The sequence below is a fragment of the Strigops habroptila genome, chromosome 9, assembly GCF_004027225.2.
Source record: "Strigops habroptila isolate Jane chromosome 9, bStrHab1.2.pri, whole genome shotgun sequence".
NCBI lineage: Eukaryota > Metazoa > Chordata > Aves > Psittaciformes > Psittacidae > Strigops > Strigops habroptila.
The window spans coordinates 29,028,777-29,170,405 of record NC_044285.2 but is presented as its reverse complement, the minus strand read 5'-3'; the positions used below and the strand labels follow the sequence as shown (position 1 = coordinate 29,170,405).

General features: G+C 44.8%; 5 protein-coding genes and 1 long non-coding RNA gene across 11 annotated transcripts; 3 read left to right on the top strand and 3 right to left on the bottom strand.

Annotated features, from left to right (window-relative positions):
- Window positions 1-11,966: 11,966 nt before the first annotated feature.
- On the top strand, window positions 11,967-16,570 carry LOC115612747. Its single transcript, XR_003993140.1, has 2 exons — window positions 11,967-12,100; window positions 14,732-16,570. It is a non-coding gene; the product is annotated as an uncharacterized LOC115612747 (long non-coding RNA).
- Window positions 16,571-21,970: 5,400 nt separating this feature from the next.
- On the bottom strand, window positions 21,971-29,909 carry LOC115612746 (V-set and immunoglobulin domain-containing protein 4-like). 2 transcript variants are annotated; one of them, XM_030497418.1, is made up of 8 exons: window positions 29,621-29,909; window positions 26,628-26,984; window positions 26,230-26,511; window positions 25,805-25,900; window positions 24,772-24,831; window positions 24,373-24,483; window positions 23,973-23,994; window positions 21,971-23,145 (listed from the first exon to the last, which is right to left on the bottom strand). In XM_030497418.1, exons 1-8 carry the CDS (start codon window positions 29,784-29,786, stop codon window positions 22,935-22,937), a joined length of 1,305 nt encoding a protein of 434 aa, XP_030353278.1. In that variant the 5' UTR covers window positions 29,787-29,909; the 3' UTR covers window positions 21,971-22,934. The 2 variants fall into 2 exon arrangements, with proteins under 2 accessions (XP_030353278.1, XP_030353279.1); XM_030497419.1 differs by lacking the exon at window positions 23,973-23,994.
- Window positions 29,910-33,151: 3,242 nt separating this feature from the next.
- LOC115612745 (V-set and immunoglobulin domain-containing protein 4-like) lies at window positions 33,152-44,019 on the bottom strand. The gene is made up of 8 exons (XM_030497416.1): window positions 43,840-44,019; window positions 42,530-42,886; window positions 41,630-41,908; window positions 39,953-40,021; window positions 38,317-38,385; window positions 37,474-37,587; window positions 36,179-36,200; window positions 33,152-35,328 (listed from the first exon to the last, which is right to left on the bottom strand). Exons 1-8 carry the CDS (start codon window positions 43,892-43,894, stop codon window positions 35,130-35,132), a joined length of 1,164 nt encoding a protein of 387 aa, XP_030353276.1. The 5' UTR covers window positions 43,895-44,019; the 3' UTR covers window positions 33,152-35,129.
- A 7,008-nt stretch (window positions 44,020-51,027) lies between these two features.
- On the bottom strand, window positions 51,028-65,303 carry LOC115612705 (heat shock factor protein 3). The gene is made up of 13 exons (XM_030497316.1): window positions 65,117-65,303; window positions 63,677-63,785; window positions 61,887-62,014; window positions 59,018-59,142; window positions 58,087-58,162; window positions 57,290-57,351; window positions 56,784-56,865; window positions 56,363-56,496; window positions 55,692-55,940; window positions 54,515-54,620; window positions 53,890-53,955; window positions 52,623-52,689; window positions 51,028-52,052 (listed from the first exon to the last, which is right to left on the bottom strand). The coding sequence occupies exons 1-13, from the start codon at window positions 65,252-65,254 to the stop codon at window positions 51,721-51,723; spliced, it is 1,674 nt and encodes a 557-aa protein (XP_030353176.1). The 5' UTR covers window positions 65,255-65,303; the 3' UTR covers window positions 51,028-51,720.
- A 163-nt stretch (window positions 65,304-65,466) lies between these two features.
- HEPH (hephaestin) lies at window positions 65,467-95,866 on the top strand. Of its 5 annotated transcripts, XR_003993122.1 has the most exons (22): window positions 65,467-65,554; window positions 68,936-69,132; window positions 70,983-71,227; window positions 71,985-72,197; window positions 72,775-72,954; window positions 73,373-73,627; window positions 74,188-74,356; window positions 75,355-75,494; window positions 76,194-76,325; window positions 76,936-77,147; window positions 78,778-78,928; window positions 79,243-79,455; window positions 80,247-80,457; window positions 80,741-80,880; window positions 81,769-81,900; window positions 82,830-82,936; window positions 83,692-83,917; window positions 85,302-85,441; window positions 85,812-85,974; window positions 87,764-87,796; window positions 89,265-95,398; window positions 95,612-95,866. XR_003993122.1 is itself a non-coding variant. In XM_030497311.1 (21 exons), exons 2-21 carry the CDS (start codon window positions 68,969-68,971, stop codon window positions 89,507-89,509), a joined length of 3,471 nt encoding a protein of 1,156 aa, XP_030353171.1. In that variant the 5' UTR covers window positions 65,467-65,554; window positions 68,936-68,968; the 3' UTR covers window positions 89,510-95,472. The 5 variants fall into 5 exon arrangements, 4 of the variants coding, with proteins under 4 accessions (XP_030353171.1, XP_030353175.1, XP_030353174.1 ...); XM_030497311.1 differs by lacking the exon at window positions 95,612-95,866 and having other exon boundaries at window positions 89,265-95,472; XM_030497315.2 differs by lacking the exons at window positions 65,467-65,554; window positions 95,612-95,866 and adding an exon at window positions 65,722-65,739 and having other exon boundaries at window positions 89,265-90,704.
- Window positions 95,867-114,257: 18,391 nt separating this feature from the next.
- LOC115612749 (probable G-protein coupled receptor 83) lies at window positions 114,258-123,432 on the top strand. Its single transcript, XM_030497422.1, has 4 exons — window positions 114,258-115,628; window positions 117,920-118,045; window positions 120,114-120,247; window positions 120,744-123,432. The coding sequence occupies exons 1-4, from the start codon at window positions 115,251-115,253 to the stop codon at window positions 121,366-121,368; spliced, it is 1,263 nt and encodes a 420-aa protein (XP_030353282.1). The 5' UTR covers window positions 114,258-115,250; the 3' UTR covers window positions 121,369-123,432.
- The last annotated feature ends 18,197 nt before the right edge of the window (window positions 123,433-141,629 follow it).

Sequence of the window (141,629 nt, the reverse complement as noted above, 5' to 3'; positions counted from 1 at the left end):
TCTTGTGGGACCCCAGGGGTGGGAGCCAGAGTCCTGCACAGATCAGCAAGGGAGCTCCAGGTCTGCTGCAGGACTGAGGCACATCAGCACAGCCATACAGCTCACAGAGCAGGCACTGCCATTTCATCTGCATTATCCTTTGCTCTCCCTTCTCTTGCACTCATGGGAACTCTGATCCCCACTGTGAAGGGCAGGTGCTCCTGAGGATTCATCTCAGGTGATTGCAGAGTAATGATATCCCTTGTTTTTCCCCCTGCTCCACTGTGATTTACAGCTGCCATCACTCTCTGCAGCCCAGCCAAACCCAGCTGTTTGCCCTTACTTATAGAGCCAAATGCTGGCACTACCCTCCTGGGGCTGGCTCCCCTCCCTCAGGACCCAAGCAGCCTGCTGGTCAGCTCAGTTCCTCACCTCTTTCCAATCCTGTCAGCCCGTGCTGTCACCAGCCCCTTTCCTGCAGGACATTCCAGCGGTGAGTACTCACACAGCGGCTGATGCCGCATCCGCACACTCACTGTTGGCAGCGTGGCCTTTCACTCACCCACCCTTTTTGTTCTTCATGTTTCCCCTGTCTCAAGGTATTAGTAGCATAAAACTTGTTATAGTGCTTGTCGCAACTGGAAACACCAGCAAAGCTTGTGGGACTGTAACTGCCAGATAGAGAGAAGGAACTCTAAGAGGGTCAGGCTGAAGGATGCAAAACTCTGCTAGTGGTAAAGCTGACTTCTATGCCTTGATAGTAAAGAGCTGCTCTGCCATTGTGTTTTGGAAGTCTGCCCTGCCACTGTAGAGTGGATCCTAAACCTGTGCTTCTGAAGACTGTCCATTTGCTGTCACTTGTGTCTGATCCCTAATGAAAGCTGGGGAGATTGAGCGTTCTCAATCTCCAAGTCTTGGGGTGTGAAAATCCTACAGGGATTCCTGCGCATGCCTTCCATTAAGGCAATGATGGGGAGTATAGGCTGCCTTTGGATGTCACATGAAGTATAATTCTAGAGAAGTTTTGCATGAGCTCCCAAAGGGGCCCAAGAAGGAGCCACCCAAGTATGATGTGGGCAGCTTGGAATCTTTTAAAGGGGAATCGGAAGGAGAGTAGTTATACTGTGTAGTGTAGGCATCTCCAATGGAGCCAAGAATGGAAGGCTTGACTCTGTCTGTGGTCCGTGCAGGTCTTTCCAGAGACCAGCTCAGGACAGGCAGCAGTTATGGCGTGTCTTCTGGAGGCACTTCTAGGCAAGATGGGATCTATGTTTCTATATCAATAATGTGCCTAGCAAGGGAGCTAGTTTGGGAAGCTATATAAGGTGTCTGGCATAAGACTGTGGCAACAGTAGGAGTAATACATTTTAGGTGTGTTAACTAAAAGCTGAGCAATTTAAAATCATCACTTTATTTAAGATCCACATTGCCATGGAGGCCTGGGGCTGTCATCAACAGTTCAGGAGTTGAACTCGTGGATCCTCATGTGATCCTATGCCCAGTACGTCAATCACAGTGACTGCCACCTTCTCAGTTTTGTCTGTGCTCCACAGTCTGGGGTGGAGATTGCTTCCCCCTGTAAGCAGAATGATTGTGAGAAATACTACCCCGCCTTGAAGAGTTTGAAACACAAGATGGATGAACTGCTAAGAGCAAGGGGAAGGCATTGTTTTCCAGGTATAAAGTCCAGTATGACAATGAACCCACATTGTGGGTCTGTCCAGTGACAGTATTAAAGGCAATTAAAACTGCCTGTCTTCAATCAAGTAGCATAACAGATGGAGGTTTGGGAGAGGGATGCACAGGAGAGGGTGCTGCAGCCCTGTTTGGGGCAGGTATTCTAAATATTTGGCGTATAACAGGCAGCTGTAAGCTTCAGAGAGGTTTTCACTTATAATTGCCATTAAGAACAGACATGGCTGAAAACAGGGCTGGAGAATGAGCTGAGGAAAGCCCTGACCTCCCAGTATCTGTATTTGCTCTTGCACACTCCCTGCTGGAGCTCTGCAAGGCTCTCCCACTGGCCTTATGCCACAAAGGACAGCAAAAGTAACAGCATGAAGGGGTTTAAGCAAGATGATGAGGCAAGACCACCTCTGGTTACTTTCCCTGGATGCAGTGGCTGCATTTACCTGTTTTCTAGAAGCAGCAGCAATGTTCATTTCCTTCCCTACTGCCCTCCTGATTTTCCTGTCTCCAGACCATAAAGAAAGCAATCCATTACTCCTACCAAAATGTACCAGAGACAGTGCTTGCACAAAAAAGAACAGACAGTTCACTTCTACAAGTTTGCTTTCTTGGTGTATCTGAAAGTACATTGTGCTTTAGGGAGAAGTGCTGGGATGAGGCAGGCAGTGGCTGTGATGGTTTTGATCATTGCTGGATTTGGAGGTCGACAAGAATCAGGTTCTTGTGATTACTGTAACTGGCAGACCCTTCTCTGTTTTCCTTTCTTAATTGGGTCCTAGCAGAATGCTGTAGCTGACATCAATAATGATACCAAAGGTCACATTTTAGCTGACTGGAAGGCGATTCCCAGGACAAAGGATTCAGTAGCGCTGCCTTTACATAAGTTGCAGTTATTCAGCAGGGCTGCTCCAAGCTGCCTGGGAAAATGTCTCTGCTACTGCTCCACTACCCCGTGTTCTGGGCCCAGAAGCAGGCACAGATCTTGATTTGCAATATTTTTGCATGAACTTTAAAAATAAAATCCATCCCCCTGACTGAAAAGTCATCCCTGTGTTTTTCCTGACCAGCAGCTCTCTCCCTGGAGAGCCTGAAGCCCAGGATCGCCAGGAATGTTCCCATGCAGCTTCCACAGCACCGCCCTCACCGAGTCGGGGCTCTGCCAGCGACCGGGCCGCGGGGCAGCAGCCGGGGCGACCTGGGCTCCCTCCGGATGCTTCCCAGGCTGACCGGGGAGCAGGAGCTCCGGGACGGCGGAGCGGCAGCGACACCCGGCGGCGACGGGAGGGAGGACGGGCTGGGGGCTGTCGGTGCTCCCTGGGGCCGAGGAGCGGCGGCAGTCCCCGGGTTCTGCAGTCTCGGTTCCCGGTGTGACCCGTCCTCCGGCAAACGGACCTGTTTGTCCCGGGCGCGCTGGCGGCGCCTGAGCAAGGCGGAGCCCCGAAGGAGCGGGGCGCTGAGGTTGCGCCCTCGGAGAGGATCTGCTTCTTTCGGACTCTTCCTACGGCTTGCAAGGGATGGGGTCGCCTTGGACCTCCCCTCGCTTGGCTGTTCGGTGGGCTCTGGTCAGGTCTGGCCACCTCCCCATGATCTCGAGTCTTGGCTAAAGTGTGCGTGCTTTTCCCTCGAGGCTTCCACTGACCACCTAAGGGCGAGGTCGCAGCTAAAGAAGGGCTGTGGAGGACCCTGCGTGCTGTAAGCTATGTTATCTGGATGTTCAGCGAGCAGATTGCTTTGGGTGTGGAGAGGGAAGGGGGACAATCCAAACACAATCCTAGGGGAGGCGCGGCTAGAGCACAAAGCAGTAACTTAAGGTGTACAGCATGTTCAATGCCACATTTCTTTCCCTTCCTTGCCATCAGCTGCCCTAAATTTGGCTCTGTGTCTACTAAAAATTTCCGAATCCTTAGGTACAGCCTTAATATAACATACAGAAGTGATATGCAGCAGAACAGCTTAAAAAATATTCCTGCCCACCTTTGGGCTCTGCTGAGTTCTACACTGAGGTTTCCTCTATGTGACGCTGCTAGAGCAGCTTTGTCATTGCTTGAGAACTCCCTATGTGCAAAGCCTACCTATTAGTCTACAAATTTACCTACTCAGAAGAATTACCCTGCCTCACAAAGTTACCCTGTCTACTCCAATTTTAAGATTCAACATTCACATTCACCCCCTTTGACAGGAAGCCACAAGAACAGCCATGACCCTAGCAAGACCTCCAATCTGCCCAGCAGGCAGACTGTTGATGGCCTGTCTCCTTGCCTGCTGGCATTTTAACCTTCTCAGCAGGATCATCAGTCCTCTGACACTAATAGCTTGTTCAAGCAATGTGCTCTGAGGGGCAATTTCTTGTCTCTCTTGGTGCCAACTGTAAGTTCGCTGTCTGGATAAGACTGGGGTGCTGCTTAAAATACACTTTTTATGTGTTTTGTTGGATTTGTGCAATGTTCCAGAAGCTGCTTTGAAAAGAGATGTTTGTTTACATGTTTGGACTCTTTAGACTGAGGGTTTTCAAAGCTCGTTGGCATTCACATCCTGGGATAAGATTAAGCCATGAGGTTTAATAAAATGTCTTCCCTTTCTTATTTTTCCATGCTCTTGCCTGAAGAAGTCTGATTCATATCTGACTGAGTAAAGGAAGTCAAGCAGCTCAGCTGCTCTGGGAAAGGGGAGCAACCCCCAATTACTACATGCTGGCATTTTAACCTGCATCAGTGCTCTAGGCACCAGCAAGTGGAGCGCTGCAGTGGGAAGAGGTATGCTGGTGGAGATTCATTGGGGTGGAAAATGCCCTGGAATGTCTCAAGAGCTTCATCACAAGAGGGAAGACCTGCTGGAAATACACACTGGTTGTTGGAGATATTCTGGTCTGTTTGGTGGGTCTGTCCCAGTTCAGCTATAGGGTGGAGGTGTAATGTTTAATGAATACTCTCTTAAGAGTCTCAGAAGAAGACAAAGGGCTGCCCCGGTTATGAGGACTGCGATCTTCTATCAAAGTATAGTTTTCCTCTTGGGAAGGGTGAGAAACACTGCAGGCAGTCAAGGCAATGCTTATGAAAAACAAGGCTCCCACTTACAAAACTTGTCAGCAATTGTATTAACACGTACAGTTTTGTTTGGGCTTTTCTTGTCCCACTGCAAAGGGGTCTGATGAAGCAGGTGATCCTGTCATAAGAGGTGGTTTGTGGGACAACAGCTATAAAGATCTTTTGTGTCCAAACAGGAGAGGTTTGATGTGATGGTTGCAGGGAGGCCCAGCAGCATGATACCTCATGGACTGACAGATGTACGTTGTACAGCAAAACCCCTTTTGTTCTGTTATAATGGTTTCTGCAGCTGAAGAGCAGTTCTGGTCTTGGGGAAACACTTCATTGCCACAGAGGATGATGGCTGATGAAAACCCAACTGTCACTGTTGAGCAACGCAGCACACTAGCTGCGAACTGGAGCGTAGTGGTCACATACTTCCCTATGACAATGACTTTGCAAGCAAAGGCAGCAGTGTTGAAATGCCCTCTGTGTGCTAGAAGTGGGGTGAGTGATAAGCTACACATCTGCCTCCTCCTGGAAGCCCAAAGCAAAGGGTCAGAGAATGGCAAATGCCAACATCTTTGTGATGGTGCAGTGGCTGCCCATGGGAGTGCAGGACTGATAAACACGCCACCTTGGTATTATAGGTATACATGGTACTGTTGGTCCCATGTTGTTTCTGCAGTTGTTTCCGAGGGTTAACTGAAGAACAGAACATCTGCCCAGGGTTAGACAAGGGGCTGGCCAGCCCAGCACCGTATCACTTGGGGTTCACCAGCAGCAGATGCCAAGGAAAGAATGGAAGAACAGGGCAACTGGTATCTCTCTAGCGCAGTCCCAGTTTCCAGTTATCTGTGACTTGGGAGCCTTTCAGAAGCGGTATCTCTGAACTTAAAAGACCTGATGTATTTTTCTGACTTTGTCAATTGCTTTTCCCAGCAATGGCCCCTTGAGCAATGGGAGGGGAGCAGTCTGAGACCACTACCTCAGAAGACCACTCTGCAAAGCTGCTTTTCCTGCTGCCTTTCCATGCAGGAAGGAGCCCGGTATAGTTCAGATTCTGTGGTCGCAGAACAAGAGGGTGTGAGTTTAAGGTAGGCCTTTGCTTGCTTTGCCATGTAGTAATCAGTTATGCTTTGTACCCAGGATGTTCATTTGATAAGATGTCCAGAAACTGGCAGCAGAAAAACTTGGCTAATACATGGTTTCTGAGAATAATATGCACAGAAGAGTAATTTAGCATGTTCAGTAAAAGACAACAATTAGCATCAGAAGCACAGTCAATCTCTTCCTTCATGCTCTGTCAAAAAGAATCAACACATTTCTGTCTTTGACAATTTAAATGCTTGCTAAAAATTTATGTTTAAAAAAAAAGTGAATCCATGGCTGTCTTTCTAGTATTCCATTTTGTTCTCAGGGATAATGTGCATGGTGTAACTGTATTGACATCAGCAGTGAACGAAGTGTAGTTCCATAGTTCCTAATTTCTTTAAGAGATAAAGTCTATCAATCTTTCACACCCAGAGTAAGACTTTACTCTTTGCCTAGCCACATAACAAGATTACTGCAGGAGAAAAGATAGTTCTTTGAGGGAGTAAATATGTGAAAATATGGCTTTATTTTTCAGTGATGTGCTGGAATCAAGGAGATAGATGGTTGCAATATGAGCTTATTTTGAGGCAAAACCTCTAGGCAAGGCTGCAATTCTCACTCAGCACCTGTGAACAGAGAACTGCTTTTGGCTGAACAGGGGTGGCAGACTTGGGGAAAACAAAAGGAAGTCTGATTTTCCTCTGCTCAACCCCAACTACCTGAACACACTTAAATTCTGGCTGGTGCTATTTTTCTGCTTCTTTAGAATTACAGTATTAACACCACTAGTATTCCTTGTACGCTATTATTATTAATAGTTTATGCTGTACAGGATGTCTCTTGGGTCACTCAAGGCCTGTGACAGTTACTGGGGTTTTCTTATCTGTCACTGTCCATCTGAAAAACAGCTTCAAACCTCCTGGTTTGTGTCTTTCTTCTTCTCTCGCTCTCTTTTTTTTTCTTAACCAGAGGTCTAAAATAAAAGTGACAAATACATAATCAACCACGAACAGAAACATCCTCTGTTTGCTGGAGTCCAGCCTCTGACTCTCACTGTGCATCTGCCTGCAAAGGGGGCAGGAAGGGAGGGAGATATCACTTACAGCAAGTGGAAGGTCCACGTGGTGTATTTTCTGAAAATACTTAAAATTTGATCTGTATTTTCTTAATGAGGTAAAAAATGGAAATGGAAACAAGGTGTTCACACAGCTCAAAGCCCAGATGAGGCAGGGTTCAGTTGAGCAAGCGTTTTGCTGTAGGAACTGGGAAGCAGGCAAACTAGTGATGAAGTCTTGTGCCCACAGGCAGACTGTTGGTGAGGATGCAATGACTCTGACCTAGCTGGCTGGCTGAAGTGATGCCTCCCCTGTGCCCAGTTGCAGAGGTGAAAGGCCAGGGTTGCGGGAGGATCTCCCCAGTGAGTTCCTCCATCATGCACAGCTCAGCCTTCAAGGAATAGTTGTCATTTTTCACTGCATTGTTGTAGGGTTTTTAGTGCCTAGAGCTAAACTGTGGCTTTGTCAACCATCTTCTGGAGGGAAGGAACTGTGACAGCAGTCATCTCATATTGCTCCCTGGGGAATCCATCACCATGAGTGCTTCCAGATGTAAGGTTCAGGACTGCTCTTCCCCTCACTTTGCTATGGTCACTCCTGTAAAAGACCCTCTTTGCACTGTGTTTTCCCCATGTGCATTCATGCTAGGCTCACACTGGACCCCTCAGCTTTGCCCAAACAGCAGCTGTAATGCTGAGAAGTGTCAGAGTTCAGCAACATGTGGACAAATTGCCAAGGGTGGTGTTTAGAGCTGACTGCTGGAGGATTCACTGCTGGCTTCTTTAGAGCCTGGGGCACTGACATAATGCTGCAGGGCATGTCAGCAACTGCTGTTCGCAGAGACAGCTTGGGAGAAAGTCTGGTAGCAACTGGCTCTTTGAGATTTAATCTGAAAGCTCACCAAGACCCAAGGATGGAGGAAAAAAACTTGAAAATTATGCATAAACCAGCCAATGCAGGAGCAAATAATATTCTTCACCTGGGAGGAGAACCTGAGGGAGAGTAGTTTGGTACTACATTTTTGACTTGGATGTATGAATAATTTGTACCTCTTCATATCGTGGCTTCAGAACAGATAATCCTCAATTCTGGATGCTGATAGATGGCAAAACTGGGTTGACTGAGCAAACTGAAATGAAAGACAGTCACTGGTGACCGGAATCAGGCCTGGCTTGGTAACATACAGCTTTAATTCCTTCATCAAGAGGAGTATGTTGGTTTTGAAGATATCTGTGCAATGCACTGTCACAAGGAAAGGTCTCCTAGCATCCTGTGAAGGTATGCTGATTGATGGACTCTGTGTAACCTGGCCTTGGCTAAGCCGGTATGGACTAACCAGTGCAGAGCAGCGCCAATGCAGTATGAACCCCAATTTTCCTGTGTCCAGCGGAAACCCACTAATCCTTTGTGCCTTCCTTTATGGCAGGTGAAAAGTACAAGAACTTGAAACTACGATGTGAGAGAACTAGCTGCATGCTAATCAAATGGACTGTGTGACTCATTTTAGCCACTTTTTTCCAAGTTGTTTTCCAAAGAAATTTTGTGGGTTTGGGAACAGCACGCAGAAACCTCTCGGGCAGTATTTGTTGGCAGTCTGTAGTCCCTCCAGCTTCTCTACCTCCCTTCTTCCTTTTCCCAGAGCAAGCCACAGAGCTGCATGCTGCAAAGATACCGAAAAAGCTAACTTGATTAGGAAACATTAAGTGCAATTTCAAGGCTATTGCACAGAGTGGGGTAGTGTTGTGACATTTGCAAACTACAGAGAAAATCAGCTTTACTATGAAACTTCTACCCTGGACATTAATATTGACCTATATTAGGTCAATAGCACTGTGCGGCAACTTGGTGCAGTGCGAAGCAGGATGTCCTGGCTGGAAGGGACACTTGCCTTCCTGCTGCCTGAGTTGATGGGTCTCAGGTTTGTGGTGGCATGTTGGCTATAAAGTCTTCATTGATTGAAGCTCATACTGGTTTACATAAGTAAGCTTTAAGCTTGCTGGTTTGGATACTGCCATGGGATGCAGGAAAGGGATTCAATGCAGGTTGACAGTGAAGAATCTCAGCTTCTAATGAGAGGTTTGCAGACATGCCCTTAAGCCTTTTGGTTGGGTATGCAAGGGTCTTGCTTCTTTTCACACCAGTTCAGCTTCATTGCTGTTTTGGTGGTTTGTTTGGTTTGGGGGTTTTTTGTTTGGTTTGTTTTTGTTGTTTTTTTGTTTGGTTGGTTGATTTGTTTTGGGTTTTTTTCAGTCTGTTTCTTGCCCTGGACATGTAAAAGCAATATTGATTTGTGTGACCGCCCAAGGGAGCATGAAATAACCAAAGAGCGTTTTTCTACATGACTCAGATCCCAGATTGGCATGCCTTGCTCCCAGGTGTGGCCAGATGCCACAAAAATGAGCAAGCCAAAATCCCCAGACTTATAAAGAGTCCTAAACTCCTGAGATCCAAAGGACCTGATCTGCAGGAGTCCGCAGTTTGGAGGCAAGGGATCCCCATCCTTTGCCAGAGGGCTGTTTTTACTTACCAGCCTATGTGCAGATTTAATACCCTATGTTTGGGCATCCAGGTTTGCTGCTTTTAACAATTAATTTTTGAGATGCAGTGGCCAAAAAAGGTAATTTTGATTAACTGCTCTGACCTCCTGAGTAACAAATGCAGCACATTTTGGCAGTTAACTTTAGAGCAGTGTGGGGATGTTTGCTGTGAAGATGAAGCCAGTCTTGCTCTGTACCTTGCACTTTGCTCAGGACAATTTAATTTGTGGAGGAATATGTCAACACTGTTCTTGTTCTCATAATGAAAGCATTTGCATAGTCTGTACATTTTGCATACATGTGTGTAGCCTTTTGTTTTTTTGTTTCTTTGCCTGGGGGCCTAAATCAATTCTGATCCATGCACACCAGCACTAGTCCCAGTAAAGTGCAGGGAGTCCCACAGATGTAAAGGACATGTGAGCAAGATCCGAAATAAGCCATGGTATTCTAGCAATCATGCTGCAAACTTGGTGTAGAAACTAGCAAGGAGGAGTAATTAATTCAAATCTTCTGTTCATGTAACAGAAAAAAAAAGGAAGATGCATAGTTAACTGCTTCTGTTGGAGAAGATAATTGGGAAGATCTCTGCTGGAGATGGATGTGGACTGAGGATTTTTGATCTGAATTTAGGTCTGTGCTTTCAGAAATTACAAAATGTAGTGGTATTTGCTTTGGGTGTTCCCAGTCACTCCTGTTTTGTTTTTTTTTTTTTAATTTCAGCACTGATTTATGTTCCAATGAGAGTGAAAATATTTTGGTTTTCAGCACTTTCTTTGCGCTGCATCTCCACAAATAATGGAAATAAAGCATCTGCCCTTTTTTCTTTCCATAGACTTTGTCTTGGGAGTTCACCCATTTCAAAGCTGTTCGGGTACAAGTAGAAGAAAGAGAGAATGAAAAAGAAAACCTAGGAAAAACCTACACAATCTACATGAACAAACCTACTGCTTTCCCGTGGTTAAAACCAAACTAAAAACAAAACAAAGCTACTCAGACCTTTCCATTCCTCTTTTACTGTGTATTTTAAAACACAGGGCAGATGAAAGAGGAACTGGACAGTAACTGTATTCCTCATTATCTAACTATCCCTCAGGCACAGGGGCCAGGTTTTACTTTTAGCAGAAGGATTGGCCTCACCAGTGTCTGCATGCAGGCTTAGGAGTAGCTTGTGAGCACTCTCAGGGAGCTCAGTGTGCATAGTTACTTGCAGGCATAAGTAAGTGTTTTCCAGATCAGGGGTTTGGACAGAGCTGCAGGAACATAATAAAATATGTGGCTGCAGCCCAGGCATGCTGATAACATAACTGAAAGCTGCTGGATTAATGCAGGCCCCGGCAGCAAGCACCAGAGGATCTCCATGTGGTTTGGCTACAGAGCCAGACAGCAGTGGGGAGGCTAGGAAAGGAAAACCTGAGAGGCAAAAACTGGAAAGGAAGGGCAGCGGCTGAGTGCTGGGACTGAGAAAACCGATCCTATGAGAAGGATCCCAAAGTCTCCATCACACTGACATGGATAGCTGACGGCAAACGTGCTTGGGATAATGCAGACACTGACATATTTTTAATGAGGCCTGGCCTTACAAAATATGCTATACATCTTACTGACCTAGAGAGACTAGGAATGTCTCTCTAAAATTAATGGGTTTGCTTGAATCAGTTTGGCTTTTGGCCTCTGTTTCCAGAGCTGTGTTGACTAGTCTCGCTCCCAGCCACCTCAAATGAAAACAGCGTTGAGAGATGTTGGGGTGCGTACCTTAGAGCACCTTGTATTGCAGGCAGTCCAGGAGAGGACAGGAGGTGAGAAAAAGTGGAACTTGCTTTGGTTATAACTCTAAATGAAACGCTGGTGTTTACTTTTCTGTGTGGGCTCTGTGAATGTTGAGCAGCTCCTGAGACAGGGTCCTCGGCTGATGCTGGTGGGTCTGCGGAGGGACCAGCAGTGGCAGGAGCCAAGGACCAGTGGGGCTCTTCCATCGGGCACTGCAACTAGGAAAGCAAAGCCTGTCTGCTCAGTAGAGTGCCAGGGAACAGAGGCACTGCAGCAGCCCACAGCCCTGTGTTCAAAAGGGAGGTGAGCCCTGTGGGGAGCCTTGGAGCAAAATCACCTGCAATGGCTGGAGAGTCAGCTCTCCCTTGTGAGCAGAGCCCTGCTTCCCTGCTCTTTATACTGCTGGAGGGGTAAGAGATCCCTCTGGGCAAAGCATGGGCATGAGCCTGTCTCCCAATTCAAAGCCTTTCTGTCAGCCTCCACCCTGGGCTGTGTGGTTGCGAGGTGGTCAGACATGGGGCAGCTGGTGTGCTGCTTGCACAGCTTCCCTGGCGACCTGCCCCGGGCTGCCTTCATCTGGGCAGCTCCATGCAGCCCAGGCCCACTGAGCTGACACTGTTGCACAGGGTGAAGGTGCGAAGTGCTTGCCATCCCCCAGCCGTCTCTTGCCCCGCTCATGGGCTTTGCACCCCGGCAGCAGGATGGGGAGAGCTGCTGCTTTCACAACCTGGACGTGTTGTCACTCACATCCAGACATTTCCTGTTATCTAACCTCAGCCTTATCTTCCCCATTCGTAGCTTCCTCTCGAAGGAGGAGCGGCCCCTTCAAAAGCAAGACATGCGCCTGGGCTGTGCCCCCACCATGCTTCTCCTGCACAGCCCCAGTGCCAGCCCTGCGCTGCACCGGCCCCATGCTGCCGGTCATGCCCGCCTTGGGCCAGGCTGGCTCAGCACGGTAGGTGCCAGCTCCCATGGTGGAAGGGGTGGCTGGGGATGGGGGAGGATCTGTCCTTTGGGGGTCACCTCCTGTTTCTCCTCCACAAGGTCCCAAAGAACTATGGAGGTTGGGACACTGAAACTGGGGGGTGTCCACAGTCTTGGCAATGCAGAAAGCTGTCCTCCCACCCCACGTTATACCTTGAGCTTCAGGGGGACTGAAGCCAGCTCAGGTTTGGACGGCCTCTCCTTGGCATTCGAGTGTGTCTGCCTGCACCAGAAGATCTTTTTGGCATGTCCCTTCAGGGGAAAAGCAGTAGTGTTGGTCTGGGTGTACTCTGGTAAGGGTGCGATAAGGGGTGTGAACGCTGACAGTCCCAGCCAGGGAGTGCTGCCCTCCGGACCGTGATTCATTGATGAGGATGAATTACAATTAATAGCGATGTGTATGAAGCCTTACTTGGTACCGGGACACACATGTGTGTGCTCCCCCTGCTCACACGCACGCACATGCTGCAGATGAGTTGCTGGCAGTAGGGAGATTTTGATCTAAATTAGTCATAGATGAGACAGTGCACAAAGAGCAGGGGAAGTTGCGGGATGGAGGAGGGTTTTACCAGGGAGACACAGTGTCCCAGCGGGGTGCAATCACGCTTTTCAACTCCTTTTCTTGCTGTCCTGATGGCTTCAGGACAGTGGATGAAGGTTTATCACTCACGCCTGTTCCCTCCCCTTGGATGTCAGGGGCATGAGCAGCCATCGGGTTAGAGTCCAGTGTGCTGCACTCAGGTGAGTGCAGGGTCTATGCGGGGGTTTGTGGTTGGTGGCCTCCAGGTTATGGGGGGTTTATTGGGCCTTTCCTATGTGCTTTTGCCTGAGCCATGAGGTGTCGGTTGCAGCATCTCTAATTCATGTCCTTGTGCACAGCCATTGCAGCTCCTGGTGCTGCAGGAAAATCCCCCCTGGATTTGGGGTCTGAGCCCTGTGTCAGGAGGGGAGCAGCTCCTTTGGTGCCAGCAGTGTGCATCTGGAGACTGCATGAATTAAGGACACATGCATGGTGCTTCCCCTTGGTGTGGGATGGAGGGGAGGGCAGCGTTTGGCTGCTCCTGCGAGCATGGGGACATGAAGGTGAGGGGTGCAAGTGACACGGAGGTGCCAGCAGCAGGAAGCGGAGGGATGTCAAGGTATGAGGTATGAAACTGCGTGATTTCTTGATAGAAGCAGAACATATTTCTTTCTGAGGAGGAGCACTGAGTTACATTTCTCACTTTTTGGAGCAGATTGAAGAGGAAGTTGGGACTCGCAGGACAAGGTGGAGTAGCAGTTTATAATGAAGCTGGGCTAGGCAGAGGGGACATCCAGGTTGGGCTGGACAAGGAGAGCCAGCTTTTAGCTATATGACAAAAGCAAGGAGAAAATCAGTGTACAGAGGGCTTCAGGGTTGTTGGCGTGACAGGATGGCATGGATGGTGGCTGTGGGAACACGTGGCAGGTTTTATTCTTCCTGCAGTTGCTTGGAGACAGTCATCACTGGATTACTTCAGGGTCTCTCTCACTTAGATCCTCTCCAAAGCTGGGACAACTGCAGTACCTGCCATATCAGTTTCCAGGAGCTTTGCTTAGGACATGGAAGCTGCTTTCCACAGCACTCAGTTAATGCAGCCCAAAGACAGCTAGAAGCCCAGGCTGAGGTGGCCCAGACCTCCCAGTCACTCTAGAGCAGGAGGGTGAGGGCATTACCTCCTGCCTGACACCTCCTGGGCAGGGACAAAGGTGCCACAAAAGCTATTGCCCTGTGCTGCTGTTGCACAGGTAACAAGGAAGAAGTAATTTGTATGCCACTGATAAGGCTCCCTCTTCGAACATAAGCCCTCTTGGAAAGCAGAGCATGGCATCATTGGCAGCTATAGCATTCTTAGCCTGAGGTTACTCCCTGCAGCACAGCAGGCAACCACGGAGCAGCTTTGGCACCTGCCAGTGAGGAGCAGGAGTTATTCATTAACTGGCTGCACCATTTGTCCTCTTGCTCTGTTTTCATACTGTTAACTGTCTCGTCCAAGTCAGCAGATGTGCTACAGAGAACTGTGTTTGGGTATATGGCCTGGCTTGCCTGAGATGGAACAAGCCCTTTGGACTGCAGCTCCAGGCTTTGCTGGAGACTGCTTGATAGATGAGATCAACCTTACTGAGCCAAATATTCCAGAGTTTGTCAAGCAAAACTCCCAGCAGTGTCAGCTGCAGGGCTGGGACCACAGGAAGATTCTATATGGAACAGGACGGCATCCAGTGGAAGCCTGCCATAGGCAAAGCCTCCTTTGAGTTTGACTTTGTTATAACAAAGGCTTCCAGCTCCTAGGAGAAGCACGCCCCAAGGTTACTGATGGCCAGGGGTTAGCAGACCCTGTTGCCCACAGATCTGTGGGGATTCTTGTTTTCAATCCAGGCTGCAATTTGGGTTTCGCTAAGTGGAAAAGATGACCTTGATTCCAATTCAAATCCTGCATGATAGTTGCGTGTCTTGAAACAGCTGCAGCCTGCATCTTGAGGCACTGATACTCAGGATGTTTAACAGCCACACTTGTACGCATGCTGTTATTAGGTTTAGAGTCAAGTCTGTCCAATAATTTTAATCTATTTTCTTCACAAGTTGCAGAGCAGTCTGACAGCCTGGTAAAAATACCTGAGAGATGACATGCAGCTTGGAAGGGGGCTTTTTGTGACTTCGATAAGGGATTGACTGACGAATGCAAATAGAAGAACTCTTTCTGTTTTCCCCTCAGAGTATGAGTTGATTGCTCAGTCTGTTTTATAACACTGAGTTTTTACTTGGAAATACCCGCTTCAGCTTGAAACCAGAAGCTCTGACAATGACAAAACTATTCAGATCAGATACTATCATTACAGGGTGGGGTAGCAAGCTCCATTCGCATCTGCTGATAGAATTATCTCCACTGTGTACCGTTCTCTTATCTGTCGCTCACAGCAACATTTCAAGTGGCTGTTTTCCCCCTCAGAAAGCCACAATGGGGGATTATTTTAAGCTGCAATTGCAGAAGCAATGCTCTCTTCTTTTTCCCTACCCCCTCCTTCCCCCCTTCAAGAACAGATCTTCCACTGTTAGAATTCAGCAATGAAGTTGAGGTGAATCTGGTCACTGATCCCTGCTGAAGAGCCCACTCGGTCTTTCTTCATGTGGCCTCCCCAACACAGTTCGATATGGCCGAGAGTCCTTTTCAGGATGACAGGTTCATTTTTCTTTTACCCCTGTGTTCTCATTAATGTGCAGTGTTTAACTCTCTCTGAAAAGCTTTTCCAGGTAGAGAAAGCACATCCCTGCTTTATTAACATCAGCAACAACTATGCAAACCAGTCAGAACTTGTTAAAAAAAGCTTTTACTTTTCATGGTACAGCAGAGCTCAATCTGGAAGGAGAGTAATTTGGCCAACCGCACTGACAGACTGACTTGAGACAAGGATGTCTTTATGGCTGGTCTGTTGCTAAACCCTACAGATTAGAGTATTTTGGATTAAGAAATGTTAACCCATAGTCTTGGCTACATTAAAACATTTGCACAAGGGTGACAAAATGCTGGGAAGGCCCAGGTCCCTGAAAACAGTTTAGCACCCCTTCCATGCTGCTTCGTACTGCAGAGTATCACTAGTGGTGCAAGAGCTTGAGAGGGATAACAGAAGTTGGGTCTAATAATTGTGCTTAAATCAGTATGTCTTTTACTAGACTGATCTTAAATCAGCTTGTTGACAGTGTTTTCAAATGCTCATGAAATACGCATGCTTCTTTTATCAATTGCAACATACTTTTGTCTACCATGGTTGAAATTCACTCTGAATTAGAGGCCAGAACAAAGAACTGTTCACTATCTACATCTCACCAAAGGCCTAAGGTAAAGGGCAGGGGGAACTAACAATTGCAAAGCCTTTGTAGTAACCTGGGCTAGAAACTGATTTTATCTTTAAAGTTGTAGTTGTTCCCTTGCTGTTAAATCTTATTTCACTCTCTGCTCATTTTGGAGCACGTATAAATAACACGTATTTGACATTACCATTTTTTAATTTGTGCTTCCACATGAAAAGAACTTGCCTTTCCAGGTATCTTTCATGCAATATTAAATTGGATCCTATGACCATATGTGTAAAATAGAGTTCCAGAAGTTAGAGATAGAAAAGGGTTAATAAATTGCCCACTGTACGATGTTAATACAATTTGGCTGAATTCTACTTTTGTGTCTTTAATGGACTACCCTCAAAATATAGTTAACATATCGATTTTAGGTCTTCACTTTGAAACTGAAAATAGCACAGCTGCTTTCTCGCAAACTGATGCTGCTGGTCATGTGAAATTAAAATGAGGGGACTGGGAAGGCAGCTGAAAGCACCATGCTTAAAGCTCAGCTGTGGCTGGGACTGGCTGCAGAGAGTAAGAATGACATTAAAATAGTGTTATGCAGAATGGGTGTGGTTTAGGAGCCATGATTAACTTTTCTGTGAGAATTTTATGGTATCAGAATTTCAAATCTGCTTTTAAACTGAAATTCTCCATAGCCAACATCCAAGAAGGAAACAGAGCACAGCAATACTTAGCAAAATCTTCTCTTGTGTATCTTTTGTTATTTAATTTTATTCAAGTGCATTTCTGCATTAATGCACACTGTCATTAAAAGAATAGGTCAACCAATGACATCTTTTGGTCCTTGTGCAAAACAATAGTGTGTGTGTATGTTCATCCTTTAAGGCTGGATTATGCCAGTGTATGGGAATGAGAAGTTCCACTTATTGCAGAAGAGGCTTTTTCTGTCTGCTGAAAATGAAGCAGAAGGGGGCTTGTTTGACAACGGAAGAAAAAGTTTCACTTCATTCCTGAAGAAGTTAATTGTTTCCCTACGTGAAGTTTGGTTTTGATTTAGTATTGCAATCCACACAGGGATTCTGCCTGACAGAGGAGCTTCCTGCTGGCAGGCAGAGATGGGGACTGAAATTTGCGGGGACAGGAGGCTGCTATTGGCTTCTTTTCCTTGCAAAAGTGAGCACACATGGCACTGGACTTTGAGCCAGTGCTGGTGGCTGACCTGGCCTCCAACAGAGTCAATGGTGAACCCCTACATGTATGCCTGGAGCAGAGTTGTACCTCTATTTCAGACAGGCTTGAAGAGGTGCCTTTTCAGGTCTTATGTGTAGGTGAAAATATGGATTTTTAACTATCAGTGCTACAGTAAGAGGTAAAACCCTGATCTTATTCGTGCCAATAGAAATTTTGTCTTTGGCATGCAGGGAGCCATCGACCTGTGTTAGATACAGAGGCTTCTTCCTATGTTCATTGGGATCTGTGTTACAACCGAAATATTCACATATCTAGAATTAGGCATTTAGCCGAAGTACCTTACAATACAGGGACACTCAGGCATACGTGACTGCTTAAATGCAAAATTGCCATAGGGACCCAAAGAGAAGAAATGAAAAGTGAGAAGCCTGAACAACTTGTTTAAATTTAGGAGCTTAAAAATAAAAGCTGTGAAAAGTCTGTTTAATTATCATGCCCTTATCTCTGTCCAATGCAAAATTGCTCCCCTGCAATATGTTCTCTGGGTCTTTGTCTAGACTTTGTGTGTCTAGAGAGACATTTGTCTTCATAATGTTGTACCCAAATGGCATGGCTGAGTGTTTGCATGGGCATTTTGTCAATATTTCAAGCTACCAGTATAGCCATATAGCTAAGGCAGAAGGTTAGTCTGGAGGTCTCGGCATTGTTTCCAGCTCCACAGAGCTTCAGCCTTTGAATTAACATAGTGGATGTTTTCCTCAGCAGAAGGCAGTGTCTACTTGTGTAGTTCTCTCTCACGCAAAGGGAAATGTTGGAGGGGGAAATACAGGAGGGATAACGATGTTTTTTTGCTAACTGGAAAAATCCTCTGATGTTAACAGCAGTTTCAGCCCTTCTTTTCCCTCTCCATTTGCCCAGGATAGCACCCAGAGAAGACCTCTGCGACACCCACCGAAAGCTGCAGTGCAGCACTGCGTGTATTTGACAAGCTGAGTTCGACACTCAGTGTGCAGAGTGTCAGTTTGTCAAATACCCCAAGTGAGGCATTTGCTGAGCAACACGGCGGCACACCAAGGGGACCGGATCCAGGTACCCAGCGAGGTACTGACCAACCCATCCCATCGTTACTGAATGCTTGACTCTGATCCTGAGCTGTCAGGTTTCCCTTCCACCCTGGTTTCGGAACTGCCTATTGGAGTACTCCTCCTAACAGCAAATCTGTATCACCAAGAGAAGTGGTGCTGGTACAGCTCGTCCACACTGAGAAGGCAGAGAACTGGGCCCTGACTCCTTCTTTGCAGCCAAAACCAGTGCTGTTCTCTTCCACAGCATTATCTAGCCAGCTGCTAATTTATAATCCTGCTCAGTTAACAAGGATTCTGGCAACTCGAATCACAAGATCATGGATAAGGGCAGGATTTTCCATGATACATAATCTTTCATTTGGACATGAAGGAATCTTATTTTATTGTATTTATCTTATTATTAGTACAAACTAATGAAGCTCCTGGTTAACTTCCCTTTATCCCATTAGCCAGTGAAAAATGCATGTTTACTCAATCTGGTTTTAAATTAGGCCATGCAGTCCATCACTTATTGAAGCATTGCTGTTTGCAGAAGACTCCTTGTTTTTGAATGGTTATTCCTAGTCAGCACTTGCAGCAAGATTGCCTATTGCTTTTCTTGCATTTCTGCTATTTAGTTAAAATAATTCCCTCTTGAAGACCTAATGATTGGTAAACATTTTTAATAACCGGCTTGCAGCATATCAGATGTCCAGCTTGAGCTATCTTGGGGCTGGGGGAGCGAGGGGGGGGCAGGGAATGACAGCGTAGGAATGCCCAGCCCAGTTTGACAAGTCAAACTCTCTGAAAGCATTTAATATTGAAAACTTGGGAACTAAGAAAATCCCAAGACCCTACTGACTTGTTTTAGGACAGTACCACCAGATAATTCTGCAATATTTGAGAATATTGGTAAGCTTTAATGTTAAGCTTTTGGGCTTTTTGTTGCAACTATTTCTAGCTAAATACTTTGAAGAAGTTGGGAGTTTGTACAAAGCTGGGACCAATGAATGTATATCATTGCCTAAGCAAATTGCGTTCTGCTTTTTGAATAGGTCCTATCAGTAGGTCTTATTGTGCACTTCTGGACAAATATGGTCCTACTCAGTATGACTCACACTCCCGTGGTCTCTGTCAGGCACCTACTCGTGACTCACAGACATCACCCTGATCTTTATCACTGAGGTCAGCTTCAAAGGAGAACAAAGTCTATCATTTCAGGGTTTGTTTTGTCCCAGTGAATCCTTAATGTATCAGGCAACTGTGTCAACTCCAATCCTTTCTGTCATCACAGCCCTCAAGCTTTCAACAGACCTAAACTCTTCTGCACCATAGCTAGCCAAATATTCATTTATGCTCTTCATTGTTTTCTCATGCATTTCCAGTTTTGCCTTCAGTAGACTTCGTCCTTCTGCTCTCTAGATGACTCCCCCAGCCCTAGTTCTTTCTAGATGGCTTGGGGGAAGGGGAGAAAAGTTAACCCCTTCCTTTTTTATAAGAACAAATACCAATTATGGTGGGACAACTTCTCTGAGACTTCCTCTCCCTTTCTTACTCTGAGAACAGCAGGTTCAAAAGGGCTCTGAAGGCCAGGGCAAACCTGAAAGCATAAAAGCCAACAGGTCCCCTCTGTTGTACATGCACTTCAGCTGCTCTGAAGCAAGGGGAGCTGCAAGCCTCATGACATTTTGTTGGCCGCTAGAAATAGTGTGTTTTTTGGAGGCATTTTAGTTTCAGAGTGGAAGCTGAGGTTTCCTTTCTGGAAAACTGGCACTCAGCAAATGAGTGACCAAACCAAGGAAAGGAGAAGTTCTCTTGTTTGATGGTGACTCAATACAGCAAAGCCCTATGTGACTTTCAGAAGAAAAATATTCTGTTTCCAATGGCTTTTACAACCAAACATGCCAAAAATATAATAAGAAACCACACACATGCTGCACAGGGAGAAACAACAACCCTGGCACTGGGGAGAGACTTTGTGTTTTCACTGTTCTGCTTATGGCCAAAGCTGTTTTGCTGCCCAAACTAGAGGCAGTGGCAACAGAAAACACATAGAGCCTGCTCCAGCTCGAGCATCTGCTACCCCTTTCTTAACTCCTATTGCCTTCTTCCTCTGCAGCATTCTGGTCTTCTGAGGAAGCTGCCCTGACCTCCTCAGAGCAGATCAGCTCTGGGAGGAATCAAAAGTTGGAAAAACCATGGTGTTACATAGTGAGGGAGCTGGGAGCTTGAAATGACAATAAATGAGCATAAATGGATAAAATATTAGAATAACTGAAAATGAACGAAGATAACACTTGGCAGGGTGGGGAGGGGAGGCGCCATGTCCTGTGTTTTGGGCTTGGATCTGCAGAGGTGAGGATGGGGAAGCTGAGAAGTTTCCAGTTCCCTTCCCACACAGCATCAACCTCTCACCACACTGCCCTGTGGGAGCAGAGCCGCAGCCCCCAGTTCCCCCGATTTCTTTTGTTCTGTACCCCCCCGATACTGCGGGCACCAGCCTGGTGTCTCCTAGGCTGGCTTCTGGGAGTGCGTGTGCCAGCTACATCAAGTGAATTACCTCACCCCAGGTGCAAAGCAAGAGGCACCCTCACACACACTTGGAGTGTTTCTGATGCTGCTTGCCCTTGGTTAGGGCACAGCTCTCCTCTCCAGCTGGGACAGGGGGAGATGGCCACTTCTGGCCACCAATATACAAGCTGAGACCAGTGCTCAGAGTGGGGCCTGGCATTGCCACAGTCCCTGCAAGGACAGACAGACCCCCTGGGAAGCACAGCAGCCTGACACTGCAGCATGGCCATCCCCGCATGCCCCTTGCCTTGCTTATGAAGCCTTCATAATACAGGCAGGAGGCTTTTCTCACTGATCTTACCTGATAATCATGTAATGTCCTGAAGAAGTGTCATTGTGAGGCTCCTCTTTCTCATGCTTAGGCCATAAAAAGTTATGTGACCCTGCTATTAGGCTTGCAACCCGGGAAGGGAGGATCCATGGCAGCAGACAAAAGCTTTATGGGTCTAAGTAAGTAAGTGCCGAGAAGGAGGGCTTGCTTAACCCAGAGCTCATCTGCTTCCCCATGCTCCCACAGCTGCACTGGCTGGTTTAATAAAAGCCAGTAACTCTTCCTACAAACTTGCTTTGTCAAAGCCAAGTGGCATCCTCCCTCCCTGCCCCTGATCTGCCTGCCAAGCCTGTAGGAAAGCAGGATGCTGCCTGTCAGACAGGGAAGGCACAGTACCACAGGAGCACCCTGGTACCTGTGAGATGCAAGTGATTAAAAATGAGGAAGCAAACCAGGCTGTTGAGTAACAGCATATTGAAGGAAATGCACTGCAGCTGAAGGCAGGAACAGGCTAAGCATGGAGCCTTGCTGCTTCTCTAAAAAGGAACTTATGTTTTGTTTTTGCCAGAGAACCAGGAATGCCCTGGAGCGGGTTTAAGCAGTGGTGACATACTGCAAAGACTGCACCACAGTCTGGGGGCTTCTCATCAGGACTGCACAAAACCCAGGGTTAATGAAAGTGATGGGTTTTGCGTTACAGACAGTACAGTTCGGCCCTCCTGCTTGAGATAAAGAAGCTGGAAATGCAAAGTATGGCCCTGTAGCTCAGAAACCACCTCGGTCAAACTGTGACTATGACTGCACCCCTGCCAGTTCTGCAGAATTAGATCAGAAGACCAAGCAAAGCATAAATTTGCAAGCAACAGAAAAACGATGGCACTGGGTGGTGAAATCCAAGGAAGTCAGAATCCATATGCAACAAAATCCTTTGAAGCCTTTTGTATTTGTCCTGGGAAAGAAAATACGCTGTGCTAATCAAGCACTTTTCAAGGCATTTTACAAACATGAGCACTCACAACATCCCCATAACATAGGCCATCATGAATATCTCTGTTGTAATCAGATTGACTCATGTCCCACAGAGTGAATCAGTGTCACTCTGTTGTGTTCAGGGAGGTCCCTTGGTCAATCATTATTCCAAATGCCTTAAATTCTCTATTTTATTATGCCTCTGGCCCCCACACTGTAAAATAAAATGCTAGCATTTCCTTCAACACCAATTCTGCTTTTCCAGGAGAAACCAGAGGGTGGCAGTTAGGCAGCTCATCGCCTACAAGGCCATTCCCTCTTCCTCTAAGCAATGAGCTCTGATCTGACAGCAAAAATGACATTCCTGGGACATCAATCCCCACTCTGTGGTCCCTTTACCATGCTCTAACAAAAAAGACGTAAGGACAAAGAGGATGTACAAACAGTATTTGTTGAGCTGTAAAAGCCAGAGGACAACCACTTCCAGCGCAGTCCTTGGCTCCTCACAGCCTGGGGTGTTGTAACACGGGAATATGCCCTTGAGAGTACACCTTGCCAGTGTTACTGGCAGTGTTGCACTCAGCTACACCAGGCTAAAGACATTTGTGTTTCTGCTCCTTTAGATCCGATCATCCTCACCTTGGTCCTTCAGGCTGCTCAGAAATTATTTGCTCTACAGAAGTAGGTAAATAACCACTTGGTGGAGGGTTTCTACACCAACGGGCAGGGCCTCATTTGCCAAAGCCCAAGAAGGTTATGCAGTTCCCCTGAGTTAAAGGAAGCTGGTGAGCTGGGTTAAGTGAGACTGGTATATTTATCAGAGCAGAAGGCAGACAGGAAAAAGAGTTTCCTTTGGTAAAGTTTACCATTCAATATCTGCTGCCTGCACAGCTGCTCATATGCAAAAGCTGGTACTCTGCTAAATTCTTTCTGTTTCATATTCCAATTCTATTGCATTCATAAGGTTCTCATACTCAGGATTTTTCCTCACATGGATGCTGTCAAGGCCATTGTCTTTCATGGTGAAAGTGTCGTCGGATGTTTCAGTCTTAGAAATTGTCTCTTTGTGTGGGCACTTAACAGGGTCTTCCCCATCAGTCTCCAGTCTCGTGACATCTGCAGTGCTGTGGCTGAAACAAGAGAGACATTACTGAGAGGGATGACTAAATAAGAAGCCATTTGATTCACATCTTAGTCCAAGACAATATCCACCACATAATCTGTGGAACAGCAGAATTTGTATTGATCTAATGAGGGCCTGGGAGGCTCTGGAAGACACTAAAAAGTAATATTGAAAGAATTACACACACAAGAAGCAGCAATAAATGGTTAACATTGGGACCATAAACTCCCATGCCGTTATCATATTATGCTGAATATAGTTCCCATCAGAAAGTCTAGCCTTTAGAACATAACTACCAGTAGTAACTAGGAAAAGTAGCAATGTATGAAGCTAACAGATGGCTCTGAAGAGGAAACTAGTATGAAGGGATTAACGTTGACATTAGGACAGAGCAGAAGATACATTTGTGTAATTTTAAGTAAATAGGAATTGCACAAAATAATACTTGGGTAAGCACCGGGCCATGTTTCTTAAAGAGAGAAGCATCTATAGAAGGAACTTATCTCAAAGGAAGAGCTGTGAATTCCTGTTCTTTGCTTTGTGAAATGAAATTGGAATTAACTTCAGAGAACAGTTTTCCCATAGCACCTGCAAGGCAGAGTGATGGGCCCAGAATATTCTCTCATTCTAGCATATTAAAGAACAGACTCTTGCTGCCTCCTGTCCTAAGATGTCTATGTCCTCTTACTGCTAACTAAACTGACTATCAAGGCATTCAGATCCTTTCCCTGTGAGTCAAAGAACTGTGTGGCTTTTCACTGAGCAAAGAAAGAGGCTTTTTGGAAACAGACATCAGTGTGATGCCCCAAAGTCTTCTTAACGTCCAGTACTCACAAAGCAACTTCATAGAGAAGTTCTGGAAAAAAAAGAGGAAGAACCGAAGTTGCACATCAACAAGGTTTATGTGTCACAGAAAAAAAAAACCCCAACCTAAACAAACAACCCCAAAACAAACCAACCCCCCAGCTGCTTCCATGCGTTCCCACCTTCGGGAATAAGCCTCCCACCCTGCCTCTCCCTAGAAAAGGACCAACTGGGGCTGCAGATAACGGGGATGCGGATGCCGTGGCGAGCGCCGCGCCGCGCCGCGCCGCGCCGTCCCGCCCGCCCGCCCGCCCGTCCGTCCGTCCGTCCCCTCGGTGCAGGGCAGCTCTCTGCCGCCCGTCCCGTCCCGGGGCCGCTTTTCCCGTCCCCGCCCCGCCGCCCCCCGCCTTGCCTTCCCTTCGCCGCTCACCCTCCTCGTTCCGCCGCCGGCACCGCAGCGCGATCAGGAGCGCTCCGAGCGCGGCTGCGCCCACCACCACCGCCAGCGCGGCCGGCAGCGCGTACTGGAGCGCGGGGAGACCTGCGAGAGAGGGGAGAGCGCTGTGACCGCGCCGGGAAAACCGGACCGCGCCGCGAAACGCGCTTTGCAAGTGCCCTAAGCCAAGCGGCACGGGCCTGTCTGCGGGCAGCGTTAGCTCTGTCAGCCCCTTCCAGGCAGAACCACAGAGCGAGCTCCGGGCAGCAAACGCCCCCCGGCAGCGCCACGGGCGGGCGGCTCCTGCCTGGCGAAATCCCAGTGCTTGCCGCGCAGTGTCAGCCTGCCGTCCCAGTGCAAACCTCGAGTTTCCTATCACGGGACTCCACTCACCTGTGGCAACGGGAAACTCCTCCGAACCCCCCCCGGAGAGCGGCGTCGCTGCGGGCAGACCTGCAAGGCGGGAGGGGAATGCGTTGTGACCCTGCTAGGAGAGCCGGGTTTGCTCGGGAAAGCAGCAGCGGGGCTGGCCTCCGTGGAGCCACCAGCACAGCTCCGCATGGATGTAACTGGGTCCCCGTTTCGATGAGCACGGTGCTTTGATTCTCTCAGGCTAACGCGTTTGAGGTGCATGGAAAGAAAACACCCAGAACACCCACTGGACCTGCTCTCAGAGCAACAAGCCAGTTTTTTATTCCTGATGTGTCACCCTGTGTGTGTTCTGCCAGCAGACATGCAAGAAGCATGTGGCACACATGTCGTCGCCCCCCCCCAGCCATCACTCCTGGGGTCCCTGGCAGCCCTGGCCAGCATGGTGCAGATCTAGACACCAGGCTTGTGGCTGGCTACAGCATGGCCAGGGAATGTTTTGGCTTCACCCTACATTCGGGTTTCCACAGGACTTTGTCACTTCATCTCTTTTATGGTGATTCCCTGGCAATTGCACCCAAAGGCTCCCTGAAGCCCCACACCAGGTTTCTTGTCCCAGGTGACCTCCTGCTGAAGTTGTGCAACCCCCTGGTTTTTCTAGATCCCTCTAGCTCTGTCTCGGCTGTTGTCCTGGGAGGCTCCAACCCACCTACCCACAGCTGAGCACCTACACCTGGGGGACAGCAGTGGGTAACAACGCTGGAGTCTCCCTCTCTGGAGACATTCAAAACCCACCTGGATGCATTGCTGTGTAACCTGCTCTGTGTAACCAATGGCCCTGCCTTGGCAGAGGGGTTGGACTAGATAATCTCCAGAGGTCCCTTCCAAACCTAATGATTCTGTGGTTCTGTGACAGGGGATATCATTTCTATCCCACCTGCAAAGCGGATCTGCAGCCCAAAAGGAGCATCAAGCAGATTTGTCTCACTCACTTTCTCCATCACTCACAGAGCGCCAGGGCCAAAGCAGCCCTTCCCCTGCAGCCCAGGTCACTTACCTGCAGTCCCTGGCTGGGGCGCATTGCCTCGGGGGGTGAATGGGGGTCTGGTGTGTTGGTCTGTCCCAGGGCTGGGCTGCTGTGTGACTGGAGACCCTGCAGGAGAGACTGGTCAACTGGCCATGTCCCCTGCTCTTTGATAGCAGTACAAGTCAGGTAAGAGCAAGACATGCCACAGATAGGAGCCAGACTCCTATCCTGCACAGTTCTGGTCCCAGAGGAACACAGGGGACATTGTCCTGATCCCTGCTGTAAACAGGCACACTCTGAAGCAGGAAGAATATCAGTCTGTGGTTTCCTCTCTGGGAAAGCGATGAGGGCACAATTCGTATTTAGCATTACATGGCTGATCCTGCTATGAAAGGGGAAACTCCCTGTCTCAGTCTTCTGCAGTGAAGATGAGGAACTCTATCCTGGGGACTCACCTCTCACTGTCAGCTCAACAGCATCGCTCCGCTGCACAGCCCCAGCCCCAGCCCTGTTTTCCGCCTCACAGTAGTACTTCCCGGTGTCGGAGGGCTGCAGGCTGTCCCACACCAGCTCAGCCTGGCTGCTCAGGAGCAGGGCTTTCCCTCCCGGGGTGCCCCTGAACCAGCGGTAGCTGATGGGGGGGGACCCGCTGGCCACACATGTAAGGCTGGTCCTGGCTCCTGCTGGGACTGTCAGCCCCAGCTCGCCGGCCCTGATGATGGGCTTGGTTGCTGCAACTGGAAGACAAAGCAGATGATGGTGTGAAAGATTATTCCTACCAGCCACTGTTTCACTTTCTGGCTCTGTGGTTTAGACTGGCTACACAAGAGCAGGGCGTTACTGCTGGACTTACCTTTGACAACTTTAACCGTAGTGGTCATCTCCCTTGTGATCACACTGTTGTTTTTAGTCCTCCAGATGACTTGACAGGTGTAGTGTCCGCTGTCGGGGATTTCAAGGTTCTCAATTAGGAGTGAGGCATTCCCTGGGCTGTGCTTTGGGACACTGACCCGGTTTCGGAACCGAGACAGTAAGATGTGGTCACCGGAATTATCCCTCTGAAAGATGGTGGAGGTGCTGTGATCTCTCTCCATGCTCCAGCTGAGTGTTTGCTGTATGAAACCATCTGAGGCCATGTAGGTACATGGTAAAGTGACAGATCCCATCCATGTGCCCTGGACTTTGTGGACACCAGTCAGATCCAGGAGGGCTGCAGGCAACAAGAGTTGAAGGGAAGAAGTAAGAATGCAGCAGAAGAGGAGAACATCCTTCAGATTAGGTGGGAATCACCAGGCAGTGGAAGCCAGCACGAGGTCACGGCTGTAGACCACAGCCAGCTGAACCAGGGCCTGTCCCGACTTCACTGAGCATAGGGAAGTGAACAGTTGCTTTGACCTCATGGCTATTTTTATAGTTTCCCTCTGGATGCTTGCCTGTTCTCAATTCCTTCTCGGAGAGCAATTGAGAGCAATTCTGAGAAGCACAAATCCTGCCCCTGGTGGCAGCACCACAGGTACAGTCTTCAGAAGACCTTAAGGAGCATCTCTTATTCCTGCTCTCTAGCTTCAGCCTTTACACTTTGCCTCTACTGCTTGGCTTTCTGCTTACACTTGCACATGATGAGTCAAAGAGCAAAAACTTCCTTCCACTGACATGGGATGATCTGACAACACCACTTTCAATGCTGACTTCTACCTTCTATATGGGAGGAAGGATGAACAAAGCAACTTTATTGCTTTACTGCAGTTAACAATGAATGCAACATGTTTGCATTCATTAACAGTGCTATTTTTTTATACAACTTCCCTGGTGCTCACAGGACCCAGCACTATATCTGTGCAGGGAGAAGCACTTCTCTGAGCAACAGCCTGTCCCAGAGCTGACAGGAGCTGCCAGTTGGAGGAAGACAAGCATCTGTGGATCCGTATCCACAGGGACAGCCAAGTGAATTGCTGGGGCTGAGCATGGTGGTCAAAAACCTTGTTTTTGACATGGAGCTTTGGTATTCGTTTACCAGATGACTTAGAGAGGGCAGGCACAGCTCCATTCTTCAAATCTCACATCCTAGTCAAAGACAATTCCTTGATGTATCAGTTTTTAAAGATCTTCCAATTCTCTTCTTTCTCTTTTCACAAACTCCCATCAAGAAAAACCAAGAAGGGTGTAAGCTGTCGAGAAGGCTCTCAAAAATACCCTCAAGGCATTTGGGGCACTCGAGTTCAAGTATGTTTGCTATTCGGTGTATTCATCTGGACACAATTCTGTTTAAACATCTCTCCAGTGCTGTTTTGCATTGCTGTGTGCCATGAAATAGCTGCCAGCATCCACTGATTCCCTGCGGAGCAGCTGCACTCTGTGTATGACCAGTTTCAACATTAGCAGGAATGACTCCAAACAGAGCTGATTGGAAGGAATGGGAGAAACTCAGCAAAATAAAACCCCCTGAGACAGCACTTTTAAAAGTATGTCCTCCCAGTAACACTTCTTAAACTAGGATGTAGTCTTCCAGACAATGTCAGTTCTCCCAACAGAGGGAAATAGAGCTGGACCAGACAAAAACCTGAAGGGCTGTGTTAGAGATTATAAGACCAATCAGAGAGATTTGTATTATCTGTAATGCACGATCATGGAAAAAAACCCAAAACCCTGAACTCATATTCTGGACCATTTTCTAGAATAACTGAGCACCTTCCTTCCCAGCCTGCCAGCACCAGTGTCCTGGTAGCATGGAAGTATCATGTAGGCAGGAGCCTTTAGGGCTCTGTTTTGAAGTACTGGACCTGGAACAGGAATGGTGGACCAAACCCAATCTTTTTGCTTTAGCCTTAGAAAGCTTCAGATCTGACCTAGATTTCTTGGCTCATATCTGCTTCACCCAAACAAGCATCCTGCCAAGCACTCAAGTGGGCACAGGAAAAGAGGGGGTAAGTTTTGTGGTACCTGGCCCATTCTCCCAACCTTTCCAGCTGTCTGTCCACTGAGACAACAGCTCCTCTGGGAATTGCTCTTCTTAAGTAGCAAAGTACCTGAATTGAGCTGGACTTGGCTCACCTCTACCCATACCCTCTTGTTGTGCTCCCCCTTTTCCCTCCTCCCCAGAAAGACACTGGTTATGTTCAGCTGCATTAACTCACAGTAAGTCACTTGAGAGGCAGATCCCAGAAATCTGCTAAGCTGGATTTTATGACAAAATGGGGAACATACTTCAACCTGTTTTTCTAAATGTCAGGAGCAATTCTGTGCTTCTGTACACAACTTGCTAAAGCATCTTTCTCCTGTTTCCCAAAAGTTCCTCTGCCAGTGTCGGTGCCATATATGCCTCATGAGCATATGATTCAAAGCAAGGATTCCAGTATCACCTTTAAGTCTAATGCACTTAAAGAGTCAGAAGATCGGGAGATGATCAGAGAGGAATCCTGCGTGTGCCCACACCTAGTGTCACAATTACAGCTCTTCTTCCCAGGACCATGCTAGCAGAACAATGGTAATGCGTTATTAAATTATAGGAGAATACACATTCCAGCTTCCAAAAGACAGCTTTGGAAGCTGGCACACCAGAGCAGGTCCTCTCCAAGGATCCTGAGCAATCCTGTTTTGTTCTTGCTTTGGAGCACGGAAGCTGAGCTTTTGCCCAGTACTGCCCCTTGGCCTAGTCTTAAAAGCACTTTGTTGTATCTGACACCAAAGGACACTCTTGTGAATTCTCAGGCTCCATTTTTCACACAAGAAACTAATGACTTTCCACAGTTGATAATTTTTAAAAATTAAGACATTGTAATTCCAAAGATCCTCTCTACCCTATTAGTACTCTGATTTCTGTTCTTACACATTGAAGCATGTACTCACCGTTGCAGGTGACGAAAGCCATCACAAACACCACTATTTGCACAGCTTCTCCCATTCTTCCAGAACCACAGGTCTGCCTGCCTTTCCTCGCACTTTGTGAGAGACCCCACACTCCTGGGACAGAATGCAAGTGAAGAACACTTCCCTTTCTTCTGCCCTTTGTCATCTAGGATCCTCTTTCTGAAGTATCACGAGTCCATTTCACTGCTGACTTAGGTGAAGGGTATAGGATAGACAAAGATTATAAGGACATTTCCAGTTCCATTTCATATTCCCCTGGCCCCATCCACTTCTCTTACCATTTTTCCGATTTTTCTGACTAGTGGTCTTCATAGAATCATGAAATTGTTTTGGGTTGGAAAGGACCTTAAAGGTCCTCTACTTCCAACCCCCCTACCAAGAGCAGGGACACCATTCACCAGATCAGCTTGCTCAAAGCCCCATCCAGCCTGGGCTTGAACACTTCCAGAGATGGGGCAGACATAGCTTCTTCGGGCAACATGACTAATGGCAGAGGAACTTTAATCCAGGAGGCATTCTGGGTATGCTCTGTAGGTGTACCTTTAAAGGTACATGCAAAAGTTATCAATAGGTGTTATGCACAGGATTAATATGCCTTTGATAATTATTACCAAAAAGAGAAGGAATTACAGAAGATAAGAAACATGTATAAAAGCAAATATACTGACCTAGTGAATTCTGTTATAGGCTTTTAATCATTCATTAAAGCAGATGTTTGTCATTTATTCAATAGATGTGCCTTAGAATAATATTATCTTTGAGCAGGAGGCAGATGCATCCAAAATACAGGAGACATTTTCGGTTGGAGCTGGGAGGGAAAGGTAGTTGGTGCAGTTTTGCCACAGCTACAACCCATCATGACAGATACCTGTTTGCTTTAGCTGAAGTGTTTACATTGCAGCTGAGCTCAGACCATTCTCTGGAAGTGCTGCCATTTGTCAGTGATGGCTTTTTCCCTCTCTGCATAGAGCAATGAAAACTGGAGACTATCTTCATTTTCCAAAAGTCAGTAAACTGATGAGAACTGTGCAGGTCTTGTTCAGTGTTTGGGTGGAGGCATGCACACACTTGGGTGGCTTGCTGAATGTGATTTCAGCTGAGCTTTCTTATTGCTGTTGTAAAACTTGCCTCTGGCAAGTATGGACAGCCTGGAGCAAAAAGCTGAATGTCATGTGGCAAGACCTGGTGCAACAAATTCTTACAACGTTCCAGGCTAAGAGCTACCATCAGTTGTCATCCTGCTGAGGAAGACAATAAAGGCAGCAGCACAACCCTTCTTGCAGAGCATGTCCTTGCTGGTACAGTGGAAATTTGATTTTTGCTGCCTTTTCTTCGTGGCTTTTTTGTTGAAGCTACCAGTGTGGTACCTGTTCATACTGTCTGTACCCCATCTGCCACCAAGAAGCCATTAGCTGTGTTTGAGTCCTGCCTAAAAGCAAATGAACAAAAAAGCACTTGTTAAAATTGAAGCGATGTCACTGAAAGAGTGAATGGGTCCATTTTCAGAGAGATGATATAAAACTAATCTTTTACACACCCTGGCCATGACTGGTGATAGAAGCTTGTCCCAACAAACCACTTCTCCTACACAAAAGACTTTAAAAGAAGCTGAATTTTGGGGAACATGCCCTGGAACACGTTGAAAACCCAAGCTGAAACTGCTGATATGACTACTTTCTGAACCGGACATGCAAGGCTTCCTGAAGCGGTAAGTCTACAGGATTAAAAAAAAAAAGACTGTTTAGCTAAAAGAAACATGAAGAACTCTAGTTCCTCAAACATGATGTACATGACATCTTTTTCTCCTTAGTACAGAGATGTGTCTGCTAGTTTTCTCCTCTCAGCCCATTTCTTTCTTACCAGAGAGGCTCCTCATGGTTTTTCATCTGAACACGCGAAGGCAAAGCCTTTAATGTCTCAGATACTACAGTTAGTTTCCAGGTTTATTATAATAACGTATGTCTCTGCTTTGGATTGAATGTGTAGCCCTTCCCCCCGTAGCCCTGTAGCCCTTCCCCCTGCAGGACCCACCTTCCTTCCACAATACTGGACATGACACACTTCTGAGCATCACAACTTAGGCAAAGTGACCAGTATGACTCTTTGTTCTGCAATTTCTGCTGCTACATCTCAGGCTAATTAGAGGCAGCGCAGTAAAGTCCCCATTTCCCCAAAAATGAGTGCAGATGGGACTGCAGATATTATCCCTAGGGACTAGCTCTGCAGAGCCTGCATCTTACACTCATGTTTTGACGAAGTATGCCAGAGGCTAGGGAAGTTTCCTACAGTTTTCCTGGTGATGAAATGAGACTTTTAGCCTGCAAGGGGTTGAAAATTCGGTACCAGGCTTTGAGCAAACCACCACAATATAAGTAACTGAAGAAGAAAGGCCTCAAAAGTTCTCTTTTTGAACCATCTGCACTCAGAAAACAAAAAAAAAAAAAAGGGCAATTTTTACTGCAAGTCTTGAGACATTCTTATTTGGTCGAGCCATGGCCAGCTCACAGGTCTGACTGAACAGAAGAGGGAAGAACTCATGATGCCGGCTGCGTTGCCGTTCTCGTCTTACAGAGTGCAGCTCTCTCCTGAAAAGCCAAATCTACTGGTCTGGATGGCTGTACCCACCCCAGCACTTACAGAAAGGACAAACTCTTCTCCTTGTTCCTCAAGCAGCACATGTCACATCTACCTCTTTGCTCAGATGTTCACCCTGTTTGGACTTTGGAGTTCTGTTTATTGCTGTCATAAAACTTGTGGCAGCAGGTTCTTTTCTACTTCCCAGTTGCTCTGTTTAGCACTGAAGCCCCATATTCCCATTGCGGTAAATTTGTTTCTAGGATGGAGCTCAAGATGGGTGGGCTGCTTTCCAGCAACAAGGACATTCCCTTCCCATCCCCTCCCTGCCAAACACATGCACATACACACATTTTTAAAACCCCCTGTTTAAAGAACGAGACCATTACTGCAGGGCTTAAAAAACTGCAACCTCATGTAAAACTGAGAAATTAAGAAAACATTCGTTTCCCAGAACATTTCAACACTGTTGTTTTGTCATCACATTAACACACTATCCGGTCATGATTTATCTGTTGCTCTCTGGAAAACCCTTTTAGTGATAATTGTGTGCCTTGCAGTACTATTGCAGAGTTTTCCTTCACTGCTCACCTTCCTCCTTAGGAAGAAAGACTGTCAGACTTCAATGTCTTTTTATACTCTTCATAATAGAACTCATTTTCTTTCACATCCAAAAGTCTCATTGCCTCTGAAACTCAAATAGGACTAGCAGCAACTCTTGCACCTTCCATTTCCTAAACTGTGGCTACACATGTGACTACATCCTGAAATCATCATCTAGCACAACACCCAAAACATTTCCCAAACTCCAGCAGATTCACAATAATTCCTCTGCTTTCAAATTATGCTCCTAAGAACATAATTCCTGGGCACACGCAGACGTTCATGCACACTCACTCTTCCTGGCAAAATAAAGAGAAGTATAACAAAATCTACTAACTTTACAGTCCTGAAGTTTAATGGTTTTCATTTGTTTCTCCACATCTACAATAAGCTGTATGTACATCTTGACAACTTTTTTCCAAGACATCATCACCAGCAAAAGTTGCTGTTTGTTCCCTTTCCATTTCGAAATCAAGGTTTCCTAGCCCTGTTTTTTTAAGCACATTCTTAAAGAGAAATAAAACTGGTACAGGAAATTCAGGGAGAAAACACGAAGTCACTAATAAGTACCTGTAAAGTGTGCCTGGTGGTTTGTGAATTTTGGTGAGCTTTTATGTCAGTCCGTCCTCTAATTTCTCAGTGGACCTCTGTGTACTTTGACTTTTCACAGCACTGGATGAGTAGCATTGTGTCCCACACGTCTGTATTGCGTAAAAGTACTTTTCCTCTTCCTTTAAAAAGTGCTACTAGATAATTTTAGCTAACATTTCCTTCCTTTTATCTTTGGGGAAACCAGAAACAAATACTCTCTAGTCATCTTCCTCACATTGGTCATGATGAGTAAGCTTTGCTCATTTTGCCTCATTCTTCTTTTTTCCAAGTTGAAAAAGTATAATGCATTTGCACAGAAGTGGTTTCATGCCACTAATCATCCTTAATTATCATTCTCAGTAACTTTTCTAGCTCTTTTAAAACCTTTCAAGATGAGAGACCTACATAAGGTGGAAGCATTCCATAAGTTTTTACATTATCACAGTCCTGTTTTCTATTGTGTTGTAATATTTTTTCTAATAGCACCCAATACCTTCTTGGACTGCTGGTGAATTTTGAGCTGATGCTTGCAGAGAATTGCAGATGCAGATTTTTCCCAAGTGTGAACAGCAAATCTGGGGGCCCCTTAATCCTGTATCCAGGATACAGGATTATCACCGATATCCCCCTTACCCTTCAGATTGCTCTTTATGTTTTACATCTGTCTGCATGGCTTTCAATCTGACATAGTATCGCCAATTACCATAAAAATGTTCTCCCATAAATCTGCTGTATCCATGTTATAGATTTACTGAGGATAGTAGAAATTATGAAAAACAAAGCTTTTCAGCTCCTTACTTGCCCTTTCCTTCCTAAGCCAGGAGGAAAGTACTTCATGAGCATCTATTGAGGAGCTGCAATTGTGGGTGCTCCCTGGCATTTTAAAGATGAGCCTGTCATGCAAAAATACTCATCAAAATACTTTAGGCATGTGTAAGCAGTCTTACCCACAAACTTGGGAAAAGCATCTAATTCCTTTTAAATATTAAACATGCATTAAAAGAGAGAATGGAGAAGGTGGGCTCAGGAAGAATGTGTCTTTTGCAGTTTCAGAATCACCCAAGCTGTTCAGCACCAAAATTATAGAAAGTGTGCCTGCATCTTACTGCAGATGATGCAGGAGGGTGAATTCAGCACAGAACAGTGTTTTTTGTACTCCTTAGGTGGTAGGGTTCTTGGTTTATCCTGTCCTTAATCTGTCTTTCAGTGTTTCTTTAAGGGCTATCTCACATTTAAGACATTTTACCACCCATGCAACACTCAGGCCGGTGGGAGGAGAAATGCCAATTCCCAGGCCAGCCTCATTCTCTCATTCTGCACTTCTTACCCAATGATGATGGGGATGTTGAGCTGTTCTTGGTGCTGGTTCTACTCCTACCACATGAAGGCTGTAAATGCAGATCCTTATGGTATTGCAAAGCACTGAGTTCAGTGCTCTCGGCCTGCAATCTGCATACCCTGGCTTTCAAAGGACTTTCTTTTACAGAGGTGGTGAAAGGGAAACCAGGCAAAATCAGAAGATCTGTACAGGAGTTTGTAACTGAAGTTCCCGAAAAGCTTTGTGTTTTCGTTGCAGAGATTGTTAAGGCTCCACAAGTCATGAAGGAGCAAAAACTGCTTGCCCAACCTATTTTTTCAGAGGCTAAGGTGAATAGGAAGATACATTTTGCCTGGATGAAAGTGCTCTTCAGGACTGCTACATGTAGCAGTAAGTTGGTTCTCACGCAGTGTCCCCTACTTCATATTCAGATTCCATGGTGTTTCCAACACGATCATATTCATTCTTTTTCATATTTATTTCTTCAGATCTTTTGTCTTTTTCAGGCTCCATCACATAGTTGTTCTCAGTGGAGGAGATGGGTTCCTCATAGTAACCTGTATTTTCACACCTTGAAGCAGCTGCTGCTCTTGAGTTATGGCTGAAATCAAAACACAGTATGAAAGAAGAGTTGCAACCAAAGTAGTTGAAGCATCTCCTAACCCTCAAGATTTTGGCTGAGGAACTGAATGCAACCCACATCCACCATGTAGCTTATGATAGCTAATATCTTTAAAACAGAGGTAAATCCTCTGAGGAGAAATGCCATCACACAATTTGTTCAGTTGCTCAGGGTTCAACTGCTGCTTAAAATGCTGGGGAAGCACAGCACTTGGGTAAACGCTGCTGGCATGTTCTACCATGGCACTCAAGTCATCAGCACTTTGATTTATATCTAGATAAGTGATTGTCCTTGCATGTTTTGACTGGATTATTCAGCTTCTCAGTATAGCTTCCATGGCTTACGAGTAGATCAGGATGCTGAAACCTGAGTTTAGAAATAGCTGTAACTTCCTGCCACAGCTGCAATTAAAAGAGGCAGGTTCGGCTGAGAATATTTCAAGGATAATTTAAAGTATAATCTGTGCATCAGAAGCCTTAGCTCTCTAGAAGGTGAATTCCTGTTCTTTGCTTTTGAAAAAACACTGGGATTTCATCCTTGGCAGTGATCTTAAATAGGTCTCATCGGCTGAAGAGTTAATAAACTGCTCTTGCTTGTTTTTATGGTTCTGATATTGCAAAGGAGAAGATCTTTCTTCCTATATTATTTGTTGATGTGAAAAGTCCACAGATCATCTGTACAGTGTGCTACTGACTAACTTTGAATGTCTTAATCCATATTGCTTAAGGGGCTTTTCATCTTGACAGCTAAGTAGCACCTTTTTTTTTACCCCTTCTCTGATACAGTCCCCAAAGTCTCACCAATATGTCAGATAAAGGGTTATACTCACAATTTTACTTCATAGGTCTGAGCTGGAAAAGAATAATCAGAAATGTGTGTCAATAATTGGCATTTATAGTGTCAAAAATAAATTCTACTATGTCTTTTCTTGATACAAGAAAGCGACCTCTGAAGACAGAATAAAAATAGGAACCTTAGTGCTAGGTGGGTAATATAACTCCTATTCCCAGGATTCAGTGCAAGAAAATGAGAACAACCCATATCCCAGCTGTAGCACAACTGCATCAAAACAACTGGCCCAGGGTTGAAGTTTAGAAACTGAAAGTTCCCAGTTCACTATTAGAATTGCTCAGTAAAGAACAATTTAGGAAAAGGTTATTCTGTATTCCTTAAAAAAGAAAAAAAGTCAAAAAGGGTATTTGATAATTATGATTATTAATTGGTAGCATGGAGTTGTAGAAAGGTAATTGAAGACACAAAGGGATAAGGAGAAAAATATAGCCATCAGTATTAAAAAACCCCAAACCAAAATCCCAGTGTGTTCTCTGTACACTGCTGGTGCTTCAGCGAGCAAGGGGACTCTCAGCATTTGGTCAGGAGATTTCTAGTATTAGCACAGAAAAGACAGAATCATTCAGTAAATATATCCTACATCTGAAGACTAGAAAGGAAATGAATTCTTACTGCATAGGGAGAATTAATGATGCGCTCTTTTCCTGCAGGTACTAAGAGAAATACTAAACAGCAGCTGGTGCAAATAGGTATTTTAAAGTAACAGGACAAGTTTAACTTGCTACCGGATACCTCGAAAGATCTGATCAACAAACTCAGTCTAGCAGATTGGTTTGAGAGTCATGAGATGTCTGTGGGGACCAGAGGGAAGGAACTATCCCAAAGTAACTGAGGCAGAGCAGAGGGCAGCATGGCAGAGAAGCCGAGCACTGCAGGATGGCCCAGAGAAGCAGAGACTGAGATCCCCTTCAGAACCAGCATGGCATGAGTGTGACAGAGGCTGCTTCACCACCATGCCAGTCCTTCCCACAGCTCCTAGCAGTTTGGGAACACCGGGGTGATGCTGGCACCGGGCTCCTCTCCAGCTGGTGCCTGCAGACCCTCCCCAGCTGCGGCAACTGGTTTTCCCTGAGGACAAGAGGCTTCTCCACCTCTTTAGAGTTTCCACCACCTATTTTGATCCATGCACAATTTGATCAACTGCCTGTATGATGCAGATGCCAAAGCTGCTACTGGAAGCTGTGAGCACAGTACCAGTCCCAGCCCAAAAAAGCACTTAAAGGTAGAACCAAGCTGGGCATGTATTGAAGTTGTCCAGAACATTCTACTCACCGTCTTTGGGCTTTCTAATGCGAATGATAAGAAAGATGATGAGCAAAACCGCAGCAGTGCACGCCACCACAATCAGGATGACCAGGAACAGGGACAGGTGAGTCCCCTGGACATCTAGAGCAATACAGCAGAAGACTTTCAAACTGAGAAGCCCTCCTGGGTCATGGTAGCAGAACCTACATAATGCTGACCACTTCCCCGAGGCCAACAGCAGCCAGCCCTGTCATGAGCACATGGGGTTGTATGTGTGTGCCTGTCCTTGCTTGTCCCCATCCTGATGCCACCTTGCTCTTGTGGCTCTGAATAGGTGCAGCTGAGCCAGCCTGACCCACTGTGAGAGCATCTCCCAGAGACTGTGGGCATACAGCCAGCCAACAGAGCCTCACCGGGGCTGTGAGCTGGTCAGAATAGTTGCTCTATATGACATGAAATAAGAGGTCTCAGCTTTTCATTCAAGCATACTGTTCAGTTGTCTTTGGAATGCGTTTAAACCTGCTATGTCATAGCAAAGTTGAGGACGTATACAAATATGCTCGATTTGCACACTGAGGCTTTTCTGCTGTTCCAGCTTTGACACTCAAAGGAAAGATCGAAATGGACTACTGTTCGGGAACACAGCAACAGCTCTGTTTGCTCCAACTATAAAAGCTCCACCCCCTCCCTTAAAAACATCCAAAGTCTTTAAAGGAGCCACCATGAATCATCTAGGTCCCTTGAGAACAGCTGTTGATACAATTTGCAGCCAAAAGGCAAACCACTAATTCTGAGGCTTGAGGTACAGACTATTGTTGGCCTGTTTGGGTCCCTAATCTCATTCTTAGCTTTGTTTTGCTCTCCACTTACTTTGAGTTGTAGAATTCTTTTCCGGATATCCAACACCGTTCTCGGAAGTCACTACTGTTATGGGAGGATCTGCAAAACAAAGAGGAGCAAAGGCTCACAGTGCGTTTCCAATCCTAATTTTAGCACCAGAAGATCTGGGATTATAGTTAGAGGATCAAAAGAAAATGTCTCCATCACCTTTACAAGGCAGCGAAAATAGGCAAACTCTAGATGAGTACAATATATACAAGTAACATAGAGAGACTATATGTGGTACCACATATACTGGCTGGATGGATACTATGTACACCATATATACTATGCATACACAAACTATATATGGGTGTACACATATATATGTATGTCTATATATATATACGCCATGTAATAGTAGAGTATCCTGTGGAGTCTAAGAGATTACTGAGGTACCTCTGATCACCAGCTCTGTTTGTTTGGTTTTTTTCTGCAAGAATAGACAGCAATTTCAACATCTTCCCTTAGCTTCTGGTCACTGCTGTGTAACTGGTGGGGCATTATAAATCCAAATGAAACATAACCCCATGTCATGGTTTAAGCCCAGCCGGTAACTCAGAACCACGCAGCCGCTCGCTCACTCCCCCTCTTCTTCCTCCCCCCGCTCCTGGAGGGATGGGGAGGAGAATCGGAAGAATGTAACTCCCACGGGCTGGGATAAGAACAGCCCCGTAACTAAGGTATAATGCAAAACCACTACTGCTACCACCAAGAATAATAATGATAAGGGGAATAGCAAGGGGAGAGGATACAATTGCTCACCACCCGCCGACCGATACCCAGCCCGACCCGAGCAGCGATCTGGGCCTTCCGGGTTACCAACACCGGTTTATATACTGGGCATGACGTGCTGTGGTATGGAATACCCGTTTGGCCAGTTTGGGTCAGGTGTCCTGTCTCTGCTTCCTCCCGGCTTCCCCTCCTCCCTGGCAGAGCATGAGACTGACAAAATCCTTGGTCGGAGTAAACATTACTTAGCAACAACTAAAAACGTTGGTGTTATCAGCGTTGTTCCCAGGCGCAAAGTTAAAAACCACAGCACTGCACCAGCTACTAAGAAGGAGAAAGACTGACTGCTGTAGCTGAACCCAGGACACCCCAAAACACAAAGTTTCCACAAGCAGACGTACTCTAGACCACGTCTGAATTCCCACATCCCACAAAACCAAACTGGGAATCACAAGCCCTCCCTCAAAACGACTGCCCTTGATAAGGTAGATTGTTCCCAGTCAGGTCTGAAGCAGCTTTTGCATCACTTGGGTTTGCCGCTGGAGATACTAGCTCTGCCTCCGACTGCAGTAGCTTTTACTCAAGACTAGAAAACAAGTAAAATAGCCCTTTATGAAAAGATCAGAACCCAGAACATCCTGTATAGTCTAAAAGATAGGAAATGGTATTTCTACCTGCACTAAGACACATACAGTGTCTCTTTTGCAGAGACACAACCTCCCATGCATCAGAAAAGAAGGAGTCACCATGAATCATCTAGGCCCCTTGAGAACAGCTGTTGATACAATTTGCAGCCAAAAGGCAAACCGCTAATTCTGAGGCTTGAGGTACAGACTATTGTTGGCCTGTTTGGGTCCCTAATCTCATTCTTAGCTTTGTTTTGCTCTCCACTTACTTTGAGTTGCAGAATCCTTTTCCGGATATCCTGCACCGTTCTTGGAAGTCACTACTGTTATGGGAGGATCTGCAAAACAAAGAGGAGCAAAAGCTCACAGTGCATTTCCAATCCTAATTTTAGCACCAGAAGATTTGGGATTATAGTTAGAGGATCAAAAGAAAATGTCTCCCTCGCCTTTACAAGGCAGTGAAAACAGGAAAACTCTAGATGAGTACAATATATACAAGTAACATAGAGAGACTATATATGGCACCATATATACTGCCTGGATGGATACAATGTACGCTATATATACTATGTATACACAAACTATATATATACTGGGTGTACATTTATATATGTATGTCTATATAGATATACGCCTTGTAATAGTAGAGTAGTCCTGTGGAGTCTAAGAGATTACTGAGGTACCTCTGATCACCAGCTCTGTTTGTTTGGTTTTTTTCTGCAAGAATAGTCAGCAACTCTCAACATCTTCCCTTAGCTTCTGGTCACTGCTGTGTAACTGGTGGGGCATTATGAATTCAAATGAAACATAACCCCATGTCATGGTTTAAGCCCAGCTGGTAACTCAGAACCACGCAGCCACTCGCTCACTCCCCCTCTTCTTCCTCCCCCCGCTCCTGGAGGGATGGGGAGGAGAATCGGAAGAATGTAACTCCCACGGGCTGGGATAAGAACAGCCCCGTAACTAAGGTATAATGCAAAACCACTACTGCTACCACCAAGAATAATAATGATAAGGGGAATAGCAAGGGGAGAGGATACAACTGCTCACCACCCGCTGACCGATACCCAGCCCGACCCGAGCAGCGATCTGGGCCTTCCGGGTTACCAACACCGGTTTATATACTGGGCATGACGTGCTGTGGTATGGAATGCCAGTTTGGGTCAGGTGTCCTGTCTCTGCTTCCTCCCGGCTTCCCCTCCTCCCTGGCAGAGCATGAGACTGACAAAATCCTTGGTCGGAGTAAACATTACTTAGCAACAACTAAAAACGTTGGTGTTACCAGTGTTGTTCCCAGGCTCAAAGTCAAAACCACAGCACTGCACCAGCTACTAAGAAGGAGAAAAACTGACTGCTGTAGCTGAACCCAGGACACCCCAAAACACAAAGTTTCCACAAGCAGACGTACTCTAGACCACGTCTGAATTCCCACATCCCACAAAACCAAACTGGGAATCACAAGCCCTCCCTCAAAACGACTGCCCTTGGTAAGGTAGATTGTTCCCAGTCAGGTCTGAAGCAGCTTTTGCATCACTTGGGTTTGCCGCTAGAGATACTAGCTCTGCCTCTGACTGCAGCAGCTTTCATTCAAGACTAAAAAACAATTAAACAAGCCCTTTAAGAAAAGATCAGAACCCAGAACATCCTGTATAGTCTAAAAGATAGGAAATGGTATTTCTACCTGCACTAAGACACATACAGAGTCTCTTTTGCAGAGACACAACCTCCCATGCATCAGAAAAGAGAAGTTCCTCTGAAGAGAAGGGTAGAAATCAGATAAAGGAAATGAGCAACGATAGAAAGCCAGAGCCACTGCTAAGTGCTTCAGAGCACAGAAGGCCAAGGCTTTTTGTATTTTCTTCTTTCAGGGAAGGGAAGAAGAAACATTGTTCTGTTCCAGAAGGAATACAGATGTTTTCCATCCAGCTGTGGCTCTGGGCACTCACCTGTCACCGTCAGCTCAACAGCATCACTCTGCACAGGCCCGGCCCTGGCTTTGTTTTCTGCCTCACAGTAGTACTTCCCGGTGTCGGAGGGCTGCAGGCTGTCCCACACCAGCTCAGCCTGGCTGCTCAGGAGCAGGGCTTTCCCTCCCGGGGTGCCCCTGAACCAGCGGTAGCTGATGGGGGGGGACCCGCTGGCCACACATGTAAGGCTGGTCCTGGCTCCTGCTGGGACTGTCAGCCCCAGCTCGCCGGCCCTGATGATGGGCTTGGTTGCTGCAACTGGAAGACAAAGCAGATGGTGTCCAGGTCACGCTGGCCCTAGTTGTGGTGGGGAAGGTCCCCCTTGCCATGGCAGTTCTTGCTCTGGCTTTGGGTGCTTTCCCAGGAGGAAGAGGGGCATGGCTCTCACGTCACCTCTCTGCACAGGTTAAGCTTGGCTTAGCTGTGCCTGTACCAGCTACATCACCCATTGCACCTCCTACACAAATGATGTTGATGACATCTCCATTACTCTATAAATCACCACTGCCCAGGCAAAGGGAGATCAGACACATGCTGATGAAGTTTGGTCAAAGAAAAGCAATGCAATATCCCAGGGAGTTTCCCTTTGGTGCGTATCCCCTGGAAGCATTGAGCTGTTGGATACAGGTAGAGCCAGGGGCAAACTGGTAAGCGAGAAGCTACAAATCCTCCCCCAGCCCCCAAACCTCAGGGTGCCATATTATGGGCAAAATTCCTCTCTCTGAGCTATTTGCTGCTTCTTGCCAGAGTCTAACACCGCTCAGCAAAACGCTCCTGCATCAGAAGTGGGTGATCACTGCCTACCTGGTCTAAGTCAATTCCTAACAGCCCTCCTGAGCCAAGCTTTCCATTCCTGCACAGCTTTCTCCTTGAATTTACCTTTAATAATCTCCAGTTCAGTGGTGATCTCTCTTACTACAAGGCTGTTGTTGCTGTCCCTCCAGGTGACCTGGCAAATGTAGGTTCCCTTGTCAGAGAGCTCCAGGTTCAGGATGTGGAGAGACACATTCCCTGGTGCATCCTTCAGGACGCTGACCCTGCCCCTGTACTCAGACAGGAGAACATGGTCGCCAGAGTCATCCCTCCGAAAGATGGTGACAGAACTCTGGTGATGGACCACCATCCACTTGAGTATCTGCTGTACAAAGTCCTTCACAGGCACATAGGCACATGGCAAGGTGGTAGATTCCTTCCATACACCTTCAATCTTATGGTGGCCAGTCAGGTTCAGAAAAGCTGCAGAAAGAATGAAGAAAGAATATTTAAAGAAAAAAAGCAATCAACATGAAGGCAGCTCCTGGGTGATGAAGCAGTGGTGAGAGCATCAGCAAGTGGAACCCACCACATCAAAAGGATGGGCAGCGCGTAGATGATGGGTTAACAAAAAGCAGTGTGGCATGAGGAAGGCAGATGGGGACATGGAGGCCTGCCAGGCATGCAGTTTGACTCTCACGCTCTGCCTGGTGTTTACCTGCAAGCAAGCAAGCAAACACCTGCAAGCAAGTGAACAGGATCAGAATTAGCAGAAGACTTGGACCTGAAGGAAGGCTCTTGTCTCAAGCCCCAGTTGCCCAGCTCAAGGTCACAGCTGGCATCTGCACCCACCACCCAACGTCAGTCTTGGGGTTTTCCTGGGAAACATGACACATTAACAGCAAACCATAGCTTTTATGGTTTTCCCTCCTGCACTGTGCATTTATTCTCCTGAAAGACACTGCTTTTTCAGACTGAATTTAAGCAACTTAGGAAAAGGCTCAAAGAAGACTAAAACTCACTAAATTTTGCTATAAGAATGAGGCCTGTTGCCTTTGTCCCAGTACCTTTTTGTCACTCTCTGGGCTTCTTTACCCTTTCTCCTAGTTTCCAAACCTCCGCTTTCCTGGGAGCAAGCACTACCCAAACCCTTTGCGCTGGGCTGCTTGCTTTGCTCTGGGAAATAACCATCACAGCATATATGGGATCTATGTACTCTAAGCACACGGGCAGCATTTCTAAAGCCATCACACACTGCTGCACCCTGCAGCCACTGGATTTGAAACAAGTGAACACCAAGCCAGCAGCACTCAAAGACATTGGCCTTTTTTCCGTATTTCTATTCCCCAAACAGAACCACCCCTGCAAAAACACAAGCAGACACACCAGTGCCAGGGAAGGAGCATCCTGAACAGAAGACCTTTCCATAGACTCACCATTGCAGAAGAGAAGAGGACTCATAAGCACGGCTGCTCTGACCAGCATTTCCATCCCTTCCAGGGCTGCAGCTTCTCCCCCTCAAGTAGAACAGAGTTGCTCTCTCCAAGCCAGGGGGTAAATCAAGAACACTTCCTTGCCTTCACTCACTTTGTCATCAAGAACCCAGGACAGCTGTTGATGGTTTTTCCTTCCTCTTTTTCAGAAAAAAAAAAGCGCATCTCAGTGATGACTCTTAGAGGTGTGAGCAGAACAGAAGTCCTAAGGGTGGGTGGAAAGAGGAAAGCTGAAGAGTTCTTCTACTCTATTTCAAATTTCCTGCTGAGTACACTTTCTTCTCCTTCCGTTTTTTAATTCCACTTAAAAAAAGTTTCATGTTTCTTCTCTTTTTCTCCTTGTACTGATTTCTAGATAATAAGCTTTAACATGCATGTTACCAACAACGAGAGTACGTGAGAGAGCACCCTTAAGGAGCTAAACAACCAAGGTCCTTACAACTCATTTTCTTACCAGCTTTTCTATTAAGGTCAGCACTGTGCTTTAAATCAAGACTCATGAAACAGCCTAAATCTTTACATTACCAGTGTGAGACAGATAATTGCTGTAGGTCCCTTCCAACTGAATCATTCTATTCTATATCATTATATTCCATTTATGTGGTGGGGAATTTAAGTATACAAATCCAAACCAAATAAACTCCAAGAGCTGCAGGCACCTGGCTTGACCACCACACTCTATGTGGCAGATTGAACTTCCTTTCTCACAGCTATTTAGTTGCTTGGTTGAATTGATTAATAGCATTCAATTAAACACCTGGATTAAGGCCACCTGCATTTCCCTGTAGACTACTTTGGAAACAGGTAAACAGTTCTATGCCTAGACAGGAAAAAAAAAGGAACTTATCAAAGTAGAAGATCTTTGAGACTATGCAATCATGACTTTTTAACTGCAATGAGATGTGTTATTAGTAATTAAAAATAATATTAGTTGTAGTTAATCTGTATTAAGTAATTGAGCACTAGACCTGGCCAGGAGAAGTATCTGTTCTCTACTGAACATTATCTTCAAGAGATTTTACATGCCTGCTGCTGTCTTCTGCAGCTCTTATTTTCTCTTACACTCTAATGACAGAAATCTCTGCTGCTTCATTATATTCAACCAAATCGATATAAGCACTTTGCTATTGTTACATCCAAATTCAACATCCAATCCTCAAAATGCAAGTACCCAGAACAACTAAATGCAGTTTGCAAAATCCTAGACCGTATTCCGAAGTACAACCCGCTTTTAATGATAGTGAGACCACGTTTGCACCTGTAGCAGCACAGTAGAGGGTAACAGAGCAATCAGTGTTGCGTACCTGATTCTGAAGTAGTAGTGGTGTGGGGAAAAAGTTTTCCTTGCAAACTGTATATGGCTTAAAGACAGCTCCACCTACATTGTCAATGTAGGCAGCTTCGTTAGGTTGTCATGTAATTTAACATTAAAAACAGGACAATTGTGTGTGCAGTCCTGGGAGCTCTGATATTATCTTGTTCCTTTTCTTTCAAGGTCTTCCCTTTCATTACAGTTGCTTGCTTTTACATATATTCTTACCTTGGAGTAATTGATAGTTCATTCTGCAAAAACAGGGTGCTTAAAAGTATAGATGCATATAGAATTGTGACTTTTTTTTTTTGACTGCTTCTTATTAACATTGATCTAATGCTGACAACATTATGTGTATGAGTTTTAATTTGGTTCTTATCAGGTTATAATATTCTCATCTCTGTTTCCCTGAAGCTGGTGATTTTACTGCATACAATTTTCATGCCTTTATTTGGTTAGAAAATCTTTATATCCTTGGGGTTGTTGATCAGTCACAGCCTCAACGATCATCTGTTTTATTAATTTCTTTCCATCTACTGTATTTGCAGTTCTAAGTATAATGAAAGGACATCTAACCAGTTTAAGGTCTAAATGCTTCTGAAAATGTCCAACTTGATAAAGCGGAGAAAAAGGTTCAATAGAGATTCAGGTGATTTTGGGACCTGATTTCACACACTCCTCCCTTGTGCCCTGTATTCCTCCCTGTTCTGCTGACAGGCAGGGTACACCACAAAATGACCACACACTAGCTGTATAATATGCAACAGTTTATTAAACAAGCACACTAAAGGAAAAAAGCACACTAATGCGGATTGGGTATATATCTCTATATACAGTAAATAAGTGCAATGAAGCAAATCAGAGATCTATATATAGAGAGTAAAGTATAGAGGAAAATTAGCAACGCATCAAATCATTGAGAAGAAATACATCACCAAATACCACCAAATCATCATCCAGACCCACACTTCAAGCTGGGAAGCCCTGTTGCAGCCAGTGCCAGGCGTTTCAGCTAGTTGGGAAAATTCCTATGTGTTGCGTCCACCCATAGGTGAGGCTTTGGATTTGGCCACAAGATGGTCCTGCTCTTATACCCTTAAAAAACAACTGGCTTTATGCCAGATCTGTAATTGTTTGCTCGTGGGGCCATGTGCTTTCTAATGATTTCACTTTTGTCCACACTGACAGCGTTGTCCAGGTGCCCCGGTGTAGCCATATATGAAGGTCATAGAACAGCTGCACACCTCTGTTTTCCTGCCTTTTTCCGACAGTCATGATGAACAGAAACATACATACTCTACCGAATACACTTTGACCAAACACTCCCATTCTTTCTTATGTGTCTCAGTCATGAGAGGGGGTCAACTCTCAGCTGGGTTCCCATTCATTACACTCCCTCAGAAATTTTCCATGAGCTGCAACTCCAATCTGCAGTCGCTGGGATGGAGAGAAGCACGAAAAGCTTGCGTGGGTCGCAGTGTTCGCATACTTCTTGGTTCAAAAAAGGATAAGAAAATAACACGTGAAGTTCAAATTAATGAAACTCCTTTCTGGGGAACATGGCTGGCTGGACAGGAGGGCAGAAGCCTCAAGTGGTACAGACTATGCCATAAGGGAACCTAACTTTAGCAGGGTGTGTACCAACCAGGAAGCTAAAACTCAAACTGCTGACAAAATCAGGATGTGTAGATATTTATATATTTATTTATGTATTTCTATTTACATTTACCTGTTTGACTGGGAGGACAGTGGCAGGAGGGATTTCTTGTCCTTTATATGATGCAAGTACAGACACCTGTACGCTAAGATGATCCTTGGTAGTAATCTCTTTCTTCTGCTTTGGGAAACTAGGATAACAGATACTACTTTTCAAAGCAGCAATCTTGTTTTAGGAGACAGCAAAACATTTTGAGCAGGGACTGGATGAGGCAGCATCATACAGTCCAGGAGAGACAGATCTTGTGTTCTGGGAAGCTCTGTGTTAAGAAGCACACAGCAATATGAGATAAAAAATGGATGGCTTGGCTGACATGGTCTGTGTGGGGAGGGCTAGTCTGGAACAGTGTGAAAAATAATTATGAAAGGAGCATCTGAGGAGCACTTTTCACTTTCTTATACAGTGCTTGCCATGCCTGAGTGTGTTCTGTAAAACCTTAGCACATGGAAGTCAAGGAAAACCAACCTTCCCTTCCCAGCCATAGGGCACTAAAACTGAGAAGTAGAAGCGGCAGCTGTGTGTGTTCATGTTCGAGGAAGGAAACTTGCATTATAGTGAAGCAACTGTGGTCATGGGTAACACCAAGTTGTTACACATCAAGTTGCAGTCCCAACCAGCATGCTGTTGTGCATGGAGGGGTTGGTGATCCTCTGTCACCCACCCACTGTGGATGCAGACAGGCTTGGCCACCTGCTTGTAACAGGAGAGTCTGTCCATATCCGAGTGATGCTGCCACTGCCGTGCCCATGCCCTTATCTTGAAGCAGAGCAGCAAGTTTTCATTGAAACATCCTTTTTCTTGGCAGTGGAAATGATAAATAGAGTTCTTCAAGGAAAATCCTAAGATTTTCTATGCTAAGATTATCTATGCTGTTCCCCATTTCCTTCTAGATTTATCTCCAGTAAACACTGTTTTAATCAATACCTGATGGAGCTGAGGGCCTTTCTCACTTACGAGTCCATTAAGCACACTTGCACTGGTGTACTATGTCTGGTGTACCTGGCAGAACCCCACTGAGAAATGGCTCTTTGGGAAAGGATAGTGAGGCAAGGATGGGGCGGGCACCTGACTATGGAGGACGCTTGTGCAGTCCTTGGGCTGAACAACCACTGCACGACCTGGCAAATCGGGAAAGAGTAATCCCGGTGTCCCATCCCAGCTGAAATATTAACCTGTCTCCAAAAGGAAAAGGAAAGGGTTGTAAAAAAATCTCAGCAGAATTTACATTCTAGTTGCTTGTTACTAACATGCTTTCCAAAGAGTGGTGGGAAGTTCTGACCAGGCAGAGATACAGTAAGTATGTATCTTACGAAAGACTGAGATACAGTAAGAGCTGCCCTGGGTACACCAGCAAGAACAACTGACGAAAGAGCCAAGGGCTGCTGTGCTGGCAGGGGGCTACAGCAGGTACAAGGCTAAGGCCGGGATCCTGCAACATGGGACCCTAAGTTTTGAACAAGCAACAGGGACCTTGGACAACTCCTCACGCTGCCTGTGTGTGAAGTAACACCCAGAGAGAATTGCAGACCATGGTTGAAACTTCCTGGCAAAAAATAGGGGAGAAGCTAGGGCCATGGCTCTAGAATAGAATTGTTGGTTTCAGTAATAGTGTCTTTTTTTTAACAAAAGTGTAAGTAATAGAATGAATCTACAAATCAGAATAGAAGTAACATTAAAGGAAGAAGCCATAGATAAGTATTAGAAGATGCTCAGACCTGTCTGATAACCACCCTTAACAGCTGTAATCTAGTGAGTCCAAGTTAATCCTGCACGATACATGATCTTAAGGTGCTAACACCTTTCTCTTAAGGGAAGAAATGATGGTGTCTATGCATAAACATACCAACTGCTGGTTTAAGCTAAAATGTAAACTTTGTTTATTATAGAGAAGATAGAGGGAGATGGGAAAACAGAGGTGTGGAGAGGGAGGTATGTATTGCATGCTCCTATGAAGGAAAATATTCCAGCTCTGTGAACAAAGATAACGACAAAGTGAAAGCTTTTGTTAATCTTTTTTATAAACAGAGGAACTGAGTATCCCAAAAGCTTCTGGACTCTTACCAACTTAATGCCATTTCATCCTCCAGGACTTTCGCACAGACTCCCAACTGAGCTTTCATATCACCACCTACGAAATCTGTGTTCCCTCACTGCATAATGTGGAGGCTGGCTCCTAGTAAGCTCCCACCATTTGTAGGCAATGCCAAAATGCCCAAAGCGAGCCTGGCCCTTTACTGTCAGTGGTGGTCAATCCTATTCCCACAAGCTTTCATTCCATGGTATGTTGAATATGGATTAGTAAATAAACCTTATCTTCCTTCTTTCTCAGGCTGACAGCTCTGCAAACAGGTGCCAGGCTAAGCTTAGCATGTCAGTTACTTTTGAGCCAGCCTAATGAGACACCCTGGAGAGCATTAAAGCTCTCCTTTCTAGACAACTCAGTAAGCAGGTTTGGGAAGTATTAGCACACACAGGAACACACAAAACAAATGTACAAGAAACACCGTAGTGGTTTTGCAATTCTTGCGTTTAATTATTTCAGCATGTGGATTTTTCCTGCTACTCGGCCTTCCCCTTTCCATTGTAATATTTTTTTATTTTTTTTTTTAGGAAACTTGCATAAACAAACACTTTTCCTAGACCAGTACATAAACCAGACACAGATGCACAAGTTTGTATTTGCAGTTTTCTTAAGCCTTGGTTTCTTAACTTCATAAGAGAGAAAGTGCATTAAAAAACTATTACGCAATCAGATCAAATATCTGATGGTGAGATACACTGAGATCAGAGGACTGTGCAATGGAAGAACATGACAGTAATCCATAACAGGAACTACACTTCAGTCTAACCTGTTCAGGAAGTCAGAGTTATAGAAGATCAGCCTCTCAAAGAATGTAGTTGTCTGCACCGTGCTGTTGAAACAGCACAGAAGAAAAGTCTGCTTTTTACTGTTTCACTCTTGGCAGAATTGAGACCTTTGGGAAGAAATAAAAAACTCCCAAAACAACAAAACCAAACCTGAACCCAAGACAGATATGCAATTCACTCATTTCTCTCCCTTTAGCTCACGAAAACTTGAGACTATTCAGCCCTTTGTCTCAAGAAGTAAGCAAAAGACAGACTAGAAAAGGCTAGAATAAGACATACTTGACAAAAGGCAATTTAAAAGAGACAAACATGAGGGGGCATGAGGTAAAGAACAGTTACAGAAGCACAGGAATAAAATGACACTGTAAAAGCATTACACATATACATACACTCAGTAGCAAGATTCTCCTCTGCACCTCAAAAGATTTGACAACAAAGCACAAATCCAATTAAGGCCAGCACAGGTCTCATGCATTAACTACTAAGCTTCAGAATATCAAATTACCTTGGGTTCTTGAATATAAAAGAACTCAAAACTTACTAGTTCAGAAACTTTGGAGAGAACAAAGCCTGTAGATAGCCTGAACTCCTAAAATTGAAATAAATTTCAAGTAATTGTGCTGGTAGGAAATATCACATGATATTATACAACAGGTTTTTTACCTGTCTCCAGGCTTTTCTAGCCCCATCAGTTTGGTATCACTACAGATTTCAGGTTTGTGTGGGCTAGTGGTAGACTGCTACAAACCTGGTATCAGTGAAGGAGAACTTGCTATTCCGCTGACACCAGGGGCTGATGTCTGTATTACAGCTGCTCGAAGAAGTTAGGAACACGGTAGAGAAAGAAATTTTGGGGAAAGATGTTTTTGATTAAGCAGACACTAGTTTTTGTAATTTGCTGTTGAAGGACTCAAATGCAGCTAGTTAATTTAGCTTTAAGGTTCCACAAGCAAAAAAGGTCCACTGCTCATGTAGGGTCAGGTAAAAAAGCAGCTACTGCAAGCAGAAGAGAAACCTTAACGTAATGACCTATGTCAATGCAAGTTACCCCATGACTCCTTTTTTTTTTTTGTTATCCTCCCCCCCTCCCCCATTTTAAAGGGAAGCTGCTGGACTTGACTAGATGTGAATCAGTTCTACTCAAAATTTCTGAGGACACATGACCTGTGAGCTAGGCGCAACTTACCCTACAAGAACTGCCATGCAATGTGCATGAGAAATCAGCGTTATGCAGGGTGGCGAGCACTTCCTACCACAACACGTACAATCCGTGGCAATGGATGTGTGTTAGCATGTTACAAAGTAATATTCCACCATTAAAATGTAATTTTCCATAGGAAAAATGTTCCCTGTACCTAGGAGCAAATCTAGGAGTACGAAAGTGGTCTAAGCAGATGCAAACAACTATAGCCACAAACTATCAAAAAAAAGAAATCTCAAATTAAAAACAAAATTTAAAAAAAAAAAATCTTAATTCCAAACAGTAGACAAGCCACCTATTGAAACAGGCTCTCAGGAAGAGTAAAACCCACGTTTAAAATATTACACACGTTACTATTCAGCTAATAAAATAAAACCAATCAAACAAAAAAACCCCCCAAAAAAACCCCGGCCAAATTTTACAAACAGGATACAAACAGATTTCCCCTTGCAATAAGGATATTGGATAAAAACTTATGGAATATGTTGTGGTATGTTTATAAGGAGGTTTTTCTTCTCCCCCCGCCCAGCGCCTTCACTCCCACCCGCTCTCGCTTTGAGCTTGTTTTCAGTTTTTCCAGATGTGCTCTTTGCTGGAAAAGAACTTTCTTTTGTCCATACAGAATATGACACCCAGGAAGCTGGCGAGGAGAGAGGTCAAACTTCTTGCTGATCCACTTCATTGTCTGTTTCTCATCGCTAAGCCAGTTACAGATGCGATGTGAGTTCAAGAAGTTTCTATCTCAGAGGCCTCTTCTATGAAGTTAGCAACAGGACTGAGGAGCAAGAGTGGAAACAGTTTATACTCTCCATTCCCGTCTTCCGAGAGGAGAGGTGGATCACCCATTCCCAGACCATCCAGAGGCTCAGCCTGGCTTGCTGGAGCTGCTAGCGGCAAGACAGTTCCACTACCTGACGGAGGATGAAGAGCAGGTTTCTCCTCCAGGGGAGGCAGTAGTAGGTCTTTTGGGTCCTCTATCTTCCCTGCAGCTTCACCTGAAGGTAGTTCTTCGAATAACGAAAGCAGAGGATTGGCCCTGTACTGTATCAGCTGCATATCTGAGGGAAAACAAACAGTTTAGACTCCAGGCTTCTGTGTCATGTAAGTGACAAGGAAAGACAAGGAAAACTGGAGAGGCTGCTGCAAAGCTTGGTTCACTAGAGAAAACCATACAGCTGAACTCTGACAGACTACATCCACAGCTGCAAGAGTGGAGCTAAGGCTCCAGAGTCTGTTAAGATCAATATCTGAAGCGAACTCCAAGCCCCCTACTGTATATGGCATGCAATGGCAGCACCGAAATAGCAAAATGAGTGCATTCCTGGGGGTCGTAGCCCATACAGGACATACTTCCACAAGGATGTTTGCAGTTCTGCTCCCCACCTTGACACTCTGTCACATATAAGAAAAAGGAAATGGTAAACACCAACATAGGGCATAGGATGGGGCCTCTTAAGATTGAGGCACAGCTTCATCAAGATCAGTGAAACATCCTAGTCCTCACAAAAGTTTTAAGCCCAGACCAAAGAGGAGACAAAGTACATTCCAGGCTACAAAAATTCCATTTCAATACACAGTTTCGGAAGAGTTTGGAGCTGACACAGCTCTCAGCATTCCTTCCTGCCCACCTTTGCTTCCTGCTGTTTCTCTCTCACTTGATCCCAGGTCTTCAGTGCTCTCTGCCAAGTTTGCAATCTGAACAAAACAGACAGAGAGTAAGAGAGAACACTTGAAAATAACAAAACCAAAATCCAAGTCTTCGCTGACTGGTTAACAAAATTAAAGGTGAAAGGAGGAGGGAAGAGAAATGGAACACTTGACCAATGAGTCCATTGTTGACATGAAGGCCAGCAAACAGGAGCTCTCAGAAGAGGGCATGGTCAAATACAGACAAACTTAACTTACTAAAGCCAAACAAGTTTCTGACTAGCAAATATTTATTATAACTTCCAAACCAGAAGCTTTATTATTGTCTGTCTTGATGAAATAACGCTGTTAAACATGATTTCATCAATATAATTAAATCTTGCAAGCACTGCTTGAACACAGCTGCATTTTACCTCAGTTGTAGTCTAAACTCTTATGACTGGGAAGTCCTAAGATTAAATATTATTATTATTAGATTAAATATTATTTCAGGACTACAAAATAAATGACACTTGCAAGGGTTTTTTTCAACGTGAGTCAATTTTAGGAACTGGACCAAGAGAAGTAAATTTACACTGAACTTTTGTATGTCCTCTGAGGAAATTTCATACAGCCATGCTCAGAATAAATACAGTATATTGCATTATATTTTTCATTTAGTACTTTTCATTCAGTCTTCAGGCAGACTGAAGACACAATCTCATCTGAACTATAACCCCAGATCTAGTTATTTCTTGGCTAAAAGACACCATGGGAATCCCTGAGGCTAGGAAAAGTAAGCCAAGAAACTGCTCCCAACACACTTTGATCAAAAAAAGAGAAGATTTTCTAGCCTTCTCATTCTAAACAGAAGGTATAGAAGTAATAGACAAGAATAAAAAAATCCTCAATATAGGCATCTAATTCGACACACACCAGTTTGTTTCCCTCTTCCTTACGTTCCCAGGTGTATTCAGAAAGCAAAGAACATGTTATTCAAAGCAAAGCAGCAGTTTAAATCAGCCCACTGACTGTATTACTGCAGCTAGGAACATAACATTTGAAATTATCTTGAGAACCCACTGAAATTCATATATGCCAACTGAATTCATATATGTAACTGAAAACATTAAGTCAGCATGACAAGATAAAATGGCAGTTTCATGCCGTGCTATTAATCCAGTCCCTATCCTCAAACTGCATCAGGGCAAATTTAGCTCTCAACATCATATTAATCCTCCCCATCACAGAAGCAAATCTTACTCTTACATTTTCCATACCAGGGGAAGTTTCCATCAAGTTCATATCCAGGGCTGGCAGCTCAGGATTAAGCGTCTGAAAATAAAACCAGACCATATATCATATAATAAGGCCCTTAAAACAAAATTTCAGAGAGGTCCTGAAATGAAAGCAGGATAAAGAGCACACCACTCCATCTGCTGAAGCACAGGGAAGGTGGCTCCTCCACAGGCTCACAGCAATATCCTTTTACCCTGTGGTGGTAAACTTAAGGTTACAGGAGAAGAGAAAGACACCCTGTTTCCCAGTGATTCCAGGTGTATGGCTGATTCTCATTCCATATCATAATGCATAACCACATAATTAGGATGTGATGGTAAGTGACAAAGGCTTGAGAAGAAGTGTGGCCAATTTTTTTCAATCCCCCCCGTGAGTTCTGTGTAACAGAAATGCTGTATGAACTGAAAAAGGCTCTCAATGTTACCTTATACAATGTTAAGACTCCTAGAACGCCTATGTCTCATTCTATCCACAACCATTTGCTTTTCAGAATTGTCCTCCCTCTTGCCCATTACTACATGGAGAAACAGTAAAATTTCATGATGCATCCTTGTAAGTATTTTTCAGAAATCATAAAAAGTGCAAAGACACTCACATCGCTGAAAGCTTCAGAACCAAAGTTATACTGCTTCCCAGATAACATTGCTTGAAGCTCTTCAAGGCTGGCGTCGATGCAATTAAGAAAATCCTGAATTTCTTCTCTAAAAAGACAAAATCATATAGTACTGTAAGAAACAGTTGGCAGTTAGGACCTTCTTGTGCACCACAGGCAGGTTGCTCACATTCCAGAATAGCTTATTGCCAAATTAATGAAACCACATTCCTGTATCACTTTTCACGGTTCAACTCTTTGAAGGACAGGTACAAGGAAGACTATCTGAACTTCAAGTACAATAACAGCTATCATGTCAAAAAGTGAACTCCTCCTTCTATACCTACTTCCTCCTCCATTTTAATATCTTTTTAATGTTCTTGGATCCCCGCCTATAGACCAACATCTGTTTAAAATAAGGTCCGATGGCTTTCACCCGGGGACAATAAATGATAAGCAAAGAGCTGGAAATAATCTGGATCTGAAGGAATACTACCTATTTTCCTATTCTGAAACATCAGATTGTTGCCAAATTGTATGCATTTGCAAGGACAGGGCAGGATTTAAGGGACAATGAATGAAGTGGAAAGGGAGCTGCATGCACAGCACCGGTTCTGAACTCCTCGCTGGCGGCAAGCTACCTCCTGCACTGGAATACTCAGCTACCAGCAGCAGACATGGGCTGCTGCATGTGAAACCGCAGCCTGCATGATTTTGACCCCAGGGGCGAATCTGATCTGACAATGCAAGAGGGAAATGAACCTTTGCAAAAAATGAGGGGTAAAGAAAGTGAAACATCAGACTATCACCAATACAAATCCATATCCAGTTCTCAGAAACAAAGCAGCACACAGTGCTCTCCTAAAATCACTATTCTTGATCCACTGTTTGGCAGCACTTGGCAGTACCAGTAGTTGGCAGTATGAGGGCTGGTGTGACAGGCTGACAGAAGTCAGATACACTCATTATCAGTGTCATGACAGACGAACTTGCCCTGCTTTTAGTGTGCAGCGCTAACACTTGTCTTTTTAAAGACCTACTAACACAAAGGAGCAAACAATTCAGTTCAACGACATATAAAGGGCTAAATCGCTATGTTCTGCTGAACACATCCTCTGGAACTTTGACAAGATCCCACAAGATGGTAACAGCGTAACAGTTTCCAGAAACAAGTTAATACCTGTCCAGCAAAGGATCGTTTTGGTTTCCAGAGTTATTCTCATTCAAGATGGAGTCAATCACTGACACGGGGTCTTCTGGAGTATTAGGTTGTGCAGTATGGAGTTCCACAGCAACATTTCCTATTTCATTGGGTTTGTTGACATCATTTATATGAACTGGTGGGATAGGTTCTGCAGCCAAATTTAACACATTTGGCTGCGATACTTGACAAATAGGTAAGCCAGGATCCACAGCTGCCTGTGTCTCTCTAAAATATGAACACACAGGAGAAATCATCAACTGGATCTCAGTTTGTTTATTAGTAACTTATATACATTTTTGATTCTTTATTAGTAATCAATATATGCATTCAGGTCCCTATTCAGTCGAACAGTTAGTATGTACTTTTTTGTAGAATAGACAGAAAAGCATCAGAAAATTAAACTTTAAGTGCAATCAGCTCGATAGGCCTTCAGGCACTCCTCAAGAGACATGAGCTCTTAAAAATCTTTGCTCACCATGACCAATGCTACATGCTGTAAAAAAGACAGCCTACCAACAGGCCTGTCATGCACAAATGGAGTAAAAATTCAGAGAGGCTGTTTCCCAGAATTCATATGGATCACTTACACAAACATAACTACCTAGTAACAACCTAGGCATAAATGCTTCCACATCCTTTAAACGTACCTGGCTCTGCCACTTGTGTGTGCCACAGCAGGGAGACCACTGGTGGCATTTTCCAGGGTATCAGTGATATCTCGAATGATGAGACCTGTACCATTTCCATCCTCATCATCTGCATTATGTTCAGAAAAAGCCATCTGCAGGATACAGCAAAGAGAATGAGTAGAATGAATAAAATCAAAAGGTCTTTAAGGTTGGGGTTTTTTTTTTTTCTTTCTTTCTTTTTGCACCTTCTCTATCCTGCTCAGATTTCACCTTTTACTGGTTGTACTGACTTCCATAATAGCAATGCTTTAAAGCTGCCCATTTCAAAATGGACTGCATTTGATTGTAAGACTAGGGTATTACGAGTTACAAGGAAGACTTCAAGACCACCGTGTATCATCCTGTCCAACTCATTGTCTCTTTCCCTGGGAAGACTTACTGCTTGGCCACTCTCAACAGGTATGCGAACATACTGACGACTGTATTTGGAAGGTGAAGCACCTGCAGCATCTGTTAGAGACCTGAGACAAAACATGGCTTTAGTATGTAGTCCCACAGTAAAAAGCTGTAGCAATGCCAAATATGTGCAGTAATGGTAAGAACAATCATTTTTCCACTTCTAAGAAAACTGGCCTTTGGAATTGTTTTTTACTAAGTGTACTGCAGCCAGGCTACACTCTACACATGCTTTTTGTTGTGACATTTTGAAAGAGTTACTATTTTTCATAACTGTGTCCTTCAAAATTTAAGATATATAGTCTCTTCCCATCCATTTTTTTTAGTGATAAAGAAGTAGAAATCTTAATTTCATGCTTTATGCAAGTTTGAATATACAAATGATAAAAATATTCTTCATACACTTTAAGAAAAGTATCTTGCTCCTAGAAGCTGATTTATCCCTTTAAATCACATCTGACACTGATTTGTGAACTATCCAGTAATTACCTTTTTCTTTTGACCCCAACAATATAATTTCCTCGCATCAAACTTAGTATAAATTGAAGAATCTAAAAAGGAAAAACATAACAAAAACCAAGCGGTCAGCACAGCAATCCTAACATTAACTTAATAATTCAGATTTTACTACAAAATTATGTAGTTATGTGATTGAAATTAGTAGGTAAATTAAAAATCCATTTGTGTTTGTGTCTTAAAAACCAAAATGATAGTTACCAATGGCATTGAAAAAATATCCCACTTGGACAGTTTTTGGCTTTTTTTTCCTAAATGTAATATAACACCACAAATCACTAGAGGATTCCAGACCAGAAAGAGCTGAGGGATAAAACAGATAAAATTTGCTCCACTGCAGAAGCTCCTATACTTTCTGGGTTCCAAGATGACTTCTTCAATGGGCTAAGTTTGTCTTGGCCCAAGATCTTTCACAGACCCCATTCCACATGCCTGTAACCTCTTGTCTTAGGCTTTTGTTACCATGCGCTGCCTCCAGCTCAAGTTTACCCCAGGTCAGCTTGATTTACTGATTTCTCTCCAAATGAAAATCACTGAGATTTCAAACACAATTAAATCCTTTTTACTACAACTTTTCCTTAATGTTCTGCTTGTGGTTCTTTGCTGTGCTACTTCTGGGACACTCAGGAACTGTGAACATTTTCTTTATGCTGTATTAATATAGCCTGTTCAGCTCTGTGTCATTTGTCATTCTACATAAGCAAAGAATGCCATGAAGTATCACAGAGGCAGGAATAAGGATGGTAGCACTGAAGATGCTGCAATGGTACCTTAGACAGCAGCTTCTGTTGTTGACTGTGCTTCTGCCTTAGAACTGCCACTTCTTTCCACAGGGCCTTATTTTCTCTGCAATGCAGAATAAATCAGAAGACAGAGGATGAACAGAGTTTACTTTATATGCTCTAGTTTTACAGCTTTCAAACTTTCACAGTACCTTGCAGGACCAATGGCAACATTCCCTCCGTGGATAACTAACAATCAGTTAATCCGATCCACTAGTGTGTTAAATTAGCTCAATTTTCCATCAGGCAGGACCAAACTCTCTCTAGTAAGGACATTCTCAACCTCTTCTGCTCCATCAATAATCTTGATCTGCAGTATTCCTTCAAAGCCTTAAAACCTTAGAATAAAACTTAGTATTTGGAAACAGGCTGAATATAACAGAAACCGCCTGAGAACAGTTTCAAAGTTTGTCTTTGAGGGGTTTTGTTTGTTTGGTTGGTTGTTTTAAAGGAACAGAGGGAGTGAAGGTATCTCCTGAACTTTAGTTGACACCTGCTTGCATATCAATGACCTGAATGAATTACGAGTGCCTATACAAAAAGAATCTGATGAGGACGTGCAAAGTCCACTTCCAATTAGAAAGAAAACCAAAGACTAATTCTCCCTCACCTCATCTAATCCTGGGTTTTTTTGTTTAGAAAAGTAAATGCTTTGATCATCCTAAAAAACTACTACAGGTGATGGCAACCAAAATGAAATGTCAAGACAGTCAAAAAACTCCCAGTCTTCATCTCTGGTCTGTAACTGAAGTATAAAATGAAACAAGGCACAGAATGCTGTGTGGGGTGGAATGGGGATTCTTAGCAAAAAAATAGCTTCACCCGTTTCCAGTTCAAATGAAATCCACATTTAGAGTCAAGCAGCATCAGATCTAAGCAACACTCAATATGTAAGTGCTTCTGAAACAGACGAGTCTACCTCTTCATGTTAGCCAGTCTGACATCCATGTTGTTCTGCTGCTCTCTCATTTCTTGGACTTCAGAGAGTACTTTGTGCAAATCCTCCGCACAGACCTTGAGATCCTCAGTTCTTACTGCAGATACCTAAAACAGGACCAGGTTACACATGCTTTACTACAAACAGTGCTTTGCATACTCCCTTCTACAGGAACAGTGTAGGTAGTCTGTAAACTCCATTAAAAGATTAGGTAATCCTTAATTCTTATGCATCACAAACCACAGCAATTGCTATAGACGACAGTCATTAGGACAGTCTACACTGTACAAAAAAACTAAGTTGTCAATTAAAACATGAGATTAGCACTTCGTACGTGTAGACAGGGGATTCACCATTGTCATTCACAGTAAAAACCTACCACTGACTGAAAATGGCCTTCCCTAGGGTGTTTGCTCTGACAGGTCTGGTGACAGCTTGCCCTCTAGTGTCAAAAAGTAAGGCACCAGCCAAAACCAAAACAGAATTCAGAGTAAGAACAAGATGATCCTTTTAGGTGCAGGTAAATTTGCCAGCACAGGAGTAAAAAATTTCCATGAAGTTACTGGCAGAAGGAAAAGGTGTCTAAATAGATGCATCCTATGCATTTTGAAAATTCATTCCAGACCACCAGATTTGCAGATTTCCATATTGGTGTTTGCTTTATTACCTCTCTGCTCAGTGACATTCCAAAATTACAGAGACTTGTCTCCAGAAAGTCAGATTCCACAGCAGAATCCATGAATGCCACCTCTTCAAACGATGGTAGAAGAGTCACCAGAAAGCAAAAAGCTCACCCCACACTTCAGACTCTAAGTTCTCCAATTCCTTCAGCAGCTCTCTCTGTGGTGGTGGCACCGATGGCTAACACACAATACAGGATTTTGAAAAAGAGAGGTCTGGTGCATCACACATCTGAATGACATGTCCAGGTTTTATGGTCATTTTAAAAATAATTTAGCCAAATGCTGACTATAACTGAACCAAATGGAGTTGCACCAGATAACCACCAGATGTCCCTTCCTGCCTACGGTATGCTATGATATTTTTTATTATTCCACTGAATTCCAAGAGAGGGGTACGTGTGTGAAAGCATCTGGGACTGGCCTGCTAAAGTGCTAGATAACTTCCATGCAGATTGGTTCACAGACTTCTTTTTTTCAAAGGAAGATGGGATAGTCAGAAATTGACCTATGGTAGTATAAAATATCCCATCACTTCATGATGAAATGGAATGTAATTGCTATGTAGTTACTCCACAGAAATAGCTAACTACATTCTTAACATAATCCTTGTTACAGGATTATGTTAGACTGAATAGCCTGACAGTCCTCTCCATCTACATTTTTAGATGCTTCACTATTCTTGCGGGTAATACATTATGCTAAGGTATGTTGAGCTGTATCCCAAATGAAATTCATGGCTGCCTGACTTCTCTTTAGCATACCACCTCTCCATGGAGAACACACCCAAAAGATGCAGACAGATGGAAATGTCAAATGCAGTCAGCCTGCCCCCATAAAATGGCCAAACTGAAACATTCTGCCCAACTAAAACATCCTGCCCAAGTGTAAGGAATTGCTCTCTTCAGAGTCCCGAACTAGATATAAGAGTGTCAACATTGAAGCACTCCAGCAGAACTAACAGTAAAAGGGAGCAAATAAAGGAAGTCCTGCATTCAAACTTGCATTGCTGTTAGAAGCTTGAAATCCAGTTTATAGCAAGTACTGAAATATGGCTGCATTCCAGACAGTAAAAGAACAAGAAAATTAATGGATGTTTTGCAAAAAATCACTGACATTTCCTGTTCAACAAAGAATATGTTTCACCAACCTATTCAATAGTTTCATGTGAATGTCCTTGGCAGTAACTAGAGCTTTTGTCTTTCCATCTAGAACACTCCACCCAGTGCAACACCCTTGCGATACATGGTGCCATACAGATCATCATCAACTGACAGCCCCAACACACCAGCGAGCAAGGTGTGCAAGCCAAGACAAGTTAGTGATTACAGCATCTGGGAAGAGCACAGGCCTGAGTCAGAGAAGCAACTGTACAACTATATTTAATCCATTGTGATTCTGAGCAGAGACAGCTCAGTGGAGAATCAATCAAAACACAATTGTGACTCTCAAGCCTATCCTCTGCTTTTATTAACTTGGGCAATGTAGCTACCACATTATGACATTCTAAACAAAAGATTCTGCAGTTCAAATGTCAACGTGATGTATCATGATACTCTCTTTCTCTGGCAGGGAGGATATTATGGGCTCTAAAGTGCCAACAGAGGATAAATATCTGCGCAGGAACAGGTCAGACAAGGCCTGAATGTACAAGAGAAAACTGGAAAGTGCTAATAAAGGTGTAGCTTAGTGGCAACATAGTTTTGGAGGAATAATGCAAGTTAAGCAAACTCACCCAAATGAACTGATTACTGATGCCCTTGCTAATTTTCAATAAGAAGCACCAAATAGAGTTGTATTTTCTTTTCCTTCTTTCACTTTGTGACTCTTTCCAGCTCTGCTATGATGGCAGAATTGAAGACCATGCTAAGCTGTAACTGGGTATACAAATTCTATGTGAAAAAGGGACTCTAGCTTGACAGCTATGAAGATGTGGCACTACTCCAGAGCACTGCCAAACAGCAGGGTGTGTTTTGTCTAAGAGCTGGCATAAGGAGGGCAAGCCAAGCGTTAGCCTGGCATTCAGGAGGGAGTTACAAAGTCTTGCATCATGATGCACAACCTTGGTTCCCATGGAATTTGTTGACTGGAAAGTATTTGAAGCCCCCAGACATGCTCTTGAACAGCTACTTTTCATAACAAAGTGAAGTAAATACATGCTTAGACTGTACCTTGCGCTTGATGTTTTCCAGTAAATGTGCCTTCCCTTGCTTGAAGAAAGGGTGCTGGAACTCAATGACTGAGCTTTTGTCTGCTGTAATCATACCATTCTCCAGGGCAATCACCTTCCTGAAACCATCTGTGGATACATGTTATCAAAGGCATTTCTTTCAGTGCAAAGCTGTTACAGCATATAGCTGAAGAAAACCCCAAGGCTACTGAAACACCTAAAGCCCTACAGTCAGTGGGAGCAGAAACTACAGAAACCAGCCAAAGCAGCTTTTCTTTGGTGCTCAATGATTTGACTGCTCCGATCTTCACAGCTAGAGAACACGTCCACAATACCATCAAATGACCTCACAGGTTGTATGAACGGCATGCATGGCAGAGGCCAGCTAGTGTCTGCAAGCAAGACAGGGATGTCCAAGTAACCACATAAGTGAGTTAAAAACCAGAGTTATTCAGACATCTTGAATAAAATCTTGTCCCAGTGTGAGCAGTGGAACAGTGCACCTTGCTTTTCATGCTTACATCCCAAATGACTACACATCAAAACAAATGCTGTCATGTACCACCAGGGTCTACAGAATAAAGTAAGGAGGAGAAGTCAGTACTCAGCCTATGCAACACACGCACAGAGAGTACTTTCTCCATATCAGACTGCCTGCATGAAATAAGACATTGCCAGCTATATTCCATCACCACAACCACAGGGTAGACACAAAATACAGTTGACAGACCAGTTTGTATCTCTTCTTGTTCAAGATTTTAACATAGTTAATGTATTTCAGTTTCACTGCACCCCAACAGCACTACCATTAGAAAACTTTACCTGAAGCTAGAATAGGTCCAGCAGGTAAAGGAGGCTGCCATCACATTGCATGTATTCATAGGAATATTTGCATTTTAGCATTTACCCTTGCTGCAAGGCAACTGTCAACTGCTTGTTTGCGTTATCCTTTGACACTTAAGTGATGAAGTCTTAACACTTGACACAAACAGCAGCATCCACCTTGTGTCAAGAGGCTAAAGGTACGCTTTCTTCTCATGCCGGCCAAAATCTAAACAGGCATCAGTTAGCGAGACCATGCAAACCTGCTGGGCAAGGACAGAGAGTTCCTGCCCCTTATTCCGCATGGAACATCTAAGTAAGATGGCCATCTTCTATGCAGTCTGTACCTTCACTCAGCCCATAAGCTATTTGCTGCAAACAATTATTTCTGCTGTGTGGCAGCCCTGTACATTGTACTGTATCTTTGAATCACCTCCTCCCTCCATCTCTTTGCCTGTACAAGTTGTACACGTGTTATAGGATGCTACATGATGCTCAGAAGTAGAGCACAGAAAACACAATGAGAAACTCAGTCCAGCTTGATCCATCAGCGTCACTAATCTTGTTTCAACACAGCAATGCAGGCAACAGCATGATTTAGGCAATTTTTTTTCATATACTAGATGTATGGATATAGATACAGCCTCTGTTCCTCTAGGTATGTATAAGTTTGCTGTTACCATTAACACTATCACCGAAGCCCAGAAAATTCTACCCAAGCTTTAAGTACCACCACATGAAACAGTATTTTTACGGTCAATGCTCAAAACACAGAAAGCAAAGACTAAGCCAAGCTCTACTGTTCTTTTTTCTTTGTTCTTTTTTCTTTGTTCTTCAAAGCAAACTTAAGACCAGAATTCAGGTTTTCAGGGACCTGCCAGGTCAATTGGTTTGTCTAAAGAATTTCAAATCAACACCACGTAGCAATGAACTCAGCAGAAAGAAAACATAAGAACAGCTGATGCTTACACATGTTAAGTTGTCGTATGAAGCTGGAAATATTGTTGTGTTTGAAGTACTTGGGGAGTAGCTCCTTGGCAAACCTCTGCTCATCCAGAATGCAGAAATTCTCACCATTCTAGGAAATAAGCAGAAGTAACAGAGAACAGGCACAATTTTTCTGTGGTGGTGTTTGTAAATCAAGACCATAAAACAACAGGGACGGCAGGGCAAAGCAAAACAGTCTGTGTGAGCACCTCTGGGTACGTGGGACTGTACTAAAAAGTTTGGATCCGAAAAGACAGTTACATGGAATATTTCTACTAATTGGGCATTTTTAAAGCCCTGAAGTTTTGTCTTAGGCCATAGAAAAATTGTTCTAAAACCCCGTGTATTTCTCACTCTCTGTCCACGGGAAACAAAACTACTACTCCAGCACAATGGAAGTCATGCCACTAGAGGGCTTTTATCTCCCTCGGTCACTTTGCCCAGCTCCTGGCATGATTCTTCCATTGTAAGGACTATGTCACCACTAAAAATAACCAGGGAGCGTTGCCGAGCTACTGAAAGTTCAGACCACACAGCCCAGCGGTGAGGAAGGGTAACTGCGACACAAGCAGCTTCAGATTTAGCCTATTCTCAAGTTCAAACTTCCTGAAACCTGGCAGGTCTTTTGAGTCAGTTTTATGCTGGTCACAAAGAGAACAAAAATGTTTCTTTTCATCTTTGCCTGAATCTCTGGGGAAAAACAAGTGGAGAAAACCCAAGGGATGTAGAAGTGACGGGACAGAAATAACGCCGTGCCCGTGCCAGCTCTCAGCCGTGCGGCGCCCGAAGGCGCCCGCACCACGGCGGCCCAACCTTCCCAATGGCAGGAAGGGAAAATTACAAGTTAATTACTCCTTAAAGCGCGTTTTCCACGGAATGTCACCGCTCTGCGCTGGGGACGGGCCATTTGGGCTGTTGGCACCGGCACCCGCTCCCCCCGTGGCGTCTCCACAGGCAGAGCCCGCCCCCCGCCGCGGGGTCGGGTCCGGCCCCGCAACCTCCGCACCCGCCGGTTCCGCCCGCCACAACAGGGCCCTCCCCGCTGAAGCGCAAGCCCACACCGTCACCCCCCCCGCCGCTGCCAGGAGCCGGCGGAGGGGGGTCCCGACCCGCCAGCTCCCTAGGGACCTTGAGCCCTCCCCAGCCACCGCTCATGCCCCGCCCGGCCCCGCCTCCGGCCCGGTCTCGCTCCCCGCGGCGGGGCCGCCGCCGCCGCCCCGCCCGCAGAGCCCCACAACGCCGGCCCAGCGCTTCCCCCCCACCCGCCCCGGGACACCCAGCACCCTCCCCGGGGCGCCTCTCCACTCCTAGCCCCACTCCGCCACCCGCTTCGTGCCGCCCCAGCCCCACCGCTCCCCTCTCCTCTCCGCCCCGCGGGCGGCGGTGGCCGGGCCGGGCCAGGGCCCCGCGGGCCGCCCTCACCCTGCTCCAGCCGATGACGTCGTCGCTCTGCGGGTCTTCTACCAGCGCCCAGAGCTTGGCCAGGAAGCCGGGCACCGGAGCGAAGCCGGGCGCCGGGGCAGCGCCCGGGCCGCCGGGCAGCGCCGACCCTTCCCGCATCCTCAGGCCGGGCCGCGCACTCGTGCAGCGGGCCGGGGAGGGTGGAGCGGCCAACGGCGGCCGTGACGTTGCGAGGGGCGTTACCCGCGGCTCAAGGGAGCTCGCTGATTGGTGCGCTCCTCCAAGCTCCGCCCCCTCGCCCAGCGGCTGAGAGCGTGACTCTTGTTGTGCTCCCGGGGGAGCGCGGCGCGGCCACGTGACCCCGCGGGCGCCTTTAAAGGGCCCTGCCCCGCCCGAAGCGTCCCCAGGGAGGGATCGCTGGTGGGGCCGCAGCCCGGCCCGGTCTGCCCCGCCCGGCAGGTACGTGCCGCCGCCCGGGCCCTCGCGTCCCCGGGGCTCGCTGCACCGAGGGGGCTAAGCCCCCTTCACCCGGCCGAGACAGACTGCGGGGCTGGGTGGGACGCGTGCGCGCCGTCGGGGAGCGGCGGTCTGGTGGGATACTGCAGTCCGTGTGCGCCGGTGGAGAGATGCCGCGCTGCCTGCAGGTGGGACCAGGGCAAAGCCCGCAGGTGCATAGCGCACTGGCCCGGCCCCCGTCGAGTCCGTGCGGAGAACGGGGTGTGGAGGGACGGGCGGGGCCCAGGCGGAGGCGAGGCGGCGCCTGCTCACGGTATGGACTTTGCCCGCTCTGCCGTCGGTGCATCCTTACTCCGCGAGGTCCCGCCGCCGGGGCTGCCTCCGGCTGCAGCCGCCAGCAGAGCCCGTGTCCGCCCGCGCAGCACGTAAGGGATAGAACTCCTTTGCTCCTTCTCTCGTGTCAGGGAAGAAGCTAGCATTCAGGCTCTTTACCTAGGCTAGTGGAAGTTGGTTGGCTACTAGGTAGACCGAAGTCTAATTGTCTGTTAATTTATAATTCCTGTTGGAGAATTGGCAAGGGGAAGTCTTGAGCGTAAGGATTCTGTTATAAAGTATCAAGTTTCAAGGATGAATGTGATACGAAGATGGGTTTGGGTTTTTTCTTTATCTTTAAGGCATATATTTCAAAGAAAAACTAAGTTGGTTTGGGTTTTTTTGGGGGGTATTTTTGTTTGTTTGGGGTTTTTTTTGTTATTTTTAAAAATTTAAGATTGTTGGTTTCTTTTACCTTGCACTAATAGACTAACTAAATGGTGACTAGTTACTGTAGAGAGAGGGTGAGAACAGAATTGCTTTAGCCTGCTGAATCTTCACTAAGTGATGCTGCTTTGCTGTTTCCTAAAATTGCACCAGAGGTACACGTGCAATGTCCTGATCAAACTCCAGCCTGGGGTCCACACAAGCTATTTGTAAAGCCTCAATAAGGCTGCCCCTTAATTTTTTCCGATGCTGGAGCATTGGAAATTTAGTCACAAGTCATTTAAATTGCTGCGACTTCTTGTCAAGTCTGTTTTATCTGTTATGTATCCTGATGCTGCTGTGTGCAGCTTTGATGTGGTGATAGGGATTCTGACATGTAGGAAACTGGGCTGATATGGGGGGATTTGTCTCAGCAGGTTTTGCAACCAGCTTTAAGAGTTGCTGTTTTGCACTTGGTTTACAGTCTCAGCTCTGCCTTTTCTAGGATTTGTCACTGCTTGCAAATATCACTAATATAAGAGAACATAAAGATTAGCCTGCACTGGCTCCCTGGACTCAGTGGCTCCCTTGAGGCTGGCCACCCCATGTGCTGGGCATGCTTTCTCTAGAAAGCTGCTCCTGTGTACTTTGGCCTGCGGTGACAAGAAGGCCACTTCTTCATCAGTGAGAACAGTCCCCTGGCCCTTCCCAGCAGGGTGTGTGTGCTGACAGGATGGGAGGCTTCAGGCTGGTGCTGCCAGCTCTGTCTTTCCTCATTGCTGTCACCACTGCCCTTTGCTAGTACGGTGAGACAGCGTGGGTGCAGCTTTCCAGCCGCCTTGCTTTGAAGCCTCTTTACTGGCACAGTGAGCAGGTCAGCGCAGGTACCTCACCTCCTCGTGGGCAGCAGAGATTTCTGGAGCAGCAGCAGCAGGGATTGAGATTGGTGACGTTAGTGCCATCATCCCTGCTCTGCTCGGGCTGTGGGGAAGGGGCTGTTCCATGCCTGAGTTCCTTCAGGTGTGTGACCTGAAGGGCTTGCTGATGGAGCTGCTGGAGCAGAAACATGGATCAAAACCATTTTGGATTTTAGCCCCCTTCTGGGAAAGGAAGTTTTGTTTTTTTTTCTGAATTCAGAGTTGCTTTCTCTCAATTTGTCAATTTAATAACAGTTTGGAATCAGTTTTACTTGATTATTGTTAGCTTCTGAGGGTAGTACAGCATGTTTGGAATTCCAAAATAAATGTTTGGAAGGTACCTACTCCATTGTCGTGTACTGGAGTTGAATCCTGTGTATTGGGTATCGAATGTGGGAAGAAATTTCACAGCTTCTCTGGGAAAGCTGTTCTAGTGTGATGTTGTGCTAGCCGAAAGTTTACAGAATATCCAGCTTTGCTGCGAATAAACCTGATATATTTATGGTGCTATTACCGAAGATGGAGGAGAATAAATATTGACAACCTCTTCAGAAAAAAGTCTTTCTCTGGCATGGTGTTATGTCGCCATCCCCCTCTTCTTGAAGTTAAGGAAAACTGATTCCTTTAAACTTCCTTGCAAGGTCACATTTTTCTAATTCTTTTGCTTTCTGTTTCTCTCTGCTGAGTGTTTTCCAAGTTGCTGTTGTGTCTCAAGAGCTGGATGCCTGTTTTAGATGGCAGTTTGATTATCGGTTACATCCAGCTTTGTTAATTATATCACTGGATGAGATATTTCTTGTGGGTTATTTAGTTTGTCATCCATTTTAACCCTAAGCTATTTTCTTATCCTTTGGTGTAATTCTGCTGCTCCATGTTGCATCAGTTTCTCCTTCAGACAAGTAGTTCTTTACTCTTGTGTTCACAGAATTGTATTTTGACTGTTTCAGATAATTTCTGCAACTTGCCCTGGATCTCTCTTCAGAGTATTCCTGGTGCTTATTCACACCAAGCTTGGTGTTGATTATAAGTTTTATGAGTAAGGTCCTTACTTTGTGATCTAAATCACAGGGAAAATATTTGATGGATCTAGACTAAGCTAAGAGCCTTGGGCAGCCCATTGTGGGGATGCAGTCCCTGGATTACAGAAAATGTGTCTTTAAGAGCAGTCTTTAAAGAAGTTACAATTTAAAATTACTTCATAGTGACTAGCTCATACTTCAAGTGGCTTAGTAGAATACAGAGATCTTGGCAACAGTTTAAAATACAAAGATACTTGTTCAGGATTATTTCCTTTTGTATGTGGTCCTGTAAGATTGGAGGCATTAGAGGCAGTGAAAAACCAGTCACTTGAAATTCCAGTGTGTGTGGCACTTTCTGCTCAGGACCCTGCTGCGCTGATATGACAGCTACTCAGTGTATGGGATTTACAGGTGCTAACATAGCTCTTGCTGTGAATCTGTTCACCTCATCTCCTGCTGTGTGAAAGCTTATTGAATTAGTATTCTGTCAACACTATGGAACAAAACATTTGGAAGAGACAAAGGTTAAATTGTTATGAGAAGCATGTTTGGTATTGGGGACTGACTAGCATGGCATAATCTCCATCCACCTTGAATAATGATCCCAACAGGATTTCTACCAGACTTCTTCATGCCTTCACAAAATGTCTGGTACCTTCAAACCATGTTGTCATATTCTACTACCTTTGCTTTTCTTTTCTCCCAAATAGGTGTAAGCTCCAAAAGCGCGTTCACTTCAGGCTATGATGGGATTGTTTTGGTTGTTGCTGCTTTACATCCACATGCTGTTACCTGCATTTGCTGGAGGTGTCACCCGAGTCTATTACCTGGGGATCCATGAGGTGAACTGGAACTATGCTCCAACAGGGAAGAACGTGCTTGCTAACCAAAGCATCACACATAACCCGTATGTTTACTTCTATAAGAATTTAGTCTGGTACTGGCTTGAAATAGTAATTCTGTGAGTAATTTTATGCAAGTATTCTGGGGCATCTAAGCAAGCAAGAGACACTATCTGATGTCTGATCTTTATGAGCTTAATGTTTAACTTATTTTATCATAGAAACATAGAAGTTGTATCAGTAGGAATATGAATGGTCAGTTTAATGGAGCATCCACTGCCTGTACCCCACTGGGGAGTACAAACACTTTATAATAGAACCCATTGTGCAGTACTCTGCCCTGGGGTTTCATTTTCCTTAGTTCCAGCTGGTGATCAGCTTGTATATCCTGAGGCATGGTGACTTTTCACCTTTATGTAAATGACTTCACAGAACTGGTTTGTTTTGGTTTGAATGGAATTTCAAGTGTTAGACTTAATGGACCTTCCTGCATGTAATTTTAAAGGTTGTTTGAAAAATGTTACTGGTTTTGTTGCAAAAGTAAATCTGGAAACTGCAATAATTACTTTGAGTCACTACAAAAACAGGTTTTGGTTTCTGTTTTCAAAATATTAAACTTTTTTCTTTGTTTTCTTTTTTTGCATAGCTTTCCACATCTTTTTAAAGGCATTTGTGCTTCCCTTCACCCTATTTTCTATGGCAAATAACCTGTATTTCTTGACCTGCTCTCAGTCATTTACACACCCCCCCCAATAAATAACACTCAGGTTTATACTTGTCTTTCGTAAATAGCACAGCAGGAATAGGAGGAGTTCACAGAAAAATATCAAGGTCTGTTAGTTTAGTGTGGAAAAGTCTCTGAAGACACTGAATAGACTTAAAATAGTTAACAGGGTTAATTCACAATTAATAAAGATGTTATCACTGACTCCTGCAATGGTAATGAATGTAGTGGGTTTTGTTTGCTTTCTTTCATAATATATGGAGAGAAGACAATGAAATTCAAGGCCATTAAACTTAGCAATTTAAAAACTGTTCTGTCACTGCAAACAATTAGCTAATGGGACTTATTTATACAATGATTGTAGAAAACAAAGTGATGTTGATATAAATGATATCAATATGAATGCTTGAAGAGTTGTTTTGTTTGATTTTGTTGGGAAGAAATGGTCTCTAGAACAAAGAATGAATTATCTGTAAACTCTTTGCTAGTGGCCGCAGGGATGAATTATCTGTAAACTCTTTGCTAGTGGCTGCAGGGATGACTACAAAGGGATGAAATTTAGATTGTACAACTAAAGCCCAGCCCTTCACAATTTTCAATGACATTTTCAATGTTATTTTCAGTGACAAGGTCAATTCATGTTTTAGTCTCAACTGTTCATCTTCGAGAGATAAACATTAGCTCGCCTGTATTTCAGGGCTACTTATATTACGGCAGGGTGACTGATACTACATGGGAAATGAGGGGAATAACCTCAGCTCTCATGTAGCTCTCCCACTAATACCTGGACTGTGATTCATCGCTTATCTACTAAGAATTAGCCATAAAGTGCAAATGTACTCAGGAGTTGAACTTTAGTACCTGTATGAGGTTTTAACTCAGGAAGCTGCTTACGTGTCGTGTACATACCTGCCTGACTCGTCTGCCATTCTGTCTGCCAAAACAAGTAATTTGGAATCTGTTACATAGAAAATCATCTTTTAGACTGAATTTTGGTCAGAGAGCTCAGGAGATTTCTCCCACCCTCAAGTGATATAGTTGCAAACGCCATGAAGGCACAGGTGGTCCTCTGTGATACCAAAGCTTTCAGGCTTACCTGGGAAGGCTGTGTGTCATTGTTACTCCACTGTGTTATTGACCAGCTGTTTTATATAATGCATGACTCATGGTGCTTTTTTCTGAATTTAACAGCAAGGCCTCAAAATTCCTCCAGCCTGGAAAAGACAGGGTGGGAAGCACGTACAAGAAATCTGTCTATAAGCAGCACACAGACTCCACGTACACCACTGAGATTCCCAAACCTAGCTGGCTGGGGTTCCTTGGGCCCATCATCCGAGCAGAAGTGGGGGATACCATTAAAGTACACCTAAAAAATTTTGCTAAGCGACCATACACAATCCATCCTCACGGTGTTTTCTACGAAAAGGACTCTGAAGGTAAATTAACCACTGCCACAAGGGAGACAGATTTTTCTCACTGAGAGCTTAGGAGTGTGCATTGAGGAGAGGTGTCTGTAAAGCCAAAGAGCTGGTTAGCCCAAACCTATATTGCTGAGAAGCAATAGTTTAGTGAGGTCACCTGGTGTTGACTTAGCAGGTTCATGGGTCTAGGAGTAATTTCCTGACCTGGGCATTACAGTACACAGCATGGATTTCTTGATTTTAAAACTTCCGAAGCTTGCTAATGTGTGGTGAAGAAGGGAAAGAGCTGTATTCATTATTTGAAGTGCTGTAGAAGAAAAATCATGAGTGTGAGCTTCAGGTGGCTCACAAGAATGGTAAAGTATGAGACCAAAGCACTGCTATTTGAAGCAACCCTAGAGACTGTAGAAAGGCTGACTGGGCATGTTGCAGAGTTGAAGGCAAAGTAGCAATAGGCAGAATGGAAATCATCTTTCTGAGTCTGTTGTCCTGTTTGCTGGGCAAGTTGCCTTACAATGGCTCTGTTCCTCAGTCTCTCTTAGAGAATCGTGAAATCATGATTAAATACTATTTCAGCCGTGGTATGGTGAGTGTCACTTTGAAATCTGCTACCCAAGTATCTATGTGCAACTCTACTGAGTGAGAGCAGCTCAGCAGGGGGGTTGGAACTAGATGATCTTAAGGTCCTTTCCAACCCTAAATATTCTATGATTCTATGTGTGGGCACGTCTGCTCTTCTTGAATGGATGTTGTGGTTGCTCAATTGTTCTAGGATCCCTGTATCCTGATATGTCCCCCCAGGATCAGAAGAAGGATGATGCTGTTTTCCCAGGAGGGAATTACACCTATACTTGGACTGTCCCTGAAGATCACAGCCCAACTGCTGATGACCCAAACTGCTTGACGTGGATCTACCACTCCCATATTGATGCACCAAAGGACATTGCATCTGGATTAATTGGGCCGTTACTTACATGCAAAAAAGGTAAAAACTCCAAGAGTAAGCAGCTGAGGGCTGCAGCTTTGTACTATAAAGATTGTTGTTGTGATTTGAACAAGAGCAGGATGAGAAGGTACTTTGGTGGGCAGCTCCAGCTTCACAGGAAAATGCAGCATGAGTGGAGAAGACAGTGCCTGTGTTCTGACTGGGTTCTAGTCTTTATGTTGTCTTTATCCCTTAATGGCCGTGCAGGTGAATTTGTAAGCCTCTTGATCAGAGAGCTGTTTGAATCTATATTAAAAGCAGGAATCCTGTCCATGACCTAGTTTATGTGTTAAAAACTGGGGACTGTTTGATTTCAGCAGGAATATTAATAGTGAAGGTGGTGTGGTTCAGTCATGCAGTGGCAGAGCTGCTTGGGAGTGAGAAGTGTATTAAGAGGGGTATACTGGAAAAGAGTGAGCTTGCTGGAACTCTGCAATGAGCTGTGCCAGGATGCTGGGGAAAGCATCTGTCTAATTTGTGTGATAAGAGTTACTCTTCTATTGATGTTTTAACCCATGCACTGATGACTGCTTTTCTTGCATTGAAGAATATTCATTCATTTTTTCTTTCACTCTAGGAATGCTGACTGGCAGTTCTCAGAGACGCCAGGATGTGGACATTGATTTCTTTCTGATGTTCAGTGTGGTGGATGAGAACCTAAGCTGGTATCTGGATGAGAACATAGCATTGTTCTGCACAGATCCAGCCTCAGGAAACAAAGATGATGAGGAATTTCAAGAGAGCAACAAAATGCATGGTCAGTGTCACCTTTGTGAAGCCACAGACTCTGCCCAGATGCGCCAGGGGTGTTGGTTCTCTGGTATCTTGAAATGCACTTTTGGCTGTTGTATGCCAAGGAGAAGGGAGACAGTAAGCTATGAGATATTGTGCTAAGTGAACAATATCACAGGGATGGTGCAACAACTCCAGAAAAAGTGTTATTTTGCTTTGATCTTTGGCTTGAGTGAGCCTTTGCTAGTAGTTTGGAGATTTTTTATTTTTTTTTAAATACACTTAATTTTATGAATGAGTTGTGGGGCTGTGCTCTTCAGAACAAGAAGGGGAGGATGAGTTCTTGTCAGGTCCATCTTGCAAACACATCTGTACTGTGACTTGCTGGCAGAAGCTCTGAAGGCCCCTTTTCTAATCTGATTTTGGCTTGCTTGGTTTTGCAGCTATTAATGGCTATGTGTTTGGAAACCTCCCTGAGCTGACGATGTGTGCTGGGGATTATGTTTCATGGCATCTCTTCGGGATGGGCAATGAAATTGATATTCATACAGCCTACTTCCATGGGGAAACGCTCAATATTCGAGGCCATAGGACAGATGTGGCCAGCCTGTTCCCAGCCACTTTTGTTACAGCAGACATGATCCCCAGTAACCCTGGGAGATGGCTACTGAGCTGTCAGATCAATGATCACATAGAAGGTAAGGCAGAGGTTGTAATATGTCCTGCACTCTACAGCCTCCCTTTATATCCCAGTGTGGCCTTGTGATGCACAGTGTGGTAGGGGACAGTGCCTTGGGCAGCATTCCCACTAAAAACATCCCTAGATGAATGGGGTGATTCCTTGTCCTGTATAAGTTGGGGTGGGTTGATTATTTATGTGTGGGCCAGACTTCCTGGGCATGGCTTGTACCACTGTGTGATGTTCTATGTTGATCAGTGGTGAAGACAATATTTGGTACAGCAGAAAGCTAAGATAAGGCAGTACCTCGATCTCTAGTCCCTGTGAGAGGCACTTGCATGGTACACCATGGTACATGAGGACAGCAGAAAGCTCTGTTTGCTCTTTGTCCATATTTCCATGGAATCCAATTAAGAAGCTTTGCTCACTAACACAAACTTCTTGCTGTGGGAACCATCTAATCGCCTTTTGGGACAATAAAGGAAAATGGCCAGTTCATGGTAGGAAGGTGGGATAGTTCGTTGCTGGTCAAACTGGCTGAGAGGGGTTAAGCATGTGTGTCCTCCATGTCTTGGCCAGCTGGGATGGGAGCACTGTATGAAGTCCGGCCCTGTTCTCGCCAAGCTCCGGCATCCACCCTGGAGGGGAAAGTTCGGAAATACTACATAGCTGCAAAGGAGGTGCAGTGGGACTATGGACCTTCAGGACTCGACCAAAGTAGTGGAAAACGGCTGAGTGAGGAAGGCAGGTAAGCAAGAGGCTCATGGGCTGGGGCAGTGTTTGGGAGTCTGTGTCCTGGAGGCTGCTAGGGAAAATGTGGAATTTCCTTACCAAAATACATACCTGCAATTCACGCAGAATTCCTGGGAAGGCAGATCACCCTATCTGGGAAATGTAGGCTGCTGTAGCTAAACCGTACTGAGCAGTACTAGGTACCTTGAGGGATTTCAAGTAGAAGTATGCTGAACTATTAAGAAAGCACATCTTGCAGCAGACACAGGGTGGCAGAGCTAGCCTGCAGATACGCTTCAGTGTAGCCTTGCTGCAGCAAGTAATTTCTGGGAAATCAAATGGAGTGACCGCCCCAACAGCCCTCCATCCCACATGTCACATAGTTATGATAGCAGTTGGTGAGTGATTTTTCCATTCAGACTTCGGCTAACTGAAACAAAGACATTCCTCCCCCTCTCTTCCTTAAGACACTGTTGGAGAGGATATACCTCTTTGAGATGGCAAAGTATAAACACAGTGATTAATGGTTTACCAAAAGCCAAATAGTAACTCTTTTGCAGACCTTAGAAGGAAAAGCTCCTTACACCTGTGAGCTGGCTTAGCAACTAAGTGCTGTCTCCTGCAAGGCATGTTATATCTGTCTGTGTTTGGAGAGGGTGGTGGTGGAGGATTTGTCATTTACAGCCTTTCCATTTACTGCACTGCAGTTTTGTTCACTGCCCTGTCTTGCACATCTTGTGTAGAGATGCTGTTCAGACATGTGCCATTGAACCCAGCTGTTTCAGGTGGGAGAGGGCTGTAAGCCAGAGGTGCTCCCTGAATGTGTAGGTAGATGAGTCTGTAGGATGAAAAAGCTTCACAGAGAAGCTGTGCTTGTTCCAAAGTGGAGATTCAGTCCTTGTCTGAAAAGCTGCTTGATTTGGAGATGCTGCTGACATTGCCAGAGGAGTGTGGGGAGGGAGCAGAACAGGACTGATTCATAGTAATTGCCTGACATTTTCTTTTTTCAATTAGCCCTGCTGAGCAGTTTTTCAAGCGTGGCCCTTACAGAATTGGTGGAGTCTACTGGAAGGCAAAGTATGTGGAATATACTGATGAAAGCTTCCGTGAGGAAAAGCAGCAATCAGAAGAAGAGAAACACCTTGGGATACTTGGTAGGAATCATCCAGCAACACAAATTCTCTTTCAGTGTCAGTGAGATTGATGCTGATATCAGAGGTACCAGTTTGGCTGTAACTGCTCTCTCATTTCATGGTGCAGTGATAGGCACAGAGGAGGTGTTTCACAGCAGTTATGCCTAAGAGTGAGTGGGACAGGCAGAGGGTGTGAAATGGTAAAATAGGCAGAATCACTTTTCTGCTGGGGCAGTATTCAGAGGTTAGTAGTAAGTGCTGAGGGACAAGATTGTTGTATTAAAGACTCACAGTTCTTTTCTAGCTGGCAGGAGCAGTGGCTCACAGGCAGGGGTGTGCTTAGAGCATCTCACACTGCTCTCTACCTGCCTGCTCAGGGCACATGTCTTAGAAAGCTGAGTAAGCCTTATGTAGGTGAGCAAGAAACATGGGCCTTTCCTGAGGGTGTTTTGGCACGTCTGGCCGTTTTGTTACTTATTCTGTGAATGCCTGAAGCCTCTCTAAGTTCTCCTGCAGACCCAAAGCGCTTTAAGACAGTTCTTGTCAGTCCCTGTTCCTGTTGTCAGGGCTGAATGTCCTCAAGCAGGACCAACATGTGGGGTATCTGCCTCTTCTGGATCCTCTGCTCACTCATCCTGGATGAAAGGTGGCCCTGGCTGCTTTGGTTTGCTGGCCACTGGGGAGTTGCTCTGTTGCTAACATGCTCTGCAATTTCTGTAGGTCCAGTGATCAAAGCTGAAGTTGGAGACACCATCCTGGTGACGTTTGTTAACAAAGCCTCCTGGCCTTTCAGCATCCAGCCTCATGGAGTGTCCTATGGGAAGGCGTGGGAAGGGATGCGGTACCATGATGGTTTGTGATTACCTTTTCTTGAGTAATTCAATGTTAATTCTGGTGGTGGGGCTCCATGTTCCATACCTCCTTTGTGCTGGGGAAGTTTCTGCAGCTGGGAAGGACTGGATGTGGTCAGGAACTGGTTAGAAGCCAGCCTAGTCCTCTGAGCCTGCCTGAGGCCTCGCTGAAGTCGTCTTTCCACTGAAGTGGTGCCCAGGAAGGGTGCCAGAGGGAGTTTGCTTCCAGAGATGCTTTTTTCCAGAAGAAAACTGTAAACCAAAACTCAGACCACTTCTAGTTGTTTGAGACCCTTTGAGCAGAGGAACATGCCCAGTGCATTCCGGCTTAGAGAACCCCATGCTTCCAACATTCATCTTCCCAGGTGCAGCTGGATCTGCTTCATTATTTCCCCTTGCCATACACACCTCTGCCATGGCACTGTGGGGGATTTATATGGTACTGAGAGCAGATCCCTGTGTGCCTTAAATACACCCACATCATGCTTCAGAGATCCTGGGTGTTTGTGACATGAATGAAGTAAAGCCCAGTTTGAATGTAGCTGGTGAGAAAATGGAACCAAGTTTGTATAGGGACCTTGGGAATAACCATGCCAATATCTGTTTTAAAGGTCTGTTTGAGAATGGGGTTTCTGTTGCACCACTGCACAACTTTACGTACCGCTGGACCGTGCCAAAGCATGTTGGACCTACATCCAATGACCCTCCATGCCTGACCTGGATGTACAGCTCTGCTGTGAACCCCATCAAAGATCCCAGTTCGGGCTTAGTAGGGCCTCTGATTATCTGCAAGCCAGGCACTTTGGATGAGAACAACAAACAGGTAAAAGGGCTTTTCATGCCATGCTCTTACCAGGTTCTTTGCTTTTTTGCAGAGAAAGGAAACAACAGCTAAACACAGGGAACATAATAAAAACAGATGTATAGTAGCATGAATCCAGGAAAGCTGAATCAAAGGAACAAGTCAGGTTAACATTGGAATGCTGCTGCATCCCAATGCACCAGCAGTTTTCATGTGGGAAAGTCTAGTGTTCCAGGCTCCCCAGGGCTGCCCTGGGACTGGTTTCTGGGCTCTGCTTTAAAACCCACAGGTCAACTTGGCTGAACTGCGCCTTGGATGTGACTTTATAGCTAACTTTTGTCCTGAGACTTGCATAGCAGGCTGCTTTCAGAGGCATGTGGAATAATCGTTGCAGTCTCAAAAACATTAAAAAGACTTTCACTTACAGGTTTTTTTGCTTGAATGATATAATGCTTTGAGGTTTGGGTGAGCTTCATTTCTTCTGCAAGATCAGTTCATTTTCAAGCAGAGCTGGCTACAAAAAAAGCATCTGGAAATTATGTTAGTCTTTATGCTTTTGATGGAGAGGTGAAATCTGGAGGGTGACCAGAACTTCCTCTTGGAATTTTACTTGAGTAGTCTGCTCATGTCAGTAAGTCTAGGGAAGGCAGTAAATTAATATCTTGGAAAGTGCAAAACAGATTAGTAGAGCCTTATTGTGAAAACCAGCAGGCAGCAGGAAAACTGCCATCGTGCCTGCCTTGTGGTGTAGATCAGGGAGTGGCTAAGTCTGAAAACAGCTTCCACAAGAGCCTCCCTGGAGGAGCTGACTGTTAGTGGTGGCATGATGTGGCTAAATTGGGAGTGCAGAAGAGACCAGTGTGTTGCGCAGGATGAAAATGTGAATCTTCTGAGCAGAGGATCCTGAATATGTCCAGCCCACTATGTGAAGGAGCTGTGATAATGATAAAACATTTGCAGGTGTTGAAAACAGACTTGTTTGTGAAGGTAGGATGGAGAAAAAGTGAACTGGAACAGCAATTCTGCCTCAATGACCTTGGTCAACCCTTTAATGAATGCTTAATTGGGGAAGATGCATGGCCACTTCTCATGCACCTGTGTGCTGCAGACAGGGAAATGCTCAGTCCTCTCTGCAGAGTGTCTTCCTGGTATAGCTGAGGCAGCAGATATCAAAGTGAGAATCCGAACAACACTGGGGGTATTATTTTAGTGGGGAAATGCATTATGCTTTGGAATGTTTTTCTTTGGAGATTGAATGTTTTCAAGGGATTAGGGTGATAAAAAAATCCCCAATCCAGGGCTGTGGTAGGGGAAAGGAGGGGTGGGATATAGTCATCCACCTGCCTCATGGGCTGGGCTCTGATCCTCGGGTCTGATTTGAAATGGTGAAAACCACACCTAAACATAGGGGTGGTGGGGGAAGGAGGCAGTGACTTGATATCCTTGGGTGGATTTTGGTCACTTTACTCCTGTGAAATATTATGGAAAAACCACAAGTGGTGCCTCTTGTGGAACAAAAGAGGAACATTCAACATGAGTAAGACAGCCCTGGCACTCAATGGGGAACATGGTGGTTAAGCAAAACATCTTTAACCGTAAAGATAGTTAGTTGGTGCATTTTAAAAATTAACAGCCATTATTGTAATTATAGAAAGGGATCGACAAAGAATTTTACCTTCTCTTCAGTGTGTTTGATGAGAACCTCAGCTGGTATTTAAATGCAAACATAAAGTACTACCTGAGGATGGAAGAGGCTTCGGTGCAAAAGGATGATGACTTCGAGGAGTCAAACAGGATGCATGGTATGGCCTGATGCTGTTCTCTGTGCAGCAGGATTGAACCTGCAAAACTGGGGATGGTGTCCACCTGAAGACTGAGCTGGGGAGCTGGAGTGGCTGTGTTGTATTGGCCTGAAGTCAAGTGAGGCTGAAGGCGGTGGGTGGGACATGGGACAAGAAGCACAGCCGTCTTGGGAAGCATGTCCTGAGTATATTCAGGGTGAACTACAAGAAAGCTACACTTCCACTGGCAGGCCTGCCCTGTGAAAGCATGTGCACAGAATGAATCTCTTGGCTGATGTCTGTCTGCAGAGAGTTAATTGCATTCTCCTTTGCAGCCATCAATGGACTTATGTTTGGTAACTTGCCTGAGCTGAATGTGTGTGAAGGAGACAATGTGACCTGGCACCTTCTGGGCTTGGGCAGTGAAGCAGATGTACATGGAGCTGTGTTTCAGGGAAATACCCTGCAGATGAATGGGATGCGGAGAGATTCAACCAGTCTGTTCCCACACACATTTGCTACTGCCTTCATGCAACCTGATAACAGTGGTAAGTGCCTGCACATCTAACTTAGCAGCAGCAAAAGTCTCCTGTTGTAGTATTTGCTCCTGTAGCACTGTAGCACAGTACAAACTCTTACAGGGTGAGCTGTGCTTTACATCCTGTTTATGAGGCCGCAGCTCCTGTATTTGTATCCCATTCTGGAGAAGAACAGGAGACACAGGATCTTGTCCCACACTGATTCTCTAGGCTGCCACTTCCTATTTAATACTTGTATTAAATGTTGGGTGTTGTTGATGGATGTTGCTGCCCATGACCCAGAGAAACATGCAAACATGTCTTTCAGAATAAAGTAGGAGACAGTGCCAGAGCTCAACTCCCCTGTCCATGACTTATGGAGATTCATGTTTGGCAGATCCCAGCCCTCCCAGTTTGCAGGAAAGGCATGCAATACTGTCTTGCTCACACAATGCGATGGCCTCAGCTGTCAGTTGTCTCCTCCCCTTTGGCATTTGCAGGCTAGATCTTTTCAACAGTATCTCAGCAGTGGTAGCATGGTTGTGTTACTCTGCTGGTTTTCTCACTTCTAATAAGCTGCTTATTGTGTAAGAAAGCTGTCTGAGAGTATTTTTGTGTAGGACTTTGTTGTGCCATTCCTGCTTGATTGCTACAGGCAGAGATTAAAAGGGGTTGTTAGAGAAACCAAACTCCCTAAACAAACACAGAGATACACACAATGCATACCAATGTCAACCACGTCACAGGCTCTGCATGGGAAGCAGCTGTTTCCTGGGATCTTTAGAAGTAGCTAATCTCTGTGTTCATGCTGCCTCCCTCAGGGATCTTTGAGATCTACTGCCAGACGAGTAATCACTACCAGGCTGGGATGAGGGAACGCTACTCCGTTTCAAAGTGTGGAAAAAGGGATCCTGCTCCTGCCCTTCAGTACAGGGGTGTGCGGACGTATTACATCGTGGCAGAGGAGGTGGTGTGGGACTATGCGCCTGACCGGAGCTGGGAGAGGGAACGGCACAATCATTCTGCAGAGAGGTAGAGCCTGTCTTGTGGGGAACCCTTTGGCAAAGTTTCTCAATAGCCTCAGTAGGCTGTGGTGAAGCCTGTTAGGTGTCTTGGCCATCCTGTGACCTGGTGCATATGGCACTGCTGGTGGTACTGCTGATGGGAGCTGCAGCCCCTGCGTCACTGTGCCCATCTTTGCAGCCAAAGCAGGTCTCAGGAAACCCATTCAACTAGTGATCCCCATGCCATAAGTTAACAGTTCATTCTGCCTGAGCTTTTTTGGGTATCTCGGCACTCACTCTGCATTTCTCAGCTACGCCGATGTATTCCTGAGCAATGAGAATGGACTGCTTGGCTCCAAGTACAAGAAGGCAGTTTACAGGGAGTACACTGATGGGACTTTCCAGACCCCCAAGGCCAGGATAAATGGTGATGAGCACCTGGGAATACTAGGTAAGGATATGTGTAGAGGGTACATTTTCCATTCGCACAGTGGTGGGACTTGGACTCTAGAGTTTCAGTGCCTAAAGGCTGTAATCTGAAGGCCTCCTATTTATTTAGGCATCTGCAAAGTGAGGAGGAATTCAGACTGTCTCCTATCCATGTTTAACAGCTTTGGAGATAGCAGTAAAGCAGGTCCTGAACACAGCTTGTAGGAAACCATTGGTTCTCATGCATGCCTCTGCCAACTTTTTCATGTCTTGGGCAGAGCATTCTTCACACCTGCATTTCTGACTGTATGACAGAAATAACTGCTGACTTCTAGAGAGCACCCTGAGAGGTGTAGGTGAAAATCTGTCACTGTGAGATAAATGTTTCTGGGGCCAAAGCAGGCAGACCTTGAGAAGTGGAGGAGCACGTTGCAATGGCTGATCGGTCCATGGGGTCACAGCAATGTGTTATGAACCCAGGACGGAGTGGTGCTAGAGCAGCAAGTCTGAGGCAGTACATACCATTCAAAATAGGTTGCAGTTCTGATTTGTGACCCTTGTCAGGCCAAATTGAATATTGCCACATTTTTTGAAACCAGCAGCAGGAGATGATCAGGGTGTGAAATTTAGCATAGCAGTATTCAGAAATCAAGCCTTAGTTGTATTGGGCACAGTTAATGCATAACAACCTTCGCTTCCCTCATTGTGAAACTCTGGGTTTTTTTTTTAAGACTCGAATTGGGACCAACCTCCAATTCTCTTTTTGGGAGGGAGAGAAGAGGGAGGGGGACTTCATAACTATAATAAATATAAGAGAATGTATATGGGAAGATGTTGAGAGATGAGAATATCCGCAAGAGATACATCAACAGTTTTCGCTAGTCTCGGAGTACATTCTTCCTATCTCAAGGTCCTTTTCTGTGGGCGGAAGTGGGAGATATTCTCAACATTGTGTTTAAGAACAATGCCACACGACCCTACTCCATTCATGCGCATGGGGTGCTGGAAAGGGAGACGGGACAGCCACAAGTAGCAAACCCTGGTAAGTCACTGATCTCCAGCCATATTCCTGTATGGGTTTACAAAGCTGATTTAGCCTATGGCTAGGCTGGTTTCCTTAGGCAGGCTTAAACGTACTTGTTCTCTTATGGTAGAGAACTGGAACTGAACAATAAGTGGTCTTTCAAGTTCATCAAGGTTTAGTGATACCATTTGTGTGGAAATAGCAGCCCTGGGAATTCATATTCTGCTCTGACACCTGGGATGATTGTAGCACAAACTTTCCTCTGTGCAGCCTTATCCCCTGTACTGTGTGGACTGTCTCTAGGAAAAAGGGTGATGACAGTTCACAGCTCAGTCCTTGGTAGCTCTGGGCTGGCTGCCCATGATGGGGGAAGCCTCCCTTTCTTTGGGACCTATACTTTGTGATGTGCACAGTAATATGAAGTAGGTGAAACGCACAATTGCTTGCCAGGATGCTGACTGAAATCACCAATTTGTTTCACAGTCCACATGCCAATTTGTATAATTTTTGGTCTCCAAATTGTGCAGGCTGTCTAAGCGATAAACAGGTTTTCAGTCAGGCCTTGTCTTTCTGAAATCTATTGTTAATATGCAAAATAGTAATTTTAAAAATTAATTTGAGCATCATAAATATACTTCAGAGAGGAAAAGTCATCTCAAGCTCCATCTGCACTGAAGAGAAATGGAATTTCTTTGGTCAGCTCCATCCTCAAAGCTGGCAGATAAAACAGAGTTGTGCTGACACCAGATAGCATGTGCATCCTGTGGCCCCTCTGTGTTGCTTGTGAGAGCAGAACTTCCATCCTGCTTTCCAGTATTTTGGGGAAGGAAGATTGTGTCCAACAATCAGAATTGAATTTGCACTTTTTCTGTGGTGTTCTGCATGCTGCTCAGCAAATTGGTGAATGGGTGTATCACACTGGTGTTAATGGTTCTTCTCTCACTCAGGTGACATTGTGACATACCGATGGGAAGTTCCTGAGAGATCTGGCCCAGGGCCAAATGATTCAGCTTGTGTTCCTTGGATCTACTACTCCATGGTAGACCCAGTAAAGGTAAAGTAGAAATTAGAACCAGAAAGGCCCAATTAAACCAGTTTTTCACTCTCTCTAGTATTATACAATGTGAGATGAATACAATTTAGAGATTGGCCCAGCCAAGAGGTAGAAAAACAACCTGGTGCCATGTCCAGCATTCTCCTGGGAGAGAAAATCCTTCAAATTTATTCTGATGTTGGTCCTTGTTTTTCCCTAGCACAAACCTTCATAAAACAATTCCACTGTCTCCTTGACAGTAACCTTCCTTCAGTGATTTGCAGGATATGAGAACATCTCCTAGTCAGTCATGGCTTTTATTTGAGAGCCATAGCGCTAACCTATAAAGGCAGAAAGTGTCCAAAATAAGGCCCCATGGATAAAGCAGGAACATTCGAGCATTGCTAGGATCAATTATAGTACTGATTTCACAGGAGGGATCTGTGAATAAACCATCACATTCAACTCAGAGATCACTGCCCTTTTATCTCAAGTTGCAGGTGTTTTTGCAGTCAGAGTGGAGAATATTTTGATACCATTCAAATTTGGCTTCTGGATTTGCATTTAAAAGAACATGTTTAGTCCCTGTTCTTGTGCTTTGGTAGCTGATGTTCTAATGAGAGTACTTGCACAGTAGCACTGTTTGTTTTCAGTGGGGTGGTGCAGGGAACAGAAAATACTGTTGCTGAAAGGCAAAGAAAAGCATGTATAAAAGAGAGGGTGAGAAGATCCTTGCCTCGAGTTATTTGGGTTTTTTTCTCCTTCATTGTGATTAGGATATGTACAGTGGTCTGATTGGACCCCTGAAGATCTGCCGGAGAGGAGCGCTGCGGTCTGATGGTATCAGGAAGGATGTAAAGAGGGAGTTTGCTCTACTGTTCCTGGTTTTTGATGAAAATCAGTCCTGGTACTTGGAGGAGAATGTGGAACATTACAGTAGGGGAAATCACAAGGAGATCAACCTGCTGGATGACAAATTTGTGGAAAGCAACAAGATGCATGGTAATGCCTGGTAGACACCTTGAGCGCCCATTACTATGTATAAAAAGTTCAGGTTGGTTCTGCGACCTCTAAATGGTCAGCAACCCAAACCTCAAGAGCTTGACTCCTAGTGAATACTCTCATCATTTTGCATTGAACAGAATTAAGCCGTATGTTCTCAATATTGCAGCACATACACAGCACACACATTTGATCTACAATGAAGGCTGTCCATTATGGCTGTCCCTGTCAGAAGGAACAGCAAGATATGAGCCAGAGAGGTTAATATCTGGTTTGTCTAACTTGGGACAGGAAATAAAATAAAATCAAATGTGAAATTAACTTGTCAGACTAATTTCGTTTGGTTCGTCTCAGGACCATTAGAATGTGTTAGATTTCAAATTGATCAACCTACATGGCTGGAATACATGACTCAGTTGTTTTAGCTGATTACCCAAAAGCCATTCCTACCATAGTAGGATGAACACATTTTTCTATATTAACATATTTATGTTATTTTTTCTCTGTATTATATCTGTAAAGTATTCTCAGCAAAACAAGTCTCCTGGCAGTTATGGAGGTAAGAACAGTGAAGAATTGTTATGTATACGATCGTTATGACTGGGTGATATAAAGAATCTCCAAATAAATGTGGCCATGAAGCTGTTATTGTTAAACCAGTATTATGGCTAGCAAAACCATAAACACACTGAAGTCTGATGCTTGTTTTGATCTATACAAAGTGACTGCGGCAGATCTGGGAGTAAAACATGGGTATTCCTGCCCTTGGATCATGTCCAAGTCTTATTCCCTCTCTGATCTGAGCATGAAAGTTTCCATTGCAATGTGTGCCACTGCGTTCAGTTCACTGTTTCAGTCCCTTTCCTGCATGTGCAGTCAAAGCAGTATTCCTTCTGGCTGTGCTAATTATGATATAAAGTCCTGCCATGTAGTGATTTTACAAGTCATCAGCATGTAACGTGCAGCCAGCATGAGGCACAGAATGACAGGGTTGCCTGTTGGCAGGGTTTACTCATTTTCATTGTTCTGCAAGTAAAATTTTTGGATATTTATGTGTGTATAGATACATTTTTCCCTGTCACTGGGCTAAAAAGACCATTTTTGTATTTTGACTTTTAGAAGGAACCATCTCTGCAGTTTTCAGCAAGAGGTAGTTTTTGATATTTGAACTGAGCTACAGCATGGCCTTGGATGCAAGTCACTGCCAAACTTTTGGGGGATTGTTATATGGAAGATGCTACTGATGCACTGGTTGCTATATAAGTTTTGTAGCATCTAACTTCCAGTGCTCTGAAGTTAGATGATTCTTCCTCTGAAATGATTCAGCATTGTTACCATTTCAGTAACAGCCTTTTCTCCTGTTTCTCTGTTATTTGTTGTACAGCAATCAATGGGAGGCTCTATGCAAACTTGCCTGGGCTGACCATGTTTCAGGGAGAGTGGGTGAACTGGTACCTGCTGGGAATGGGTCAGGAGATTGATGTGCACACAGTCCATTTTCATGCCGAGACCTTCATATACAAGGTAAGAATACCCTTTCATGATAAAGCAGAAGCTGGCCATTGATAGAACCACTTTTGCGTGACTCCGGACTTGAACTTTTTGAGTGACCTCGCAGAAACTTTACCCGTCTAGGAAAGGGATGTGATTTTACACATCCAAATCTGACTCACTGAGCCTTTGTATTATGCGAATATGTCTAACCCTTAGAATTAGGCATGACCAGATTGTTTTCTTTCCCAGCTATAGCCAGGAACTAATCTTTGAAGTCTTTTTCTGAGCTTTTAAAAGCTGTAGTAGCACTGAAGTGCTCGCCAGCAACACAAGTAGAATTTTCTGTCTGTAAAAGAAGCACAGAGCACTGCACACTAACAGCCTCCCTTCCTTTTGACAGAATGGCAAAAGCTACAGAGCAGATGTTGTGGATCTGTTCCCTGGGACCTTTGAAATGGTAGAGATGTTGGTTGGGAACCCTGGCACGTGGCTGCTTCATTGTCATGTGTCTGATCACATTCATGCTGGGATGGAGATACTCTTCACAGTCTTGCCTAGATCAGGTAGGGAGCTATCCTTGATTGTTACTGTAAAACATCTAACAGCACTTTCTACTCCTGCTGTTAAATTCTGTTTGTATCACACTTACAACTCTTTTACATGCCATAAACAGCCAGTTAATTGAGCAGGTAATTACTTAAGTACTAGCAATTTCAGATGTTCCTTTTGAATATGGTAATACCTGCAGCTGGAATTAACAACAAATGGGTTTCTGGGGTTTACAATGCTTACATTATTCTGACAAGTTTTATGTTAGCTTATGTCTGAGAAGCAATATTCAGCCATCAGCCAGTAACTGTTCTTACTGAGAATATTATCTGTGATCTAAATGCACACCCTAGGGATTTTCATTTCACCAGGAAACACTGGAACGTGGTTAGAGGTGAGTGACACCCTGTATTGGGTTTGGCTGTGACAGAGTTAGTTTTCTTCATAGCAGCCCATATGGTGCTATGTTTTGGATTTGTTACCAAAACGGAGCTGATAACACACCCATGGTTTTGCTATTGGTAAACTGTGCTTGCACAGTGTCAAGGTCTTCCCTTGTTTTTCATTCAGTAGGTGGGGTGGGCAAGAAGCAGGGAAGCAAAGTAGCCATTGCTCAGGGACTGGCTGAGCATCCACTTGTGGTAAATGATTGCTCTTGCATCACTTCAGTTTGTGGGGAGTTTTTGTGGTGAGGTGTGTTTTTGTGTGTGTGTTTTTTCTTAAATTGTTTTTATCTCAACTCACAAGTTGGGTGTGTTTTGTTTGTTGGTTGGTTGGTTTGTTTGTTTTCTTTCCCCCCTTGCTTTTTGCCTTTCCAATTCCCTCCCCATTCCTGCTGGGGGTGAGTGACCAACCCTGCCAGCCCACCACATGCTCAGAGACTTTGTGCTTTTCTGTTGTGGTTTAAGCCCAGCTGGTAACTCAGAACCATGCAGCTACTTGCTGCTCCCCTTCTTTCTTCCTCCCTCTCTGGGCAGGATGGGGAGGAGAAGCAAAGGAATACGAAACCTATGGGTTGAGATAAGAACAGGTTAATAACTAAAGTACAATATAATACTACTAATAAGGGAAATAACAAGGGGAGATAATATAAAACTAAAAGGGGATAGGGGAAAAAAAAACCCAATAAATGTAAATGATGCACAATACAATTGCTCACCACCTGCTGACCAATACCCAGCCTGACCCAAGCAGTGATTGGTCCCTTCCAAGTAACTCCCCCCAGTTTATATACTGGGCACGATGTGCTGTGGTATGGAATACCCCTTTGGCTAGTTTGGGTCAGGTGTCCTGTCTTTGCTCCCTCCCAGCTTCTTGTACCCCTCCTCAGTGGCAAAGCATGAGCCTGAGAAATCCTTGATCAGAGTTGAATGCTACTTAGCAACACATAAAACACTGGTGTGTTATCAGCCAAAACACAGCACTGCACCAGCTACTAGGAATAAAGTTAACTCTATCTCAGCTGAAACCAGGATGTTTTCTTTCAAAGGCTGTAAAGGGTTGTGTGGTGGGAGTGGGTCTGCTTTTGGAGCAGGTAATACAAAAGCACTCCTGGTGTCATGTGAAGAAGGGAAACATTGACAGGAAGGGGGAAAACAAACAAACAAAACACAAAACCAAACAAAAAAACCCCTCAAACAAACAAAAAAAAACCCACACAAAAAAAAAACCCCAAAACAACAAAACCTGCAAGCTCTGGAAAATCATGCTGCTTGTCGACCTGATCCTTGCCAAACATGCCATGTTCTGGACTCTCTACCTGTTCAGCCCAACAGTTTCTCACCCTCTTTCATTTCCTTTCAGAGCCAGAGGTTGAAGCCGTAAACTACAGTGCAGGTATGGTGTATGTTGCACTGCTAATACTCTGTGTGAGGTGAAGGAGGAAGGGAGATCTCTGATCACTACAGAGATTTAGATCTGTGCAAGGAGAAGGGAGGAGCAGGAACATCAGTTATAGCCTCTCGTATCAGGCTGGCCAGCATCTTAGTCTGAGGCCAGGCTACTGATGGATAAGAGGGAAGGCTCTGGGTTAGCTTATCTGTCCTTCAAATGTCTGTGCTCTGATGATAAAAAATAAGGACGCTGTACTTGCTAGGCTTGTTTGACCATGTTGGGTGAAAAAGTTTAGTGGCCTCACATCCTGTTGTACTTGCTATATATGGATTAATCTTCAGAGCAGAGTGTAGGCTTAGAAATTGGCAGAGATTCAAAGGGTTTTGGAGGAGGACATTGCAAAGGAAGTGATTTTTTTTTTTTTTTTTTTTTTTTTTTTTTTTCTCTTATCCCTTTCCATCACAACCCGAGGGACACCTTAGATTAGTTGTCCTCCCTTTTTGGGCTGTCAGTGACTGTGGTTTAGAGAATTATCACATTGATCATCACTAGCTCAAGGGACTGAGTCAGCATGCAAACAAGCACATCTGCCTCCTGGTCTGTTCTTCCCCCAAGAAAAGAGCCTAAGCACATGTCCTGGCTCTTCCAAGTATTTTAAAGAACAGATGTGAGAAGACATTTGGTTGAGCAGCACCAGGGAGAAGGGGAGTAGTAGATAAGGTCCCTTTAAAGCTTTCTGGGGGTAAAAGTCTGAATAGTTCATGGTGGTTACTTATTTTCCTGATTTTTTTCATCTTTCTCCACAACTCAGTGGGTGTAAGAAAGTAGGAAATGTCAGAACAGTAGAGACAATATGAAATAATTTGGCTTTATACCATGCTCAGGCATCAGCCTGTGTATGCTCATTAGGCAAAAATCCTTGATCAGCAGTTGTTACCTCTGCAAATAGCCACTTTTCTCAAAAGGTGGCTGCTGCCTCTCTGTGGAAGCACGAGAGAGCTCTGGATCTCAAATGATTCACCACTGGCATGACTGGGCGAGTGCACTCAGAATAATGGTATTTAGGACAACAGCCATGTGCATGGGAAGCTTGGAGCAGGGTGGGGAACTTGCAGCAGCTCTGGTCTGGACACATGTTCTCATCTCCATTCTTCTGTTCTTAATCCAGCCACTGACTCCCCACACAAGTTCAGATCATTCCCTTGTGAGTGGGACAGCATGGTTAGCTGATTGGGTTGAATAGTTGTAACAGACAGTGAGGTCCTGGGATGGAGTTGATTATGGAAAGAACCATTTGTTCTCAAATGTGTGTGACATTAGGGATGAGGGTCTGTTAGACGGATGGTGATCAGGTCTCCTTTGACTTGCTTTGATTGCATTGGGTCTTTTGCTCCTTTTCTATATTTCTTGAAACCTTCCAGTTGTGGTATTCTGGGCTCTCATTTGAACTATCTTTTTGTTTGCCACTCAGAGCTGCCACTTGAGGATAAGGATGAGTCCCAGAAGATAACGCTTTTTGGCTCTAAATTGGCTCAAGGGCAGATAGAGGCCACAGTCATCGCTCTAGCCATTGTAGGAATAGTGCTTTTCCTGCTCGCCTGCTTCCTCCTTGGAGTGGTCATCTATCTGGAGAGACAAAAGAAATTAAGACGCAATCGGAGGTCTATCCTGGATGATGGATTCAAACTCATGTCGAAAAAGAATTCAGGGCTGTAACAGCCATATAAACTTTGGGCTGTGTGCTTGGAGCAGACGCTGGACCGTTATCCACAGCAAAGATTTTGGGGCATCATTTTAATTCTACACCGTTCTTCTAGAAGCTAAGGAAGCAAAGCTGAAGCCCTGACCTCTGCTGTATTTTCCTCAGCACTCTATAAGGAAAAGTCCATTCAGGAGAGATATGAGGGCCCTTTGAACTGACAGAGGACAACTAACAAGAGTAAAATACTGCTCTTCCTCAAGAAAGAGAGGAGACAGTCCCCTATTTTATTCTCTCCAGAGCAACTCCCTTTGGTCTTAACAGACTAGCTTAGGCCAGATTCCAGTCTTGCTCCATTGCCAGAGCTGAGTTGGGAATTGTTTCCCAAGAAACTGTGAGTCTTTGAAGTAATTAATCTGAAGGAGGAAGGTGATCTTTTCCTTTTTTCACCCCCCCCCCCTTTTTTTTTTTGTGTGTGTGTGAATAAACTAAGAATACAGAAGGAAAAAAGTGTTAATTTAGATTTGGATTGCTGGTTTTTGAGAAATTGGACAGATACTAGTTCTGGACAGTGTATCTCACAGTGTGAGATAAGTCCATCATGGACATGACAACAGCCTTACTGTGACACATCCGTCTGCTCTCAGCACCCCAGGCGATGTGCTTTGATACTCGACATCCTGTGTTTTGTGCTGGGAGAAGAAGCTTTTCTGAGTATTGCAGAGCATCCTGGTGACTTCCCTGCACTGCAGTTCTGTCAGTCTGTGCAGTGGTGCAGCTTCTTGTGCAACAGGGTGTCAGGGATGCTGTGGTGTGCTGTGGTGTTCTGTGGTTTGCTCCCTTTCAAATACATTTTGGTGATGTTATCTCCAGAATTGAGCCAATATTGTGTTTCTGCTGAGCCCAAGGCTCAGTCTTGTGTGAGCTGGAGTTTATGCTTGGCACAGATGAAATCAGGGAATGCTTCCCCCATTGTGGTGCAATGAGAGTTTTGTTCAGGCAAATGTGGCAACACTAAATAAGCTGAAGTGCTGGTGGAATTTAGCAGCATGGAGCAAATAAGCTGCAGGCTGTGGAGAGTGAGGTAGTGCTGCCTGAGATAAGGGGATGTTTGCAACAATGAGATGTTGTACTAATGGGACCCTTGCCTTTTAGACAGCACAAAATCATGAGTGGAGCGGCCTGTCCTGGTAAATAAATACTCATAGAGGATTTCTGTCTACTGCACCCTCTTTGGCTAATGACAGTCCCCATGGGAGAGAAGCTGGATGGTGGGGGACTCTGCTTGGAGCCAGGAAAGGATGGGGACACAGTGCCACCCCTCTGGGCCTGGGTGTGCCTTTGGGTTGGGGTCAGAACCAAACTGTGGGAGTTAGTAGTGTAGCCTGTGACTAACCTCAGAGCTTTGTAGCCCACCCCATAGGTTGGGAGCCATCCTCCAGTGGCAGCCATGCCCATCAGTTGCATTGCTCTCTGTGTTAAGTACCAAGCAGTTTCATATAAAATACCTATCTTCCTGGCTCACTCACTGAATCCCCATTATCTAAATGGATGCAGGTTAGTGCTTACATATTTGTGTTCCTAGTTTTAAATTGGAAAGGGCGTAAAAGAAATCCTTTCTGGGTGGCTTTCAGAGGCAATTAAAGCAGAGCCAGCTAAATGGCTGTTAACGACAAGGGACTACTGTAGGTTATTTAGGTGTAACAGCACCACTTCAGTCAGAACAATAGTTACAACATACTTAATCATGCTCAATTCATATTGGGTCCCTATGTATTTCCAGCTGCTCTTTCCTTTCACAATGGGGACAAAGCTCATTAATTTCCTTTCATTACACTTCATTAAGCCTGGTGAGGAGCTGGAGAACTATTGAATGCACTGAACGTGGGTACTCTTTGCTCATTGTGAACCCTGGTACAGAGGCAGTTGCAAACCAGAGGTTTACAAGCCCACCAGTCCTCAGTGAATTTTAGAAGCTATGTCATTGGAAGAAAAACCAAGCAGGAACCTTAATTTCCCCAAAAAATGTTCTGAGACAAAGCAGTTACTGTAAATGTATCCACTTTCTTCAAGAAAGTGGAAAGAGGGAAGTTGCCCTCCAGTTCTTCAGCCAGTAGCTATAGGGCACTAAGCTGGACAACAGCAGGCTTGGGTTTCAGCACTGGCTCTGAAGCAGGGCAGCACAGGAACTGGGCTGTGTGTCTGGATTTGCACAGTAGGCTGCCAAAGATCCTCCAGTGTAGTGTTCTTTTTGGGCTGAGTGGAGCATTGGTGGCGGAGGTGTCTTCTCCAGCATTGGTAGTTGGGATGCTCTTGAGCCCACACCCTAAGGAGGCCTCAGTGAGTGGCTGTTGTGGGAGAGGACTTTGTCCTCTAAGCAATTCCACCCCAGGCTGAGAAAACTCAGAGGGAAGTTTCGGACAACACAGATAATTTTGCTAAAACTTCCGGTTGCAACAAACTGACAAAGAACAGTTTATCGGCAGTTTTGCAACTGCCTCTAGTCAGAAGTTGGCTGTCCCAGCTGGTGGGCAGAGGAGGAGGAAAGATGTTTCACAGTTCTGGTGTCTCTAAGCTGGAGATGGCGAGCAAATGAGCATTTGCTTTGGCAGCAAGCCTTCTGTCTGAGCATCCTACAGTGTCTTGTTTGTGCTTATCCCTGGTGCACGTATGGCTACCAAGGAGTCGCCTTCTCAAGAAGACAGCATGGTGGGAAGGATCATGGTTTTGGCACTGCTGCTGCACAGGGAGACTCTGGGATGACAATAGCTCCCATGCTGAGCTGAGGCAGCAGGTCATGTGAGTGCAAAATAAACTAGCTAAGGTAAAAGGCTGTTCTGTAGCGGTTCAAGATCAATAGTTTGCAATAATACACAGTAAAAAGGATTAGAAGTGCTCAGGTAATCCATTAGCATGGCTCAGCTCATAGGAACAGAAGGACAAACACATGTATACATGCTCTTTAGATAGCTTGCTATAGGAAACCTAAAAAAAACCCCACCACCCCACTTCAATACACACTGCCAGTATGAGTCCAGAACAGGTTTTATCTTCATGAAGAGCTGGTATCTCTGGTTTGGTAGGGGACAAACATAAGCAGCAGCTTGTTTTTCCTATTATATTCACTTCAGGTAGTGCTTTTTGTCTGCAGTTCTAATATTGTCCTTCCTAGGCCCCAGTTAGACATGATAAACTTTTCAGAAGTTTGCCTAGATCACCCACCTCTTTAAAGTTACCCACACTCCTCCAGGCTGTCTTAGGTGACAGCAAAGCTGCATTACTCATTAACATGGCGGCAGCTGGATGTTTGAGATGAAAATCCCTTTATTAGTGCTGTCATCTTGCTCAGAGATGGGCACAGTTACTGCTACATTACTTTAGCAGGCAGACAATTGTGTCCTTACTCCATGTCAGTGCCAGGCCAGTTTTCAACTGACAGTCCTTTATAGTCTCATACTATGGATGTGAGAGAGGTGCCAGTTAAAAGCAGGCTGCCTTTTGAATGTACATGTGGAAGTATAAAATGCTGCCTTTTTTTTTTTTTCCTCAAAACACAAAAGTTAATGTCAAATTAACCTGTGGCACACCATAAAGACTAACACTGGTAATTGCCAGTGAAAGGATTTGAATATCTTTTCAGGTGTAATGTAGTCTTTGGTTCTGAATCAAATGTGAGGCTTAATATGCAGCTTGCTTTGTAATATATAATTGCTATGTGGACTGTTTACAGTGCTTATAATTTTGTTGGCACAGCAAATTATAGGAATGATTGTAAGTTTGGAGCTATGTGCTGCCTGGGGAAAGGAATTCAAGCACAGTGGCTGCCAAAACAAGGTGATCTGCAAGATCACAGTTGAAGGATGGATCTGAGTAGAAGTAAAAGCTGGCCTACAACTGAGTCCTATATGGAATGTAAGAATGAGGCAATATGCATACACAAGGTACCAAATTTGCCAAAGCATTAGCCTCAAAGAATTGATTAATTTAGTCACAGACTATTCTGGTGATGTGAGAACAGCAGGACTGGGCGTGTGATTGATGAAACAGCTATTACTGGGAATTAGCATTTGTGGTGTTCGAATTCAAAACCAGCCTGCCTTGGAAATGAATTTGTTTGTTAATTTGCTCCTATTTTGGGGAAAGTAAATCTATTACTCAGGAGGTGTTCTTTATAAACCTCATCCTTTGGTGTTCCTGAGGCAGGTTTCTTAAACCACAGGAAGGATGGGAGAGAGAAAACAGTCACCTACCCCCAGTGAGCCCTAGAGGAAGAGTGAGGGAGTAATTCACTCTACTGGGAGAAGGTACAGGCAGAAATCCTGCTGTGTAAGGGACAGTTAAATAGGTGTGATGCTGCTGCTGGTGGTGTGTTTGATGGGTGCAGGAGAGAAAAGCTCTCTTACTCTGTCATCAAGAAGAACAAAGAAATTACATCATATCTTTGTGTACAGAAGGATGTTGATGGAGTGGGAAGTTTTGGAATCTGTCACTGGAAGGAGCTTACAGAAAACCCTGCGTGTAAGACCTTCCTACTGATAAGATCCTTATTTTTCACATTTAGGGGTTATTTTCTTCAAATGAAAGCTTTCACTGTAGAAATAAGCAAAGAACAGCCATCTGCTTTCAGTCAGGCTGACTTGCTATGTGAGAAACAAACAGGCAGAAAAAGCTTGGATGCCAAGAGAGTATGGTCCGTTCCTGCTGCCCACGGGCTCCTGTTGTCAAAGGCCACGTCCAAAAGCACATTGGCTGTGCTGCAGGGGGGAGGTTCCTTCTCCACTTGTCGGTGCAAGATATGGCAAGTTCCTAAGCCAAACATAACCTACAGCAGAGGCACCAGTTTTGGTGTTTACTAGTCATTTTTCAGGTCTTGGCTATCATCACAGATGGAGACAGTGGGCTGAGTGATTTACAGTTAGATTTGGGCGGGCTTTTCAAAACTTAACCTGTTGAACAAGGCAGCATAAGGGATTGTGCCTATTCCAATTTACAGACTCTCAATTTGTTAAACATCCAAAAAACCCCAAAGTGTAGCAGCAATGTGAGTTTAAAACAGGTGTGTTGTTAGCTGGATTGCATTTAATGGAAAGTGCTGCAGTGCTCCAGCTCACCTAGAGGAACTCGTTAGTGGTGTATTGAGCTGAAATATTCTTCAACTTTCTTTCATCAATACTGTGAGTATGCAATTCAGTAGGTTACAACTGGCACGTGACCCCACAAAGCTTCCTTCCTGCTTCCTTTTTTCAGTGCAAAAGAAATTCTTCCAGGGGAGAGTGCTGTTATTTAATCTGCACTTTGGTCTACATGTTCAACATCAGGCCTATAAACATGTACAGATGCTCATGGACACATGCATGGTTTTGCACTGGACCAACATCTTGTAAAACAGTTGTATAGGATGCAGGAGGGTCCTTGTCATCCTCTGCCACCCCTGTGGCAAATCGCTTGTCTTACACAGAGGTCTTGCCATGCTCTTAGACATGCAGCTCTGTGTAATGCTAAGCAGGTGTGACCTTGTTCCATTTCTCAAAGCATGTCATGCATTTAAGCTGTAATCTCTTTTTGTTTCACAAAAAAAACCTAAACCAAAAACCCAACACACATTTCCTGACTGAAGGGTTTTTCTTCAATAGAATTGAAACAGGCATTCCAGCTCTGATTTCTAAAAACCCGAGGGAGCTGTATGTCAAAACTATGAATTCTCTTTAAAATGGTGTTCACAATGGAAAGTGGAAATTATCCTTTCAAGTTACAAAGATGTTTCATTTGATTTTACAAGGTATGACTGAAACTATTCAAAAGAAAAAGGTATTAATAAAGTCTTGACTCAAGTTCTTCCCACTGCCTTTACCTTTTTGCATTGCAGGAGATTTACCCAATCCCTCCTGTCATCTGAATCTTAGAAAGTAAGTATATCTTTAGTAATAAATAGATATACTAATATCTTTAATACTATACCTATCTAAATAAACCATAAGCCAGAAGAAATACAGTTGTCTCTTTCATACCTGAATATTACTTAAGGAACAAATATGTGACTTGCTCAAGGTCAAAGAGGTAGTAAGCTGGTGAGGCTAGGACTAGAGCCTACAGCAACTTGCCTTTGTCCTGTTCTGCAGCCATTGACGCAACTCCAAGGAAGCCTTCTAGGAAGTGCCAAGGAACATTTTGAAGCTGCCCCTTCCTCATGAGGTCCTGCTCCTTCCACTGCCTCCCTGCCCATCCACACTCTCTCTGAAGGTTTGGCTGCAAGTTTTGTGTCAGAATAGCTCATGGCTCTCTGTTTTCTCTCTGGAGCTGTTAGAGATCCTCAGCCTGGAGGCATTTTGTGAATTAGGCTGGAAGAACCAGCCAGGATCCCTTGACATTGCTTATTGCCAGCCTGAGAAAGCCCAGTGTGTGATGAACCACCTCTGGGTATTGTAGTCATGACTTTCATGCCTTTGTTAATATTCAGGTGTATAACTCAGAAGTGACTTCCTCATGGCTGTTGTTCTCTTCCTAGAATGGATGAGACCTGCAGGCTGGAGGGTTCACTGTGAAATTGTAGTTGTAATAAATATGAAATTTTACTGTTGCTTTATAAGTAACCTTCTGGGAAATCTGCTGCTGGTGTCATGGCTGAGTTTTGTGATTTCCCTTGGGTGAAGCTGTTCAAAAGTTTGATAAAACCGAGTGCAGTGTTTCGCTAGCCAGCAAATTCCCAAAAGGCTGATCATCCATCATAGCACCCAATCACTGTCAGCGGTGGTGCAGGAAGCAAGATGAGGGCACATCTTTTACCTCTTTGAGAGGCTTCACTGTCAAGGGAAGTCATCGTGTTCAATCATATTAAAAGCCTCAAGACTGGTTACCAGGCTCACAACAGGAGTGGAGGGGTAGTGGCTCAGCCACAGTAATGCATAAGTTTAGTTAAAATGGTGGTTAATGCCTACATGCTATAACCTGAGGGACTATAAAGGAGCAGCTGGCATCTTCAGTGCTTGCACAAGGCTTCAGGAATAAATTGCTGCTAGCTTTATTTTCTAATAATTTAAATAGAAATAGGTGGTGTTGGCATTTCACACTGTTACACAAAGTAATTCCATTCTTACCCAGGGGAACAGCAGCATTGCTGATAGAAGTAATCTGTGGATTTTGAATAGTCAGATGAAATGGAACCAAGATTTAAAATTCTTCTCATTCTATTTTGCACAGATAAAACTGAACACCTCAGATTTTGCCTATATTCGATCAGTCTTGCAAACAATAATTCAATAGCCATCAATTACCTGTGTCCTGAGCCATACAACCACTTCAGGTGGTTGGTGATCTTTGTCAGCTCCTTAGTTAAAAATGTATGGTCCATTATGTCTTTCCTATTAATCCTGTTGTCTCGGGCTGTTTTCTACTGCTTTATTTAACTGATTCTCTGTAACCTTGCTGTCTCAGTAGTGCTTCGTAACAGCAGCTGCTTTATGAGTTCCATCCTTGCATATACTCACCAGGATCTGTCTCACTTGCTACCTCTCCCAGGGTCTCGTGATGTTCTACACCCTCCCATTGGTCTGGTTCTTTGGCTGGTGTCTAATGTCAAGCTTTATTGCCTTTTCTCTCTAAATTGTGAATCTTAGAAAAATAGTGTATTTGTTTTAAAAGTGTGTGCCATAACAATGCCACATCTGGATCTTGTAAATGTTTGGGAAGTGTATATTGTTAATTGGGGGAAAATGAGACTCATCTCAATTGTGCATTAGGTGTCTCTTCGTAACTGGCCACCTTCATATAACTGAGAAAGTCAGGACTCAGCCAAGCGGGTGATGGTTTTGGTGGAATGGGGCATGCATGAGTGCTCTTGTGGTGTCCAGTAAGATATTAAAGCACATGTTCAGAGAAACCAGGGTTGGTAGCTTACACCATGAATGTCTCCCAGCTCTTGGGGGATCAAGTGAATTCTGTAAAGAAGAACCACTTCCTGCCTACAGGACTAACTCCTCTAATAGCTCTGAAACAGTTGCTGATATGGATTCTCTCCCCTGTGTCTGAAAAGGGGACAATTTGTTGCCTTTTGATAGCTAAGCTCTCAGACCTTGTCTAGCTGTCACTTAAATTGAAAGTTTTAAATCTAGATTGGGTTTATAAAGCCCCAGCTTCATTCATTTGCACATTTTTTTATCTCTATCCCACAGTACAAGATGGATAATCGGGCATTTTTCTCACGTGTTCCTCATGGCTTTGCGAACGCAGTGAGAGTTCATCGGCTCACCTGGAAGCCATACATATTTATTCCAGCAGTTGCTTTCAGATTACTTCATGTGGAAACCAGTGTCATTTATAAACATTCAGAGAAACCTGGAAACCTGCAGTTTGTTCTCAGCCATTTCAGCCCACGGGTGACTCTGCAAATGAGCATGTCAAAAATAATTCCTTTTGCTCAGAGCTATGCAACAAGCTATGAGCTTTCTTTGCTGTCAGGAAGTCTTTTAAAAGTTCAAAAAGCAATTGCTTCTGAGGGTCTCTCCTGCCTGCTCAGCCCATGCCATTTCCAGGCGCTGCCGCAGTGTTACTGTGCTGTGATTGCAAAGCACATGTTCTAGCAAGCGCTGCACAGATTTCAGGGTCTGGCAGCGGCTGAGAGCTCGTGCTGCTTGATGGTAAGACTGTAAGTGTACAGAATACTTGCTACCAACAAGGTAACCATGGAGTTGGAATTTTCTGTTCCTTACAGAAAAACAACCCTAAGACTAAAGCCTACCTGGACACATTTTACTTGCACAAACCAGCCTGGACCCACCTCCTAGGAAACTGGTGATGAACCTGAATGTTCCACCCAAAATAATGATTGAAAGCTCACTCAGGAGGTTGTGCTTTGATATACAGCTGGGTGAACAGTTCAGGGGAGATGGAAATAAGTAATTTTAAAATCTGATGAACCCCACCTGAGGGTTTACCTATGTTCATCTGCAGTTTTCTGGGGTCTAGCCTTAGGCTGCAAGATGAAGTTGATTGCTTAGCTCTCTGTAGCCTAAAGATACATAAATTACTAAACTGAGTGGAGAAGAGTCAGAGGATTCCTCTATGCTTTGTCTTAAGGTAAAGGAAAATAAAGTTCACCCCATGGAATGGAAAGGCAACAATTGTTAACTGGGTTCATTGCACTGGGCTGCCCAGCATGACAAACTCCCTACCATAAGGCACAATCCCGTGAGTGATGGAGCTCAGCTGGGCTTCTGCAAGATTCCTGTTTGCTTTATGTGATAAAAAAGAATCTTCTCAGTAGGTCATCTACCTGTTGCATTTGGCGTTTTGATGCTAAAACACTATGAAGACACAGAAATAATTTGTTTCATTATTGCTGAGTGGACTCCTCACTGGCATTGCCATGTTGTGTGTTACAGCAATAGCCAGTTGGCTGTGGCAACTAAAAAGCCATGTGTGGAGAAAGCCAAAGATTTTCCTTCAAAATATGAAGTAAAGCTTCTTCAAAAGTGATGAGACACCAGTGAATGGCTTGGGAAAGACAGATTCCTCACATGGCATTGTAGCTTGGTATTTGACCTACTCCTGTGGAGTCTTCTAGGTCTGGCAGGGGGTGGAACAACTGAGTCCTTACACTTATTAAGAGCAGATTGATGCTACTTAAGGAAGATCATGTTTTAAGAGAAAAGAACTTACAGGGTTTTTTTGGCTCGTCAAAACACTCCATCAGTTTAAAAACATGTTTTGTTTCTAGTTGTCAAGAAATGGAAGAAAATTTAGCATTATGTTAATTAAAACATTGAAGAACATGCTCTAGAAAAACTATTTTATCCCTTATTCCTTGCTCCAGGTAGCTGTGTCAGAGTAGAGATAAGGGAGATTGCTGAACTTCCGGACTTGCCTTTGTTGCTGCACTGTGTGAAACTGAAACGCTGATTCGCCATGTCATGATGGGTGACAATATCTTGACAAAGATCACTTGAGAAGGAAACCCATCGCTTAGGTAATGTGTAAACCTTATGATATATGCCACAGTCTGAAAAGCTCCTGCTTTATCTCCTTCCTACATATATTGTGTATCTTCTACAATATTTAAATAAAAACCAAGGCAGGCAGAGATAAGACGTCTCATACAGGCAAGTATAAAATATTTGCTGGCAAGTATGTGTTACTAGGCACAGTCATGTTGGTGAGAATGTAGCTCAGCTGCAGGAAGGCAGGTGTGGAAAGGGAAGATCCCCATGCCAAATAAACCTTGATAGTATTAATTTGCTGCTTACAATGAAGTGTTTCTCATTTCATGTTTTAAAAAAAAAGAAGAACTGGCAATGTCCATGTCAGCGCTTGGTTTCTGTGGCGTTCCCTTCACTTGTGTTCCCAGCACAGACGTGGGCCTCCACTGATCCCTGGCCAGTGCTAGAAGTGGCAGCTCCATTCTGGGTGCTGGGGCTGGGCTGGCACCGGGGTAACAGGGACAGGGCTGAGGTCTTGGCTGAAGCCACAGCCCCAGGATGGAGATTCATGATGGAGCAGCTCCCCTGGGAGCTGGACTCAGCCTCACTCCTGCCAAGGCTGGCTGTATCCTCTCAGGTTGGCATCAGCCCTGTCTTCTCCACAAGTGTCTGGTGCTGTCCTCCAGGCATGATCAGCACTTACAGCTGCAGCCCCAACTGATGAGTGCTGTGCTTTGTGACAAATGTCCCAGAAAAGCCCACAAGGCTGATAACTTCAGAGCTGGAGTAGCACAAGCACCATTCTCTGTGCACTGTCAAATACAAGCCCTGACTTTCTAGGCTGAGCAGTTTTCTCTTAATGCAGGTTGTGTTTCATAAGCATATAAACATCATCCATTACTTTACTCAAGCAGCCAAAAGGGAACAACAGATTGCGGTTCACCCAAGACGTTCAGCTTGATAGCAGAATGTTTAAAGACATTACTAACCCTCCAAATAACACTGAGGGAAAGTCATCCAAAGGCATCTAAAATAGCCGGCAGGTCCATGCCACCTCTCTGCCAGGCAGAGCCTGCCCTGACCAGGAGGAGCCACCACTCTCTGGCACAGCCTCATCCACAAAAGCTCTTCCAGGCTCCTCACTCCTGACCGTCTGTGCCCTGAGCCAAAACCTGCTGGCCTGGAAGCATGGCAGATCACCTCAGCCTGGGGCTATGGTTCCAGTCCTGGGTGACCCCTGCCCAGACCTTTTCCAATCTGCCATCAAAACATCTTGGTTTGCGCTGATACTCCTCAGTAAGAGTCCGAGCCATGTTTTTCCTTGCTGTCAAAGTATTTAGCACAGACATGGGGACACTTTCCAAACCCTGTGTTCCAGCTCTGAGAAGTTAGCTGCATAGAAAACAGAGAAAAAAAATCATTATTGTCTGAGATGCTAATTAGTAACAGACTGACTGAGGTGGAGAGTAGAAATTCTGGGCTGGTTTTGTCTTTACTTGGCCTGCTTTTTCTCTAACAAGAAGGCACTAAACCAAATACAAATCCTAAACCAGATGCTTATGCAGAGGTACTTTGATTTTTGTTTCACACAGATAGGGATGTTTTTAATGCTGTTGAAAATATGGCCAGCTGTTTATGACGATTGCTGCTTCACCTTCCAGCAACTCTAGCTGCTCAGTGTTTGCTCCAGAAGTCTACTGCCCAACACATGTCAAGGCACAGCCATGGATCACAGGATATAAAGGCATCCTTTGTTTGCAGGGCTTGTTGTTTTGCTTCAGGTTGACTCACAGCAAATGTTCCAATATGACTCAGAAAGAGCCAATATTTAATTATGGAGACATTCTGTACTAGCATCTGAGGTTCAGCAACTTAAGGTGCTGTTGCTGATATTAATAACTTTGCACTAATAGCTACTTCTGCTCACGACTCTCAAGGTTGTTTGAGAGTTATCCCTTTAAGTTGGCTGAAGTGGTTTAAAAAACTGCCAGGCACAGAACCCTTTGCCCAGCTGGGGAGAAGTTTGGATGTAACCCAGGGCTACTTTGCTTCAGATTGTCTATAATTAAAAATTTATAATACTTTCTGGAAGTAAGATTTATGTGCAAATCAGAAACACCCTGGTAACCAGCCATATAAAACCTTTTTTGGCCAGCATTACAGGTGCTGGTTTTTTGAACATACAAAACAATACATCCTGTTCCCAAATGGATTATTTTTTGATCTCTCATATGGCTAAATTCTGGGAAATTTTAGGAAAACACAGACAATAAGAATGCCATTCATTTCAAAGGGATCGGGATTAGAGCTGAAGACAGGAATAACGGATTTTACCTCTAGGCTACTCTTGTGAAATTAGGTGCATCTCTCTGTATTTTGGCTTAGTCTTTGGTCAGCATCTTTCTAGCTGCTGGGATATCATTTAAACTAGACTTGTGCTTCCAAAACAGTTTTCAACTCAGCTGAGCTAAAAGAAAGAAATAGAGGACATCATGCGCACGAATCACCTTCCTCCTGCTCTCAGTCACCACCACCTTGGTGCCAGAGCAACAGAGCACTGAAGCCACACACCCTGACAGCCCGGATGCTCAACTCTGCAGCAGCATCCTGACTGTGCTTGGTTAGGCAGACCCACAGCCACGCAGACGAGCAGCTCCAAGGCTGGGGGCAGAGCACGCCTTTTTCAAAACCCCTTTTCATTGCTAGGATTGCCACTTAGGCAATCGTTTATGTAGTCCCAGATGTTCGTGGTCTAAGACACGAAAAGGAGTCCCAGGTGCTCATTCTATGGAGATGAATAATTAACTGGCAGTTATATAAAAGGAGCCTTGCTTGATAGCAAGCAGTTCCTCAAGTGCCCAGGCTGCAGGAGAGCTCTTTCAGAATAAAATCACATGGTTCCTGTTTGTTTGAAAGCAAATTCTTCTCTCTTCCATAAGCTTGAAGAGACCTGGAGCCTGAGAGCTTCTCTGGAAGGTTCCTCCGTTACTCCCCTCATGTAGTGACTCCGAAGCCACCACAGACTTGCTGAGTAAAGTTGTAATGACTCAAACCAAATAGCTAAAAAGTGAATGGGGAGAAACATTTCTAACTTAGATTTTTCTGACTCTCCCAAATCATTACCCCCAGCTGATTTCAGGACAGCAGTAATTGCTGTATGTACTGATGAACAACAGAAATATAAACCCTCAAAGAGGGCATTTGTTTAATGCCTGATTCTGTCCAACCTGAGGAGAAGTTCCTTAATTTTAAGTAACCAGCAGCAGAAAAGAAAAAATGTAGGAAGTCATAGTCCGTGTTGGAGGCTTCCTACATAGGAACTCACCCATAGATTTCGGTATTTCTTTTCAAGTCCTGAATGTAAGGAAGAGGTCATACAATTCTCTCCTTTCAAACATTTCTTCCAAGCTGAAAGCCTTATAAATACCTAGATGCAATTGTCATCTTTGTAGGAAATTAGCTATGATGCTGACTGCAGCCCCAGTGGCATCAGACCTGTTTGAAATTCACCAGTATTAAAGAAATGAATGATACTATCTTAAAAAATGCTTTCTGGAGGCATATGAGGTCTTGTCAGACTGCATCGTAAAGCTAAGCCTTTTAGGATAGTTTGACTCAGGCACTTTTTTTTTCTCTAACATGCAGCAATGGACCCCCGTTTTCAGTGACTCAGTCCTTTTAAAATAGTCTTTTAAAAGAAAAAGAATGGTTTTATCTGTCTTTCAGAACATTTTTGGCTTTACTGTTACATTAGTTACTTCCAGGACAGGGAGTAGTTCAGAGCTTGCTAATAGGTCTTGCTGAGCTGTGTTCCTTTTCATTCAAAGGGAACACAACAAGAAGATGTTCTCTTATTTATTTTAGCTGGACGAGGTACAACAGAAGCTCTTTGATATATTTTTTTAATATCTTTTTTTTGCACTCACTCTTGTAGATCATGTTGCAGACATAGATAAACACTGAGCCTTACCTATTATTCTTTCACTCACAAGTTACTTTTCTTGAACAGTTGTGTTCTGGGAGAAAAACAAGACCGGATTTCTATTCTGCTAGTCACTAGTAATTTACAGTTTGCCAAGAACTTTGAAATACCTGTTACGTGGAATTAAAAAACATGGCTATGGGGTGAAATGTGGAACCGGAACAAGACTGAGCCACATCAGGCGCGGATGTTCACACTCTTCTCTTAAAAATACTTTTGTGCAGTAATTTCTATAAACACACCTTCTGCTCACCCTGTAATCATGCCTGCACTGAGTCACCACAGCAAATTACTGGTGGTACTTTGAAAATAGGGTGGTCGTTTTTAGCAAGGAAGCCATGAAGATGATCTGAGGGCTGAGGCACCTCTCTGATGGAGACAGGCTGAGAGAACTGGGCTTGTTCATTCTGGAGAAGAAAAGGATCCAGGGAGACCTTAGAGCAGCCTTCCAGTGCCGAAAGAGGGCTTATAAGAAAGATGGGGACAAACATTTTAGCAGGGCCTGTTGTGATAGGACAAGGGCTGATGATTTTAAGCTAAAAGAGGGAAGATTTAGACTAGACTAGGAAGAAATGTTTGGGTTTTTTTACAGTGAGGGTGGTGAAACACTGGCACACATTGCTCAGAGGTGCTGCAGATGCCCCATCCCTGGAAGTACTCCAGGTCAGGCTGGACAAGGCTCTGAGCAACCTGGTCTAAGTGGAAGGTTTCCCTGGTCATTGCAGGGGGATTGGAACTAGATGAGCTTTAAAGGTCCCTTCCAACCCGAACCATTCTAAGATTCTATGATCTTCTCCTGGACACACACTCCTTTTTTACCCAGTTTCCCTTCAAATCTATGTTTCACTCAGGGTCCCCTAACCCAAATGCTTGCTGTCACCTGCGCTTTCCTATCCAGCTCAGGAAGCCCACATAGGTCTAGGTAGGAGTTGTCAGATAAGCCCAATGCTGTGAGTGAGCGTAGTGGAGCGCTGCTAGTTCCTGTCTCCCAGGACACGTGAGAAATAACCTCCTCTCCACTCTCACCCCCAGGCAGAGCTGCTCTGAACACACCTTCTGTGACACTACTGAGAGCCAAACCAAGTAAATGCATTTTAGGCTCTGCATTTTAGGTTTTCCTAGCTCTCTCTGTTCCTCTGAGCTGTTACATGCAACCCACCTGGCTTTCTCCCCAGAATGAGGAAAAAGAGGCAGCAAGCTCCCAAAGACAAAGATGGGAAAGCTAGGATGTCACAGACAGGAGGTAGCAGCTGTGTAATTTTACATAACAAAGCAATTTGGGGAGGTTTCAGCTCATTCTTGTACCATAGTAACATCCTCTGTGCGGCTGATGCAGCTGTGGTTGGTCTGCACTCTGAAACAGATCAGTGTGAGTTGAAAACCATAAACTTTTCATCAGGTGTGGAAGTGAACCCTGGGACTTACTATGATTCCTGCAATTGGTTTACATGTCCATAACAAGGTGCCTAGGCACAGGGTGGCAGGTGGTAAACTTTAGCTGGAAGATGGTCAACAACCTCTTAAAATCACCTGCCCCCATCAAGAGATGAGTTTGGAAATACATCTCGCTGTCCTTCAGCTCCCTCCTGCAGGGGGGCAAAATGGTGTTTATAGAGACATCCTGGCAGTTTTTTCTCCAGCTAATGGGCCCTTTTTTGGTGCTCAGTTTTTGAATTAAAGTGTGTAGCTCGCTGATGAGCTATTTGAAGCAGGGAGAGTTAGAGACATCCCTCAGGAAAGGGCTCTTCCTGCTGATGGAGCCTCATCTCTGTATGTCAGTTTGTGGAAGAGGTGAGTTTTGTTTTCTGGAGTGTGTGGTGTCTATCCCTGAATTGTTGATGTTGAAAAGAGATGTGGGGGTTCATAGATCATTCAAGAATGTGAACACATCATCTAGCATTTGAAGGAAATAGTGGATGTAATTTTTTTGTTCTTGAAAGCCTAGAATTTTAGTGAGTGCAGCTGAGATGTGGCAATATTGTTAAAGAGAGAAAATAAAATATTGGCAAATTCTGCTAATCTTGGAGCTGAGTTAAATGAAGTGCAATTGAAAAGAGAGAAGGGACTGAATGAAAGATTTATTTTTTAGTTTTGTAATATGGATGCAAACTAATCCAAGCTGGAATAGTCATTGGTGTTTCAAAACAGCCCTGAAACACTGAGATATTTCAAGAAACGAAAAGCAACCAAAAAACAGCTAAATAAAACAAACCCACAAAAACCAACCAAACCCAAACAAACTAGAACCCAAACCATCCCAGAATGGGTAAAAGCCATTGAAAGGGACTGTGAATATTGTAAAGGACAAAAGAACCCCAGTGGGAGATACCTGGGCTAGAAGATGTGTGAAAGGATGTTGCAGAGCAGATGAGCACTGTTCAGATGCCAGTAGGGAATGCAATCTCAGGGCAAGCTTCTTCCAAAACTGGCTTCCACAAACCTGAGATGAGGCTGTTTTCTGCCTCTCACTGTTATTCTACTGCTTCTTTCCTTCCTGAAGGATGTGCTCCCTGCACAGGGCTGTGTCCTCTAAAGTTATTTGCCTCCTCCAGCTCTGTAACAAGACCATCACAAGCTGGCAGCAGCCAAACTCAGTAATTGTTTTCTGGCCTGAGAGACTGAAGTTGAGCATTTTGTTTTTGTAGAGAAATATTTGCTTCCTAACGAAACCAAGATCTATTTTTTTTTTTTTTTAATCTTTTAATTGAATGGGATAAAATTTCTTGTCCATAGCTAAAATTTCAGATTGGAATTGATTATATTCATGTCCTGGCTTTTATCCAGATTTTTCAGTGAAAGAACATCTTTTTCAGAATACAAATACAACAGGCAAAACAGGTCACTCTCTGAAAAAGAAAGCTGCTGTGTACAGATGGGTTTTGCAACTGCGTGCTTCAGGGCTTGTGTCATCCCTCTCTTCAGGGAGTCTTCAGAAGCATTTCAAGGCTGCTTATTTCACTTTTCCTTTCAAATAATACCATATCTTCTGCATCACTTATTAAAGGAACAGGGCTCTCAGTTCCCTTTTGAATATTTGTAGCTGTTAATAAAATCAGACTAGGGTTTTTTGGGGGTTGTTTTTCAGACACTTCAGAGTAATCTTTTTAGCCTAGTGCATCTTCCCATTTCCCAGAGGAGTTTCCTTCAAACTAAGGAAACAAAGGCACGACAGACACTTCCACAGAATCTTGCCTACTGCTGCCAATGGGACTTGGCTCCAGAGCAGGCTGTCCGGGTTTTTCTCCTGGTATTGAATCCTCTGCAAAAGTACAAACCCACAACTTTACCTGAACCTGACAGAGCTTGTTTCTACCTCCCAATGGACTATGATCAGGAGCTGCTGCATCACTAATGATTGCCACCTCTGTATGTCTTGTCTCTGCTGTATCAATCAAATCTTCCTCATCAAGAGCAAATCTTCCAGGTTAGCATGTGTCTGATTTCATGTCATGAACTGATAGTGTGTCCCTTAGTTACCTTCCCTTGATTTTACTCTACAGCTGGTTGATAGTCACAGGAAATAGGAAATAATATGAAATTTCAGAATATAATTTGTCCTTTCTCACTGCTTAGAATTATGTGCCTGTGATCCACTTGAGCATTACACTGTGGATGACCTGTATGTACTACAGCTGATCCCTGATGTGTGTCTGGCACACTGAATTAGAAATAATTGCAGATACAGTAGAGAAGTCACGGAAAACCTGTTAGGTACATTTGTACTAAGCTTTATAAAGATAATTGGCCAGAGCTGACTCCCACTTTTGATTTGGGAAGTTCTCCCTCTCTGGGTAAGGGAAGCATCTAATTAAGACTGCTCTCTAGGAAAGGGGCAAAAAGTCATCCCTTGGAGCCAAGTTCTCGCTCAGAAATGGTGCTGGATATCTAGCACAAAAGTGCTTATTTGGCAATAAAATTCAAAAACTTTTACAGATCCCCTTCTCCAAAGACCCTGGAGTAAGTAAGCTGGTATGAACAAACATGAAGTCCTCTGAGGAGAAATTCAATGGAGAGACTTTTGCTTTCACAAATAGTCCTGCTGAGATGAGGAACACTGCAAGTAACCAAGATGAATGGTGGCCGATGGGTTCAGCCCCTCTGAGGACAGAGAGTGGCCATGGTCCAGCTCCAACGGCCCACAGGGAATCCTTGCAGAGAGGCTGTGGGTCATGCTCACCTTAAATTACAAAGGGTTGTGCTGAATTAAATTGCTGTTGCAAAAAGAAAGTAGCAAACATGCTTGAACGTCTCTTAGCACAAAGTGTTATGCAGATTTGTACTGGTTCCAGGTCATGCAACTGGGTATTTTAGGTGTTTCAGAATAAATATACACGGTGCCGCATGTGGCTCCTTTTGGTTACGTTTGCAAAGTCTGGTCTGTGATAATAAAGCATTTGAATCACAGGGTCATGTAGTTCCTCACGATGCACCGGATCACTGTGGATATCTCTACAGGTTGCTTTTATGTCAGTCTTCACTATGTCAGGCTGGTCTGGCATGTTCAAAGGACTCATTTTCAGCTCCTAACTCAAGCATCAGTGCCCTGGGTAATCCCACACAGGTCCTCTGATCATCTACCCCTTTTCTCTATCTGCAAAATAGGAATTGTATCTCACCGCCTCCCAGGAAAGCTGTGAGAATAAAAGCTCAAATACAGTTTCAGGGGGATTTAATTAAGTACCTTTGCAGATAGAAGGTCTGTGCCCAGCACCTTTCTTCCACATATTTCCCCACAAAGAGGAATATTTTTTCTCTGTGAAGAAAACCCCAACAACCTAACTTTGAAACTGTACAGTGCTTGTTTACCTCAGGGCAATCCATGCCATGAAAGGAAAGCACAGTGCTTCAAGGAGGATCTGAAAGTAATTAGTGAGTTTACTTTGGCATGATTAAATGGACTGTGCTCCACCCACTCCCCTTTCAGCTGAGCATCTTCTCGTTACATGAATCGTTTCTCTCTTTGTACTGATGCACTTTTCCATAGAAGTAAGGTATGATCCATGGTTGCAAGAGCCCTGCCTTGAAGTCTGCTCTTGCAGGTGCTGCAGCAGCGAATGCCAAGCAAACAGCCCTTCTGCGGGCACCATGTGTGTCCCAGCAGAGCTGGGATCATGGCTCTGCTTGGACCAGGGGGAAAATGATGACCTACCCAAGAGACATACAGGATCTGTAGGCTGAAATTGGCCCCTGGCCACAACTGGGAGCTTTATTATAATTCAGAGCTTTATGATTTGTGATTCTCACAGCAAAGTGGAGGCAAGACCTGGTGGGAGAGTAGATGCAAATGACTATGAAAGGAGCGCTTCATCATTTCTGGGGGCTCAGCCTGAGCACATTCTACCGGGTGCGAGTGAGGATGCAGTGCCCGGATCCACTCGGCTAGCTGTTCACAGAAACAGAATCCTGTTTCAATTCAAGATAATTGGCTGGAATAGGTTTGCCATTCCTTCGCAGCTTGTTCCATATAATGCGTTCTCTTAATAATAGTGGACTCTTCCCCATCTAAAACCATTGACAACCCTGGCAATAGAAGGAACTGGCAATTTCACCTGCATTTAAAGGCAGTGCAAAGAAATTCAGCTATCTCCCGTCAGTCCTATTAGCCAGGAAGAAAGTTTTGCAGCACATCTGCAGTGGCTTGATGTGAGCTGTTGGGTAAGGGTGTTCTGCAGCAAGTTGCCACATTGGAGGGTCTTTTTCCTAAGTGGTCTGTTGGGTATCACATCGGGAGTAAATGGGCTTGAGGAAAGGAGTTTGTGCATTCACATGCTGAGCTAGGATTTGGCTTCTCCTGTTCAAGAGTCCCACCACAGGAAAAGCAGGTTACTGGGAGAGATACAGGGCTTTACCTCCTACTGTCTTCCTCAGAAGTGGAGGCCCAAATGGATCAGCTATCTTGAATAGTTTTCCTGGAGTTTGCAGATGTCCAAACTCTGAGCCACAGGCCAATGCCGATGGACTGTCCTGGCATATGAGCTTCTTGTCATGCCTGCGTCATACTGAAGGCAGCAGAGTGAATCTGAGCATTCAGCATGGGAAGAGAAGTGGGAGGACAGAACCATAGCCATTTATTTCAGCATATTTAAGGGAGTATTAGTAAAAACAATGACTAAACCAAAACTTTCACTCAGACAGTGGGGGCTGAAAGAACCTGCAGCAAAGAAGAAATGTTGTAAGCCACTACTCTTTACTGGAGATTGCTGAGATCGGAGAACAAAGTCGTTCATGCTGTGACAGTTACTTGATTCTTAGCAGGTCCTTGGTAGTGCTGGAGGTAACACTGGCAGTAGGTAATGGTATGTTACCACAGGCAACAGCAGGTCTGAAGCTCAGCGCCCTATGTTCTCTTTTGTGGTTAGTACCTTTTCGCTTCTCAAGAGCACCTCTCCACCAGATATTCTGACATTGCTTATTATGCTGCCCTGCTCTGGAGCAGCATTCCTCTGCCTGGAGAAGATGCGGCTCTTCAGGTCATGGCCCTCAGCCTCAGATTGCCTGTCTGTAGTCTTGAGAGCCAGAGGCATTGCCAGCAGCTCCCTTGGCTGATGCGAAATGTTTGAAGAACTTTAGGTCAGTGTCCACATCATAAAACACAATATTAATTGAGTGCCAAGACAGATAGGCAGATGTCAGGTAGGATGTGTGATCGTTTGCAGGTCACAGCTGCAGGGATCCTGCCTGGGTCTAAATCATATCACTTTGACAAGAGATATGGGTGCTGCACTTAGCAGAAGAGGCTCCCATTTTTGGCTTGCACTGAATTATTCAAGTGTTCACCATGCGAACATCAAACTGCAGTCTACTACTCCCTAAATAAGCCTTATCTGCACCAAACATGCCCATCGCTTTTATTGCTGTCAAGCGGATACAGAAGGAATTAGTTGTCAGGGAATACTTCTAATTTAAATGTTAGCAGCTGTTATTTCAGAGTGACAAATTTTATGATTTTGTCTAAAAGCCTGCACTGGGTAAATTAGAGCATTTTGTAAAAGCTGGATTCTGTCTGCAACAGCTCTCATATGTTGAGAGGGAAATGCAAGAGACAGTCTATGGTGAATAATGTTAGTGGGGGTGAAGGAACACACAGATAAAACATGTGTTGTCAAGTGCTGCGGGCTGAGCAGATTTTTTCGTTTCCAGAAGCCAAACTTTGTTGTACCTATATGGAGAAGCGTTCCCCAAAGCACCCTCATGGTGCAAAAGGGCTCTAAATGCCTTTGAAAGTAAATGCAGTCTGGAATGCTGCTTCCACCACTGGCTGAGTTGCAGCAATGCCATTGGGGCCGGCCTGGGTGAGTGCAGGTGAGGAGGCATGGTGCTGGCACGGTGCTGGTTCTCAGTGGTCACTGGCCTCCTCGCACTGGGTACTGCAGCAGGATGCCACTGCTTGGCACATCTGGAAGTGTCAAAGCTCACCCACCTGTCCCTCTCTTCAGATGCAGCCTACTGAATGCTTATTGCCATGACATTAAGCTGTTCTGCATAGCGAACAGCCCCTAAGTTATATTTGTTATTTTGAATTAGCTTCTGTCAGAATTACAGAGCTGCTTTATTTAATTCATTACTGGGGTATTCACTCCATGGTAGCTAAACATGGTTTATTTATTATGTCTTATTAAGTCCACAAAATGCCTTGCAAGATTTCTGTGCCTGTTCATCTCACATTTTCTGAGTCACAAAAGCAGTACTAGTCACTGTAAATCAAGAGGAATACAACGTCCTCAGTGCCTTAAAGCAAATATAAAAAAAAGAAGTTCCCAGATCATGGTTTTCAAGAAGTGTCCAATTTCTTGCTTATAACAAACCTTTTCAGTGAAAGAAAAAAGCTCAGGGGTTGACATATAGCTCTCATTGTTTCTGTTATATATCAAACCTGTATTTAAAACAGAGAAGTGTAAACTCTTAGCTTCTTTAGGGAACAGGAATCTTTCAAAAAGCTGCCTGATACTACAAGCACATTAAATGAATTTAACCTCACGTAGACTTGGGAATTTTAGCTGTTGAATTTTCTTCCTCTGGATAAGGGTCAAGCACTGAAACTTCCTGTCTGCTCCAGCTGTTTTCAACTCTGAATGGCAGAGACCTTTTCAAGCCAGAAATTTCTTTATTGCACCAGAAGACCTTGGTTTAGGTTTTTCCATAACTTGTGTCCTCCCTCCTCCCAGTGGTGCAGTCTCCTGCAGAGCTCAGCCTGGAAGTACTGAGGATGCTCTTGGAGGCACAGCCGGTTTCTCTGTGGGTTGCTCTGTGCATCTCCTTCATGTTTTCTGAATCAGAAATGGCTCAAAAGTGGGAGCAGCTTCAGAGCAGCGCTGTTTCTGAAGCAGAACCTTTCCCCACTGGCATGGGAGGCCCATGCTTGGCACCAGCAATGGAGCTCAGGGAAGGACAGACAGAGAAACAGACAAAAAGCAGAAAAATGCACCTTTGGAGCGTGATGGGAACTTTTGCATTAGGAAAACATTTAATGTAATGGCCTTGTATTCTCAGTATTTCTCTTATGCCCTCTTATGAGGTACTTACATACCTCATAAATATGAAATATAATAACCTGCAGTGACCTGTAAGGACAATTTCTTTTGGCTTTGCAAGTTCAGTACTCCAGTAATGAAAGCATTTTCTTTGCATCTTCATGGGAGCAGACAGGGACAAGCATTTTAATATGTATTCCTACTACGACTGTGATAACACAGCCTGGGGAGAAAGTCTCCATTACTGTTATGATTTGGCTCATCATTAAGTTCTGTCCAGTAATGAAGATGAATCATGTCTTTACAAGTCATTTCTTTAAAATTAGCTTATATTAAGGTGTAAGAGTGAGCAACCTTGACTCTGGACACTTTTACAGACTCTATAATGGAATTATATGCTGAATTATCTGATTTATCTTTGTCAGACAGGAAAAAGTCCCTGCAGGCAAGTACTGGGAAGATACTATGAACCCACGAAGTGCAGAGGTTCATGCCTAACAGCCGACTTGGTCTCCCTGCACACAGGCAATTCAGTCTGCACTTTTGTCCAAAAGATCACGGTGCTCCTAATCTGATTTTAATCTGGTTTTAATGTCTCCAAGTGCAATAAAATCCCTAAGAGCTTACAGATCCAGACCCAGCTACTCTCCTAACAGGCGGGTTAGCTGCACTGCTGAGGAGGGAGTTTGTGTTTAAAAATGCACGTCATAATCCCAGGTAGATTTACAAAGTCAGGGACAGGAATTGAGTCAGTTTACATATGTTGACAACATGAGTTGTGTGACTAGCATCTGGTGACCGTGCTGAGAAATTTTAACTGAGAAGTAGACCTTATTCTACCTGTCAAACTCCAATGAAATGTATGTAATTTATTTTTCTAAAGTAAGTGCTTTCATTTTTTGGTATTTAGATTTGCTAGACTACTGACCAAACAAAGATCTGAATTTTTATTTGGTTTCTTTGGCTCTAATCAACACTTAGTCTACATTCATCTTAATTCAAATTTCAGCAATTTGACATTTCTTTTTGACACAAAAAAGCATCAAAAATGAAAATACTAAATCATCTCATGAAAATGAAAAATTACATAAATTTTATGACTCAAATAGTGTCACAGTGAGAAAACAAAAGATCTTCTATAGGCGCAAAGGTTCACTCTGCACAATTCAAATTGATGTGCTCGAAAAAGTACATTTCTCCTGTGCTTTCTCTGTTTGACTTAGAGAAGCCAGTGCAAATGTTAAGTTATAATACATGAAGAACACTGAAGTCTATTAGAAGCAGCTCAGAATGTTTGTAAGTGGATAATTACTGCAGTAAACCAGCATGTGATTGCTGAAGTGTTTGAACCTTTGACAGAAAAAAACAGTTCTGCAAAGAATGCTGTAGCATAGAATAGTGCGCCTTTCGCAAGTGGGGCATTTCGCGCCACTCAGGTTTATCCACCTAAATGCTGTTCTGCCAGGTCATCCTTTGAATGCATGACAAAGAAATGAATGGGAACTCTGGCAAATGAGCACATCCAGTGAAGGAGCCCAAGGATGAAGCCCTGCATGTTCCCACAGCCTCTGTGCAGAAATGCTGATGGGTGCTCACTCACCCTGGGGCTGCTCAGTGCAGGCTCCCCATTGTGCTGGGGCTGCAGCGATGTTGCGTGTGTCACGTGTGTATAGATACACGTACATACACATGGTGGCATTCACCAACCAAGCCATCAGTGCCAATTTCTGACAGCCCATGTCTCTGGAAGACATGTGAGGCCATTTCTCCTTCAGTAGCAAGGAGTCCTGCTTCTGACCTCATAAATGCCACAGCCCTCCATCCCTATGGCTATAAGTGATGTCCTCCAAATAAAATCCTGACTGAGGTGATTAGTGTCCTTATACAGTAGAAACTATGAAGAAGAGGATGAAATGGCCCACTTGCCAGTTCATGCCTGGCTCAGCCCCTCAGGCATGGGACATCTGTGGGCTGGGAGGAAAGAGGGGTCTGGTGATGCTAAGAAAGGGCAGAGAATCCCGGTACGGAACACTTATGGCAAAAGACATTCTGTGTTGCCGAACAGATGCTGGAATACCAAGCCTGTCAAAAACAAGAAGTTGTTGACATTTGTCTCCAATCCTGTAAGCAAACCTGCCTGTTTCCTGCTCAGCCCCTCTGCCTTCCCAGTGCCTGCTGCTGCCAGATGCCCCCCACCATGGGCATGGGGGCCCACTGCAGGAAGGTAGCACAGAAAGGCTCTTCACATCTGCATTTCTGAGCTTGGAGCCTGCTCTGCAAATGACTGCAAAGGAGGGGAAGGAGAAGACAACGGATTTCCATCCATGTTGCTGCTCTTTGCTGTGGCTCTCCCTGCTGTTCTGGCTCAGTGCACAGGGTCTCCCCAGACACACAGCAGCACCCTAAAACTTCTGTTCTCATTTTCAGGTTATATTTCACTTTTTACACTGTCCTCTGTGCCACAGCAGAGCAAGAAGGGGACAGTGTCAGGCACAAAGCTGGGAGCTCTCTGGAGGCAGAAATCCTCAGATGTCCTCTGCTAAACTCTGCAACAGAGAAAAAGAAAGATGATGCAAATTAGTAAAGATGCTTCACCCCATGTAGCTGTTGTGCTGGGTACACAGAAAGGAGGAGGAGGAGGAGAGAAGAGATGAGGAAGATGAGAGCACATCCTCACTATCTATTTTGTTGCTCTGCTACATCTGCACGTCAGTTTCTCCCATCGTCTATGTGTGTGGTTGTGATACACCTCAGGATAAATGAGGAAGAAATACGCTATTGGCTATTTCCTATGCGGTGTGTCATCTGGCAGGCGGTATATATCACAGGGAAAGCAGGGACCACTCAGTCTCTCAGCAAAGCTGCTTCAGTGTATATAGCTCGGAGATAGATACTTTGAGGATGGAAAGAAAAGGGAAAAGCAGCCCTTGCTTTTTAGATTCTGACAAGCTCTAAAATTACTTGACAGATGAAGGACTACGTGGAAAATAAATCAAGTGGATTTCCAAGAAGTTGTGGGACAGAAGCAGAACAGTGTCCGGAAAGGAAATATTAACTAGAATTTCTTCCTAGGTGCAGAGAAGAAAGTGTTTGGGCATCTCTGATATTTCAGCATCTGAGTCAGCTTCTGTACATAGGACATATGGGACTGAAAAACAACAGCAGCTGTAGAGTTCCTGAAGCAAAGCTCACGTGTAATCAGCATAGGAAAAAGGACCTGTTTATCCACTTTTCTTTGTAGTTTGCAACCACGGGGCAGATTTTTAAAATGCAAGGGGGTGTGTGCCCTCCTGCAACCACTGACTTTAGCACCTGAGCTGCCAGGAAGAAGGGCAGGAGGAACGAGCAGCCTGCCCAGGGACACAGGCAGTGCTGGAGCTTTGCTTCCCAAGCCATGAGCAGGCACACGTGGTTCCCTCTGCAGTACATCTCCAAGCCCTTCTGGAGAGCAGAGAATCACAACACAACCAACTTCTTCTCTGCACTGTATGGCTTCCCTAACAAATCCTTCTTCCACAGTGACTTGGACCTGGAGGACCTGGGAGACTTTGGCAGCGGGACCAGGTACGAGGGTGAGTCCCAGAGCCGGACAGTGAAGGCGCTGCTGATAATAGCCTACTCCGTGATCATCTGCATCTCACTCTTTGGCAACATCCTGGTGTGCCACGTGGTGATCAAGAACAAAAGGATGCACTCAGCCACCAGCCTCTTCATCGTCAACCTGGCTGTTGCCGATGTGATGATCACCATTTTGAACACCCCCTTCACGCTGGTGAGCATCTGGCTTGTCTCTGCTTTGCTGGTGTCTGTGTGTGCCAGTCAGCTGTGTGCACGTGTATTGAATGGGCCAGGAACAGGCTGGTAGGCAGACTTTCCTTTTGTCCCTCTCCCTTTTTCCTCTGGGACAAGCTGCTGTCATGCTCCCCGCTCCCCACCACCCCTTGCAGCAGGCAGAGCTCAGCGAGCAGAGCTGGGACACTCATGCCCCCTGCTCATGTTGCTCCACTGAAGCTCTCCTCCCTCTTCCAGGACGGTGCCAAGGCACAGATGTCGAAGTGCTATTTGTCTTTTAATGGGGAAGGAAGCAGGGACAAGTTTGACGCTAGAAAGTCCAATTAACTGCCAATTTCCTATGGAAACGATGCAAAAGAGGTCAGTCCTTGTGAAGATGATTGCAGGGGAAACTGCTAGGTCTGTGCTGAGCTGTGTCAGCTTGACATGCCTCTTACCTGGACGCTACAAACTGCTTCTTGTGGCTGATTGTCCTGTGCTTATTTCAATTACTAAGTAATATAAGACATAAAAAGCTATAAAGATAATGAGGTGGAAAGAGTTAAATGGATTCATTTCTTGCCTCACTGTCACCAGCCATAAACAATGAGTAAGTAGGACTCTGAATAGCTGAATTTAACACAGCCTCTGGTTCAAAAGCATCTCATGTACTCCTGCTTCAGTCCTTGCACAGAGCTGTGCCCACAGAGTTCTTCTGCCTTCCAAAAGCAGCTCCTGAATTGCCAGTTTGAATTCACCTGTTCTTAAATTGATCCTGTTTCTTTGATGAGGTTTCTCTGCCTTGCTCTGGCAGGATTTGCATCCCATAATCTGTTCAGGGGAAGGGTAGTGCCCTCTTGTGTGTTTGCACGATAGTCACACATTAGGCACAAGTAATTAAATAACTGTAATCTCTTGGGAAGGAGCTTTACATCAACTTCAAAGAAACAGCACTTTGCTACACATTCAGTGACAGAGTCATTACTACTGGTGTTGTCTCTATAGGGAAATTAATTGGATTAATTGAAAACAGACTAGCTATTTGACTAAATTTCTGCATGAACAGATGTTTTGTAGTAAATGTGCTTTATTTCAAATTAGCTTCATCTGCTTCCAGAATGAGTTACATTAATTTGGAATAAACATGTCAGGTATAATAAGGGGGTGAGAGAACAACCATTATTTGTAATAATGTCTCGTGCAGAAAATCCACAATAAGTAGCACGCTCTGGGAACTCGTAGGAAATGCCACACTGCCCTCATGACTGCAGGCTCATTGCCCCGCTCCCCTCCCCAGAGTGTCTGGATTTTATGCCTGGGTGGAGATGGCTCCTGTACCTACAGCGGTCAGATCAATGAGGGCAGCCCAGCCTGTGATGTGTGAGTTGCTTTTTCAACTGGAGGGGAAAATTTTCCTGTCTGTGTAACTTAATTGACACCTCTGAAATTGCTGTTGATACATCTCACACAATGTGCTAAGAGGAGAGTTGGGCTTAGATGTCAGCGTGCAAGCAAGATCCTGCCACCCAGCTCCATGCACTGAGCGTGGCTGGTAGCTGCAGGGTCTAGGAAGGGTATGGACATGGGGCAGGCAGGCAGGGATGCTCCAGACAGGCATTCCCTCACTCAGAGGTAGTACCTCGCTATTTCAGTGCCCTCAGTGACTTTTTCTTTCATGAATTTTTTTAAGTTTTGAACCCATGCAACTTTCAGCACCCACAAATTCAAATGCGCAACTGTTTTTAAGAAGGCAAGCTACTATTCCTCCCTGTGGAGCCACATCAAGGAGTTGAGGTAGATTTAGATTAGATATTAGGAAGAAATTCTTCCATGTGAGGGAAGAGACACTGGCACAGTTTGCCCAGAGAAGCTGTGGCTGCCCCATCCCTGGCAGTGTTCAAGGCCAGGTTGGACACAGGGGCTTGGAGCAAACTGTTCTAGTGGAAGGTGTCCCTGCCCGTGGCAGGGGGCTGGAACTGGATGATCTTTAAGGTACCCTCCAGCCCAAACCATTCTAGGATTTTTCAGAAGGGCCATGTTACAGGTACCCATGTACACACGCATTTGCAAACACACATACACAGAGCACTACTCAAGCAGACTTTTTTGTGACAAATCTCACCTCTGTTTCAGAGCCTCTTGCATAGTTACTGTTTCCCCAGAAAAATTAATGCATCTACAAAGCATAAGCAAACTATTAAAGCATTTGTTCCTTACCATAGCTCCTGGGAAGCCTATTTGGTACTCTTCAGATAATGCACACTTTCTGATACAATTTTGTCTGTTCTCCAGGTGCGGTTTGTAAGCAGTACCTGGGTATTTGGGAAGCTGATGTGTCACGTAAGCCGGTTTGTTCAGTACTGCTCTGTTCATGTGTCTGTGCTGACCCTTGCAGCCATCGCTCTGGATCGGCATCAGGTATGTGATACACATGATCCCTAAGTTTGCTAGAAAACAAGGCATGAAATACTTAGTTTTTCCCCCTTCATATCTACTTTTCATGGTGGTGGACCAAAAACTCATACTTTTTTTACAGTGAGGGTGACCAAACACTGGAACAGGCTGCCCAGACAAGTTGTGGAGTCTCTATCCCTGGAGATACTCAAAACCTGTCCAGAAACAGCCCTGGGCAGCCTGCTCTAGCTGACCCTGCTGTGAACAGGGCATTGGACTAGGTGATCTCCAGGGTGATCTCCCTGCCCAGCTTAGCCGCTCTGCCAAGCACAGCCCTGAAAGCACAGCAGGAATATACACTGAGGTTCAAGCACCATCAAGCCAGGGCATTATCTCAGCATGAGTTTATGAAGAATCTTAGAGTTTTTAGGCTTGCTTCACTATTTTGGGATACCTAAGACTGGAAGCAGTGAGAACTACGTTAGCACATTCAGTTCAAGGTGAAAAAATCTCCTCTCTTCTCCTTGCCCTGTTACTTTTTGGCACATGCCAAGAAGGAAAACTTTACAGATTACAGTGCAAACCAAAGGGGTTCCTTGAAGTAGAGCACAGTTTGTCATTTTTGCTGAAGCTGATAAATGCTGTGCACTGAGAGAGCAGATCCTGCAAGGCGCGCTCTCAGCCAGAGAGTATGGTGCTGGAGTCACTAAAATGTTTGTTACTGAAAAGCAATTTCACATGATAAATGACATGGCTTGATGAAGTTCAAAATAATAACAAATTCCACTCTGATTGTCTGGGATGGGCTCCATCTGGTGTCAGAAAATTACAGTGACTGCCAGAGTATAGATCATCCATTTCTGTCTTTTTTACTGCAAAAGTTTGGTAGCCTGTCCTTTCCCTGTGCAATATTGCAGCTCTTGAAAGCAAAGTGTTTTGATAATGATTCATTTTAATCAGTAGATTCTGGGTTCATTGCAAGGCACGGCTAGGTATCAAGAAGAGTTTGTTTAGGGGAAAACGCAATACCTGCCTTGAAATTCAGTGGAGCAGGTTCCTCAGAACTGGAATCAGCTAGTATGGCCCAAGGAGATAAAAATAGAAGTAAGGACATGTCACTGAGCAAAGAGAAATCAGTGCTTGCCTTTAAAAATATTGCTAGTCCTGAGAGGTACCAGAGCAGACAGGTGCTGCAGGGGAGCTGTAGAAGCTTTGTGAAATAGATATTTTTAATGGGACTAGAAAAGACATGCCAAATACCAAAGACTTCCTCAGCAAAGAGATCATTTGGATTACATGATAGGTCTATTTTTAATTATTGTTTCTTTGCCTAATATAATCATCCATAGTGCAGGTAGCTCAAAAGACAGCTAATCATCATGATCTCTGAAGTCAAGCTGATGGATGACATGAGCATGTTTCTCTGCTCAGGGCACGGGTCCAGCAGTAACACTTAACACTTGCACAAACCCTTACACTTTCTAGCTGTTGTACTCTCTGATGTCCTGTAAAATGAATTTTAACACTGGAGGGATGCAGAACTGCTGCAGCACTTCAAACTGCATCGTGACGCTCAAAGAGTGACCAAGATGTTGCCAGATAAAGTGGCCCTCCTTAGCAGCAAGACACATGGAGTACGTCATGCCGTAGCCAGTACTGCACAGGGTAATCTGTGAATGTAAAAGGGACCAGCCTTCAGGGTTGTCAGTGCTATTCTTGCCAAGGATTACATTCAACCATGGTTCTCCAGCATCTTGTCACTCTCTCTTGTGTGTCCACCAAATGCCAAATGCTGCGAGCACCATGGTTGCCATCTGTACTGGAGACCTTGTCTTCTAATTAGGAGACTTTCTGCACTCCCTGGAGTACAAATCAGAACTCTTAGCTTTCAACTTGTGCCACACTTCAGGTCCATGTTAAGCATTTCTTGCTGTACTGGAAAGCACACAGGCTGTTTGCTTATTAGTGATCAGCAAGAAATGCTTGCTCCTGGACATGGACAAAACAAAAATGCATTCTTTTCTTCTAGAGCTTGCTGCTTGTTTTTATCAATTGAAGACACTATAAATCCTCAGGTATAAATTCTCTGCAGGTTATCATGCACCCTCTGAAGCCACGCATGTCCATGGTGAAAGGAGGAATTTGCATCATTATCATCTGGGTTATGGCCAGCTGCTTCTCACTGCCTCATGCCATTTATCAGACTTTGACAAGATTTTATATTGGGTAAGAAAGACATTTACATGGTGCTTTTTTTAATATGACATAAGCAGCTTAATCAAAGCTCCACAGATTCTAAGGCACACATCTCCATCTGTGTAATTAAAGAAGAAAGTATGGTGACACAGAGAAGTCTCCCTTCTGTTTGAGTAAGTGGTGTGTTTCTCACAGAAGGACAGTGCAGATCAATGAAATTGCTTTCAGGCTACTTCGTTTTCAGCTCAGAGACTTGGTCCTGTAATTTGTGGCAGGCACAGAAAAGAGGTGCTCTTTGTCATTACAGGGCACAGATGTCAGTATGGATTATTTATTTTCTTGAGGATGTGTTTAAAGTATCTTCACTGGGACCGAAGGTCAAACTTAAAGCAATTTTTTCCATTGAAAGTGGCACCTTGTTACTGAATGACTTCCGTATCTTTACTGAAACTTGTAAGAACATCTGAGATACTTGTCCTCTGGGAGTTGTGTGGAACTGACAGTTCTTTCTCTCTTTGATCTTCAGAAACAGAACAATACGAATGGTCTGCCTCCCCAGCTTCCCTCCGCCTGCTGATCTTTTCTGGAAGTATTTGGATTTGACTACTTTTGTGCTCTTGTATGTTCTGCCCTTGCTTGTGATTTCCATCACATATACCATGGTGGCCAAGAAGCTCTGGCTGAGAAATGCCATTGGAGATCTCACCATGGAGCAATACTATGCCCATCAACGGAAAAAGAAGATGACACTGAAGATGCTGATGGTGGTGGTGGTTGTGTTTGCAGTGTGCTGGTTCCCCCTGAACTGCTACGTGGTGTTGATCTCCTGTAGGGCCATCCACAGTAACAATGCTCTGTACTTTGCTTTTCACTGGTTTGCCATGAGCAGCACCTGCTACAACCCCTTCATTTACTGTTGGTTGAATGAGAACTTCAGATCTGAGTTGAAGTCCCTGCTGTGTGTGTGCCGGCGAAGGAGCGCAGCCCAGAGTCATGCTCTGCAGTCCATCTCCCCTGGTTTTAGGCATGCCTGGGTTGAGAACTGCCATTATAAAAGAGGCAGTGCCTGCCAGAAGGCAAGAATATCCTCCCAGAGGAACTCTGCAAAGACAGATATATCCAGTGTTCAGCCAATTGTGGCAGAAAACTAAAGCCTTCATCTGATGACCAGGCAGCATTGTTTTATAGTTGCAGAGACATAGGAAACAATTAGTTGGAAAAGACTGCTGGAGATCATCGAGTCCAACCTTCTGCCCAAACCAAGCTAGCTTCAGCGTTCGACTGGGTTATTCAGGGTCTTGCCCAGTCAGGTTTTCAAAAATCTCCAGGGAGGGACTGCCCACATGTGAGCTCCAGAATGAGGGGTGTTGAGTGAGTTTTTGATTGAAACAGCAAAAATAAAGAGAATTCTTTAACAGCACACAAAATCTTTCATAGCCTAAACAAATAAGGGGAACACACACCAACTGATGAACACTGATTTAAACTAGGCAGCTGTTGATGCATATAGAAACGCTCTATCAATTCCTTCTTTTTATTTCTTTGTAATTTGTTCAAGATGAATAATGTTTATAGCCCTCTACCTTTCCCAGGTGGAAAACTGATGTTCATTTCCTAACTGCACATCCTCTGCTAATCCTTACAGAAGCAGCACTTTCTTCGGTAAGAATCTGTGGTCTGGCAATGTTGAGTTGCCTTCAAAGCATATTATTTCCTTGAGGAGGTTGTGAAAGCTTACATTTTTGGAAAAGTCTGGCAAACTTTGCCATCATTATATGACAGCCTTTGGCTGGATGCTCTTGCTTCAATATAGCTCTGTTAAAATATCCATATGGTTATAATACAATAAGATTTGATTCACCAGCGTTTTTGGAGGCTGATTGATAGCAGTCAAATGAAATACCTGTTTAAGGGACCTCTCTCACCTGTGGTTTTGTGTAACTTTTAGTCTGGAGAAGAGAAGGATCAGGGGGGACCTTACCACTTTCTACAACTACCTGAAAGGACGATAGAGAGAGGAGGTGGCTGGTCTCTTTTCCCAAGTAATAAATGATAGAATAAGAGGCAACAGCCAGGAAAAGATTTAGGCTGGATATTAGGAACAATTTCTTCACCAAAAGGGTAATCAGGCATTGGAACAGGCTTCCTAGGGAAATGATGGAATCACCATCCCTGCAAGTGTTCAAAAAGTGTGTTAATGAGGCACTTACTTAGTGACATGGGGTAGTGGTGGACTTGGCAGTGCTGCAGTAAAGGTTGGACTTGATGATCTTAAAGGTCTTTTCTAACCTGGTTGATTCTATGACTCTATGACTTTTAAGTTTTGAAAGGGAGATATTCCCTCTCACAACACTATTAACAAGGAAGCACAGACTGCTGCTCCTGACAGTCTCAAAGTCACGACCAAAACTTACGTTTGCATGTGTTTTGACACCTTTCAGCACGAAAAGCCCTTTGTAAAAGCAGAGCTATGATTATCCAGATGAGGAGTCAGCTGTGGATGTGTGCCGACTACAAATGCCATTTCATTCCCATGCATTTTATTGTGGATCCATGCAGTTAAATTGTTGGTCTCAGCAGCACTTCTCCTGGATGCTTCAGTCCAGACAGGAGCATGGGCACTAACTTGAATTTAATTCTTATTCTCCAATAAACACTTCCATGGGTGGAACACAGCCGATTTCTTATGCGTTTCTCCCAGGTGCTCCTGCTGGAATGCTCAGCCATCTTCTGGGGCCCCTTCCCCTTGAGGGGATCTCACTCTCTCCCTTACCTGCCACCAAGCAGACAGGGTAGGAAACATGCACCTCTGGGGCTGCCACATCTCTGCCACATTTCTTTGAAACTGCTCAGTGAAATCATGTTTGTTTGAAAGGAACTGCTTGGTAGCAACACATGCAGTGTGATTGTGCAACACCAGGTAGCCTGGTTCCTGGAGCTGCTACATCAATTTCCAGCCTCACACCTACTGAAAAAAGGCAATATGCCAAATACAGAAAACCCTACATCTACATTAAAATAACCCTTTAGCATTCACACCATTAAAATTAGGCAACTATACCAAAAGAATATTTTTATTGTCTTTGCTGAAGAGCCATTTCCTATATGTCTCCTCATTTTGTCTTTGTGATAAGAAGAAATCTGAAGATTCGCTTCTAAGACTCTCTACTTCCGGCATACATTTCTATAAACATGCCAGGATGGTGGTAACCTAAATTTAGACTCATTTTAGGATATTGCTATTACTGAATAATCCAGTGCTTATCGTGCGGGAGATAAGTTTGCTGGTGCAGCAATTATTAGCTAATTGTGTAATTATTAAGCTGGTAAAACTAATAGAAATTTTACTTCTACTGTGGACTTTGTCCATTTTTTTGAAGTTTTGATCACTGACTTGAATTCAAGAATTGCTCCTTGTTGATGATCTTTTTTTTTCCAAGAAAGGCGTCAGCTCACACAGTGCCATTATTTGCACAGAGATTGGTGTCTAGTAAGAGTGGACCCATATTTTACCCAACAGAATGAGAAGCTGTTATATTTTTTTTCCTAGGACAACAAAATTCTCAACTTTATTAAATGGAAAATACCCATCTGTGGCATTAGTGTCAACCCTTAAACTGTCCCTAATTAATTTTCATTTTTAATATTCTCCTGACCGGAAGTGGACAAGAGTAAATGGGATCTGTATTGACATTCCCCTCATAGAAACCATGTGTACAGCCGTTCTGCTGAGCGCTTACGTTCCTGCAGGCTGCTCACTGGCAAGGTGCTGCTCCAGCTGTGCCACCACGGAGGTAGATGTGAGAGCACCAATGCTGGGGGTATGGCATGGCGGGGTCTGACGGATCCTGGGAGGGACTGGGCTGAGGGAGGTCTGTGGGCCTGGGGGTGGCACACAACATGTGCTATGTTGTGTCTCATCTCTCATCCACTGTAAATCCAAAGTTCTGGAAGACTGGAGCCTGCTTTTCAGCTGGAATTTGTCACTGAAGCCCTGACATCTTGTAACTCATTAGGATTAAGATTACCAACATGGCTCAGTTATTTTACTTCCACAACCACACTTAATTGCTTCAGCTATCCCACTTCTGTTCGTTTGCTAAACCACAGCAGTTCATTCCTCTTGTGGTTTGCTCTATTCCAGCCTATTTCAGTGAGGTATGGAACCAGTTTTTCAACTAAGAAGACGCAAGTGCCCCAGTCCCTGCCAACTCCAACGTCACCAACCGACCTGCTAGAGCTTGGGGCCACTTCCATGGGCTTTGCCTTGCTGGCTCAAAGCTCACTTAGTGCCTTATTTCCCAAAGGAAGTTTTCTGTTAAATAAGCATGAAAATACAGCAGATCTTATCTACAGAGGAGCTTCCATGAAACCCAGAGCTGAGATACAAATGATTAATGACTGCTGCTTCGTCAGAGCCACTGAGGGCACAGCAGCAAGCACCATTTCACGGGAAGATGAGTTTCAGAGTGTTCCCAGGACATCTTCTGTAGTACTTCTACTAAAGGATGATAGTAATGAAATTTTCTTGTAGCACGTTGAGAGAGAAAGACGCTGCTTTCTTCTGTGCCCATTGCCCCTGCTTCAGACAAGAGTTTGCGCGTCATTTTAACTTTTCAGCTGGGTCCAGCTGTTTGGGTCTAGGGTGAAGGGAAGTCCCTGGGGTGCCGGCGGACACCGAGCCACACCCACGGGCAGAGCGAGCGTGCTTTAGAGGGACGCCCGATCCCCCACCGCACCGACCATGCCCCGACGGCTCCACCGCCGCCGTGTGCCCCGCGGGTGCGCCAGGGGGCGCTACGGCCTGTCACGCGCTAGCGACGCGGCGGCCCCCCCGCCCGCCCGCCGGAGGCCGGTTCGCAGGCTGCTGCGGCCGTGGGGAGGAGGAGGAAGGCGTCAGGCATGCGGTTTCTCTCAAAACCTCATCGAACTGCCAGTTTTCTGCAGTGTTCCAGCAGGACGAGCTCTCAGAGAATCTGGAAAATCGTATCAAAACGTCAACTCGAGCCTTGAGAAATATAGCATGAACTTGGGTACCTATTTGGAGAGCTCTAGTCTGCAATACAAGATGAGATAATCGATAAGAGATTACTTTTGTGTGTGCATGCATGTCTCTGGAGGTTCACCTGCGAGTCCAGAAAAGCCAGGTCCTGATAAACCAGCCAACCACCCTTTCCCAGGGATGTAGCTCAGTTTAAATCATAGAATAATAGAATGGTTTGGGTTGGAAAAGGATCTTAAGCTCATCTAGTTCCAACCCCCTTGCCATGGACAGGGACACCTCTCACTAGACCAGGTTGCTCAAGGCCCTGTCCAACTTGTCCTTGAACACTGCCAGGGATGGAGCATCTACAACTTCCTTGGACAGCCTGATCCAGTGCCTCACCACATGCATAGTAAAGAATTTCTTCCTTATATCTAACCTAAATCTCCCCTGTTTAAGTTTGAACCCGTCACCCCTTGTCCTATTGCTACAGTCCCTGATGAAGAGTCCTCCTCCAGCATCCTTGTAGGCCCCCTTCAGATACTGGAAGGCTGCTCTGAGGTCTCCATACAACCTTCTCTTCTCCAGGCTGAATAGCCCCAACTTTCTCAGCCTGTCTTCATACGGGAGGTGCTCCAGCCCCCTTATCATCCTCATGGCCTCCTCTGGACTCGCTCCACCAGCTCCATGTCCTTTTTATGTTGGGGACACCAGAAAAAAAAAAAATCATGCACTGCTGAAGCCAGTGCTGTAGTTCTGGAGCTTTGTCTGCCATCAAGGCAGAGATCTCCTGGACCTCAGACGTTATAAACATCTGAGAAGTTCTGTATCTAAGTTAAAAGCACACAATAAAATAAGTAAGATAAGGTTTTAGCCTGACCTTGGGTTTCTAATGCATCCCAGCTGGGTAATGACACTGAGTCCCGAGTTCCCAGAAGACACAGCACAGATGGGCAAAGGAAACAGAGCAGCGATGTTCAGAACACTTCACAGGCAGATGCTCACCAGCCAGCCCAGCTGAGGGCACATTGACAGAGCTTTTGTACTCACAACCATAGAAAAGTCAATAGAAAAGTTTAACTTCCTGGACCTGTGCTGAATACTAAGATAGCAAAAGAGTTCCTTATTATTGTGCTGCTTTTTACAAGGAAGCTGTGGGCAGAGGGAATGTGACTCTCTACAAACTCTGGGATAAAAAGGCACTGTGCAAAAGAACAAATAAAGCATCTGCGAGTAAACTCCACTGAGTGCCACCATCGGGTTCTTGCTCAGCCTCAGGACATTGCAGGATCCTCTCCACATGTTCTTTGTTATTCAAATGGCTACAAATAAGTCTTGGTGGCTAAATTGCAATGGTCGGTCAGCAGAGAGTAACCAAATACCAGTGATACATCAAACTTAAAACTTTGGACTCTTCCAAAGAAGACAGAGTAGGTGGCAAATTTCCAGCAAAGTTGAAGCAAATGTTGATGGTATCAGTTTTCCTCCTCTGACATAATGTTTCTCCTTTACAGCTTATGATTTGTTAGTAATAACATTGCACCTAAATATACACAAAAGCCCACAACTGGAAAACACTTGCCCTGGGGAAGTTAAAACAGATGAATCCCACTAACATTTTTCCCTGTAATTAACATGTAAGTAACGTTTTCCAGTTTCATCACCACTCCAGAGGATGTTTTGAACAACGTGCCATCCTTTTTCTCCATTTCTTCTCATGAGTGGGCATGCTGGTTTTTGTTCACTCTTTTCCCAAGTCCTCTACATTAGGCTCAAAATCACAAGACTTGGTATTTTTATATGGAAAGAGCAATGCATGCGAGGTTTGTTTCCATCAGCTGACAAAAGCCTCATGTGTCTAGGCTGAAATTGCTCTTCCCAGTGCTGGAAAACTCTTCCATCCCAGGGTGAGTGGTGAGGTGCAACTAGTGCAGCCACTTAATCTCACAGCTGGAAAAAACTTTGACAAGGTCTTGAATCTTCCTGAGCTTTGAGATCCTACAAGGGAGCACTTCAAACCCAGCATCAGGGCCCTGCACAGCCCTGGGCCCTGTTTGAAGAAAACCCAGACCAAGGTGCTGTTTAAAAGAGTAATAACTCCAAAAGAGGTCTAACAGAAATAAAAGGGGTCACTGATCCTTTCTGCCTGTTGAGTCATGGCAGGTACTGGGTTGCACTCCCACAATCTTCTGCCAGGCTTCAGCTAACCACACCATCTCTTGGGAAAACACTTTCTTCCCTATGCTTCTATACCCAGACCATGCCAGCTCCCTGTACTTACTGTCCGTCTCCTTGTTCTTGCAGGAGCCACAAGTGTCTTTGCTGCAGGCCTGCCGCCATGTGAAATTATGGTGGTGCTTGTTTTCATACCATTTTGCTGAGGGAAGACACCAGAAATGCAGCTTCTCTTGGTGATGGAGGAAAATTAAACTGTGGTGCTGTGAAGCCAAGGCTGGCTGCTGCCGTTTGACATCTCTTAATTTGAGCAAAAGCTGATGACGTTCCTGAGGGAATCAGACTATGCTGAGGTCTGTGGGACCTGTGACGGTGAGCTGACAGAAGACACCCTGGCTCTCTCCCTTGCCACAGCCAGTCAGGAGCATGGTGTTCATGTCTGTCCCCTCCGGGCTGGTGTTGACTGATACTGGCAGGCGGCAAAGGACTCCCAGGTCATCTCTTTTCCCTCCCAGGGTTGACAGAGCTGTCACCATCCGCAGCCATGTGCCTTCTGAAAGCCTCCTCCAGCAGCGACTGGGTATCGTGGCTGCTTGGAGGGCCAGAGCTGCTCTGCCCATCACCAGTCTTGCTGCAGGATGGCTGCCTGGGCACAACCAGCCTGCTGCTCACTCACATTTATCTTGGAAGAAAGCATGAGCACAGGATGGGTGAAAGAGCTGAAGGCAAAATCTGCTGTAAGTCTCTCCCCAGGTCACAGTAGGGAGAGGGAAACTGAGGCCGGGAGTGGGCTTGTCTCTCTCCATGCCTCAGCCTCATGGCACCCAGCAAGGGAAGCAGTGCTGGCTCCCACTCTAAAACTTCACTCACTTCCTCACCTTGCTTTTTTCCCTTGTCACATCAATCCAAATCCCATTTTCTCATCACTGTTTTAGCATCTGAAAGCCGAAGACATAATCTTCAGTCAGCTCTCTAAAATTAATGTCTTGGTAGAGCTTTTCTGAAGGAGTAGGGTAGCTCAAACCCACACTTCACTAACACCTACTCACCTTCAATATTGTGAGTAATTACTTCATATTTGCAAAGGTTCTGTGAATTTTAACTGATGAATATTGCTATTACTTGTCATTTCTCCTCTTTCTTCTACCTAAAGCTCCTGCTGTGTTTAGCAACAAGGATCAGGGTCAACCACTCACTCCTGGAGAGTTAGTGCCTTAGCACAAAAGCCCTGCTTGGGGAAAAGTCATGGCCCAGTGTGTGAGGAGAGGTGACAGAATCAGACCATAAATAGATTACTACAAATCATTACTTGTTTCTACAGCTTTCAGGAATGGAACAAAACACTTCCTTGGCTGTATAGCTGAATCAATACAGCCTTTGCAGTAGCCTGTTGTACCACAGCTAAACATGGGTCACAGCAAGATTTTCTGGCGATGCATCTAATTCTGTGCAGCAGGTTAGGGTGATGGGACCAGGCCCCCCATGTCCTGCCAGCATCCAGTGGGCATCGCCTCTGCCCCTGGGCTGCCCAAGAGTGAGATCCGATGGGGACAATCCTCCAGCAAGTATGTACTGAATACCCATGGTCATGGACTAACGGTTATCGGCTGCATTATTACCTGCACCATACTACCCTATTTTATGTGCCTCCATTTTTGAGTTTCTGGATGTGGGATCAGGTTTTTCTGTTAATCTTTTGTGAGAGTGCTTCCTTCTTGTTACATGAGCGCAAGTGGGAAAAAGGTTTTGTCGTGTCATTTTGTATTAAAAGCCTCAAAGCTTTTGACTAAAGTGTGTTGTAAAAACAAACCACACAATTCCCATTACATATTTCTTCATTTTTTCTCTTTTTTCTTATTTTTTTTTATTTTAGATAGAAATAACAGTGAGAAGCATTATTAAAGATTCTTTGAATCTGACATCATCCCGAGTTGGAGTTACAGTCCTGACAGCTGCTTTATCACACATTGCCAGCTCCTGCTTTCAAGAGTGATCCAATACAGTGTTTGTCCTTACTCAGGAAGGTCATCAAAAGTTAAAAGTTGATAAATCCAGGAAAATATTGGCTGAACAAAATTACTGACAGCCACTTACCCAAGCTGTGCTCATTGTGTTTGGAGAGATGCTTCAGGGCTCAGAGGCTAAAGCCAGGGCTTTATAGGAGAGAACAACTCTGCCCAAGTCCCAGCTTTTTTCCTCTTACCTTCTCTCCAATGCACTCCAGAGTTAAAGTGGTCACCACTAAAGATTTTTGTTCTGTCTTAGATGATGCTGTTGAGAGTGCACTGTGTGTTGCCGAAACATACAGAAACCCTTCCTGCGGGTTAGCAGGCTTAACCATGCATCTAGCCTGGGGGAAGCACAGTATCATCACTGTCAGGACAGATAGCAATGGATTAGATGACTAATTAGGGTTCACTGCTTTAAAAAAGCAGGATTATTATTTCTTTTCTTTTTTTTTTTTCTAATTATAAACGTACATTTAGGTTACAAAATGCTGGCCGCTGATGGGGATCTCACAGTCGATTGTGGATGCTGGTAAATAACATGAGAAAAGGAATCAAAGTTTGTTGAAAACAATGACCCTGCCAAGTGTGACAGTGGTAATCTTCTTCAGGTGTCAGCTGTGCATGTCCTCTGAGCAAACTGCTGCTCATCACTGTATCACCTAGGGCTTATTTCTAGGAGCCTGCTCCCACAGCTCCTTTGGCTCTGGTTCCTCGGCGTCCTACTCTCCTCCCACTGCTCCTCGCAGATGGCTAGATTATCACATCCATCTCCCGGGGAAGGGTGAGCTTGTGGCTACAAAATGGCTTATTTTGGATTTTTTTATCATGCCTCTTCCTTAATTTCCTGAGTTGATCTCCTGCCCTGCAGGACAGATAACGAGAAACTTGCCTTAAGAAATTTAGGAGAATAGAGATTAAGATGTTAAGCCAGATTCTGCTATGTCTTCTTGTTGTGACATGTACCAAAAGATATTTTTGGGAAATATCCTTGATTTAGAGAGAGCCAGGCACTGTGAAGTCTAAGTCCAGGTACAACTGGCTAACAGAAGTTCAAGGGTTGTTTGCCTTTCCCCATATCTCCAAGAACAGGTTTCAGTGTGTTCCCATGGACTTCTTGTTGGCATCGGAGATGTGCTTTGGTTTCTTGCTGTCTGCTGAGAAGAGCTAGCCTCCACCCTGGGGCTGGCTGCTAGGGCTGGAAGTTGACATCATATTGATTCAGTTGTGGTTCCTCTTTTGAATAGGAAAGACCCTCAAGTCTTGCTCCAGAATGTCTATTGTCTCCTGGAAGATTGTTTTTCAGTCTGTATTTTAGCCTTTGAGTTTTGGATCCTGACCATGAACTCGATCACCATTCTGATTAAATAGTTTTGCCTTTCAGATTCAGCTTCAGATTCACTGAAGCTGACTGGGCTTTCAAGCAGCAGTTAACAAAGCAGGGTACCTAGCAATGTGCAGTTTGTGATATTTTCAGTCTAGGAAACTGTCATGATATTCTCATGTCCCTAGTAATTAGGGGGGGGGGGTGTATAAATGATGGTTCAGGGTTTTTTTGTGGTCTGAGATTTTTAGATGAACTAAATCATCTTGTTCTTTCCTATCATAACAAATGTCTGCCTATTAAAACACTTGATGCTTTTGTATCTGCCTGAAAAGACAAACACCCCTGGTGTCCATTTGGCCTTTCCACTCAGGTTCTACTGAGCAGGAGATTCCTTTGTCCCTGTAAAGCCCCATCGTGTTTGTGTTGGGCTCTTCACAAGCATGGCTCACTTGAGTCCTCAAACCAGCGTGATCACTGGGGTGCTGTTATCTGTGTTGTGAAGCCAAATAAACTTAGAACTTTACCCTGCCAGGGGCTCTGGGCAGGTCTGGGGAGCAGGGGGTGCAATCATGACCTTGGGGGCAGCCAATAGCTTTGCTGTACCTCAGGTGGCAGGAGGTGCTTGTCCTGATCCCCTGCCCCACACCAATCTGGATGCTGTCATCTGCACGCTTGTTCTTCTACCAGGGCTGGCATGTTTCACCCTTCACTGCCAGAGACTTTAAAATCTGGTATTTAAAATGCAGAAAACTCTATTTTTGTTCCCTGTATGAAAGATGTTTATTTGTTTGTTTTTGTAAACAAAAAGAAAAGCTAAACTACAAGCTGCCAGTGTTCCTCTGCTACTGCATTATAACAGGAGCAGAGAATCTGGGCAGTGTTGTTCTTGAAAAGGCCAAACATCTGCCAGACCAGGCAAAACCCATCATTTCATGAGCCTTTTTAAAGCAGGGCTGAATATCTCCCTGTGCTCTCAATCAAGTACGAAGCAACATCAGTCTTTAGTTCCATGGTGTCAGAGAGTGTGGTTCTCTCTTCTTTGCCCTTGAAACTGGTAAAATTAGACCACAAATAAATTTCATCTGAGATGTTAAGAGATTGGATCACATCTTGGCAGTTGTTGCAGTTACCACCCTTCTGTGATGCCTTGCGAGTTAGAATAAATATTCACTGAGCTGATACTTCTGGGACTGTTTTCTGCTCTGTCATACCCAGAGGCTCTTCACTGGTATTGCAAAGTTTACTTTAGAGAGAATCACAGATTCTCTGTTCCTAGAAACTGAGGTATGAAATCCAAACTATGTGCCAGGAACTTGTTCCTCTGCAACTTCATCTGCTGTCATGATGTGTTTAACTGATATTCCTCGTCAGTAAATCACAGCTTGTGGAAAGCAGTGGAGCTACAGACTCATGGTAAAACTGGTGAGCTCACTTTAGTGGAGGAGTTAAAACTGGTGAGACAGCAACAGTCAGTGGTAATAAGCATAGCTCAAGAAAGCTTAGTGGGTGTGTGGCAATTGGTAAGATACTATCTGATGAGGCAGCCAGAGCTTACTCTACCCAGGCTCTGAACCAGGCTGACAGCTTGGCACAGGACCTTTCCAAGTTTTTTTCCTGACTCAGGCAAAACTTTGAAGACAGGCATAGGTTTTGCTGTTTTCTAATATTTTTCAGTCTGGAAGTCTTGTAAGTACTCATGTGCTTCTTCCCATCCTTTGTGTCATTTCGCATAACAGCACCTCCTTCCACATGTGTCTGGTGGGACCACATCTTTTCTGTTTCCTTCTCCTCTTTCTTCTCCAGTGACGCTGAACTTGTTATCCCAGGAATAAAGCCATCAAGGGGAGTAGGGCACAATGTTCCTTTGCGGTGATTAATGGGCATTGTACTTGAAGCTAATAAATGAGTCTTTAAAATAACATTAATCAACGGGAAGAGCTTGTTGGTTGCTAGTTCTGAGGGAGTTGTTACCCTCCATTTGCAGACTGATAATCCAGAACTGACTAGAATTGTTTAAACCATCATATTGCTGAAGCATTACATTTCAGATCAGAGCTTAAAGGGCTGGGAGCATAACCGACACCCTTATTCATGTGTCACCATCCCTCATAAGGGAATATTGCAGGAACAACCTCAAAAAGCTCTAGCCTCAAAGATGCCTCTGGTTGCTCCTAACAGCCCTAGTTTCCTCTGTTTTCCTGTAAAAGCCACATGCTTTGGAAAGGGGAAGTATGCTTAGGAAGCTGATAATTTGGATAGGACACAGAAAAGAGATTCTTCCCACCAGTGTCCTCTGAGGGGCTTGGTCAGGCAGGGTCTCAGAGGGCATGCCAGATACACAGAGTCCTGACACTGTACAATAAAATCCCTTGAAGCTGTCCTTGTTGATGGGGAAAATCCCTTCTTGAGCCACAAGAGGCTTTGGCCACTGTGCCTCTCATCCTTGGAGAATGCCGTTGCCTCCAGCAGACATCCACATGGAAAGACTATGTTCGAAACAGGCCTTCCTCTGGAAAGCTGTTCCACTTCATATCCATGTGGAAATGATACATCTAAAAAAGAATAAGCTACTCTGCAGTCTAATGGAGAATTAATAAACTCATTTTTTGCCATGATCACATAAGTAGGAAGAGGTGCATCAGCTGTTAGGGCTGAGCAAGTGTCCATGGCCCCATGAGCATCCCTACTGGAGGCAGTGCGTTACCTTTGCTCCCCAAAGGACATGGGGGCAGTAAGAAACACATGATCTTGCACAGGAATGTGCATGGTACCACACGTCTGAGACTTTGGCAGGGATTAAAAACTTGTTCCAAAACTTGCTTGCTCTTCTAAACCAAGCTCCAGGGCCTGTGTTCTGGTTGTCCCAGTTTGGTGGCTGGGCATTTATCCAGGAAGACCTGTCCAGTTTAGCAGTGATAAGCATCTGTGGTTGATAACATGGGACTCTGAACTCTGCCGTGGATCCAGCTTTCAGTCTGCAACCCAGTTCTGCTATTAATGCTATTTTAACTTTCTGCTCTTTATGTGGAAAAAGCATTTCATGACTTAAACGCTTCCTCTTGCCCTAGTCGTGCATGGGTCCTAAATATTCGAAAGGTGTCATTAATTGGGTTCAGCCTTCAGCAACCAGTCAATCAACTAATGTGATTTTTATGCTGGAGGGACTTTTTTGGTGGTAAAGTCATACCTCAGGCTACAATAAAAAATAAATCTTTTAATGGACATATTTTCTGGAAAACTAAGCACATACCCCAAAGACCAGGAAAAATGCAGTAGAGAAGTAAAATCCCCCTCAAAATAACATGAGAGAAACAGAAAAGGAAAATCAATTGTGTAGTCAGATTATTTTCCCCTCTCCAGTCTCAATAAATATCTGAGGCATTAGTAGCAGGGAAATGTCCCCTAACCTGCTGCACATGCTCTGCTTTGTCTTTTGGCTTTATTTGAGGAGTTCAGCATCCTGTCCCTGCACAACAAAATCAATCTTCTGTACAAACAGTTTTTCATAGCAATTGCACTTCACTAACTGAGCTTGCCCAGAACTTCAAAAATATCTTTCCTAACACCTCCCCAAGCTGAGATGTAGTTTTTGGCAATCCAGGCTTCTGAGAGATGAGTCTCCAGTACATGTAGCACTTACTTAAAAAAGGATGCCCAGCGATGGCTGAGAAGAGCGTTTGTTTTGTTCAAGTGTCAAGTATTGTCAGCACATTTGCTGTGGCTCGACCCTGTGACAGCTGGGAACCAGCCAACTCTTCCTGCATGTGGAACATGCCACTTGGAAGAAATAAATGCAGCCAAGAAAGCCCTGCCCTCTGGGAATCCAGAGATACCGCCTCCACGTGTCAGAGCTGTGGCTGTATCAGGGAGTGACATTATCATTTCACCTCGGTGTGATGTGCAAGGTTCACACTGGTGTGCTCTCACAGACACAGCAGAGCCTGGGCTGCTGGTCCTGCCCCAGCCAGTGCCACTGCAAAGACAAGTGGCTGGCCCTGGGAGGTGGACAGAGCTTGTTTCTCACTACAAATGGGCATGGCGTTGTCTTAAGGTGGAAGAAAAGGGTGCATTGACTGTAGAAGATTTGAGGGCATGTTGCTGCCAGTCTGCTGGATAGAAGAGGAAGGCAGGCAGGCTTTCCTTGTTCTAATGCCTGGGCAACTCTGGTGGTTATAAAAAATGTAGTGCGGAATGAATCAGAAGAGCAGATGTGAGTAAAGTGTGATGTATGTCTCTGCTGGCTGTCAAAAAATGATGCCTGGCACTTGGGCTGAGGCAGAGAGAGATGATTCAGAGACAGGACCTCTGAGCTCTTACTCCTGTGCTAATACTGATTCTCTCTCTTTGCCCTCAGCAAATCACTTAATTCCTCCACTCTCTCTTTTCCCTAAAATAATGAGGTTAGTGATAGCAATTTCTCTGCTTCATAAAAGGGCTGGGTATGAATTAATATTTGCCAAATAACTTAAGACACAGAAGACATGATATTACTGTGGAATAAAATTGCTGCAGAGGAGATAGATACCATTTTAAAATTGCTGGGATCTCAGGAGTGAAATAGCTGGGCATGATGGGTCTAGACTGAGGAATATAAATTAATGTCAAATTCACGTGATGTGGGCTGGAATGCTTGTGGCTGATGCAGTGAAACCCATGAGGGGTTTTCTGCAAGGCAGAGAAAAGTGTTAGCTCTGGAAATCAAAAGGAGACCACAAGTTAACAGCAAGGGTTCTAGTATGTTTTTTGTCTTCCTTTTCGCACTGGCAAGTTAACATTAAACATCAGGATTTTAAGATAAGCGTTCATAGCAGAAGACAAGAGTGATCTCTTCTGCTTTCTCCACCTAACATGCAAAGCCTGGTCCAGCATTTCTCCCCATACAACCAACTGGAGTGAGGAAGATGAATTCATACTGATGGACTAGATTCTGTGTTCATTAATAAGCCTGACGTAGTTCCTGAGTTAGTCTATTACTAGTAACCTGTTTTCACCATAATTTGGAGGACAAGGAGTTCTGGCAGGCAGCTCATGAGACATACAGGAGAAAATTATTAAAAATGAGCCAAAAATATCACCATACTAGTCATGAGTCAGATTCTGACCTTTCAAATAAGCACTGCAGGCAACCTGAGCTCATGTGGATGGGGGTCCCAGTGATCCAGGTGAGAGCAGCTCAGCACAGCTGGCATTTAATGGAGGCAAGAGGAAACTGGGAATGTCCCAGAGGGACACTGGCATCTGAAGGGCATGTGGGGCTTCAGAGGGGTCTGTCTCCTGTGGTCTTCCCAAAGGAAAGGTCACTCCACACTGTTGAGCATCACTGTTCTACATGGCAGCATTCCTGACCAGCTCCTTGTAAAGAACCTGCATCCCCTGGTTAATGTGATTAGAAAGAGAAATATATTCCAGCTTCCTCTTGATCAGCATTTTAAAGCTTTTTAAGCTCATGTCAAGTGATGTTTGCTCAGGAAAGAGGGCTCCTATAAACTCACTTCTTGTGAAATCTACATTTCTCTGTGAAATGATATGACTGCAAGAGACAGTTTCAAAGAAAAAGTGCCTGCTGTGAGCCTCGCTGCAGAACCCAAAAGCTGTCTCTGCAGTGACACAGACGCAGAGGGGGAAGGCTCTGTGGTGTGGGTTTTAAATGTCAAGCTGCTTCTGCGCCCTGGGATGAGCTTGTCAAATATTTGAGCTGCTGACCTTATCCCCTGTGTTATAGGAAAACGCTCACTTTCACTCCATTACAAACATGATGCTCACACAGATTCCCTCATCCAGCTGCTGTGAGGTCCTCTGCAGAGGCAGAGAAGAAAAGCCCTGCTTTTGCCCTGAGAAGAGATCTGAGGGATCCTTCTCTCCCAAGGCCTCTTTTGGGAAGCTGCTGAAGTGGGACTCTCTGGGAGGTGTGGGAGAGCACCTGGTGCTGGTACCCAGGAAGGCATCCAGTCCCTGCGGAGGGGATGCCTCCCTCACGGCTCCCTGTCCATGGTGGCTCTGCCAGCCTCCTGGCAGCCCTGGCTTACAAAAGTGAGAGCTTTCATGCCTTGTACCCAGGGCCCAAAGCTGCGAACCCTGCTTAGGTTTGTCCATCACATCATCTTCCTGCTTCTGGGGGAGCTGGGCAGAAAGCTGCCTGGACTGTGCCTGCAATGCCTGCACAGGTGGCTGCCAGCAGGAAAGGAACATTTGCCAGCATTCATTCTCTGTTACTGAAAATAAGTCTTTTTTAAGGTCATGGGCAAAGGAGCTGTCATGTCACATCCTGCTCTTTATGTCTCCACAGCAACTCAACTTTCCAAACATGCAGAGCAACGATGGTCTCTCTGCAATAAATTAACTCTGCTTTGTAACATCAGCACCCAGGAGGCCCTGTTCCAGGAAAGGGAATGTACGGAACAGCAGCCCACGATAAAATGGCATGGTGGCATCTGGATGCTCCTCTGTGCTTTGCTCCCCCTAAGGTGGGTGGCGCGCCCAGCAGAGCCTGCAGGGTCTAATCAAAAGGTGGCAGATGGAAAGAATAATTAGGAATTCATCTCAATATTTGGTTCCCAAGTCCGGAGTCACCTTCTTTTGGCTCTGTGGGTGTTTGACTGTGGGTGTTTCAGGGCATCATGGGCACAATTGTCTTCCTCCTAAGAATGAATTACTCTGCAAAGTAAAACAAGAAAAAGATACTGGTTGTTCTGATTCACAAGGAAACAATTTCCTGTTTTAGCACCATACTCGCAGGAAACTGCAGCACACTTTGCCAGAGGGGTGTAGAGAATGAGAATAGGTAGAGATTATTCAGCATTTCCTGAGCGTCTGATAATTCCTTCACAACCTTAAAATCTGTAAGTAGGTTTACGCTGCACAACATGGTGTAGAATCAAGAGGTTAATCTTCGTCTAATTTACGTCACTGGAAAAGGGTACTTGAAGAGAAGCAAATCCCCACAGTGCTCCCTGCTGCATCAGGTACAGCAGGGTTTGTACACGAGCTGTTGAGTATTTAGTAAACCTTTCCGGCAGGGGAAATTTCTGTCCCTGCCTCCCACACCTGCAGGCAAAAGAGGGAGATCCCCTAGGGAATCATGGCTCTGAACAGCTCTTTTAGTCCCCAAGCCCTGGGGGTTTACAAAAGGCTGAGGCTGTGTCCTGGCTCTGCAGGCGGTCAAGGGAAGCTCCGTGAGACCAAGTTCCCCTTGCCTGCAGGGACGATGAGTGAGGTCTGGCTGTGCTTGATATGTGCTTCTGGATTCCTCCTCCAGTCCGGCTTCTGCGCCTTGCGAGTGGTTCTGCTTTTCACAGAGATGCAGCCAAAGTTTCAGCTCCTGCTGAAACTGCTTGAAGCACTTAGGAGTTTCAGTAGGAGTTTAGGCTTCACTTTGCAACTAAAAGCCTTATTTGCTACCCACAGAAGTATAATTGCCTATTCTTGACTGCTTTTTGAAGTCATCAAGTGTTTTCTCCCTCCTGTGAATCTTTCTCTGCTCTGTTGTTGGTAAGGCTGTTTCGCATCTCTCGCTTGTCTGAGCATAGCTGTAGTACTGTGAGAATTCACTGGCAGCTGAATCTGCCTCTGCCAGCCTCACTCACTATCCCAATAAGTGATCTGCCATGCCCAGAAAAATGCTATTTTGTGATGCTTTGAAATGCCAATTCAGAACTGACTAAAACTCAGCCCTTCCCTCCTGCATTACCCCTGACTCCCCGCGGTGGGAAGGAAGCTCCTTGGCCCTGCAACCTGCTCTTTGTGTCCAGACCCTCCACCTCTAGCTTTCAACAGCTGTCACTCAAATAATTCTGCTCAGTTACAGAGAGAAAGACAAAAGATTCTCTAAACAGAGTGAGCACTTCTGCTTTCTCTGAGAGCTAAGTAGGCTCTAAACTGCTTCTCCACTTAAGAGCTCCGAAGTATATTTTTCTCCTTGTTTGTACTCATTATTTCTTCTCTGGGATGTTGTGTGGCCAGGAGTGCAGTGGTGCACTGACTTAGATCATCCATTTCCTGTTTTCTCCTGCATCAGGACCATACTATTTTGAGCAGAGGACAGCAGAACAATGATGTGGCTTGGTCAGATGGCAGGAGATAACACAGGTCAGGGCAGCAGAGAACTATTGGAAGCAAGAGGAATTATTTAGGCATCACCAAAAGAGCAAAATGAAAGACATCTGCTGCCTAATTGAGTAATCCAGCATTAAAGGTGTTGGTCTGTGTTCAAAAAAAGAAATTCAATATAGTCATATGTTGGTATTTCTTTTCTTGTTTCTGTGATGATCTTGGTTTGGTAGTAAGTAGCAAATAGAGGTACAAATTTGACGACTTGTTGTAATCTGCTGCCTACAGCCCTAAAAGACAATTAAATTCTCAGAAAATATCCTCTTTAATGGAAATCCTATATGGTCTGCAATCTCAAAAGGCATCTTGATGAATGCGAAGATTAGGTCATCTGCATTTACGCTCACTTTTGATTTTTGAGGATATGGTCATCACCGTACAGCTTTTAATGCTAAGACAGCACTGAAAGCAAAGCATGTGCTCAGATATGGAAAAACAAAACGTGCGGATTGGGTTATGTTAAAGGGCACAAAGCAAATGAGGCTGAGCCTGGTGGAAAGGACCAGAGGAGCTGCATGCCTCATCGCCAGTGAGGGTTCCTCCTCTCATCCTGCATTCCATCTGTTCAGGAGGTCAGTGTTGCTAACAGTGCCTGTTTGGTCATCCTGGAAAACTTCTCATATGGTTTTGTAAGCTCTGCAAGAAAACCTGTTTCTGTCTTTCCTGGTTTTGGGAAGTAATGGACAGCCATTCTATACAGCCCAGGGTGAAGGAGTGTAAGAACTGGGATGGTGGTCTTCTGGCATCTTAAACAAATCGTTGGGGTATTCAGGGACATTCCCAGGAAATCTTTTTTCCTACCCCAGTGATAAGCAGCCTAAGCATCCAGGAAGACTTTAATTGCAGCAACTCCAAAAGCACTTTCACACCCTATGAAGAGATGCCTCATGTCTTCTGGTTCCCTTTTATGTTTGATACTTGTCAGAGTTCAGGTTGGGATTAAATCCCCTGTGAAAAAGGAAGTGTTTTGATGCAGCCTGTAGAAAGAGATCTCGCATATTTCAAAGCATTTGAAACAGGCGAACAAACGCAGACAACAGCATCAAAGCCAACATGGTATTCTCCTGGTATAATGTACATGATTTAGTAGAGGAAGCAGATTTTGTAAGACACTCATGTTTCTGAAGGAGAATACAAACCCCTGTAGCATTTCTCCACTGTTCCCACACCCTGAGCTCAGTTGGCAATTGTGAGCAGCGCTGGCAGCCCAGGACAGGGTGCAGGGAGCTGAGCAAGCTCAGCCCTGGTCTGGGCCCCATATGGGGGACTGCTGAACACTTGGTAAGCCTGAGGCTGACATTTTCTTGAAATGATTTGGAAGTTCTTTGTAATACTGTTACATTTAACAGCTTTTCATTTTAATGCATTGACTTCTAGAAAGGAGGCGTGAGCTGACATGGCTGAAACCCATTGTTTAACCTAGACTTGGAGTTCTGAATACTTATTGTTTATCTAATCTCCAGACCACCCCAGCATCTTCAGGATGGCATCCGGCAGTGTAAGCTACAGACTGATTCAAAGCTGTTATTGGAAAAATAGATACTTTTGGATTAAAAATGCCTATGTGAGAAACTTGAATGTCATCCAGCAGAAAGATTTGGCCATGCCCTGCCGCCTCATCTCCAGAAAGCAACTGCATATAAGCGCTCATTAAACAAACATCATCCAGTTGTGGTGGTGAAGAAATGGAAGGCCTCATGGGGAAATGGTACTGGACTGTGTAAATGAAGACTGTCATGAATCGGACACATACACAGCAAGGATTCATGTTGCATGAGAAATCTTCACTCTGCATGTATCCATTGCTGTGGTTTTGGCTTTGCAGCCTTGGCAAGTATTCTCGCAAGGCACCTTCCTGCAGCTGTAATTACAGGTAAGCCTAAAATAGTTCTGAGCCCAGGGAGGATGCTGTGCTCTGGGGCTGTGGTATTCCCTGCTTTGCTGCAGGGACCTGCTAGCCCAGCTCCTGGTGAGCAGCCACTGCTGGGACACCACTGGTCCTGTGGATCAGGAGCCACCAGAAGATCTGTGGCAATGCTGAAGTTGCAGGATGCAATTATTTTGCTATTCCTATTTCTCCATGCATACACACATTTTCTTTTTCAAATCTTCCTTTGTTGTTGTCAGTATGTATGATCCCAATCAAATACTAAGGAGAGAAGAAAATCGCTTGCTGAGCAGCCTGGCAGAAGAATCTCACAGTTTAAGGTCTTCAACCTCCTCGCTGCGGCAATGAAGATACTCAGATGGCATTGTAAGTTGCTTCCATCACTTCATTGCAGTCCTGATTGATTGACTGGGAGCAGAAAACACTGGCATGATTAGGAGATACGGAGACACAGCTGCCGCAAACACTACCCCTAGCTTTAGCAAATCTTTTCTGACAATGAGCTTCTCGTACATGGGAAAGCTGTCAATTTATTATCATGTGAACTGCAAGCAAAGCAGAATATTGGCCTGTTTGTTCACATTTCTGTAACAGCCATTTCTGTACCTTTTGCTCTTCTGAGGTAAACAAATATTGTTTCCTGAATAAGAATGGGAGGGCTTAGACTGAAAGTATAAGCAGACAGTACCAGCCCTGTGGTGTAACTCTGCTCTTGTATGGGGTCTCCAATGTTGACAACAGATGACTGTTTTCGTGACAGAAGGATTTTAGGGTTCAAGTCCACAGATCAGTTTAGGCTGATCTAAGCCAGCCATCCCTCCATCTCAGCAAGCCACAGCAGTGACCAGGGTCACTGACCTGCACTCTCTTTTTTTCCCACTGAGATTATACCCTGTTGATTAGCTCGAATGAGCTGAATAGAAAGA

Bases quoted from the DNA above. Each gene is read 5' to 3' on its own strand.
- LOC115612746 (XM_030497418.1), bottom strand. From the start codon at position 29,786: ATGACAAAGGGCAGAAGAAAGGGAAGTGTTCTTCACTTGCATTCTGTC. The intron at 26,512-26,627 runs GTAAGTCCAGCA...TTTGTCTTCCAG, and splicing joins TACGGTTAAAGTTGTCAAAG to TTGCAGCAACCAAGCCCATC. The intron at 23,995-24,372 runs GTGAGCGGCGAA...TTTTTTTTCCAG, and splicing joins CCGGCGGCGGAACGAGGAGG to AACTTCTCTATGAAGTTGCT.
- LOC115612745 (XM_030497416.1), bottom strand. From the start codon at position 43,894: ATGGAAATGCTGGTCAGAGCAGCCGTGCTTATGAGTCCTCTTCTCTTC. The intron at 37,588-38,316 runs GTAAGTGGAGAG...GTATTGCTCTAG, and splicing joins AAAGAATTCTACAACTCAAA to ATGTCCAGGGGACTCACCTG. The intron at 36,201-37,473 runs GTGAGTAGAATG...ATTCTTTTCCAG, and splicing joins CATTAGAAAGCCCAAAGACG to CTCAGACCTATGAAGTAAAA.
- LOC115612705 (XM_030497316.1), bottom strand. From the start codon at position 65,254: ATGCGGGAAGGGTCGGCGCTGCCCGGCGGCCCGGGCGCTGCCCCGGCG. The intron at 55,941-56,362 runs GTACGTTTAAAG...TTCATATTTTAG, and splicing joins CACACAAGTGGCAGAGCCAG to AGAGACACAGGCAGCTGTGG. The intron at 52,690-53,889 runs GTAAGAGTAAGA...TGTTTTGTTCAG, and splicing joins CTTCCCCTGGTATGGAAAAT to ATTGCAAACTTGGCAGAGAG.
- HEPH (XM_030497311.1), top strand. From the start codon at position 68,969: ATGATGGGATTGTTTTGGTTGTTGCTGCTTTACATCCACATGCTGTTA. The intron at 69,133-70,982 runs GTATGTTTACTT...TGAATTTAACAG, and splicing joins CAAAGCATCACACATAACCC to CAAGGCCTCAAAATTCCTCC. The intron at 85,442-85,811 runs GTAAGAATACCC...TCCTTTTGACAG, and splicing joins CCGAGACCTTCATATACAAG to AATGGCAAAAGCTACAGAGC.
- LOC115612749 (XM_030497422.1), top strand. From the start codon at position 115,251: ATGAGCAGGCACACGTGGTTCCCTCTGCAGTACATCTCCAAGCCCTTC. The intron at 118,046-120,113 runs GTATGTGATACA...AATTCTCTGCAG, and splicing joins TCGCTCTGGATCGGCATCAG to GTTATCATGCACCCTCTGAA. The intron at 120,248-120,743 runs GTAAGAAAGACA...TTTGATCTTCAG, and splicing joins TTGACAAGATTTTATATTGG to AAACAGAACAATACGAATGG.